General features: G+C 49.6%; 4 protein-coding genes, 1 long non-coding RNA gene and 1 pseudogene across 7 annotated transcripts in view; all 6 read left to right on the forward strand.

Moving 5' to 3' along the window:
- Positions 1 to 5,778, forward strand: part of LOC128836776 (pepsin B-like) — a 7,631-nt gene extending 1,853 nt beyond the window's left edge. Inside the window, exons 4-9 of the mRNA XM_054027359.1 lie at positions 164 to 282; positions 1,240 to 1,439; positions 1,636 to 1,758; positions 2,365 to 2,509; positions 4,988 to 5,086; positions 5,411 to 5,778. Coding sequence (XP_053883334.1) covers positions 164 to 282; positions 1,240 to 1,439; positions 1,636 to 1,758; positions 2,365 to 2,509; positions 4,988 to 5,086; positions 5,411 to 5,563 — 839 coding nt within the window. The 3' untranslated portion in view covers positions 5,564 to 5,778. The remainder of the gene's footprint in view (positions 1 to 163; positions 283 to 1,239; positions 1,440 to 1,635; positions 1,759 to 2,364; positions 2,510 to 4,987; positions 5,087 to 5,410) is intronic.
- Positions 5,779 to 13,470: 7,692 nt separating this feature from the next.
- LOC128836775 (pepsin B-like) lies at positions 13,471 to 19,771 on the forward strand. Its single transcript, XM_054027358.1, has 9 exons — positions 13,471 to 13,597; positions 13,897 to 14,050; positions 14,650 to 14,767; positions 15,799 to 15,917; positions 16,869 to 17,068; positions 17,607 to 17,729; positions 18,257 to 18,401; positions 19,007 to 19,105; positions 19,423 to 19,771. The coding sequence occupies exons 1-9, from the start codon at positions 13,542 to 13,544 to the stop codon at positions 19,573 to 19,575; spliced, it is 1,167 nt and encodes a 388-aa protein (XP_053883333.1). The 5' UTR covers positions 13,471 to 13,541; the 3' UTR covers positions 19,576 to 19,771.
- A 1,327-nt stretch (positions 19,772 to 21,098) lies between these two features.
- Positions 21,099 to 26,919, forward strand: LOC128835680 (pepsin B-like; annotated as a pseudogene).
- A 5,235-nt stretch (positions 26,920 to 32,154) lies between these two features.
- On the forward strand, positions 32,155 to 39,695 carry LOC128836774 (gastricsin-like). The gene is made up of 9 exons (XM_054027357.1): positions 32,155 to 32,275; positions 32,759 to 32,909; positions 33,346 to 33,463; positions 34,964 to 35,082; positions 35,742 to 35,941; positions 36,639 to 36,761; positions 37,190 to 37,337; positions 37,822 to 37,920; positions 39,355 to 39,695. Exons 1-9 carry the CDS (start codon positions 32,220 to 32,222, stop codon positions 39,505 to 39,507), a joined length of 1,167 nt encoding a protein of 388 aa, XP_053883332.1. The 5' UTR covers positions 32,155 to 32,219; the 3' UTR covers positions 39,508 to 39,695.
- Positions 39,696 to 44,390: 4,695 nt separating this feature from the next.
- On the forward strand, positions 44,391 to 99,866 carry TFEB (transcription factor EB). Of its 2 annotated transcripts, none has more exons than XM_054026188.1 (9): positions 44,391 to 44,614; positions 85,053 to 85,297; positions 85,412 to 85,666; positions 86,009 to 86,089; positions 88,050 to 88,179; positions 88,405 to 88,461; positions 89,612 to 89,687; positions 90,365 to 90,512; positions 92,394 to 99,866. In XM_054026188.1, exons 2-9 carry the CDS (start codon positions 85,103 to 85,105, stop codon positions 92,835 to 92,837), a joined length of 1,386 nt encoding a protein of 461 aa, XP_053882163.1. In that variant the 5' UTR covers positions 44,391 to 44,614; positions 85,053 to 85,102; the 3' UTR covers positions 92,838 to 99,866. The 2 variants fall into 2 exon arrangements, with proteins under 2 accessions (XP_053882163.1, XP_053882164.1); XM_054026189.1 differs by having other exon boundaries at positions 88,050 to 88,170.
- A 24,489-nt stretch (positions 99,867 to 124,355) lies between these two features.
- Positions 124,356 to 137,681, forward strand: LOC128835431 (uncharacterized). 2 transcript variants are annotated; one of them, XR_008444655.1, is made up of 4 exons: positions 124,356 to 124,431; positions 129,358 to 129,488; positions 130,075 to 130,135; positions 137,425 to 137,681. It is a non-coding gene; the product is annotated as an uncharacterized LOC128835431 (long non-coding RNA). The 2 variants fall into 2 exon arrangements; XR_008444654.1 differs by lacking the exon at positions 137,425 to 137,681 and having other exon boundaries at positions 130,075 to 130,421.
- Positions 137,682 to 141,204: the final 3,523 nt, after the last annotated feature.

Raw genomic sequence — 141,204 nt, forward strand, 5'->3', positions numbered from 1 at the left:
CTCCCGGACTGATTCTTGGTCCTGTTCTTTCACTCCATGTCAGCTGTTGGGGAAATGCTGCCTCGTCAGGGCACTCAGTCTGCAGTTGAATGGGACCGGCTCAAATCACATTGCAGCCACCAAAGAGAATGACCATGATGTTGCAATCTTGTTTTTAATCTAGCCAATCATGCAAGGTTCAACCCCAACCAGTCATCCACCTTTTCCGACATTGGAGAGACCTACACCCTGGACTATGGGTTTGGAGACGTGACTGTGGTTTTAGGTTACGACACGGTGACAGTAAGTGAAATTTGCGCTACCCCCATCACGCGTTGTCATTTGAGCTGTGTCTCTGGCACCGTCAGAGGGCATTGGGATTAAAAACATGTGGGGTTGTGGATAATAAAGTCTTGTTTTGAATGCAATTTACTGAAGCGTGTACCCCACATAGCAGCAGGAATATGTGATCCGTCTTTCTAGTTTAACTGCAGTGGGCTTGGAGACATTTATCTGAGGACACTTTATGAGCTAAATTCCACTGGCATCCGTGTTGTGACACCAGCAGTGAATTTGGTCCTGTACATATGATTTTTATATTGTTAATCAGACCCTGTTAATGCAGGACATAATAAGGGCTTGTGTACATGAGAAACTTGCACCAGTTTTAACTTAAGATGTGAGTTTAAACCGATTTAGTAAAATCGGTGCAAACCCCGGTGTGGATGCCCTTGTGTTGTTTTGAGTGGCTTATTTTGGTGTCATTGAAGTTGATCAGGAACATAAGAGTGGGTTAGCTTCTTTAAGCAAAGTGACATAAAGCCACTCTTAAATCGAGAGAAGAGCTTCTACAAAGGAGTTTGCACCAGTTTAGCTGAACTGGTTTAAAAAATGATTTAAGTTAAACTTATGCAACTTTCTCATGTAGACAAGCCTTGAGTTAACCAGTGCATAGGTCAGTTAGGAATAACACTAGCTATACTGACCATTATTAGGCTATGGGGTTTTTTATTTTGCTCCAATTTTGCTGTGCCTTGAATTTTCTTCTCTGATTGAGACACTGTCTCAACTGACTCCCACCCCATATGGAGTATATGTAGCTGCTTAGAGAAGCATTAGATCAGCATCTAACCCTAATGATGTGCTTTATCGGACTATCTTGAGTGTCAACCACGCTTGAGAATGAAATGGTTACTTGTTTTCGTTGTCAACATTTAGAATAAAATTCTATCTGAGAGCAATGGTTTTCTTCCCCGGTAGATCCAGAACATCGCCATTGAGAACCAGGAATTTGGTCTGAGTCAGGATGAGCCTAGCAGCCCCTTCTATTATACGTATTTTGATGGGATTTTGGGAATGGCTTATCCTCCCGTAGCCATACCGGGGTACAGGACACTTATGCAGGAGATACTGCAGCAGGGCCAGCTTACTGAACCCATCTTCAGTTTCTATTTCTCACGGTAAGATCTCTCTCTCTCACCCCTCCTATGTATTTTCGGTCTAAATTTCCATCTCTCTCTCTCACCATATATTTACCCCTTAGTCTTCTTACTGTCGATCCATCACCCAGACCCCCATGCACATGTATTTTACGCCCCATGCTCCACAGGGCAGAATCTGATCCCTGTCTGATATTTTAACTATTTGTGTTTCCAGGCAACCAACGTATGATTACGGAGGGGAAGTCATCTTGGGCGGCGTTGACATCGAACTGTTCTCTGGCCAGATTACCTGGGTACCTGTTACCCAAGAAGTTTACTGGAAGATTGGTATTGAAGAGTAAGTTTTGTTTGCAACCCCCGCTTTATTAACATGGGAGTGAGTCTTTCCTCCTTATTGTCCATGGGCAGATATTTCCAGCTGCAATTAGTGAAGTCAGCGGCCTTTGGTGAACTCAACTTTTCTGTGCTGGAGGCTGAACAAAGGAGGAATTTTGTCTCATTCTCTAGCTAGCCTAGAGAGATTATTACTTACACAAGGTCTGATCTTGGCCCAGGATAAAGGTTGGGTCTGGATTTCAGTCACTCTCAAAAGACTTTGAATCCAGGGTTTTGGTTCAAGTAATGCTAAAAGCGCCTATCGTAGGCCCCAATTCAGCAAAGCTCTTAAGCTTTATTTTTAAACACGTCTTAAGTCCTGAAGCAGCTACTTAGAGATAGGGGCATACTTAAGTGCTTTGCTGAAGAGAGAGGGAGATAAGCAAGCACTGAAAGTGAAGCATGTGCAGCCGTCCTTTGCTGAATCGGGGCCAGTGACAGTGCTTGGCTGTATAGAATACGGGTCACTGAACTGCACGTTACGGAGTATCTGAAGCCTTGTGCTCTTGGCTCAGCCTGCATCAGAGGCTGACGTGCACAGTGAAGTCTGTTGGGTTTCCCTCCTTAGGTTCGCTATCGGACAGCAGGCGACTGGCTGGTGCAGTCAAGGCTGTCAGGGCATTGTGGACACCGGGACGTTTCTGCTCACCATCCCAGAGCAGTACATGGGGGACTTCCTGCAGGCTGTGGGTGCTCAGGAATCCAGTGGAGAGGTAGGAGCAACAGGTGCCTTGTCGTGCTGCCGAGGACGTCTGTGAGGGATTTTGCAATGCCTGACACGAGGAATCCAAGACACAAGAAGATGAGACTGATGGGCTTTTGGGTGATCATACAAGGGTTCCTAGAGGAGCTCAGGGATTTAAACCAGAAGTTTAAAGCTGGTGACAGCATTAACTACATCTGGGGAACAGAAAGTCTCCCCTGAGTATGGGGAGAGAGCTTCTGATCTCCCTTTCCCCAGTGTAAATCAGAAGCAATTGGGCCAGATCATTAGTTGGTGTTAATGGGCATAGCTTTGGAGCGATGTTGACTTACACGCCCTGAAGAGCTGTCTCAGTGTAAAGTCAGCATGAGCTCTGAAGCAGGCCGAGTGGGCGTACCATTGCGGGTGGCCACACGTCAGGCAGAAGAGCATGTGTGAGGCTGGTGAATTGCTGTCCATGTAATGGCAGAGTGCTGCAGAGGGGTTTCTACTAGAGCTGTGTGAATAACTGGTTTTGCAGTTTCTCCAGACAACCAAAAATTTGGGGGAAATATTTGGTTCTGTTCCAAAAATGGTTGTCATTTTTCAGCAGATTGGTAAAGTTCATGTCAGGCCATCAAACCTGGTGTGAGCGTTTCCCTTCATAATCTGTAGCCCCATGGTTAAGGAATGGGAGAGCCCCAGGTCTGAATCGCTGCTCTGGAGCAGAGTCCTGAAATCAGACTTTCTTTTCTCCCAGGGAGTGCTCCAACCACCAGGGCCAGGCTATTCTGGGCTGTTACCTGCAAAAAACTAGGCCACTGCGCCCAGGGCCGGCTCCAGCTTTTTTGCTGCCCCAAGCGGGGAAGCGAAAAAATTAAAAAAAATAAAATAAAAAAAGATAAAGCCACGATCGGTGGCACTTCGGCGGCAGCTCTACTGCGCTGCTTCATTCTTCAGTGGCAATTCAGCGGCAGGTCCTTTGCTCCAAGAGGGACTGAGGGACCCGCCGCCGAATTGCCACCGAAGACCTGGACGTGCTGCCCCTCTCCATTGGCCGCCCCAAGCACCTGCTTCCTTCGCTGGTGCCTGGAGCCGGCCCTGACTACGCCTATATGCTTCCGAGGGCTCATGGCGTGACCCGGTTAATGTAGGTATCCCCACCTTTTCCCTACCAAGGGCTTAGGGTGTAAAGCACCTACCCTTACTCACGGGGCTCAAGGAAAACCTGGTCAATTGAAGTACCCGCCCTTACCCATGGTGTTCAGGGCCATACGGGTCTGTGGGAGCTTTTCCCAGTGAAGAGCCTTACACAGCTGTGCTCTGAACTTCTATTTATTAGTGACGTACAGAGAACACATATGCCAAGCCAATCTCTTATGCTCGCCACTCCCAATATACAGACAAACTTCACCCAGTCAGGATTCACTCGGGGGGTGCCGGTTGATGGCTCTGCACGTCACGGTCGTGCAGAGGGGTCAGAGTTCTAGCTCTGGTTCCCAAAGAGCATTGCTTTTTATTCGCATTACATAGGTAAAACTAGTGACCGCCTTTAACTTCACTAAACCTAGAACATTCGATCCCCCTAGGTAGCAAAATGTAACCTGTCATGCACTGGCACCTATGTTTCCTTCTCCCTGCTCAAATCTTTTTTGCGCTTTATCTTTCATGCCCAAATTGTCACTTATTTATGACCTTCTTTGTTTGTGCAGATGGTCAGCATAAATTCTCTGGTCAGAGCTTATCTGATCTATTTCACCATTTGTTGGGGTCTTTCTGTATCCTCCCTAAAACTTCCCAGCGCCTAGGTGTCTCTACTTTACAGCCCTTGGTGTTATAACTCTTGGTAGGGGCATTCCTGAGGTGGGGTGCCTTAAGCACTGGAGTAATTTTTTCTCAGTTTTAGTGGCTGATCAAGGCTCGTTTAGTATAGGGGTGAGTCAAGTCACAGGCTTACAGGGCTGGGTTGCTCCCGATCGCTTCTGTTGAAGCTTGTTCCCCTTTGTATAAAAGCTTAAATATTTATAGTGCCAAAGAGATTTAAATCGTTCTCTGCCTGATTCTCATGTTGAAATGGAACAGCTTCAACAAGAGAGACTGAGAGAAACACACCCTGCAATAGCCTAGTGGTTAGAGCACTCACTTGGCACAGGAGAGATCTGAGTTCAAGTCCATGCTACTGGGTGGGGATTTGAATGGAAATTTCCCACCATCCAGGAAAGGGCCTTCACCATGGGGCTAAAAGTTATAAAGAGGGAACACATGTCTGAGCATTGGCACGTGGTTTCCTGGCCCTGAAAAACTTTCCACAGCTGAAACTATCAGGTCAAGTTCACGAATAGTTTTGGTCCACCTGCATTTTTCAGCAAAACGCTTCTCCCAGCTCTAATTTCTACCCTCAGCTGGGTGGAACGGTAGATACCATATAGTGGCCATTCTCCTCTGTTGGGAGCAGCCTCTGCTCTAGGTTGTTACTGTCTTAACCCCCTCTTGTTCTTTTCTTTCACAGTACCTGGCTGACTGCAGCAATGTCCAGAACATGCCGACCATCACCTTCATCATCAACGGATCCCAGTTCCCGCTGCCCCCCTCCGTCTACATCCTCAACGTATGTATTACTTTAAAGGCAAACCCAACTTCTATCTTACAGTGACAATGAACCATGCATGGTTTCCCAATAGGGAGTCAGAGCTTCTGTGCAAAGGCAGAGACCTTTCCCCCTCCACCCCACCACACTGCAGCTCTGTTTGCCTGTCATTTCTAACAGCACTTAAAAAACGATGGGGTGTTTGTGTTCCAACAATGCGAGCTTATGGGGGCCTGCTCCTGCTCCCATCAAAACCATTGCGAAGCTCCTAAAAATTCCACTGGCACTTGAGAGTGCAGCCTACACAGCCCTAGAGACGTGTCTATCTCTTTTTCCCTCTTACAGAGTAATGGCTACTGCAGAGTTGCGGTTGAAACCACTTACGTATCTTCTCAGAATGAGCAACCAATCTGGATCCTGGGTAACATCTTCCTTAGGGAATATTATTCTGTCTTTGATATGGCTAACAACAGAGTAGGCTTTGCCCCATCAGCCTAGCCAAACCAGGCCTCACCAGAACCGGATGAAGACATTCCCTTTCCTGTCTAAATCTTCTCTCCTGGACACTGTTGGAATCAGGCTGAGTTCATATGGACAAATTGAATCATTCTTAATGTACCTCGCATATAGCCGTAGCTTGCTTTTGCCTTGTGGGTAACAATCAGTGCTCTCTAAATGTATTATTGCGAATAAACTGCAAAGAGTCAAATTCCTTTTTGTTGAGTGAAGATTGAGCCCAGCTGTTTGTTTGAGGTATCACAACCTTATCATCACACACCAATTGCTACTCGGGTATAAAGGAGGAAATTAACTTCTCAGTGATCCATTTCTGCCCCAATTTCAAAACAGCTAAGCACTTAGCAGCTCCCATTGAAAACAATGGATTAAATCCCCCCTTTTGTTCCTATTAGGAAATCTTCTGCAGCACAGAATGACCTTTCTTTGCACAGCTGTAATGGCGATGCCGATTCTTGACTAGCTGGCAAGGGGATGTGGGCAGCTTCATCCCCTGATGTTTGCAATAGGCTTTGAGATTCTCAGATGGGATGGGGATAGCAGGCCAAAATGTGGTTGCTGTGAAGGAGGTAAAGATCCTGTTTGCGCTCTGTATTTGCACGCTATTACCATCGCATAGATGTCCTGAGGCTCTGGCTCTGTTCCTATCCAAGACTACCCTAACCAGTGGAATAGTACGTGGTAGGGCTCTCAAGCGATTAAAAAAATTGATTGCGATTAGTCGCGCAATTAAAACAATTAATCGTGCTGTTAAACAATAACAGAATACCATATATGTAAATATTTTTGGATGTTTTCTACATTTTCAAATATACCTCTACCCCGATATAACGTGACCCGATATAACACGAATTTGGGTATAACCCGGTAAAGCAGAGGGGTGTTCCGGGCCCTTTAAAGCGCCGCCCGAGCCCCTCTGCTTTACCGCGTTATATCTGAATTCGTGTGGACCCCTGGGCCCTTTAAATCACCACCCGAACCCCACTGCCAGAGCTCCGGTGGTGATGTAAAGGGTCCCGGGCTCCCTGCAGCGGCTGGAGCACCGGGTCCTTTAAATCATCGCCGGGGAAGCCAGTCCAGTCCGGCACGGTGTACTGGCGCTTGCCGGTACGCCGTACCTGACCGTACTGGCTTACTTTAACCTCTGGATACAATGTGGTTTCACCTATAATGCGGTGAGATTCTTTGGCTTCAGAGGACCGTGTTATATCGGGGTAGAGGTGTATATTGATTTCAATTACAACACAGAATACAAAGTGTAGTGTTCACTTTATATTTATTTTTTATTACAAATACTTGCACTGTAAAAAACAAAAGAAATAGTATTTTTCAATTCACCTAATACAAGTACTGTGGTGCAAACTCTTTTTATCATGAAAATTGAACTTACAAATATAGAATTATGTACAAAAAAAAACCTGCATTCAAAAACAAAAGAATGTAAAACTTTAGAGCCTACAAGTCCACTAAGTCCTACTTCTCGTTCAGCCAATCGCTCAGAGAAACAAGTTTGTTTACATTTGCAGAAGATAATGCTGCCCGTTTCTTGTTTACAATATCACCTGAAAGTAAGAACAGGCATTCACATGGCACTGTTGTAGCCAGCGTCGCAAGACATTTACATGTCAGATGCGCTAAAGCAGGGGTGGCCAACCTATGGCTCCGGAGCCACATGCGCTCTTCAGAAGTTAACATGCGGCTCCTTGTATAGGCACCAACTCCGGGGCTGGAGCTACCGGCACCAACTTTCCAATGTGCCGGGGGGGTGCTCACTGCTCAGCCCCTGGCTCTGCCACAGGCCCTGCCCTCCATTCCACTCCTTTCCGCCCCCTCCCCTCAGCCTGCAGTGCCCTCGCTCCCCTCCAGAGCCTCCTGCATGCCACAAAACAGCTGATCAGGAGATGCAGAGAGGGAGCAGGAGGTGCTGATCGGCGGGGCTGCTGGTGGGCAGGAGGCACTGGGAGTGGGGTGGGGGAGCTGATGGGGGGGCTGCTGACGTATTACTGTGTCTCTTTGGCAATAACAATATAACAATAAAAACAATAATAACAATATAAAGTGAGCACTGTACACTTTGTATTCTGTGTTGTCATTGAAATCAATATCTTTGAAAATGTAGAAAAACATCCAAATTTTTTAAATCAAATTCAATTGGTATTCTGTTGTTTAACAATGCGATTAAAACTCTGATTCATCGTGATTAATTTTTTTGAGTTAATCATGTGAGTTAACTGCGATTAATCAACAGCCCTAGTACATGGAGTTCCTGATTTCCCATGACTGCGCTTAAGTAGCTGTAGTTTTGCGTAAGGCTGGTTACTGTTTCACATGTTGCCAGTGCAGAACCTAATACGGAAACACAAGCTCAGCCTTAAAGAGGTGACGGACTAGGAAAGAAAACAGACAGCAGCTGTGCAAACCCTGCTCCCACTGAAGTCTCTGGGAGTTCCGCCATTGACTTCAGGGGGATCAGGGGTTGGAGGTGCAGCACAGGCCGGCAGAAGAGCTGCCAGGATGACTGAGGACTCAGGGCGGATGGGGGTTCTCTCATGTGATGCAGCTGAGGCGTGTGGGGAGCTGTCCACTGAAACTCCTCCCTCGCTAATGCTGCGTTTGCAAATCGCCCTTGGGCTACCACTGGAGAAGGGGAATCTGGGCAGGAGAGCGTGAGAGAGATTAGATACTACAGTCCACAGCATAGTTCAGTTCGTGTCTAAAGCATGTTGTCGCGTTGTGTGCTACTGGAAGATGCTCTGATACTATGGTGATGAGCACGATATAAGAATCTATGTAGACTAGACTAGAATTTCCAGGAAGATGCAATGCAGCCCTTCCAGCATTGTGTGTGTGTGTACTACTATGTATGTGGGTCCATTGGATGAGACTTTATAATCCACAGTTATTGGATTCCAGAGCGCTTTTGTAAGGTTAAGGATTTACTCTGGAGAACTTGTTTATTATTATTTAATATTTATATTATGGTAGCAGCTAGAGACCTCAGTTGAAACTGAGGTCTTATTGTGCTAGGTGCTGTACGGACATATAAGAGACAGTCCCAAAGAGCTGACCAGCTAAATACACAAAGGGTGGGAGGGGAAACTGAGGCACGGTGATTTCTACAGCAGGTCAGCAGCGGAGCTGTGGCCATAATGCAGGTCTCCTGAGTCCCGGTGCACTAGCCACTGCCTCTTGGTCAAAATATACTCTCTCCTCATGATTGTGTATTGTGTTCTGTGCTCATTAGCTGCTGCCATCCATCCCAGAAGTAGCTGCATTCTAGTAGTGCTTTGGTAGTCTATCTATAAATGTTGATTTCCCAGCCCACTCTTCTTTGGCCCATTTTGTCTGAGGGAAAGGAAGCACACAGTCACCTCAAAGCCTGAGGGCTTGAATGCAAACGATCAGCATAAAGGACCCAAAGAGTCAAATCCTGCTTTCCTTTAAACTGGCATAAAACCAGCAAGATTCCACTGATGTTAGTGGGGTTCCTTTACTCACAATTTTCACAGATGCAAGAAAGCCCAATTTGGCCCCATCATTTTACCACTGAGAAATGTCCCTGGGCCTCTATATTTGGCACAAGGAAGGTCATGAAAAGCTTTTAGATGTTGTCATGTGCAAGGGCTGTGAGCTGGGGTACTTTGTTTTAGTTTCCAATGCCCCTCATTTCAGATCCAACTGTTTGCCACCAGGAAGCACCTTGGCCCATTGTGGTGGAATGCTGAGGAGCATGTGTTGCTATGGCAGAATCTATAGGGAGCAGCGAGTTGGAAACGTCCTTGTCTGAAGGCTAGGAAAGGAAAGTGCTTCATAAACTAGCCAGAGGGCATGAATGTGCCAAAGCAAAACTGAGAGAGAGTGCTAATGTTGCCCCAGATTTGTGGGGGAGCTGTGTACCCCAGATTTTGGTCACGCTAATTGCAACCATATTGTGTGCATTCAGCCAGCATGAATTAATAAAACAGAACACCACATAGTTAAGGGTAATTTGAAGAAGCAGAGCTCATGGAAGCAAGGTCAAAGTTACCTGTAGGTTTGCAGTTTCTGCTAATTAGAATGGGAGGCGAGGAGAAAAGAGTCAACATATTGAGATTGAAAGAAAATAAGTGGATGAAAACCTTGAATTTGGATGCTTTTGAGAGAGAAGCTTATTATGACTAAGATTGTTAGGAATGTTTGTTGATAAGTAGTTTACTGAAGTTAGGAGAGGTGATGATCCGGTAGAGCAGGGGTTCTCAAACTGGGGGGTCAGGACCCCTCAGGGGGTTGTGAGGTTATTACATGGGGGGTCGCGAGCTTCAGCCTCCACCCCAAGCCCCGCTTTGCCTCCAGCATTTATAATGGTGTTAAATATATTTTAAAGTGTTTTTAATGTATAAGGGGGATCGCACTCAGAGGTTTGCTTTGTGAAAGGGGTCATCAGTAAAAAAAGTTTGAGAGCCACTGCAGTAGAGGGTCACTGTGTGTTTTTGTAAAGTTATAAAAAGACTAGATAATAGAGCGTACTTTGGAGCAGTTCTCTGAAGCTATCCTATTAGACTCTTTCCTGACACCTTACTCCCCAGTGAGGAAGCGATCAGCCATCCTCATATTCCAAACCAGTCACATTGAAATAATGTGGCATTGGGCTGCTAGGAAGACGATCCTGTCCTGATAGTGCCCATCACCAGCAGATAAAGAAAGAGATCTTAAAATGGTTAAAGAAAACTTAGTTTGATAGCATCCTGTCAGGCAAGAAATCACTTATCAATGGTTGTGGTTGTGAAACCCTAATTTCTGTATTGTTTTGTCTTTGTGGCCCCCACTTTTCTGTTGTTAATCTGTCTGGTTCTCTAATTGTTTCTGTCTGCCGTATAATTAATTTTGCTGGGTATAAGTTAATTAGGATAGTGGGATATAATTGATTAAAGAATTATGTTACAATATCAACAATGAGTCCGGTGGCACCTTGAAGACTAACAGATTTATTTGGGCGTAAGCTTTCGTGGGTAAAAAACCTCACTTCTTCAGATGCATGGAATGAAAATTACAGATGCAGGCATTATATAATGACACATGAAGAGAAGGGAGTTACCTCACAAGTGGAGAACCAGTGTTGACAGGGCCAGTTCAATCAGGGTGGATGTAGTCCACTCCCAATAATAGATGAGGAGAGGCAATTCCAGGAGAGGCAAAACTGCTTTTGTAATGAGCCAGCCATTCCCAGTCCCTATTCAAGCCCAAATTATGTATTGTAACATATGTTACAATATATTAGGATTGGTTAGTTAAATTTCAGTAAAATGATTGATTAAGGTATAGCTGAGAATATTACTATATAAACTGGGGTCAAACAGGAAGTGGGGGAAAGGGAAATTGGAATCATGTTTGCCAAGGGGAGGGGAACGGGAATGGGGAACAGGGACACAGGCAAGGCTCTGTGGTGTCAGAGCTGGGAAGGGGGACACGGGGTAAACGCTCTGTGGTGTCAGAACTGGGAAGGGAACACTGGGGAACAGATACTTTCGGTGTATAGAGATAAGCTTGACTGGTGTGAAGGGCTTTGGAATATGCTTGCTTGGAAACTAACCTCAATAAACATCGCATTGTCTGCGCTTCGGACTTCTGGTCTTCTGCTTTCTGTCTATGTGACAAGAACCAGGGGAGAGGGTGAAGGGAAAGCCCTCTAACATACCATCTCAGATTCTAGGTAATTATATGGGATGTTCTAAGCCTATTGCTTATGTCTGTGTGTGCATAAATCTAATAAATTATAGTTTTAGATAAGAGCACACTGACTTGTATCAATTTTCATCAGCTGGAAGCGCTGTGTTCCCATTGATTTATTCCTGACACTGACTGGCGTGAAACTATTACGTTACCACTGCTTTGGGTTCTGAAAACCCTGGGTAATGCTATTCCCAATGCACTGCTGCCTGCGCCCCTGTTGCTGTCCGATGTCCCTGAGGCCTCCTTGTATTACATCTGTTCAAACAGAGGATCAGTAAAAAGCTGTTGTCAGGTCATGTGTGATCCAGCAGCCAAGTAGGGGTTAAAAAGGTCCACCTGTGTAGCTACAGGGATATCTTGGAGAGTTCCCGGGGGCCTCACCCTTCCTATTATTTCAAGTGGCAAGAAGAGAGAGGCTTACACTACACACAGTCAACCGGTGGAGCGCCTTGCCAGAGGATGTTGTAAAGGCCAAGACAATAACAGGGTTAAAAAAAGAACTAGATACGTTTATTGAGGATAGGTCCATCAATGGCTATTAGCCAGGATGGACAGGAATGGTGTCCCTAGCCTCTGTTTGCCAGAAGCTGGGAATGGGCGACAGGGGATGGATCACTTGATGATTCCCTGTTCTGTTCATTCCCTCTGGGGCACCTGGCATTGGCCACTGTCGGACGACAGGATACTGGGCTAGATGTACCTTTGGTCTGACCCAGTAGGGCCATTCTTATGTTCTCACAATGAGCTTTGTCCTGAGATCCTGTGCAGATCTAGGACTGTGGGACTTCTTGGCCCCTGAGTTCATGTTACAGAAGGTGAGTAGGTGTCAATGACACTTACCTGTGTTGAAGTAACTCCTGAGGAAGTTGGGGCCAGATTGTGATGTCAGACACAGTGCCCTCAGCTGCAATCAGTGGGAGTAGCTTATATCCTGTCCTTGGAAAACAGTTCCACAAAATTCTAATCCTGGGTTTTCCTGCTTCGGGTTTGCTGAGAGATGGTAAAATCCTAGAGATGACAAGGCAGTTAGGAGTTTTCATGTGTTGGAGCAGCTCAAGATTAAGACTGTGGTGGAGCCTACGGTTTACCTTTTCCTGGTCACGTGTTAAAATCACAACACCTTTTCTTTGCTAGATTTTACCTCATTTCAGGGCTTATCTACATGTTAAATTATTGCACTGCAAGTGAGGGCGTCGATCTACAGTGCATCTTTTTGCCACACAGTAATGGCCACTGCTACAGCGCACAGAAAGTCTCAGGGTACAGCTTGGTGCATTGTGCTTTCAAATAGTAGTATGCCAAGCCACGTTCTCGCACTTTCAGTGTGCCGGAGCAGCGTCTGCGTGGGATGTTACTGCATAGCAAGATGGGGCCTGTAGCGTCACACCCTGGCTGGCTGCACCATAATTTGCCATGTAGACAAGCCCTTAATACCATGTGTTAGCTTTTCTAAGGTAAGAACACACCTTTTTCCTAGTGGTGACAAGGCCTTCCAGCACTAAGTGACTTCAGATTAGAGCTGGTTGACAAGATTTTGTCGTAAGTTTTTTTTGTTTGTTTGTTTGTTTTAAACAAGCAAATGGCTTTTTAACGAAAATCGAAGCTTGCTCCAAATAAAATTCTGATTTAAAAAAAAATTTTTTTACAAAAGAAAAGAAATGCAAACACTTGACACTGTTTTTTGTTTAAGCTTTTGCTTTTTGATGGAAAGTCAAGAAATTTTGATGCAAATTAAAATTTTTCCCTTTCATTAACATTTTTTGTAGGAAAAAATAAATTTTATATACATTTATACACTTTATATAACTGCCCCTTCATTAGTATTATCAATTTCCATTCAGTCTAAAGAACATTTTCCTTTGTTTTTGAAAAAAATGAGACGGTGTTTGAAGCAAACAGATAATATTCCAGTGTGTTGATTTTTTGATAAGACATTCCTTTGTCAGAAGCAGAAGTTTCCTTCTTATTGGACCTCAATCATTTGATCTTGCTATTGAAGGCATTAATTGCTTTATAATCTCAGCACCCAAGAAAAGAAATGAATTTGTAAATACACAGAAGGTGTTGACATTAGATTAGTGTGGTGAGATAGGAAATTGGGTGTCAGCAATTAATGGAACAGGGGGCGGTATCCTGGGGACAATGCTCATGGTATAAAAATAGGGACTCCATATCACAGACTTCAGCCCACTTTTGCTGTGGTGGCTGACCCATTCTGTACACGAGCCGGCTGGTGGAGAAATCAAGCACCATGAAGTGGCTCATTCTGGCCTTGATTTGCCTCCATCTCTCAGAGGGGCTTGTGAGGTGAGTATCCCAGTGCCGGTATTGTAGTGATGAGGACATAGAAGTACCCAGATAGGTAACAGACTGACATCAGCATTTCTGTATTCAATTAAGCCATGCCCTTATCTTTCTTTAGACCTTCTACTATTTCTGTGACATGGGCAAATCTATTTATGCCTCTGCACGGCCTTCCTCACTTTGGGTGGTAAAACATTGACCACTAAGAGGTCTGCAAGATGAGGGAACAGCATCATGTCAGGTGACGGAAGGATGAACGCTTTCCTTGCTGATTTCTGAGTTCTCTTCTTCATTCTGTGCAGAGTCACGCTGAGGAAAGGCAAGTCTGCCCGAGAGGTGATGAAGGAGAAGGGAGTGCTAGAGGACTTCCTGAAGAACCACAAAGTTGATCCAGCCAGAAAGTACTACTTCAATAATTACAATGTTGCTGAGGAACCAATAGCCAACTACCTGGATGTGAGTATTAAGGCTCTTTCTCTCTTCCTTGGCTGTTGTTAGCTCTAACTAGCTATTCCTTCTTTATTACCTACCTATGCACATAATTACCTAATGCATTTATGTGCTTGTATGGTCCCATTAGAGTAGTACCTATTTCTTGTTCTTTATGGCGATAAGTCAATAGAAGGTTTTGATCCCGCTTCTCAGACCTTGGAAAACTGTAAGTATTTGTAGAAAAAGCGGCGCTTGGGTTCTGCTGTTTATTTTCTGCTCGGTTACTCTGCTGTATGTTCTCTGGGACATTTCCAGAGAAAGGCGTTAGGATTGTAGTATAGGACTGGGAGTCAGAAATCTGGGGTCTGTTCCTGGCTGTGCTACTGAATTCTGGGTGAGCTTGGGCAAGTCACTTCCCCTCTCCATGACTCCTTTGTCCAGTATGCATCAGGGGAATAATGGTAAACATCTTATCTCACCCCTTGTGAAGCTTAGCTCATTAATGGCACTAAAAACCTTTAGGATCCTCAGCTGGAAGTAGTTAGAGAAGGGCAAAATGTTATTTAAAAATGATGAATAGCGCAAAGGAATCCACCTGCCCACACGTCTTCTCTTTTTTGCAGTCCTTCTACTTTGGACAGATCAGCATTGGAACCCCGCCCCAGAACTTCTTGGTTCTCTTCGACACCGGCTCCTCCAATCTGTGGGTGCCCTCTACGTACTGCCAGAGCCAGGCCTGCAGTGAGTACTGCTCGGCTCCTTAGCGTTCGGTGGGGGCATGTCCTGGGTACATTGTTCCTGAGAAGCATAGTCAAATTCCAACCAGGCAAGAAGAACTGGTCCTCTCAGACAGGCTTTGGGAATGTCATACACCTGTATCTGCTACTCCCGTTCTGGGGCGCTTCACTAAGCTCTGGCGACAATATGGATCGCTCTTTCCTCATAAAAAGATACTATGGTATTCTAAAGTTGTTGTCGACAACGTCAGCAGTGATGCTGCAGTGTATTCTGAAGTTCAAGGAGTCACACTGGGAGACAACTACTGCTTTGAATGGCACAACTATTGGCCAGCCTTCAGCTGATGTAAATTGACATAGGTGCATTGATTTCAAAAGAGTGACACTGATTTACAACAGAGGATCTTGCCCAAATTTCTTAGCTACTCTGGTGATGGGGGCAATAGAGATAAGAAGATAGATAATATTGGTGACATAAGCGCTTATCCCAGTGGTTAGTGCAGGGGTCAGGCCTAAAGGTTAGAGGAGAGGGTGGTAGTCAGGAATTGAAGCTCAGGGTCTGAACTGGAGTCAGAGGCCCTGTGCCAGAACGAAGGGTCAGAGAGCCGAAAGTCAGGTTTCCTGGAGCGAGGCAAGGCAGGAGGCACAGGAGCTATCATAGCCGTAGGCAAATGCTTTGAGCAAATGTGCTGCTGCTGCCTTAGGCGCTAGTTTGCTGACTCTTCACAGCAACCAGGCAGCCTACCACAGGCCAGCTGTGCTCATTAGGTTGCCCAGAGACTGGCTCTGCAACAGCCCCTGATTCCTGACAGATAGGTACATACAGAAGACGGACTTTAAAAAAGGAGGTGATGCAGTTTGCATTAGTGCTCATCTCTGTTATGCAGAAACCGCTGGGCTAACTCTTGGATCTGTTCTTTCACTCCATGGGAAGTCAGCTGTTGGGAAGGGCTGCCCTGTCAGGCTACTCAGTCACCAGGTGGATGGGAGGCGGTCAAATCCAAGAGAGTCACCATGATCTTGTTTTGAATCCAGCCAATCATGCCAGGTTCAACCCCAACCAGTCATCCACCTTTTCCAACGATGGACAGACCTACACCCTGAGCTATGGGAGCGGCAGCCTGACTGTGCTTTTGGGTTACGACACGGTGACGGTAAGTGAAATACGCACCGCCCTATCCTGCATCGTCGTTCACACAGTCCAAGACCAGAAGGCACCATCGCGATCACGGAGTCTGACTTCCTGTATAACACAGCCCATCGCGCTTCCCCAAAATATTTCTTAGAGCAGATCTTTTAGAAAAACAGCCCATCTTGCTATCAAAATTGCCAGTAATGGAGAATCCACCACAATCCTTGGTAACTTGTTCCAATGGTTAATTACCCTCGTGGTTAAAAATGTATGCCTTATTTCCAGTCTGAATTTGTCTATCTTCAATTTCCAGTCATTTGACCTTCCTCTGTTAGCTTGAAGAGTCCATCATTAAACATTTGTTCCCGTGGAGATACTTTTAGGGTGTAATCAAGGCACCCCTTAACTTTCTCTTTAAGCTAAACAGATGGAGCTCTTTGAGTCTATCACTATAAGGCATGTTTTTTTAATCTATTTAAGCTGCATCTCTCAAATCATCAGACTGCATTAGTATGAAAAACAGCAGAGATCACTGATAAAACTTTTCTCTAAAATATGTGACACATTGCTCTAGTTTTACTGCATGGGACTTGGGGACATTTATCTAAGGACCCTTTATGAGCTAAATGAATCCATGATTGGATTCCATTGGTTTCAGTGTTATGACACCAGGGATGAATTTGTTCCTGTACATTTGATTTTTATGTTGTTGATTGGACCCTGTTAATACAGGACATAATAAGGGCTTGTGTACATGAGAAACTTGCACCAGTTTTAACTTAAGGTGTGAATTTAAACCGATTTAGTTAAATCCGTGCAAACCCCAGTGTCGACAGTCCTATGTCCGTTTAAGAGTGGCTTACTTGGGTATAGCTGAATTGATCAGAAAGATAAGAGGGCACAGTCATCTGATTTCGTTACCGTAATTTTGTGTAAAATTCCAGGTTAGAGCAATTGTTTTCTTCCCTGCTAGGTCCAGAACATTGCCATCACCAATCAGGAATTTGGTCTGAGTGAAGATGAACCTACCAGCCCCTTCTACTATGCTCATTTCGATGGGATTTTGGGAATGGCTTATCCTGCCATGGCAGTAGGGGGCTCCTATACACCTATGCAGGAGATGTTGAAGCAGGGCCTGCTTACTGAACCCATCTTCAGTTTCTATTTCTCCCGGTAAGATCTCTCTCAGTACCCCTCTCTCTGTCTCTATTACCACATATAACACTCTATTTTCCCATTTCTCTTTCACATTGTGTCTATCTGTCTATCTATCTATCTGTCTATCTATCTATATCATATAGCAACTCACCCACCCACTTTATCTGACTCTATTTATCTATACACCACCCACCCACCCACTGCTCTGTCTCTTCACCCAGTGGGTGACAGGGGATGGGTCACTTGATAATTACCTGTTTTGTTCATTCTCTCTGAAGCATCTGGCATTGGCCACTGTTGGAAGACAGGATACTGGGCTAGATGGACCTTTGATCTGACCCAGTATGGCCATTCTTATGTCCTGTCTGTCTGTCTACTACCATAAGTACCCCTCTGTTTATTTTCTCTCTGTCTAACCATTGACCCCCCCCCCACACACACACACACTACACATACCATCCCACCTCCCATCCACATATATGTTACAGCTCCTGCTCCATTGGAGGGTAGTTTGTGTAACTTATGTCTGACGTGTAACCATGTGTGTTTCCAGCCAACCAACATATAATTATGGAGGAGAAATCATCTTTGGAGGCATTGACACCCAGCTGTTCTCTGGCCAGATTACATGGGCACCCGTGACCCAAGAGGTTTACTGGCAGATTGGTATTCAGGAGTAAGTTCTGTTTGCAACCCCTCCCCCCCCCTTTATTAACATAGGCAGGAGCCTTTCTGGCTGTAATTAGTGGAGTCAGTTGCCCTGTGTCAACTCAAACTCTCCGTGGAGGAGGATGAATTCGGATCAGGTCTGGATTTCAGGCACCCTTAAAAGGAGTTTGGATCCAGATTTTTGGTTCTAGTAATAAAAGCTCCTAACCTAGGTTTCTATTCTGCAAACCAATTTGAACTTTAAACACGGGAGGAAATCCCATTCATGTTAATGGGACTTAAGCGTTTACTTAAAGTGAGGCGTATGCTTAAGTGCTTTGATGAACAGAGATGGGCTTAAGCTTGTACTAAGAGTTAAGCATGTGCTTCTGTGCTTTGCTGAATCGGGGCCAGGGACAATGCTTGGCTGTATAGAATAAGGGTCCTAGGGCTGCCGGTTATTGTGTATCCAAAACCGGGTCTCATCCTGCATCAGAGGCAGTTCCTTTTGCTGACAAGTTGCTATAATGAGGTTTCTTGTATTTCCCTCCTGAGGTTCGCTATCGGACAGCAGGCGACTGGCTGGTGCAGTCAAGGCTGCCAGGGCATTGTGGACACCGGGACGTTTCTGCTCACCGTCCCACAGCAGTACATGGGGGACTTCCTGCAGGCTGTGGGTGCTCAGGAATCCAATGGAGAGGTAGGAGCAACAGGTGCCTTGCCGTGCTGCCGACGACATCTGTGAGGGATTTTGCAATGCCTGACACGAGGAATTTGAGACACAAGAAGATGAGAATGATGGGCTTTTGGGTGATCATACAAGGGTTCCTAGAGGAGCTCAGAGTCTTAAAGCTGGTGATGGCACTAATTACATCTGGGGAACAGGAAGTCTCTCCTGAGGTTGGGGAGAGAGCTCCTGATCTCCCGTTCCCCAATGTAGATCAGAAGTAACTCTACCGACATCTGTGGGCCAGACCCGGTTGGTGTAAATCAGCACAGCTGAGTGATGCTGATTTACCCCAGTTGAGGAGCTGGCACAGTATAAAATCAGCAGGAGATCTGAAGCCAGCGTGGTGAACGTAACCTTGCTGCTGTTCGTTCCCATGCAAGGCAGGGGAGCGTGCGTGGGGCTGGGGAAGCTGCTGCCCATGGGAGGGCGGAGTGCAGCAGGGCGGTTTCTCCCCTCTATTGGATAGAAGGGTCAATACCTGGTAGTGCTACTCGCCTCTATTGGAGGCCCTGTAAGGGCAGCTTCTGCTCTCGATTGTCACAGTTGTAACCTTCATTTGTCTTTCATTTCCACAGTACGTGGTGAACTGCAACAATGTCCAGAACATGCCGACCATCACCTTCGTCATTAGCGGATCCCAGTTCCCACTGCCCCCCTCTGCCTATGTCTTCAACGTATGTATTATTTTAACAGCGTAAAACACTTTTATCTCACCGAGACAGTGACCCAGCAGGGAGTCAGAGTTTCTGTGCAAATCCAGAGACCTTTCTCCTGCACTGCAGCTCTGTTTGCCTGTCTTTCCTACCAGCACTCTAAATAACGGGGTGGTTGCATTCCAACACTGTGAGCTTGTAGGGCCTGCTGCCGCTCCCATCAGTCACTGCAAAGCTGCCACTAATTCTGCTGGGCCTTCCGTGGCTAGCCTACATAGCCCTCTTCCTAGTCAAACAACAGCCCTGATGCAACCTCTCTCTGTTTTTCCTCCTGATAGAATAATGGCTACTGCTCCGTTGGGGTTGAGCCCACATACCTGCCTTCCCAGAATGGGCAGCCCCTCTGGATCCTGGGAGACGTCTTCCTCAAGGAATATTATTCTGTCTATGACATGTCCAATAACAGAGTGGGCTTTGCCCCATCAGCCTAGACAAGCAGTTCATCAACCTGAACCGGACGAAGCCTTTCCCCTTCCTCTTTTCCGCTGGACACTGACGGAATCAGACTAAGTTCATATGGACAGATTGCATCCTTCTTAATATGTCTTCCGTAGCTTTTCTTTGGCTTGCATGCAGCAATCAGTGCTCTCCAAATGTATCGTTACAAATAAACTGCAGTGAATCCAATGGTCTTGTGTCGTCTTTGGAGTTTGTTGAGTGAAGGTTGAGCCCAGCTGTCTGTTTGTGGGTCCTGCAACCTTATGATGGTGCACACACTACTCACTGGGACACAAAGCAGCAAGTTAACCTCTTTGGGTCTGTCTACACTGCCGTAAAACCCCTGCAGTACCGAGTCTCCGAGCCCAGCTCCGCTGACGTGGGCTGGGGCTGCAGGGCTACAAATCACAGTGTAGAGGTTCTGGCTTGGGCTCTGAGACCCTCCCCACTCGTGGGGTCTCAGAGCCGGGGCTCCAGCCTGAGCCTGAACATCTACACTGCCATTTTTAGCCCCGCAAGCCCGAATCAGCTGAGCCAGGCCAGCTGTGGCCATGCCCTGGGTTTTTTTATTGCCGTGTAAACGTACCCTCTGTTATCCACTCTGGGCCAGACTTTTGAAAGAGCTGGGCACTTAGGGTATGTCTACACTTCAATGTAAGCCTGGGCTCAGACCCAGACTTGAGCCCAAACCCCTTTCTGTCTACACACAAATCCTATCATGAACTTTCCTATTATAAATCAACCTCTGTGGTCTATGAGGGCCTGCTTCCGGACAGTTATAGCAACCTGCTTCTGGACTGGCAAGGCTGCCCCCTTGCATGTATTGTTACACTGGAGGGTTAGGCCAAGCGGCTCACAAAGTTCCATATGCAAGTTCTGGACCCGCTGCTGGTCAGCATGACAATGTGATCCCACCAGTCTGTGCTTGTGGCCCTGCTCCAGAAGGGCCGGTCTGCATAGGGGGTGTCAGCGGCTATACCAGCTGTATTGAGCCTCATCAGCTGCTTCACATCTGCAATGTCTGTGTCCTCCTGATCCATCCATAAAGTCTGCCTTTGGTGGGTCAGGAAACGCCATCAAAATGTCCACCAGTAAGTCATGGAAGCTCTGCCCGTTTCCTGACACAGGAGTGAAAGCGCAAGCCACAGAAGCTCTTCAAAAGGCGCCGCCTCCATGTTGCTGGCACCGGTAGATGGGAGCACACAGACCAAAATGGTGGCTCTGCAGGCTGTCTTAGTGGACTGTTCAAACTTCCTGTAACATGCTGGGTATGTTACAGGCAAGATTTCCCACTCTACACCACGGTCAAAGGATTAGAGTAGCCACATTTCAGTAGGGTGCTGGGGAGTCCAGGGAATGGTTGATTTGATTCGCGTTTGCGTGCTGCAGTGTGGGCACCAGAGCCCCAGGTTTGCACCCAGATTAGAAAATTCTTAACATAGGGTTAACCATCAGTAGTTCCCAAACTGGGGTTCACGAAATATTACAGGGGGTTCTCGGGGGGGAAAAATCCCTAATGGCGGTCAGAGCTGTCCCTAAGCAGATCAAAGCAAGCATATCTATCACACCGAGGAGACTGAAACTTCAAGACTCCTTATAAGAAATGGAAAGGGAGGTGGATATTTTTTGCTGTTTTTAAAATGAAATAGGCAGCTAGTATTGTTTTTAAAATTATTATGAAGAACAAGTTTAAGCTTTGTTGTAACGTGCGTTGTTTGCCTGGACTGCTCAAGACCTGAATGCTTGTGTAGGAGGAACTCTGAGCAACTCTGAGTTGGCTTCTTAAATACCTTCATGGTCACAGGTTGTTAAAGTTTGGGAACCACTGGTGTAGATGCTCAAGGCTGGAGTTTTTAAGCCAAGGTGAGCTGACTTGAATCCCACTAACCTTGGGCTTACATTGCAGTGTAGACAGACCCATGAAAACAATGGAGAATTCCGCCTATATTCCTATTGGAAACCAAATTTCTGAATTCTCTTTCTTTGCACAGCTGTGATGGAGAGGCTGATAGTTACCTAGCTTACACAGGGGGCTGGGGAAGCTTCATTCACTGATATTTGTAATATACTTTGAGATTCTCAGATGGGAGAGGGCGTAACAAAATGTGGTTGTGGTGAAGGAGGGAAGGGCCCTCTGTGTTTCTTACCCATGTATAGTACTCACATGCTGTAACACTGCATGGACATCCTGAGGCTCTGGTTCTGTTCCTAGCCAAGACTATCCTAACCAGTGGAGTGGTACGTGGTGCCCCTGCCTTCTCATAGCCGCACCTCTGCAGATTTAGTTTTGCCTGAGACTCGTTACTGTTTCACACGTTGCCAGTGCAGAACCTAATACGGAAACACAAGCTCAGCCTTAAAGAAATGATGGACTAGAACAGGGGTGGCCAACCTATGGCTCCAGAGCCGCGTGGGGCTCTTCAGAGGTTAATATGCGGCTCCTTGCACAGGCGCTGACTCCGGGGCTGGAGCTACAGATGCCAACTTTCCAATGTGCCGGGGGGTGCTCACTGCTCAACCCCCTGCTTTGCCCCAGGCCCTTCCCCCACTCCACCCCTTTCTCCAAGGCCCCTGCCCCTTCCCCCAAGCCTGCCATGCCCTCACTCCTCCCCCTCCCCCACAGAGCCTCCTGCGTATGCGAAACAGCTGATTGCGGGAGGCGCTGACTGGCAGGGCTGCCGGTGGGTGGGAGACACTGGGAGCAGGGTGGGGGGGCTGCTGACGTATAACTGTGGCTCTTTGGCAATGTACATTGGTAAATTGTGGCTCCTTCTGAGGCTCAGGTTGGCCACCCCTGGACTAGAAGAAACCATGAGCAGCAGCTGTGCAAACCCTGCGTCCATTGAAGTCTGTGGGAGTGCCACCATTGACTTTAATGCGCTCAGGATTCGGAGGTGCAGTGCAGACAGACAAAAGCAGACAGCACTGATGAGCTGTTGGAGTGGCTGAGGATTCAGGACAGAGGAAGGTTCTGTTATGTGATGAAGCTGATGGTGGGGAGCTGGCTACTAAAACATCGTCATTTACCAGTGGATGGACGAGACAACTCCATCAGCCATGAATGCAGCATTAGCTAATTGGCCTTTGGGCACCAGTGAAAAGGGGCGTCTGGCCAGGAAAGCGAGAGAGACATTAGATACTACAGTATACAACATGGTTGAGTCTGTGTCCAAAGCATGTCATCACTTACTGCACTACTAGAAGGTGCTCAGACACTATAACGATGGGCATGGGATAAGAACTTCTATAGAAAAGAAATTTCTAGAAGGTGCAATGTGGCTTTTCTGCTATTCTGTTCCCTTCAATGTGTGTGGGGTCCATTGGATGCGACCTAAAAATCAGGATGGTTTAATTTCAGGGCACTTTCATAAGGTGAAGGATTTTCCCTAGAGACCTTGTTGTCATTATCATTACTTAATATTGATATTACAGTAGCATTTAGAGGGCTGAATTGAAACTGAGGCTTATTGTGCTAGATGCTGTACAGATATATAAGGTACGGGGCAGCAAATTAACCCCTCTGAAGCAAAGAGAGAACACATCCCTGGTCTGACATTTTGATAGGAGCTTTCTCTATGCTGAGCAGCAGTTTGGATCGCAATCATTTGACCTCACTATCTTAGAAACATAAGCCTGGCTTAATTTGCTTAAGCTACATTGAAATAAAGCTAACTGTATATCGAAACAAGAGCATTCACCGAGGGGTTTGCAGTGGTTTAATTAATTGGTTGTAAAAGCTTTTTAAGTTAAACTAGTGCAACTTTTTCATGGAGCCATGCTCTGACTTAATCAGAGCGTGGGTCAGTTAGGAATAATGTTAGCTACACTGACCATTACTAGGCATAAGTTCCACAGCTATACAGATGCCCCCCGACTTACGCAATCGTTCCGTTCTGGAAAGCCTTGCGTAACTTGAATTTTGTGCAAGTCGGAAACGTATACCCATATGTTACGCAAAAATTTCTGCAACTTGAAAATCCTTTTTCCATAAGTGCGAATTTGCGTAAGTCAGGTCTTGCATAACCTGGGGCGCGTCTGTATATATAAAAACAACAAGGAGTCTGGTGGCACCTTAAAGACTAACAGATTTAGTCCTTAAGCTGCCACCAGACTCCTTGTTGTTTTTGTAGATACAGACTAACACGGCTACCCCCTGATACTTGTATATATAAAGATATAGATATTCATTTGCTGTTTTTCGTCTATAGAGTGGCCTTGAATTTTCTTCTCTGAGGCAGTGTGGTCTCCACTAACTCCCGCCCCAGATTAAGAATATGCAGCTGTTAAGAAAAGCAGCAGATCAGCATCTAACCTTTGTGAGATGCTTCATCTCACTTTTTTGAGCATCACTTACCCTTAATAATGAGACAGTCATTTGATTAAGTTACCATCATTTTGTGTAAAATTCTAGTCGGGCGCAACTATTTTCTGCCCCTCTAGGTCCAGAACATTGTTCTCAAACACCAGGCATTTGGTCTGAATGAGGATGAGCCTCCCAACCCCTTCTGCTATTCTTATTTCAGTGGGATTTGGGGGATGGTTTATTCTGGCTTAGTGATAGCAGGACACAACACAGTTATGCAGGAGATGGTACAAAGCAGGGCCAGCTTACTGAACCCATCTACAATTTCCATTTCTCCCGGTAAGATCTCTGTCTCTCTTGCTATAATTCTCCATATCACCAAATGTTGCTTGTCTGTCTTTGTGTCTGTCCATCCCTCACACACATCCATCAACTAAACCTCCATCTCCATGTCTTTTATGTTCCCTGCCTCACAGAAGGGTAGCTGCTGTGCATCTGATCCTTGTCTGATATCTGTTACCATTCGTGTTTCCTGCCAGCCAATGTATAATTATGGAGGGGACATCATGGTTGGAGGCGTTGACCCTCAGCTGTTCCCTGGTCAGATTACATGGACATCTGTTACTGGCAGTTCAGTATTAAGGAGTAAGTCCTGTTGGGAAACCCCTGTTATCAATGTGGGCATAAACTTTTCCTTCTTATTGTCCGTGGGGAGCCTCTTCAGATGTCATCAGTGGAGTCAGCTGCCCTGTGTCAACTCATCCTCTCTGGGCAGGAGGCAGAACAAAGGAAGAAACATCTGTGCCGTCCTCAAGATAAAATGGAGGGATTACGGCTTAAAGAGAGGTCTGAACTTGGCCCAGGTGAGCTTGGCATCGGGATCTGGATTTCAGACACTCTCAAAAGGTGCTTGGAGCCAGTAATGATAAAAGCTTCTATCCTAGACCCCAGTTCAACAAAGTTCTTCAGCATGTCCTAGACGTTAAATACAAGAAAGCCCTTAAAGTTAGCTGCATGCTTTGATGAATAGAGAGGGAGATAAGCATGCACTGAAAGTTACGCGAGTGCTTCTGTCCTTGGCTGAATCAGGACCAGTGACAGTGCTTGGCTCTATAGAATACGGGTCTCTGAACTGCAGGTTATCGAGTATCAGAAGCCTTGTGCTCTTGGCTCAGCCTGTATCAGAGGCATTCTCGTGGCTGACAGACGTGTACAGTGAAATCTCTTGGGCTTCCCTCCTTAGGTTCACTATTGGACAGCAGGCGACTGGCTGGTGCAGTCAAGGCTGGCAGGTGGCTATTGTAGACACCAGGACGTTTCTGCTCACCGTCCCAGAGCAGTATATGGGGGACTTCCTGGAGGCTGTAGGTGCTCAGCAGAACAACCAGGATGTAGGTGCTATGAGTCCTTTGCACAGATGCTGAGGATGTCCTCTGAGGGTTTTTGCAATGCATGATACAAGGACTCCAAGACCATAAAGCTGGGCTGTGGTGTGTTCAGGCAAAGATTCCTAGAGGACAGGGCCAGCTCCAGGCACCAGCCGACCAAGCACGTGCTTGGAGCGGCACCTTGTAAGGGGAGGCCAATCTTGGGGTGGCGGGGGGCGCTCAGGGTTTTTGTTTGTTTATTTGTTCTGTTTCGGCGGGGCGGCGCTCGGGGGTATGTGTGTGTATGTGTGTATATATGTGTGTGTGTGTGTGTATATATAGGTTTGGTGGGGCAGCACTCGAGGTTTTTTTTGTTGTTTTTGTTTCGGCGGGGTAGGGCGGCGCTCGGGGGGGTTGTTTCAGCGGGGCGGCACGGCGCTCGAGGCAGTTGTTTCGGCGGGGTGGCGTGGCACTCGGGGGGGAGTTGTTTCGGCGGGGCGGTGCAGCGTGGTGCTCGGGGCAGTTGTTTCGGCGGCGCTCGGGGGGAGTTGTTTCAGCGGGGCGGCACGGCGCTCGGGGGAGAGTTATTATGGTGGAGCGGTGCTCTTTTTTTTTTTTTTTTGCTTGGGGTGGCAAAAAAGTTAGAGCCGGCCCTGCTAGAGGAGCCCAGAAGCTGGAGACTTAAAGCTGTTAACAGCATTAACTACATTTGCAAGTAAGTACAGCAAGTCCTTCCCTGAGTTTAAATTTGGAGAGAGAGTTCCTGACCTCCCTTATATCGCTGTAAATCAAAAATAAATCTACTGAAGCCCGGGGGGCCTGTCACTGAGTGGTGTACATCGATGTAGCTCTGCTGAAGCCAGAGGAGTTATGTTGACTAACCTCAGCTGGCCCAGTGTAAAATCAGCAGGAGATCTGAAGCAGGATTGGTGAACGTAACCTTGCTGCTGTTCCCGTGCTAGGTAGGGGACAAGGGAGCATGTGTGAGGCTGAAGAAGCTGCTGCCCGTGTGATGGCAGAGTGCAGCAGGGTGGTTTCTCCCCTTTGTTGGAAAGAAGCATCGATACCTGGAAGTGCCAATCTCCTCTGTTGGTAGGCACTGCAAGGGCATCCTCTGCTCTCGTTTGTTACAGACTTAAACCCTCTGTCTCTTTGCTTCCAGAGAACATGGTTGACTGCAGCAATGTCCAGAACGTGCTGGCCATCACCTTCCTCATTAATGGATCCCAGTTCCCTCTGCTCTCCTGAGTTTCGGTGCCGATTCAGAGACCTTTTCCCCCATGCTGCAGCTCTGTTAGACTGTCCTTTCTAACAGCACTCTAAATGATGGGGTTAGTCTTCTAGCAATGTGACTTTCTAGGAACCTGCTCCTATCAAAGCCACTTAAATCTCCCAGTGTGTGTGCCAGAGCTTCAGGGTTTAGGCTACGTAGTCAAACCACAGCACTGAAGCTGCCTCTGTCTGTTTTCTCTCTTACAGAAACCTGGCCGAGGTTGAGATCACTTACTTGCCTTCTCAGAACGGACGACCTCTTTGGATCCTGGGTGATGTCCTTCTCAAGGAATACTCTTCTGTCTATGACATGGCCATCAACAGAGTGGGCTTTGCCCCATCAGCCTAGACAAACCAGGAGTCAACTGGACAGGACCACGCCATTCCCTCTCCTGTCTAAATCTTCTCTCCTGGATGCTGATGGAATCATACTAAGTTTATATGGACAGAGTGTATCATTCTAAATGTATCACGGGTCCTGTGTGAACCTGCCTTCTGCTTTTGTATATTAATCAGTGCTTTCTAAATCTATGGTTGCAAGAAAATGGCAATGAGTCAAATTGTCTCTTGTCTTCTTTGGCGTTTTGTTGAGTAAAGATTTAGCACAGCTGTTTATTTGTGGGTCTCACAGCCTTCTTATTGCACACAAACTAGTCAGTGGGTATAAAGCAGCAAGTTAATCCCTCTGTCGTATGTTTCTGGTCAGACTTTCAAAATAGCGGAGACCTCCGTAGCTTCCGAGTGAGAACAGTGGAAAATCCCCACTATGTTCCTGTTGGGAATCATGGGTACTACTCTGTGCTGAGCACTTGTAAAACTCCTGCCATTTCATTTAGGTTCTTAAATGGGAACTGAGCTTTATGGAAAATATGGTCCTTCCTAGTCCACTTTTAATTTTAAGGGCCACACTTTCCAAAACAGCCTCTGAAATGGCGCTAGCAGATTTCCAGGTGTATGTTTTTACATGGACAAATATCAGGTTGGAGCCTTAGCTAGCGTAAATCAACCTAACTGCATTGACTTCAGTGGAGCTGTGGCACTTTGCACCAGCTGAGGATCTGGCCCTTGCATCTTTGCACACAAACTGGATTGGGGAAGGGGAAACCTTGTGGTTGAGGCACAAGACTGGGGCTCGGGACAATTGGGCTGTAGTTCCCTGATCTGCTGCAGACTCCCAGTGTGACCACTTGAGATCACATCTTCAACCTGCTGAATACCTTGAATTCACATCAAATTCAATGGGAGTTGCAGGTGCTCAGCACCTTTCAGGATTTGACCCATTACTTATCAGGGCTTCATTTTCCCTACTGTAAAACAGGGATAACACTGACTGACCTCATGGGGGATTGAGAGACCTAAATTAGTTAATGTTTGTAGAGTGCATTGAGATTATCAGCTGGAAGGCAGCTGAAAAAATGTCAACTGTTACGGTGTGACTGCTCCGATCAGGGCGCAACATACAGAACTGTTTGATTTTCATGTGTAAATGCCGTTTTGCACACACAAGTCCAGGTGTTTGCATGCGCACACACAAAAACTAGAGGTGAAAATGTACGGATACAATTTTAGGGGTTGTTTGAAGGTCTTTTGAAAAACTCCATCCTGAACAGTTGTTCTCAGTTCCAGATGAGCCTGAATTGGAGGAAGCGATGTGGAGTGGAAAGTTCTAACCCACCCAAACTTTGGGACAAGTTGGTTTTGGTTCTGAACTGCTAGCGTCACTCTATGACTCCTCTTCAGTCCTCATATTCTATCTCCTTATTACTAACATAGACTCACAGGGTCGGGCGAATGGCTTTACGATCCCTGTCCGACCTGGTGTATCAGCTGCAAGCAGCTTGCAGGCTAATTTGGTAGTTACTACAGCAGAGAGGAAACAGAGTGAGCCATCATATACACCATTTAGCATTATCATGGAAATCCTCAGCAACCCGTCCACATGGAAAGATGCCTAATTTAGGAGGTGTTGGGTGTGCAGACAGAGCAGTGACATGAACATCCCTTTATTGTCTTAAGACCTCAGTGCTTTTCAGGACATAAACATCAAGTCCTATGCATTCAGGGTGGGAGTTTCCAAGGAGTCTAAAGGGGCTAGATGTCCAAACCCCAGTGAAAGCCAGTAAGATCTGGGCTCCTAATTCCATTACACTCCTTTGAAAATTCCAGCCTCAGCAGCTGGCTATATTCACCTAACCTAGGCTAAAGATTTCTCAGGGTCCAGCAGGATAAGGAAAATGAGTTCTGTCTTCAAATACTAACTCTGAAAAGTTAACTCTAAAGACCCATGGGGGAGAGTGAAGGTTCTATTAATATTTTGCACAGACAGCGGCCTTTCATCTTTGGATCTCGATGGTGAGATAATTTCCCCTCTTCCCTGCAAGGAGGTAAATAGTTTACAGTGGGCAAAACTGTGGCACAGAACGTGGAATTGATTTGCCTGAGATTACACTGTGAATCAGTGACAAAATGGGGAACAGAACCCAGGTGTCCTCCTATCCCTTCTGCTACTTCAGTGTGTGACATGAGTGTAACTGAAGACTGGCTTTGTCTCACTGATCACATTCCTCTGAGAGATGTATCATGGGCTAAAGGCACCAGAAACAGCCTAACTGTTTATTATGCATAACTTGTGATTGTTACCACCATGTTCTGGAAGGTTTGATCTCGCACTACTATAGTGGGGTTTCCTATGTGATACAATTACAGACAGATTCAGTATTTCTCATTCCCCTGACCCCTTCCACATTCAGCCACTCACCAACTCTTTTTGGATGTGTTCCCAGAATCCTTTGCACTGATTCCCATGCCTAATCAACCGAGGTAGCTGGGGCATCAGGAGAAGATGGTTTAAGAGATGCTCTTGAGGTCTGAGCAGGACCCAGTTGCAGCTAATAGGGCAAACCTGTTTCAGGAATGGAGCTGGTTCATGAACTCCCCAGGTGAGCAAATATTGTACTACTTTCTCTTCTCTCACCTTCTCTTCTCTTGACCTTACTGAAGAAGTGTGTTAGGAGGTGAGCCCGAGGGCTGAATTCCCTTCAGCTGAGTTAATTTATCACTGGTCACCTACACTGAGCAGGGGAACCTGCAAGTCCTCAATCTGTCCCCGGAGCGCCTGCCTTGACAATTCTCATAGGCTCATGGAAATAACTTAAGCCATTTCTATTTTTCAATATTTGGAGAGTGCTCAGGTACTATAGTGATGGAGACCATCTTGGGGAAGAGATGCAAGCCAGCTCTTTAACATAAACCTATTGAAATTCAGTGGGTGGACTGGAGCTAGATGAATTTAGATTAGCAATAAGGTGCACATGTTTAAATGAGGATTAAATTAACCACGGGGACAATTTATTTAGGGCTGTGGTGGGCTCTCCATCACTTGAAGGTTTTAAATCAAGCCTGGATGTCTTTCTAAAAGATGCACTATAGCTCAAACAGAAGTCATGGGCTTGATGCAGGACTTATTGGGTGACAGTCTATGGCTTGGGTTATGGTGGAGGTCAAATTAGATGCTCATCATGATCCCTTCTAGCCTTAAAAATCTGACCATATAAGCACTAATGCAGGTAGACAGGCAGACTGAGCGGGCAAATGAAAGGGGACACGAAGAAAAAAGAGGGGAGGCTGAAATGAAAATAGTAAGTTACCACTTTTCTATGCCTCAGGACGCAGAGGTTTGTTGGACCCCCTAGACTCCATACCTGGTGTTTTCTGTTTCATGAGTGCCCAAAAAACCTTCTTGGATTTTTCTGAAGCAAAACATACCTGGTAAGTTGAGGTGAACCTTTGCCATTGTTTATTCAGTTTGTGACTGATAAGATTTGTCCACGTACTCACTCCAAGGAAAATTATCTGTCCGCTCCCGTTGAATAGCAGGGGACTGATAAGCACAATTTCCAAAACTGCCTTTAATAAATTAACGTGGATTAAAATGTGTTAGTGGAACGTCAACAAGTCCCAGTCATTGGCAGGCAGGATTGAACCTGGGGCCTCTAGAGCAGGGGTCGGCAACCTCTGGCACGTGGCTCGCCAGGGTAAGCCCTCTGGCAGGCCGGGCCAGTTTGTTTACCTGTCGTGTCGGCAGGTTTGGCTGATCGTGGCTCCCACTGGCCGTGGTTCGCTGCTCCAAGCCAATGGCGGGGCTGTGGGAAGCAGCGGGGGCGAGGGATGTGCAGGCCGCGGCTTCCCACCGGCCCCATTGGCCTGGAGCGGCGAACCGCGGCCAGTGGGAGCCGTGATCAGCTGAATCTGCCGACGCGGCAGGTAAACAAACTGGCCCGGCCCGCCAGGTGCTTACCCTGGTGAGCCGCGTGCCAGAGGTTTCCGACCCCTGCTCTAGAGCTTAGTGCATGAGCCTCTACCGCCTGAGCTAAAGGCTGTTAGCGCAGGCTGTAGAGTAGACTCATTTTACCTCTCTCTCTTGTGTGGTCTCAATGCCATATGATGGGACAGAACACCACACCCAGAAGGTGTGTTGGTTACATTTGGTTAACCCTTCTCCATGCTGAGACCATGCAAACTCAATTCCATCTGGACCGGTATAGTTAACAATGTGTGGACCCTGGTATATCTGGATACAGCAATGTACCTAAATACAATTGAATTGAATGTGTGTGCATTCAAATTACAAAACCATATATACATATAAAGCATTGGACATTCAAATTAATATGTCAGTCACCTTATTTGAATGTGAAATCAGATGACCGGTGTTGGGTTGACTTTCTAGTTTGGAAACGTGTGCTCTGTATGTTACTATGGGATTGCCCTTGAGGACTGATTAAGACAGTCCTATAAAGCCTCGTCCATGTTGTTTCTAACTCTATTTTAACCTTGTTCAGTCAAATCAAGATCAAGACCAGCAGAGGTCAAAGATGTTTCTTCAACAGTATTTAGAATCTGGAAACTTGAGCACCAAAGTACACACCCCTACCACTACTTCAGCTAAAGGAGTAACTTCATGAGCAAACGACAGAAGTAGGCTGTTATCCTATATGTAAACCAGCCACTAGAGGAGGACATGACACATACTTTACAAATATTTTACATTAACACTTTGAAAAACATATTATTTCAGTTACATGGTTTAAAAGCCGCAAGAGCTGAATGCTCTGATTGAGGTAAATCTGGCTGTAATGCCATTAACTTCAGTGCCGTTACTCCAGACTCATTTTGGTTTAAATGAGAACAGAATTCACCTCACAGCATGGACAAGGACTAAAATATTTAAACTCTGGCGAAGTGTCTCATAAATAAAATCTGTTTTGCTTAATTTTATAAACACATGCACCAACTAATGGATGTTTTATTTTCTGAAAGAAACTTTGGACTGAGGTGACTAAAATAACTGAGTCTTTTGACTTCTTGATCACCCCAATTTTTTCCCTAATTATCAGCAACTTTGTTCCCCCTTATCAGATCCTAATCACTTCATGCTACTGTAACTGGCAATACTTGTTTTTACTGAAAGGTCAGTGGAGCTGTAAGGACTTTCTTAGCATACTTAAGGCAAGAAAACACACAAAGTTTTGACCTTGGCTGAGTGCAGTGATATGGGAAACTGAAGTGTAAACAGATAGGGCACCATAAGGCAGTACCCCGGGTATAAAAGTAGGGATGCTAGACTTCAACTCACTTCTGCTGCAGTGCCCAACGTGTCCCGTATAGGAGCTGGCTGGTGGAGAAACCAGGCACTATGAAGTGGCTCATCCTGGCCCTGGTTTGCCTCCAGCTCTCAGAGGGACTGGTGAGGTGAGTATCTCAGCTCAGAGGCTACAGTGGTGATTGTGGTCAGAGTAACTCACTAGCCAGCCAGATAGCTGGAGCAGTGCACACGTATGCAGCAAGGCCGCACCTGGCTTTATCGCTAGCAGAGTAAGTCGTGTTAGAATTCACCCTTGAAGAGCCACAGTAACTAATGCTATGTTAAACTCTCAGTAAAGACAAGGACATTGCACCAGCTAGTCATGCTTAACCCAAGGGCAAACTCTACAATTAACCATCAGCTGCTGACATGATGCTGAACACAACAGTCCCTGTCTATAGTGAGTGGTAGTTCATGGCTAACCTTTAATTGCCACAACTTCTCAAGTCCTGTGAGTGGCAACATAATTAGCTGTGGGGGGACCCAAGTGTAGGGAACAGCATCATGGTAGGGTTCCTAGATGGACAAATGCTTGAAGGATGAGCAATTTCTCTGCTGAGTCCCTGGCCTCTTCTCTTCATTCTGTGCAGGATGACCCTCAAGAAAGGCAAGACCATCCGAGAGATAATGAAGGAGAAGGGAGTGCTGGTGGAATATCTGAAGCACCACAAAACTGATCCAGCCAACAAGTACCGTTTCAATGAGTACAATGTTGCTTTTGAACCAATGGAGTATATGGATGTGAGTAATGGTTTCTTTCTTTCTTTTCTTTCTACCAACACAAATCACTCTCTGTTCATCTCTCTTCCATGGGCCCTGTCACCACAGGATACATTATCTTTAAGGGACATGGCTTGTACCATGTGCCAGAGAAGATGCCCCCAACTTGCAAGATCTTTGACAGGCTTCTTGTCACATTTCATGTTCATTTGGCCAAGGGGCGCATCTGGAACTCAGATTTCCCGTTCCCTTTGTGAGCGCCCAGCCATCAGTGAAGAAACAGGAAATTGATCTGATTTGGGGATTACTGTCTGTTCTCCAGAGTGTACAAGGGACCAGAGTTATTTCTAGTGTAACTCTCTGGCTGCACAGGGAGTTACACCACAACTCAGTCCAGCTCACTGTCCTCTCTGGGAGAACCTCTGTTGAAATTCATATCGCAATATGCCCTCCCTAGGCATCCTACTATGGGGAGATCAGCATTGGAACCCCGCCCCAGAACTTCCTGGTTCTCTTCGACACCGGCTCCTCCAACCTGTGGGTGCCCTCTACGTACTGCCAGAGCCAGGCCTGCAGTGAGTAATCCATCCCAGCCGGCTGTTAAAGAATTTTGCTTCTAGGTGATTAGAGCCTTCAGTTAATGCACAGAGACATGTCCTCAGGACAGCTCGATTCCTGAGAAACCGAATTCATACTGAATTTTCATCAGTCAAGAAGCCACAGCCAACTGGATTCTGAAGGCCGATCTCTATATAATAGCCCCTATAATGAATCATGACTACCTGGCCCTTTCACCAGATGACTGCAACACACTTTCCAGGCATCAGTTAGGCTTCACAAACTCCATGGGAGTTCAGGAAGTGTTACTATCTCCAATATACAGATGGGTAACCGGAGGGATGGAGCCGGAAATAGAACCCAGGAGTCAGGGCTCCCAGCTCCCCCACTTCAACTAGGGTTGCCAGGTGTCCGGTTTTCGACCGGAACACCCCGTTGAAAAGGGACCCTGGTGGCTCCGCTCAGCACCGCCGACCAGGCCGTTAAAAGTCTGGTCGGCGGTGCTGCGGGTCTAAGGCAGGCTAGTCCCTACCTGTTCTGGCACCTGCTGTGCCCCACCCCGAGCACCAGCTCCACACTCCCATTGGCCAAGAACCGCGGCCAATGGGAGCTGGTGGGTGTGGGGGGGCAGTGCCTGTGAGCAAGAGATGGGCGTGGAGCCTCCTGGCCCCCCCTCCCCCCCCCCCGTCTAGGAGCCAGACCTGCTGGCCGCTTCCCGGGCACAGTGTGGAGCCAGGACAAGCAGGGATCCCGCCTTAGCCCCACTGTGCCATTGACCGGGAGCTGCCCGAGGTAAGCTCATGTCCCAACTCCGAGCCCTAACCCCCTGCCCCAGCCCTGAGCCCCCGAGGTAAGCTTGTGCCCCCAAACCCAGAGCCCCCTCCTGTACTCCAAGCCCCTCATCCCTGGCCCCAGCCCAGAGCCCTCCCCCCCCCACACCCCAACCCGCAGCCCCCTCCTGCATGCCAAATCCTCGGCCCCACCCCCCAGTCTGGAGCCCCCTCCTGCATCCCAAAACCCTCATTCCCAGCCCCATCCCAGAGCCTGCACCCCAGCCGGAGCCCTCACCCCCTCCTGCCCCCCAACTCCCTGCCCCAGCCTGGAGCCCCCTCCCGCATCCTGAACACCGCATTTCTGGCCCCACGCTGGAGCCTGCACCCCCAGTTAGAGTCCTCACCCCTTCCCACACACCAATCCCCTGCCCCAGCCCAGTGGAAGTGAGTGAGGGTGGGGGAGAGCGAGCCATCGAGGGAAGGGGAATGTAGTGAGTGGGAGCGGGGCCTCGGGGAAGGGGTGGGGAGGGGCCTCTGAGCAGTGGCGGGGCTAGCGTGTATGGTTTTGTGTGATTAGAAAGTTGGCAACCCTAACTTCAACCCTTCAGAGCTGGGAATCAAACCCAGGACTCTGGTCTCCCACGCCCATCCTCTAACTCTGAGACCACAGAATATATGAATACATATTTATATGGAAAGCAAGATGGGGGGACAACTAGCGGTAAAATTGCATTGTGTTTCTAGGCAACCATGCAAGATTCAACCCCAGCCAGTCCTCCACCTACTCATCCAATGGGCAGACCTTCTCCTTGCAGTATGGCAGTGGCAGTCTCACCGGGTTTTTCGGCTATGACACCATGACAGTAAGTGTTATTTCTGTGACACAACAATCCGTCGAGTGAGTCAGTCTAGTGATGACTAATAATCATTAGGATCTTTTTGGCCAAAACCTACCAACACAGAGCCCTGGGGCGGCACTCCGCCACGAATCCTAGGCCTTCCCTCCCCTCTCACAGTCGAGTTGTTCTGGTGTGAGTGAGAGGAGAACCAGGCCCCGGGGCATATTGTGGCTACGAATCCGAGGCCTTTCACAATCCCTTAGTACTGGTGTGAGTCACCGCTGAGGAAGCTTCCCCTCATCCTTAGGGCTGTGGTAGCCACTCTGCTCCCCATGCCCCCCCCCATCACTAGTGGAAAAGGTGACAAGGAGACCCTCGAATGGCATCAGTGAGGCCACTTGGCCATAGGACAGCCATGAGCATTCTACCTCTCAGGTTGTATCAGTGAGACAAGGTGGGTGAGGTGATATCTGGTATTAGATCAACTTCTGTGGGTGAGAGAGACAAGCTTTCAGCCTACCCAAAGCTCTTGTGTAGCTCGAAAGCGTGTCTCTCTCATCAACAGAAGTTGGTTCAGTAAAAGCTATTCCCTCTCCTACCTTGTCTCTCTCATATTCTGGGATTGACACGGCTACACCACCACTGCAAACAGGCTTAGTGACACTTTCCCGCCCTCTCTTTAGCTCCAGAACATCGCCGTCACCAACCAGGAGTTCGGTCTGAGTGAAAACGAGCCTGGCACCAACTTCATTTATGCTCAGTTTGACGGCATTCTGGGTATGGCTTACCCTAGCCTGGCGGCAGGAGGCGCTACCACTGCTTTGCAAGGGATGCTGCAGGAAAACCTGCTTTCTCAGCCAATCTTCAGTTTCTATCTGAGCAGGTAGGGGAGCAATCGAACCATCCATCTATCCTATTATTTATTTTAGTGCCAAGAAATAAAGGCAGTCCAGGCCCCAAAGTGCTCACACTGGCTCCATCTCTCCGTGTTTTCTCATGTCTCTCTCCCTGCTTTCTCTTTTCTTTGCTTTGCTTTTGTCTTTGCTTTTCTTTATCTTTCTTTTCCCCTCCATTTCTCTCTGCCTCAACTATCCACTCGCTCTCTGTGTCTCCTTTCTCTTCTCATTGGTAACATAGTCAGCTGTAGAAATGCTAACCGAGGACGTCATCACTTTTGATGTAACCACTGTTGGTTGTGATGGCCCATGTGGCGCTCCCTTCCTTGCACTCCACTGGCTTTGGCTGTATTGTGTTGTGAATGTAGGTAATGTCAAGAGCCAGAGGGACATGCTTCCTTTGTTTGTGTGTTTTCATTTAATTTACCTTGAATTGAAATCCCATCTCTGTGTTAACTGTCGATCTGTCTCAGACCCATGTGCTTTGCTGGGAAACCAAAGACAAACAAGAAGGGGCTTTTCTGAATGCTGACAAATCCCCATCACCAGGCAGGGAATGATGTTCTTGTCCTTTTAAGTCTGGAGAGCTACTGAAAGTCTCAAATCCCGCCGGATATACCGTGTCTTTGCTAGATTATTTAGAGATTACTGTGTGTAGCTGATCCTTTCCCTTTGTGCTCACAGCCAGCCAAGCTCTCAATACGGTGGGGAGGTCGTTTTTGGAGGAGTAGACAGCAGCCTTTATTCCGGGCAGATCTACTGGGCTCCCGTCACTCAAGAGCTGTACTGGCAGATCGGCATTGATGAGTGAGTTGAATTTCCGATCCCTGATTTCAAAATCATTCATTGTCTGTAGTGGGCTTCTGCAACTGAACATGTGGGGCCATATCGCTGGGTCTGACCCTTGCACGCCGCTCAGGAGGGGACTTTATCATCCTCAATATAAAATGCATTGATACCCCCATGAGCAAGGAAAACTCATGGCTCTAGGGGTTCAAAATAAGGAGCTGAATTCTGCCCTTGTTTTGACTCCTACTTCTCCCATTGAGCTCAGTGGGATTTCAGGGGTGCGACACAAGGCATAACTTGGCCCAAGAGCTAGCACTGGAGCCTGGCTTCCTAGCAGGTAGGCAATGCTGAGTAAGGATCCTTAAGTCATTAGTGTTCACGGGAAGCTTCTCACACTTGGCTCAACGTCTGCACCGTGAGCCCTGTTGCATTTATCTCCTCCTTAGGTTCGCTATCGGTGGACAGGCAACGGGCTGGTGCAGCCAGGGCTGCCAGGCCATCGTGGACACAGGAACCTCCCTCCTCACCGTCCCCCAGCAGCTCATGAACAGCTTCCTGCAGGATGTAGGTGCTCAGGCGAATGAGTACGGCGAGGTAGGTGGAGCAGCTGCACTACAGAGTCGCTGGTGGTATCCCTATGCCAGTGGTTCTCAACCCGTGGTCCAAGGGCTACTTGCGGCCCAATCAGCACATAGCTGCGGCCCATGTGACATCCTCAGAGTCACAGAGGGAGTATATATATTGTGTAGATGGGGCCCACATAACACACACAGAGCTGCATATGCGGCCCACAATGGTAAAGAGGTTGAGAACCACGGCTCTATGCTCATGGAATGCCAGGAATTGAGAAGCACGGCACATTGGGCCAGGGGAGGCTGAGTACGGCCCCCCAATGCTTATGAGAGCCTGGGTGGAGGAAGGAATGAGGCTGATAATCAGCTTTTCTATCTGCCGACAGTGCTCAGTGCACTGTGGCGGCCGGGGAACGTCCTCATGGTTAGTGCTACAGTGTCCCTCCCAGAGTCCCAGCTCTCTGCTGGTACAGGCTGTTCATGTGACCTTGCCTTTCTTTTCACAGTATGTGGTTGACTGCAGCAGTGTCCAGAGCTTGCCCACCATTTCCTTCACCATCAACGGAGTTTCATTTCCTCTGCCTCCCTCGGCCTACATCCTCAACGTACGTATTATGGGTTTGGAAGGGACAAGCTCCTCTGACATCTCTTTATAATCTGATCGACAAAGAGGAGAGCCAGGATTCTTAGTCAGTAGTGGGACTGTGTGGAAATATTTCTGGTGATATATCATCATACTGTGCAGTGCACTGCAGTGCCACATAGCAGAATGCAAAGCAATGCAACACAGTATCATGCAATACAGTACAATGCACTGCAATATAGACTAATGCAATGCAACAGAGTATATTACAGTGCCCTGCGAAGCAGTATGGTACAATGCAATGCACTACAGTACAATGCAGTGCAATAGAATAAAATTAAATGCATGTCAATATAACTTTGTTTAGCATAGCCTTCTTCACACAATAACTGCGTTCCAAATAACTTTACACAATTAAATAATCACTAGGAGAGGGAGAAAAAAATTAGCAGACACAGGCAAAATTGAAAAGGGATGTTTCCAGCTGAGACTGGGCATGAGATGGAGAATCAATGAAGAGCAGGCACAAGCAGTTAGTTCCAGACTACAGGACTCAGAGCTGCAAAGAATCATGACAGGTGGAACAGAAGAGTAAGAATAACAGATTTCTTTGCACCCGATCCTCAGCTGGTGTAAACTGGTGTAGCTGCATAGACAGCAATGGAGAATCTGACTCTTTGTTTATATAAAATAGATATTTGTGGGGAGTTCAGATAAAGCTATGGTGAGTGCGGTATAAATACCTAGATAGAGAGAAACTTCCAGGATTGCCAACCGCAAGCATATAAAAATCATGTGTGAGGCTGCAAATATCATGAAATTCACATACAAATCCTGAGATCTTTAAAACAATACATTTTGGGTGCCTTAGACTCTCGTGCTTTCTCCAGATTCCAGCAGCTGGGGCTTTAAAAAAACGCACCTATATTGAGGGAGTTAGTCAGCTACAGTGTTAGATTGATGGCAGGATGGATACGAGTGGCCAGGTTGTATGAATAGCCAGAGAGGAGGCTGATGCTACACAAACAGTGGGTGCAGAGAAGGCAGAAGTTTGAGAACATCTCTCCTTGTGTGTTTGGAGTATGTGTAGCTCCTTGTAGGCGCTGTGGCAATATAATAAATAAATCACATGTCAGGCTGGCAGCAACAAGCCTGTGGTGCATTTTACAGATGAGGCGGGCAGCTCTGAGCTGGCTCCTGTAGCCAAGAGGGTGTCAGCAGAGCTGAATGGGCCTGGTGATGCTGCAGTCACCTGTTTTTCTTCCCCTTACCCATTGTGTAATGGCCCAGCCTGCCACTTGCATTCTCACAATCCCCACAGAGGGCGCTGAAGTAGGGGAGTGTTTACACGGGTTGGATGTAATTTGTTCAGTTTTCCACCCAGGGCTACCTTGTGCTCATGATGTCCCAACCCTTCTGAGTCTCACTCATCATGTCCTACCTCCTTGGTTCACAGAACAATGGCTACTGCTCCGTTGGAGTTGAGCCCACGTACCTGCCCTCCCAGAACGGGCAGCCCCTCTGGATCCTGGGAGACGTCTTCCTCAGGCAGTACTACTCTGTCTACGACATGGGCAACAACAGGATCGGTTTTGCCGCTGTTGCCTAGACCTCCTGACCATCACTTGAGCTGGGCTGGGCAGCTTGTCTGTTTTTTCCCACACACTACTGTTCCTTTCAGTTCCTGTGGACGGATCCTTCTGAACTCACCTTCCTCTGGGCTCTCTTTTTCCTTCCTTCAATCAATAATAATAACCTTTGCTGCAATAAATCATTAAAAGCAATGCATGCCTCGAAGTCTGTCATGTATGCCTCAAAGTCTGTTCCTGCCCAGGGGGGTGCGAGAGCAACACGTATTGCTACAATGCTCAGGGTCTACCTGTAATGGTCCTGCAAGGTCAGATAACAGCATCCAAGCTGACACCCAGCACCTGCCACAAAGAGTTTGGGGGAGGTTATTGGGGTCTCTATAGCCTCAGTCTCTCCATGCTGCAAGTTCCCCTTCCTTTCCCTTTCATGCTCTGCCTCAACATACGTACTTTTCCCCGTGGATCTTTGCCACCCTGTTGTCTGGAAGAAGGAGACTCTGCTGCCAGCTTCTCATCAGGAGGCTAGGGAAGAGTACAGCAACCTTTGCTCTGCTATCACAGATAAATGATCACTTCACTGAGGCAGCAGTATGACCCACAGAATTGCTTTAAGGCCCCCCAAACAGCAAAGCATTTAAGCACATGCTAAAGTCCCATTGAGGTCCATGTTCAAGCATGTGCTTAAATCCATAGCAGAATCGGGACCTCAATGCAGAATTGCCCTGCAAACAGCTTGCACAGCATCCTCGAACCCCTGAGCAGTCGCTGATTGTTCACTAGCCTATGGGAGTGTCTGTGGCTTTTTCACAAATACACAGGAATGATCACATAAAATCATAGAATATCAGGGTTGGAAGGGACCTGAGGAGGTCATCTAGTCCAACCCCCTGCTCAAAGCTGTTCACAAACTGTTCCTGAACAATTCACTAAGTGTGCCCAAATATTTGCATGCGTGCATGAATTTTTCATGAATCATTCATGTGTATTTGCAAATAATTGGGGAGCAGAGCGGGCAGAGCTTCATGACTTGACTCTGGATTCAAACTGCCCCAAAGTTTGGAGGTATTGGAATCTATCCCAACATGCAACCCCACATCTAGATGTTGCAATGTCCAGATTTTTGTCCTATAAGACAAATAGAGAAGGCGGTAACTGTAGGCGATGCCTTATGTAAGGTGATATCAGTGCTGCTATATTGCCATCTAGCGGTCTAACTGATAATCTAGTGGAAAGGGTGACAAGGTGGGTGAGGTCATATATTTTATTAGACCAACTTCTATTGATGAGAGAGTAAAAAATACCCCCCCACACCCCGTCACTGTAATATCCTGGGCCCAACAGGGTTACAACAACACTGCATACAACCTAGTGGGTGATCAGAAATAACCCCTACAGCAAAGACTGCAATACCAACTTGGTGAAGCAGCAGGATAGCTGCAGACAGTTGCAGTGAGATCTGGCCCTATAGTCACAGCGATATTTAGGGGAAAGAGAAGACAAAAATGCCTTTAATTTCACCGGCATGCACTGGGGTATGACACAAACTGGATCAGGTGACCAGTTCATAAAACCCAGTCTCCCGCTTCCTGCTAAATCCAACACCTGATGCGTCACATGATGGGGAACTCTCCCACACTGCTCTTGGGCAGGGTTACACGTGGGAGGGGGAACTTCCTTCCAGCTCCCTGCAGTGATCAGTTTACATGGGATCTTATCTGCATAATGACAGACATTAATATTGGTCATAAAAGTATCCCATCCTTTACAAAAAATCTAACCACTGGTATTTGACTCTATTACCTCCTGTGGCATGGGGTTCCGCAGGCCAACCACACACTATAGACCAGCTTTTATAGTCAAAGAATCAAAAGGCTGGGAAGGAACTATCAGCTCATGTAGTCTGACCTCCTGTATAGCACAGGCCACCATAGGGTGACCAGATGCCCCGATATTAGGTATTTTGTCTTATATAGGACCATATTACTCCCCTCCCAATTTGTCACACTTGCTAGTTGGTGATCCTAGGCTAGCAGTGCTCAAATTTCATTGCATCGTGACCCCCCCACCCCCTTGTGACAACAAGATTATGACATGACCCCAGGAGCAGGGACCAAAGACCAAGTCCGCCTGAGCCCCACCATCCCAGGTATGGGGGGGGGGGGGGGGACAAAGCTGAAGCCCAAGGGCTTCTGCTCTGGGCAGGGGGCATGTAACCTTAGCCCTGGGCAGTGGAGCTTGGGCTCGTGACTTGCTGGGGCCCAGGGCCAACACCAGCCTTGGCGATCCCATAAAAATGGGGTCCCGACCCACAGTTTGAGAACCCCTGCCGTAGGCCACCAACACCACCCACCCACTAGGCCCACCCACTGAAATTAGACCACAGGAGACTAGACTATTATGTGTCGCAGGCAGGGAACAGGAGGGACTCAGGTGCACCAGTGCCCGAGGCTCTGCAGTGGCAGGGAAATGATTCAAAAGAGCCCAGCACTCATTTAGACACCTCATAAAAATACTCCAGCCAGGGCTACACTACAGACCGATATCGATATAACTATGTTGCCCGGGGTGTGAAAAATCCACACCCCGGAGTGACGTAGTTTAACTGACCTAACCCCTGGTGTAGCCAGGCCTATGCTGGCGGGAGAGCATCTCCCACTGACACAGCAACTGCCTCTCACGGAGGTGGATTAACTACGCCGACAGGAGTTTCTGGAGCAGCGTCACTTAAGCACTACAGCGGTGCACTGCATCGGTGCAGCTTTTTAAGTGTAGACCTGTCCTCAGACTTGCAAAAGGGCTCAGCAGCGGTCACTGAGAACAACAGAGACTCCTCCCACCCAAGGCTGCCCAGAGGATTCAGGGGGCCTGGGGCAAAGCAATTTTGGGGGCCCCGTCCATAAAAAAAGTTGCAATACTATAGAATACTATATTCTCGTGGGGGCCCCTGTGAGGCCTGGGGCAAATTGCCCCACATGCCCCCCCTCTGGGCGGCCCTGCTCCCACCCCGCGAGAACAATGGGAGCTAATGAGAGCATTTTTGAAGCTCTGACGACTTCTCGTGAGAGGCCTAAATGGGAGGTGAGCGCTTTTGGAAAGCTGGCTGTTTAGGTCTGATTTGCAGAGGTGCTGAGCATGTGCAGCCCCCATTGACTTGTGAGGTGTGCTTGACACGTTTAAAAACCGGGCCCAGGGCATGTCTAAACTTAAAATGCTGCTGTAACACTTTAATGAAGACTTTCCCATCAGTTTAGTTAATCCACCTTCCTGAGAGGCAGTAGCTATGTGACAGGCAGTGGTGGATTAACGCACGGGCCCCGGCCAATTTTGGAGCCCCCGCAGGAGTGCTGGAACCTGGGTAGAAGTGGGGGGACGCCGGTGCCGCAACTGTGGCCCCGCCCCCTGCTCCTCCTCTTCCACTGCGGCCCCGCTCCCTGCTCCTTCTTTTCCATTGAGGCCCCGCCCCTGCTCCTCCTCTTCCCCTCCTGGCTAGGCCAGAAGCCAGAGACGGGCAGTGGTAGGAGATGCCCAGGGAGCTTAGGCTGCTGTGGGGAGCTCTGGACCCTAAACCTGTCCTGGACCGGGGCTGGGGTGCCCAAAAGCAGCCGCCAGCCTGTGTCTCTGCCCCCCCAAGGCATGACGCTGCTGGTGGGACCCAAGGGCGGGGGCTCCTCTCTGGCCTCTTGACGTCTCCCCGGGGCCTGCAGACATGCTCTGCGGGGAGAGGAAGCCCTGCCCTGACTAGGAGGCAGTGGGGAGTCCTGGGAAGGTCACAGGCAGCAAGGAGCTGGGCAGGGAGGGCTTTTCCAGGACAGTTCCCGCTGCTACTGGCCTGGCCTTCGCAACCACCGCACTCTGCCCGGGCTCGCTCAGTGTCTGCATCCAGCTCCTGGCCTCCCGCTGTCAGGCTGCCCCGCACCAGGTCCCTCCTGCTCCCAGTGACAGGCTGCCCCCGCTGCTGCCTGGGCTTTGTGCCCGAGGCAGCAAGCATGTACGGCACCATTCCTCCTGTTGCCTCTGGCCTGAGGCTTGCAGCTTTGGGGGGCGATGCCTCTTTCCCCCGCAAACTACGCCCATGCTGCCGCTGCGCTGCACCTGCCTGAGGCTACTAGCCATGTTAGAAAGTGGACAGGCATGGCCCTCCTGCTTTTAAAAGTGTGGGGAGCCATAGCCCACTGGCCTCCCTGCCTCTGGCACCCCTGGGCCCCCAAGGTGTGAGGAGCCCAAATGTTCTTTGTGCCAAGGGCCCCAATAAATCTTAATCTGCCTCTGGCGACAGGAGAAGCTCTCCCGCTGACATAGCGCTTAGGTCGGTATAACTACATCGCTCAGAGGTGTGAATTTTTCACACCCCAAGCGATGTAGTTATAACAAAACAGGGCTGTAGTGGAGACCAGACCCCGGTGTGAAGAAATGTCCTGGATGTATTTCCCTGTTTGTCTCATCTCTATTTATTATGATTAATTATTAATTATTATTAATTATTATTATTTTATTTTGTATTGCAGTAGCACCTAGAAGCCCCTGTCTCAGATCTGGACCGCCACTGTGCTCGGCGCTGTACAAACCCTGAACAAAAAGAGGCCTAAATACCTCTTAAAACTTTCCCTGTGAAAATCAATCTGGGGGGAAAATAGAGTAAAAATGAAAAATTTAAAAGAAAAGTTATGTGTGTGTGTGTGTGGGGTGGGGGGGAATGAAATAAATAATTAACAACTTCTATGCTGGCAGGTGGGAGGAAAAAAAACCCCAGGGAACAAGGACAAAACTACAAGTCCCATCATGCAATGGGCACCGGGTGGCTCTGGAAGGGGCTCTCAGCGGCCCCGGGGAACTACAAGCCCCGGCATGCCCCGCGGCGGCGCGCGCCCGGGGAGTGCTGCCCTCTTTTGGGTGCCGCGAGGAAGCGGGCGAGAAGGTGCCTGACAGCGGGAGGGGGGAGCGCTGCCTGCCCGCCCGGGGTCCCAGGGGTGACGAGCCCGGCCGGAGGCGCAGCGCGGGTAGGGCGGGCGGCAGCGGCTGGAGCGGCCCCCCCGGGGAGCGGCCGGGTGTCCGGCCGGGCGCGTGGGGCCGCCGGGACTTGGAGCAAGTTGGGGAAAGTCCGCGGCGGGCGCTGACCTTCACGGGAGGGTAAGTGCGCGGGGCGGGGGCGGCTGCAGGAGCCGGCCCCTGCCTGCAAAGCAGCCCGGGGGGTGGGGGGCGAACGCAGCTGGGGCAAAGAGGGGGTTGGGGGGACGCTGGGGTCCCCCCCCGAGTGGGGCAGGGTGCGTGGCCGGAGAGCGGCCCTGGAGCTAGCGGCGGACCCAGAACCGGCTGGGGGCGAGCGGGCAGTGGGCTCCCTGCCCGGGGTGGTGGTGGCAGGGGTCTGTAGCCGCTCAGGGGGAGAGGGGGCAGGCTGGACTCCGGTACCAGCACCCGAGGGGCAGGCATGAGTGGGTAGATGGGACACCCTCGCGGGGGGATGGGGGCGGGAGCACGCACACTCTGGCCCCGGTGCCAGAACCGGGAGCTGAGCACAGCAAAGGGGGAGGGGGAGTTACCCCTTTTCCCAGCAGACCCCATGGCTGGGGGGGGGGGGAGGAAGGGGGGGTATGTGTGTATGGAGAGGGGGGTGTCTGCTTTCGCAGCCGCGCAGAAAGCAGATTAAAAGTGAGTCTCATGGATCTTATGTAACTTGTTACGGTGGGAAGCCAGCGCTTGTGCGAGCGTCAGGCAGGGCTGCGCTACTCGCAGTAACGCCAGGCAGCAGGGTTGTTTTGTACTTGTTCCTTTTGCCTTCTGGAAATAACTGCTCAGGGTTTTTCTTTAAAGATGAAATCAACTTTGGAAAGTCCTTCCCTGTGCTTGAAAACGGCACCAGAAGTCCAGCAGGAAGGAGCTTTCTGGTGTTATTGATACTGACAAGTGTTTGGAAAATATTGGGTGGCAAACTCTCTGGGTGGTTGGTGTGTGATTGCAGTGGGATGTTTAGACTGAATAATGAATAAATACTTAGTGCTCATCTGAGGGTCCGGCTCGCAATGGGCGCAGTGTGGATGCAACGGTGCTTTTTGCTTTTCAAGCACTCTACAAACATGGTCTGTGCTTTATTATTTACTATCTAAGGATTGAGTGTAGGCGTTTGGTGCTGCATGCTACAGCTAATGTTTAGAATCTGAGGCACTGATCCTGCAGTTGTATCTGGGAAGAGGTGAGTGGAGCCTGTGCAGATCCTGTTTCAAGATTAGAACCTTTAACACACAAAACAAATCAGACCCAAGGGGCTGTATTAGAGCTATTTTTTAAAAGCATTATTAATAATAACTTAGCACTGCGATTACAGTACTGTTATTATTTAGATTGTGGTAGCTGCAGGCACTTTCCGGACTCAAAGGAAGATACACTGTCAGCCTTAATCTGTGTGCAGTTTTAACATGTTTTCAAAACATGTTGCAAACCTTAGCTAGCTAGTACTCACCAACCCCTTCTGAAGTAGAAGGCCCCAGTCCTGCTTTGGGATCCATTAGTGTGAGCCCCTTTGCGTGTACTGATTCCCACTGACTTCAAGTGTTGTTAATCCCCATTTTATTGATGGGGAAACTGAGGCAGCAAATCCATATTTGCTGTTGCTCTGCACTTTGCCATTTACACCAGTGTAGAGTGGATGTAAAATGTTGCCCTTCTGATTTGGTGTGGTTTTCACATCCATGGTGCGTTGGCGTAAATGACTCCACAAAGTACAGGTCAACCGTGAGTTGGGCCCAGGGAAGCAGGTCACTCGATAAGCAATGCATTGTGTTAGTGTCAGGGATAAAACGCAGGGATGCCTGGCTTCCAGTCTTGCGCTGTTAGCAGTGAGAACACACTGTGCCAGATTCAGATTGGGTGCAACTACAGCCTCTGATTGATTAATTGTAAATCAGGAAGGATTGCAACAGCCCTCCAGCATGTTTCCTGATTCCACTGAACCTCAGCAAGTCAGATGATGGGGAAATTTCCCTTTAAAAAAATGTGGTTTTTTTATTATTGTTTCTTTTAAAATGCAACAGATTCTTCATGTGACCGGGGGGGCTTCTCCCTGAATTGTTTGCAGTGATTTTGGGTTGCTTCTTGTTTCTGTGAGGGCCTGGAGACTTTACTGAAGAGAGTTGAATAGATGGTTAGCTTTTTCTTTTTTTTGCCTTTTAATTCCCTCTGCCATGTTTATTTGACTTCATGCCACAGTGCTCCTATGCGTGGGGGCTTGGACTGGGGCTGTGTGGAAAGATCCCTGCTTAGTGCTTCTCCTTGTACGTCTGTTTATGAATGCTGGATCTATACCTAAACATCACTCTCTCTCTTTCTCTGTTAGGTGGGCGGATCTAGTAAATAGCAGTAGTGGCTTGCTTTATTTCCAGAGCATTTGTCTCCCAGATTCAAAGACAATTAGAACGGGACTACTAAGGCCCTGATCCTGCAATCAGATCCATGTGGGATGGACTTCCATGCTTAGGGTTCTGGCTGAGTGGATCCAACTGCAGGATCACTCAGGGATTTGTCAACTGATTATTTGTACATATGTAGAGTTCATGTCGGTGAAAGGGTCTGGATTGACATCCCTGCAGGCTAACCACAGAGCAGGCAGCAGGGAAAGTGGTGCCCTATACTTGTAGGGCTATGGAGTGGCCACTGTTGAAAGCGCTTTAGGTTTTGGGAATAATCCAATTGGACAGCAGAAGCCATGTGATTTAGGTGACCAATCGTGCAGCACCAAAAGCAAAGGATGAATCCCAAGTACTTGAAGCAGTAGTCAGGGAGCAATCCTTAGCAAGCTGCTCAGTAACATGTTTACTGGTGAATAATCTGCAAATGCAAAAAGGGACGGAGCTCTTGCAATGAATTGTTAAGAAGATAAGAATGATGAGACTGGGTCAGACCAATGGTCCATCTAGCCCATAGCCTGTCTTCTGACAGTGGCCAGTGCCAGATGCTTAGAGGGAATGAACAGAACAGGCCAATTTATCGAGTGATCCATCCTGTCATCCAGTTTCAGGCAGTCAGGTTTAAGGACAACCAGAGCATGGGGTTGCACCCCGACCATTGTGGCTAATAGCCATTGATAGACCTATCCTCCATGAACATATCTAATTATTTTTTGAACCCGGTTATACTTTTAGCTTTCACAACATCCCCTGGCAATGAGTTCCACAGGTCGTGTGCTGTGTGAATAACTATTTCCTTATGTTTGTTTTAAATCTGCTGCCTGTTAATTTCACTGGATGACCCCTAGTTCTTGTGTTCTGTGAAGGGGTAAATAACACTTTCTCCACGCCATTCATGATTCTGTAGATCTCTGTCCTATCCCCCTTTAGTCATCTCTTTTGTAAGATGGAGAGTCCCAGTCCTTTTTAATCTCTTGTCGTATGGAAGTTGTCCCATAGACCTAATCGCTTTTGTTGCCATTCTCCGTGCTTTTCCAATTCTAATATATCTGTTTTGAGATGGGGTGACCAGATCTGCATGCTGTATTCAAACTGTGGGCATACCATGGATTTATATAGAGGCATTGTGATATTTTCCGTCTTATTATCTATCCCTTTCCTAATGGTTTCCTTTCCCTTTCCTAATATTCTGTTAGCATTTTTGACCGCTGCTGCACATTGAGCAGATGTTTTCAGAGAACTATACACATTGACTCCAAAATCTTTCTTGAGTGATAATAGCTAATTTACACCCCATCATTTTGTATGGATAGTTGGGGTTGTATTTTCCAATGTGCATTACTTTGCATTTATCAACATTGAATTTTATCTGCCATTTTGTTGCCCAGTCCCCCTCTTTTGTGAGATCCCCTTGCTACTCTTCGCCGTCAGCTTTTTGAACTTACAAAATTACCCAAGATAGTTATCATCTGCACACTTTGTCATCTCACTGTTCACCACTTTTTCCGGATCATTTATGATTATGTTGAACAGCAGTGGTCCCAGTACAGATCCTTTGGGGACTCTGCTATTTACCTCGCTCTACTATGAAAACTGACCATTTATTTCTACTCTTTGTTTCCTGTCTGTAAGGACCTTCCCTCTTACCCCATGACTGCTCTTTTAGCTTAAGAGCCTTTGGTGAGGGACTTTGTCAGAGGCTTTCAGGAAGTCAAAGTACACTATATCCACTTCATCACCCTCCTCCACATGGTTGTTGACCCCCTCAAAGAATTCTGATAGATTGTAAAGGGAAATCATGCCGCACCAAAAGCCGTGTTGACTCTTCCCCCAACATATTGGGTTCATTCATGCGTCTGATTGTTCACTACAAATGGCTCGCCAATCTCTAGTGCGTGTACTCGAGGAACTTGTTGCATTTATACCTGCCTCTGTATTTGCACGCATAAATGTACATGCGGATCTATTCTAATCTATTATTATTTAATTGATTGTGGTACAGAAAAGACATTCTCTGCCCCAAAGAGGTCTGCCTCTCTGTTCATCCCATGATGATCGCTGTGGTGTCTGAACATTGTCACTGCTGCTTGAGCTCTTTCTGTAGAACAGAGGTGGGCAAACTACAGCCCGCGTGACCCTCCTGCCCAGCCCCTGAGCTCCTGCCCTGGGAACCTCGCTCCCAGCCCCTCCCCTGCTGTTCCCCCTGCCCCGCAGCCTCAGCTCACTGCGCCGCCGGTGCAATGCTGTGGACGGTGGGGCGGCGAGCTCTTGCCGGGCAGCGCAGCTGCAGAGCTGCGGCCTGACCCGGTGCTCTGTGCTGCGCGGTGGCGTGGCTGACTCCAACCGGGCGGCGCGACTGCCTGTCCTGGTGCTGTGGGTGGTGCGGCTGTAGTGCCGCCAGCTACCGATGCTCCTGGCAGCGCGGTAAGGGGGCAGGGAGCGGGGGGGTTGGATAGAGGGCAGAAGAGTTCGGGGGGGTGGTCAGGGGGCAGGGGTGTGGATAGGGTCAGGGTGGTCAGAGGGTGGGGAACAGGGAGGTTAAATGGGGGCGGGGTCCTGGGAGGGCAGTCAAGAAGTGGGGGGGTTGGATGGGGCAGCGGGGGGCAGTCAGGGGCAGGGGTTCCAGGGGTGGTCAGGGAGAAGGGGTGGTTGGATGGGGCAGGGGCCCTGGGGGGCAGTCAGTAATGAGAGGAGGGGTTGGATAGGGTGGTGGTGGGGCAGTCGGGTGGGGGGTCAGGGACGGGGGGGGGTGGATGGGGCAGAGGTCCTGGAGGGGGCTGTCAGGGGACAGGGAACAGGGGGGGTTGGATGGGGCAGGAGTCCTGGGGGGGCCATCAGGGGGTGAGAAGCGGGGTCGGATAGGGGGCAGGGGCCGGGCCATGCCTGGCTGTTTGGGGAGGCACAGTCTCCCTTAACCGGCTCTCCATACAATTTCGGAAACCCGATGTGGCCCTCAGGCCAAAAAGTTTGCTCGCCCTTGCTCTAGAGGCTCCTGCTGTATTAGTGATCAGTGTGTGTGCTGTGGGCCGGTCGCCTTGTGGGAGGGTGAGCAAAAGGGTAGCAGGTCAGCTTGTGTGTCTATAGACACATAACTGCAAAGTACACACTCTAACATCCGGGGTTTTTGCAGAGGCGGTCAGGGATGTTTTCAAAGGGACACTGGGCTCGCCTGATTCCAGGGTTTGCCCTTATCAGTAGGAAATTACACCAAGGTGTGGCTCGGTGGGACAGCATGAGTCCAGTTTCCGGGTGCTTTGTTTGAAGCCTCCGTTTTTCGATCCAGAGCAGCAGGTCCGCTGCACACATGTCCCAGCGATTGAAATCAGGCTCCGCCTCCCACCCTGCAATGAGGTTTGCAAAGCCGGCCTGGGGAGACAGCAAACTCTCTGCAACGCTGTCTGGAAAGGGAAGAGAGAGCCCTGCATTTCCTAGGAACTGAAGTGATTAGTCATTGTGTGTGTTTGGGGGTGCGGGGTCAGCCACAGTGCTAGGAGGATGTAATGGTAAAGCCTGACCTGCAGCAGTAGCAAAACCTATTGTATAATTTAACACAGAGAGGCTGTGGAGGCAATGCAAGGGACTTCCCCAGCGCCACACTGGGGAAAGGGGTTGAAGGGCCACTCCTGTAAATGCCCTTCTGTTTCCCCGGCAACCTTTCCCCACCTGCCAGGAACTACCAAACTGGGGCTTAGCCTGGGAAACCCGGCGCTCTCATGTCATGGAGGTGTGTTGGTTGGCCTCGTGTCTCGTGGCATGACTCTGTGTGGTGTGCTGGGAAGCTCTGTGCAGTGTTGTGCCTTGGCCGGGCTCGTTGAGTCATATAGTGTGATGCCAGCCCTGGGCTGTGAGTGGTGCCGGGGCTGCTCTTGCAGTTAAGATGCGGATCTCTGGAGCGCTGGCTCAGCCTGGCTTTCCCCGGGGTTTGGTTATTGCTTTAATGACATGATTAGCTGAGGTTTATAGAGTCTCTCAGCACCTGTAGCCGACAGGGAGGCAGGTTCTGGAGAGGAACCTAGGTGGTGAACTGCAGACTGTGATGTGATCTCTTATTCCTTGTAATCTAATTTAGTCCTAGTGAAAGTTGCTAGAATGACTGCCCTGGAGAATAACCGCTTCTAGTTCAGAGTACGGCCCGAGCCGTGGCAGGGCAAGCTTCTCCATCATGATGCATCAACTGGCTTTTAAGGGGGCCCCTAGCAAGTAGTTCTCCATGGCCTGTTTGGTTGTTTTCCCTGCTGACGAGGCCAGGTACAGGGGTGGAACGAACTCCCACAGGAACAAAGAATGGTCACAGACCTCACTATCTTTCCCTCCCTCTGCAAGGTGTGTTTCTTCAACCTGCCTTCTCTGGCATAAACACAAAGCAGTGCGGACGTTTAAAAAAGCCAGCCCCCCAAAAACAAAACTCTCCATTCCAGGCACAGTTCTCCCCCTTGGATAAGGATGAGAGAGCGAATGAACCACACCTGTTAGTCATGTCATTTAATGCACTGCTGGAAGGCGTTCACGCACTGCCGTGAGGAGGGCAATAAAGGAACCTATTTGGAATAGAATTGGGATGGGGCCCGGAAGGCACTGGACTGACACCCACCAAACTGATTCCATCTCAGGGCGATCCAGCTCCCCCTTTCCATCAGTGTCTGTGTTGCTAGCTCTTGGTCACTTTCTTCCTGTTTCTGTCCATAGATACAGCATATTTGTAAATCTCCCACTGAGATTAGCTGAAGGCCAAAGGCCTCCATTAAACACAGAAAACTAGGGTGAGTCTGACTTCCTTCTCCATATAGATTTCCTTCAGCAACACTGACAATCCAGATTTTGATCTGTCTAGTTGCTTATATGGCCAACATTTGGATAGAATTTGAGCGCTCTCCAAGTGTGTTTAGAAATAGCACTGAAATCTTCCTTCTTCCCTCCTGGCCTGTAGGAGAAATGATTAATTGTGTGTCTGCAAGTGGGTGTGTTGCGTGTTCATGTGGTTGGGTTGCGTTGCGTGTCTGTCTTTGTGTGTGTGTGTGTGTGTGTGTGTGCATGAGATTATTGAGAGGAAACTGAGTCTTAAGCTTTGCATTTAGTTCTGAGCACGGTGAGGCCTGTGTCTAATCTCATTGTTGTTCTTTATTATCTATGTACTGTGGTAGTACCTAGGAGCTGGAGTCCTTGCTCAGGACCCAGTTATACTAGGCGCTGTACAGATGCAACAAGAAGATGGTCCCTGCCTCAAAGAGCTTACAATCAAAGTGTAAGGCAAGAGACGACAGGTGGGTACAGACAGACAGATAGGGGAGCGCAAGGAATGAGACAGTCTCTTGAGGCAGTGAGTTCCACAGTCTAGGTCAATCTCTTGTGAAAGTTCCATCTCCTGCATTCATGAGCCTTTGCCTGTTGGTCAATCGTTTCATTGTTCTGATGGGGGTGTAGCCATTCTGGGCAGTGGGGGTTCCAGAGAGAGACGACCTCTCAGGTAGTCAGGACCAATCCAACTGGAGCTCTTGTGTGCTGCACCAGTAATTTTTTTGGCCTCTTAGACTTGACTTAGCTCTCAGGCTTTTGATACCCTGCAACATGCTGCTGATAATTCATCAAAAGGTTTCCACAGAAATTCCCCCTCGAGAACCTATGGCTGGCTGCTCCTACAGAAATCAATAGCAAAACTCCCATTGATTTTAAAGGGCCAAGTCCTTAGTCTTTAACAACCCCCCTGTCCTGGGTAAGTGTGTTTCCCAGACAGGAGGCGTCAGGGACTGGCACATCCATCCCTTTGATTTCTCACTTAACCAATAATGCTTTCTCATACTCAAGAAAGGAGGCAGCACCAGCTGGCAGAAAGAAGTCTGTGGAGGGCACTTGCTGGAATTGATCCTGAGGAGGATCTGAATTATACTGGTAGGAGAGAATGTGGGCAATTGTAAGTCATGGCAGTGGGAGTGAAGACTCTGGGGTATCCTGGCCTATGCTTAATGCAGATGCTTCCTTGCCATGGGTATGTGAGCCCCAAGGATAAATTCTCTCTGGGCGGGCTGATCTAGCCGTAACCAGGGGGCAGAGATCTATTGTAATGTTTGTTATTGTTACACATATTTATTGTGGCAGCACCTAGAGGGAAAAGGGTGGGAGAGGAAACAGAGGGGAAGTGACCTGCCGGAGATCAGACAGCAGGTTAGTGGCAGAGTTGGGAGTAGAACCTAGCTCTCCTGAGTTCCAGTTCGGTGCCCTAGCCACTAGCCTATGCTGCCTGTCAATGATACTGGTTACTCCATTATTCCAAGTCTGGCAAGGTGTCAGGAACTGTGATTTTCCAGGGCAGGATGCCTCTCTTTGTAGCACTCCCCAGTGCAAAAAGACAAGGCCGGCTGGAGAAAGCATGGGATTGTGTTTTCCTGGGTCTGATTCATGCTGGCTCACGGTCACCGTTTCCTGTCCTACGGCACCATGGCAGCCCCTTTGCTTTCGGAAATTTACAAGGAACTTTATAAGCTGCAGAAGCTGATCTACTCAGCATTTTACAGTATTGTACAAGAGTGCATGGGTTGAGGCTCGGCGCACATCTAACGTAGCACTGCATCGCTGCTGGGCTATGCAACAGGCAAGCAGACGTGCCAGGGTACCAGCTCTTGAAGCTGTGGATGGTGTAATCAGACAACGCAATTGTCCCTGTACTCATGGTTGATATTGGTAAAGCACGGTATGCGGTGGGAGGGGGGGAGGAGAGAATTTAGGATTGCATGAGCAACTGGATTCCTCTTGCACCAGGTATGGACAATCCACTCAGGTCATAGCTTAAGCCTGGTGTCATGTTGGGGGAAACAACATGGTTTCAGTGGAAGCCCAAGACTGGATGAATATGGAGACTGCATTTCCCCATGGTGACAACAAAAGATGGCTCTTTTACAGTTGAGGCCTCTCTGAATGGCGCACCAGCCTCTGGAAGGCAACTGATGCCTGCAGGAGTCTATGCCAGCATGGGAAACCATGGTACCCCAACCATACTAGCACCTTCTAGGTTAGGATTGTGTTACATGGAGAAGCTTGTTAGCATGTCTTCCCACTTTTGGAAATCACCAGAAGGCAATTCTCACTGCCTCGTCCCGCTTCCCAGTTGGCTGATGGCTGTTTCCCAGGAAAGGTTTCTGGTGAGTCATGTAGTGACTGAGAGGAAGATGAAAGCTGGAGGGGGCCATGTTAGAGAGTCCAAATTTACTGTTCTTACTTTAATAGCAGGAAATGCTTTCTGAAGTGCAGAAAGAGAAGTTTGGGCTTTAACATGCTGGAAGACAAAGGGATTTTTTCCCCTGATGTATCACAGTGACAAGAAGTATGAGTTAACTTTTTTTTCTCCACGTATCTTCCTCAGCAAGATCCCCGGAAGATCCCCTGTGATTTATAATAATGTCATGCCTCTGCCTTCTGACAGATTTTGAGGCTTTGCAGGTTTCCTATTGGAGGAGAAATCAGTGAGACTGAGACAGGGCGTTTTCATAGTGTGACTTGTTTATTTACACAGAGACACACTAGTCTGGGAACCCAGGTGGTCACAAATGGCATACAGGCAATCCCTTCTTTTAGAAATCTCAGATCAAACACCTGTGTCCTGTTCTCCAGAAGCAACCCTGCACTGAGATTTAACTCTAGAAAGAGAGAGATCAAGGCAGAGACCAGTCCTTCTTGCTGTTTGCCACAGCTCCCTCCAGGTAACCTGACTCAAAAAGCTAGTACAAATATAGCATATCTTCAAAGGCACTACTCCCACACTAAGAACCCCGCCCCCTTGTTACACAGTTTTACATTGCCATCTGCTGACTGCCCCATAGCAATGATATCTCATGTTTATATAGTGCCCATCACCCTGAAAAATGCCAAAGTTCTTTACAAACTTCTTTGAAATTTTTGCTTTGAAATTTCAACATTGCTTTTGCTGATGTAAACAAGTAATGTACCTATAGATAGTACATTATAAAGAAAGAAAAATGCCACACAATTTCCCTGTGAATAGAGGAAGAGAGAGAGAGAAAGAACCACATGTGACAGATGTTAGTCATATTGCTCAGTGCATGTCTGGGAAGCGCTCGTATTATGGTGATGAGGACAGTACAAGAACTTCAATAGAATGTAACTTCAGAAAAGTTTAAGTGAATTTAGCACTGGCCACAGGTGCTGAATTGACTCCTAGATTCTTTTCCGGATTCTGTCATTAACTTGCTCTAACTACTAGACCATTAGAAATAAGGCATGCATTTTTAACGGTGGTGGTGATTCTCCATTCTTGGTGTCTTCAGATCCAGACTGGATGCTTTCCTGGAAGATAAGATTTAGTCAGACACAAGTTCTTGAAGTCAGCCAGAGATTATGGGTCTACTTCAGGAGCAAGTGGGTGAGGTTCTGTGGCCTGTGATGTGCAGGAGTTCAGAGTAGATGATCATGATGGTCCCTTCTGATCTTAAAGTCTATGAGTCTGTGATACAGAAGTGTAATTCTGTGGCCTGTGTTATACCGGAGGTCAGATTAGATGATCACAAATGCCTTCTGATTTTAAAAATATGTGAATCTAGACCATAGTCCACCCTTGAAATATATTTTGGGGAGGCCTTCATTGGCTGGGTAGGTTAACTGCAGGGGCTGCTCCTTCTCTGTTCTGTCTGTGCCTCCGTTTTTCCTAAGTGGGATACTAATACCACCTAAATAAGGATGATCATATTTAACTGCATCCCAGGGAACATGTGAGATTTCATTACTACTTTTACAGTGACTTGAGGCTCTTGGCTAAGCGTTACTCTCGAGGTATTATTATTATTGTTGATTAGGTATTATCAGCTTTCATCATATATTATTAACAAGGGCAAAATCCAGCAGGTTTTTGGGGGTTATTGGATATGCTTAGGCTCTCACTTAGGTTATGTAGTATAAAGCCTTGCTTTTATGGACTTAAATGGTGTGGCAAACTTGGCACGAGGCTTCGGAGTGATTTTATTTTTATTTTGCTTTAATTTTAGAAGCAAAACACTTGGGGTAATAATTCAGTCATTTGTGGTGGTTTTGCCTTTTTTTTAAAGCTTTTATTTAAAATATATACCATATATACTTGTTCATAAGCCGCATTTTTTTTTTTTTTTTTTTTTTAAGTAAAAAAGGGAAACATCAGAGTAGGGGTCGACTTATGAACGGGTATAGAGGGGGGAGAGGTGGGACACAGCCCCCTCCCCCAACAGAGGGGGCAAGGAGAGGCAGAAGAGCCAGAAGGGAAGAGGCGGGGCCAGAGTCTCTCCTCTTCTGGCCATGCTGCTCTCCCCCCAGCCTCCGAAGCAGCTGCAGCTTCGGGGCTGGCAGGCTGCGGCCGCGCCGCTTGGCCCCGCTTGCCGGAGCACGTTGCAGCCAAGCCAGAGACATCCTCCTCTGGCCCACCCCAGCTAAGGTGGGAAGGGATGGGATGGGGAGAGTGTGGAAGTCCCGGGCTAGGGGTGGGACAGGGAGGGGCTACATGGGGAGGGGTCATGTGGGGAGGTTCCAGGTTAGGGGTGGGGTCATGTTGGGGTTGGTCACAGAGGTTACTCCCCTGACCCCCAGCTTCTTCCCTCCCCAAATATTTCCCCACCAGTTGCTGTCCTGGCCCGTCAGGGTAAGCCGCTGGCAGGCCAGGACACTTTGTTTACTTAGGTTTACCTCCGTGCCTGCAGACGCTCGAGGTAAACAAACCTTCTCGGCCCGCTAGCGGCTTATCCTGATGGCCTGGGAACCAACGTTTACCGACCCCTGAATTTTAGGGTCGGCTTATGAATGGGTCATAAAAATTTGCCATTTTTACTTAGCCATCTTGGGGTTGGGGGGCGGGCTTATAAACGAACCGGCTTATGATACGGTACTTAAGAAATCCGAACAACTTAGAGCCAAATGCAGTGCTAGTGCAGTTCCTACGGACATTGCTGTGGTCCCACGGTTGTAATGGAGAACAGAATGTGGACGCCCAGGATTTAAAGAGACTTTGCCTGGGTAGTGTGTCCAATAGAAGAAAAAAGGTGGGCTCAAACCTAATGGAAATGCTCATGAAATGGATTTCATTGCATTTCTTTGCATCTCTCTATCCATGCCTTTCAAATGTTCCTTGTCTTGGGTCTTGTCTACATGGGAACATTGCACTGGTTTAACTTAAATCGTTTTTTAAACTAATATAATTAAACTGGTGTGAATGCCATTGTTGATGGTCTTGTTTTGGTTTAAGAGTGGCTTAGCCTGTTCCCAGTCGATGTAAGCAAAACTGAAAAATGCCACTTTTTTATTGGAATAAGAATATTCACACGGGTGTGACCAATTGAACTGAATTATTATTTTGTATATTGTGGGAGCAGCTGGGAACCTGAGTCTGGGATCCAGCCCCCACTGTTCTAGGTCCTGCACAGACACGGAACAAAAGCCCCGGCCCCAAAGAGTTTACAGTCTAATCTGTTTAAGTTCATACAACTTTCTTGTATAGATAAATCCCAAGACCCAGGGTCACTAATGTTTCATGCAGATTAAGTGTCTCCCCATTTTTATTGTTGAAAATTTACTTCAGAAATAAAGAATCCTGAAACTGAAGTTATAGGTAGTCATGTATGTTAAAGGGAGAAATCCCAGCATATTTCAGGATACCTACACGAAGATTTTATTGTACTGCATGCATCTAATCTAATCTATCGTCCTCCTCCATCACTGTGATATGTGGGTAGCTCTGTTTTGGATTTAAATAGCCCTCGAGAGGGTTGAAAGCTAAGCACAACTGTGCAGTTGTTGCATGAGAACCAGGAAGGGAAACTTAGCAGAAACAGAAAGTGAAACTGACCAGGCTGGCTTCACATTGTATGTGGGGCTAGTTCCATAGATAGTACTTCCAGCACTTGTGCCATCCGTGGTGGAAAAATAAGCCAATCAAGTGTTTAATGTGGGTGAGTTTTCGCTTGAGGAGGGAATTGCTGATTCATCCTTTGTATTTCTGAGAGCAGGGTGCCTCGTTGGTGCTGGCTGGAATCAGAGCAGCCAGTCACCTGACTGATTTGTCAGATTCCCTAGCAGCCTGGTGGGAGCTCTCAGAAAGGCCTCAAAGCTGCAGCAAGACTGAGGTAAACAGTGTGTTGTAATATTAGCAGATGATAATGCAAAACCACAGGCAAGCCAGAGGGTGGGGTGGGGAGGAGGAGGGAGGCAAAAGGAACAGATATGCTCCCCTCCCCTGACTGGAAAGACATGTTTACAGCCAGAGAACAGAGAGGGGACTTTTTGGAAAGGTGGGAGGGAATGGGAAGAGATTCCTCTAGCTTCCTGAATTGCTGAGAACAGCACTAGCTTTAGAGCATTTCCTCCTAGCATGAAGGCTACTTTCCGCGGTCCTTTGAGGGAAGATGATGGGTGAGGTTTGGTTTCAGCATGGAGTGACTGGGGGGGCCGGTGAGAGGAGACCCACACCCTATCCATGGGGTGAAGCTCCCAGAAGATGCCCAATGAATTGGGACCGCAGAGTTGTGTAACCTAGTGCGGAGGGAGCTGTTCCATGCTATTGTCCTGCAGAGCTCTAGCTCAGGCCAGAGGGACGTGGGGAGAATGATGTGAGCCACCCTGGGTCAGTCGAATTGCCAGATATTTCTCCAAGCCACTAAATCTATTTAATAGCCACTAATGTGGGAAATAGAGCCCTGTCACCTCACCTCTTTCCGTGTCTGAAACAGGTTCAGGACACAGCGGCCTGATCCATCTCCTCCGTGCAAAGGCCCTTCTCCTTTGTCTTTCAGGACTCCAAGCTGTGCCCTTCTGCTCCTCTGGATTGTCCCTTTCGTAGGATCCGTCCCTTCACGCCCCAAGCCTTTTCTCCCCATACACTCCTCAAGGAAGCTAAGCGACAGTGCTGATAATCAGACACAGCTGCTTGGGCCAGAATCTCTTGGCTTGCTAGTGATTGAGTTGGCACCTGATAGTCGGAGCCTTGTGGCAGCTCTCAACCCCACCGTTGAGTATCCAGGCCTAGGGGGTGCCCCGTTAGGGCTGGATCCTGATCTTGGTTGTGCCAGCATCACTCCATAGTTTTCAGTGGGATTACTCTGAGGTCAGACTCAAATGTAACCTTCAATAAACTCTAAAATGCGGGGCTTGCACCGAGTGGGAGGGGGAAGGGGAAGGAGCAAAGCTGGTGTTGCTGATTTCTCCATTGTCAGTTACATTTTTACAGCTCGGAACTCTGCCCTCCGTTAATTAACATGCCTGAGAAGTGGGCTCGGGGCTGGGACAAAGGTAAATTCGGGTGTGAAAGCAGGGACAGTTGTGAGGGCTATTTGGGAAGTCAAGTCACACTCTGTCCTTTTGACTTGTTTATTATTGGGTATGAGCAACAGCTGCAGCTCCTGTGTTCAGAGAGGCCGAGAACTCATGGGGCGACGCAGGCACGGTACAATTACATGCAATCCACCTTGTGTTAACCCTCCCGGGTCGCCCAGGGGGGGCTGGCTGATGCACATTTATAAATACTACCTGCTTCCCAGCACTGTGGTGCATCTTCCAAAACAGCCAAGGTGAGGGGAGATGAGGGGGATGGTTGGAGGTTTCATGTAGGTCCACCTCCCTTAGGAAGGGGTACAGGGTTCCTTCAACGATTGGATGCTTTATCCCTTTAGTTTGAGATTGCCAGGAGCTTACAAGTATATCTATGCTTCAAGCTGGAGCTGTAATTCCCAGCTCAAGGAGTGCTAATGCGAGCTAAGAGCTAATGTACTGGTCTGATTCTGACCCCCATTGCCCCTAGTTTATATTGCTGTATCTCCTTTAACCTGTTTGAGTCAGAGCAGAATCAGATTTTGCTTGCGTACCGGTCTTCTGTGCCAACTGCTGGACCATGATCCTTCTTTTTTTTTATAGGTTCCCCCCTTCTCCCCCTCCGTTCTCATGAGCCATGTGGAGATCGTTCCTCCAGGGATAGCCATTAGATGAAGTGGGCTGTAGCCCACAAAAGCTTATGCTCAAATAAATTTGTTAGTCTCTAAGGTGCCACAAGTACTCCTGTTCTTTTTGCGGATACAGACTAACACGGCTGCTACTCTGAAACCTGTCATTAGAAAGTGCGGCCTTTGCTGAAATTAATCTGAAGAGTTGCCGTTTCCCCTGTGTATGGGGGGAGAGCCTTTCACAAGGTTTGGCCAAAGTCATTCTGATTTTCCCCTTGCCCTTTTGCTCAAGGGTAAAAAGGATGGGGGTGGGTGGTGTTTTACACACTCAGTCCCTGGGTGTTGCTGGGTTCCCTTTGCCTCGTTTCCTGGGTCACTGAGCTCGAGTTGATATACCTTAAATGGAGGATTGATCTCCTGCCGTGTCTTTAGGGTGTGTGGTCTTGTGACTCGGTTAGGACAGAGTTTTAGTGAGCTTTGTCCCACCTCCCCCCGCTGCCTGGCTTGTGATGTTTAATTCTGGCGGGGGATTGCCACCCCTCGTGAGTGCACCGCTGGCTAGGTGCACTACGGAGTAGTTCTCCCTTTTCTCTGAAGCATCGTCTGTTGGTGGCCGGATCCCCAGGCAGAGCGGAACACTGGGTTGATCAGCTACAGTGATCCCCGTCTGTGTTTTCTATACCGCCTTCCCGCTTCCAGCAACTTGCGTCTGGTTTGCGTGCGTACCCAGAATCCTTTGCAACAGTTACATGGTTCCTAAGTCAAGGGGCGAGGGGAATGAGTGCAAGGCACCCAGTGTTCGAGGAGGACCAGATGTCAGGGACGGGCATGGGGCCTAGCCGATCCTCCTCCTTCCACATTCGGGCACTTTGGAGGCCATGACCTCCAACTGGGCTGGGGGCCATGCTTTGAAGTGTGATTGATCATTGATCTCTCTGCCCCGGGTTTGCTTTCCCTCACCTAGGATGAGGGCACTGGCAGGTTTAGAGAGCTGGTTTTATTAACTCTCTCACTGCTGCCACAGAGGCAGCCAGGGGCATGGCAGTTTGTCCAAGGGGATGAATGTACCTGACACGTTGGGTCAGAACCGGATCCTGTTGTGTGCCTGGGGCAGCACCTGTCCAGTTCAGGTGGCTGCGGATGCTCCGGTAACCCTGACACAAGTGGAAGTGCCCCAAGATAAATGGGGCTTGCGTGTCCCCCTCAGCCCGGGTCCTGCTGTTGCACGCCCGCCTGGAGGGGTAATGTTTTCACTGTGCTAAATGTCTGGGCTGCTTCTGACTGTGGTATTTAAAGTAAGGGAAGGGAAAACATTTGGCCTCTGACCCAAGTGCCTGTTAACAACACAGCGGTCCACGTTGCTGAGATGCCGGAGCTAAAAACAGGCCCTGTGACTCAGTCACTCGTTGGCCTCCTGCCCTTATTTGCTAAGGTCTCCCCTCCTGGTGGGCTCCGGGGGGCCTGCCATGCCTATTAAAGGGCCGCTTCTCCCTTTCAAGGCTGCGTGTCCCCAGTGACATGAAGGGGGCCCAGCCCAGGATGCCATCCATGCGGCTGTGGGTGGTTGTCTTCCGTCCATCTGCCTAATCGATCTCTCTGCCCCTGCCTGCTTCAGCTGTGAGGTATCAAGGGCAGAATTTCACAGTTTGCCACTGGGCTTATGCAGCCGGATGCCAAGGATGTTTGGAAACAGCGATGTCAATTAGCTCTCCCCTTTGGTCTCCGTCCCCTTGCGTCTCAGCCCCTTCACAAAGCCAAGTGAATGGTTGGCAGGTTTCATTCCTGTTCCATCTACTGGTGAGCAGCAGGGCCTTGTTTCCACATAGGTGTGTCGCCCGTGCTGTGCCCACATCGCTTAGTCTAGGGGCCTGCACTAGATGGGATTGGATCGGAGAGTGAGTTGGTTGAACTGTCCGGTAGTGCCCACCACGAAACGTCACTAGTGTGACAAATAATAATAATAATAGTATATTGGTGGTGAACCATGAATGCACAGCGAGCGTGCAAGTGGTGCAGAGCTCGGACACCAGTGATATACTACCAGTGCACAACTGATATGCCACTGCACAGCTAGTATGCCAGTGGTGCACGAATAGCACACCAGTGGTGCATGACTAGTATGCCAGTAGTGAACTGGTGGTACATAAATAGCATACTAAGGCTACCCTGCCAATTCACAACCAGTTCTCCAGAAATATGCCACTGCTGCTCCTCCAGTGCACTAGCAGTCGGCTCTTTCACTATTAGTACGCCCAAAGTACACTGCTGGCACCCCAGCACACCATCAGCTTGTGAGAGGGACCCCGGCGATGTGCGCATGCAAACCCCTATTGGCATTGGCCTTTCTGGGGTCGCGGAGGGCTTTCTCGTGACTGAGAAGTACCACAAAGATGGCAGGCACTATGAAGAAGGTACTAAGGATCAGTCCTAGAGTTTAAGGCCAGAAGGGAGTGTTAGATCATCTAATCTCACCTCCTGTGTCTCACAGGCCAGCCCTCCCTTCAGTGTTCAGCGTGCGAAGAGACATAGCCTCGCGGGAAGCTGCCTGAGCCACAGAGATGGCTTTCCAATGATACAGCCTCCCAGGGCCTGCCAAGGGCTGTAAATAACCCGAGCGTCAGCAGCCAGCCATCATCTCAGAGTGGGCTCATGGCATACGTCTCCTCAGGTTTGCCCTGTGCTCCGCCACATAAAACAAGACTTGCAGTCCTTTGGGGACACTAGCCTCTTGTTCATAGTGCCCCTCTCATGCCTGCCTGGGGTGGGACGTGCCTCTGGTGCTATCTGCTTTGACCCTTCTGTTTCGGAGGGCTTGGGTGAGGAAGCTTTCGGCAGCTTGTGGTCTCTTCTCTCTGCTTGTTTTGGGCCTGATCCTGGGAATTGCAGGGCATGGCAGTTTGGAATCCATCAGGATCAGGCCTTTGGAGAGGTGGCAGGATTAGCTGGACCGGCCCCTTTGTTGCCGTGGCGCACTGAGAGATGCATGTTGCGGCAAAATGTTTGGCTTGGGGATGGGCTATGGAGCCTGGCACTGGTTCTGATCCCACCCGGGTCAGTAGGTACCAGAGTTGTTCCCGTCTGGCTATTCGACATGATCAAGGTGGGAGTTGATCTGTTGGGTAGCAGACAGGTGCCCAGGTCGCATAGGTTGCCATCATGTGGCTGAGGGATGGGAAGTGCTGCCCCTTGTGTCAGTCTAACAGGAGGGGCAAGGACTGGACACTGAACTCCCCACTCACGCCCCACAGGGTCCCACCAGGGGAAGGCTGGGGCCAGTGGGGGAAGCTTGCCTTGCGGTTGCCCTGCTCTGTGCTCGTAGCGGGGGACTCCATTCTCCAGAGTCAATCCAGTGCTTTTCACCAGCACGAAACCAACTTCGAATCAATAAGGTGTGTCTGATTTCCCTGACCCTGCGGGCGACTTTGGGGCTGCTGCCATCAGCCAGCTAAACCCTAGGAGGCCCCCCAGCCGAGGGGGACAGAGGATGCCCAGGAGATCTGTGCCCCATCCCCGTACACATGGGGAGAGAACTAGCCCCTGGCTTGCTGTTGTATGTGCCCAGTTCTGATCTGTGTGAACGGGACCTAGAAGGATTCTGCTGATGAGAAGGGCGCTCAGCCCCGCACCCTCCTCCAGCAGTGTGTGGACGAGGTTTGTATGCACTAACTGGTAAATAAACAGAGGCCTTCCATGTCCCTCCTAGCTATTTAAATCCACGGACAAGTGAAAAGATAAAGATAGGCCCTTCAGTTTAGCTGGCCTGGGAATACTGGCAGTGGGAGCCCTGCTGTAGGGGCCTCTCTGACCCCAAACACAAAGGGGGGAGGTGGTAAATAGACTCTCCACAAGGGAGGGTGTGTACTAGAGTCCCTGGGCAGCAGAGCCAGCTGTGTGAGCCTTCACACAGAGTCCTTGTCGCTGTCCCCCTCTGAATCGGACTCTCACCCCGGGGGTTCCCGCTGGTGCCAGCTCGGAGTGAGAGGCTCCTGGCTTCAATGCCGCATCTGTCTGAGCTACCGTTGTGTCTCTGGAGTGTTCCGATGGCCATGGAGCGCAGGGCTCCTGCTATTGAAGCCTGGGTGGGGGCAGATATTAGTGAGAGTGTAGTGGGGGGTTGGGGAAGGAACAGCTGGCTGTGTGCGTGCAAGAGCCATCATCCTTCCCCCGGAGTATGGGAGCTAGCTGTGAATGTCCTGCACCATTACCTGATCACTGTCAGCTGTGGGTGTGCCCAGGGGTAGGGGAAATGCTGCAATGGGGTTTTGGTTTGTAGCCGCAGCTGCTCCCCATCTGCTTACCCCTGCTTTTCTGCATGCACCGTCTTTCTGAGCGCAGCACCTTTGCCTGCTCGTTTGCCCCTGATAGGCCAGTGCCGTTTCACGTGGGATGGGGGCAAAAGCTGTGGCGGTTGTGCTTTCCCCCCCAGCTTGTGCAAACCACAAATGATGGGTGTGTGGGAGACCAAAGAATGAGACAACCTACAGGTTTGTGTGTTCAGAATGGACAGGGGTGTGGGTTGTTAGGAGCAGAGATGAGGCCAAGCCAACACCCCCCCCCCCCACATCAAGGCACCCTGAATTTGGGGGCCAGTTTGGACCCGAATCTGGACTTTGTACCTGTCAGGTTGGGAGCTGACGGCCATGCCCTGTGCCACTGGAAATTCTAAGGTCTGATTCTCCGTGATTCCAGCACCTTGTGCAATCAGTTACTCCAGTGCAAAGGGAGTGTAAAACACTACTGAGTGGGAGTGGCAACGATTTACACCTGCTCTGTCCTGGTGGAAATGACTCCCCAAGGTGTAGGGAGAATCAGGCCCCTGGTGTGGTCACTGACAACACCTGTGCAAGGTGGGTGTAAAACTCGAGCACATCGGGCTTCTTCCCTCATTCACACTCAGGGCAACAGTCAATGTCCTCTTTGCCTAGGTGGCATTGAGTCTGCAAGCTGCAAATCAGGGCTTGGCTCGGGGTGTTAGCTTAGCTCTATGATAGCTCCTAACAGCCTGGCCAGGGACCCAGCTCATGTCCTGATCCTCAGCCGGTATAAATCAGCACAGCTCCCTTGAACGTAGTGAAACTACGCTCCCTTACACTCGCTCAGGATCTGACCAAATATGCCCAGCCACTGGACTAGAATGTGATTCATTTGCAAGGGCAAACGCAAATAGCAGAGCTCACTCATCTCTGAAATGCACCTTGTTTCCCTTTGACTTCCCCAGCATGTGCGCCGGGAGCTTTGCTACGACGGGGTACATATTAGCTGTCTTTCCCCACTGCTTCCCCATCTTTGTGCCCACTGGTGGTAGGACAACAAGGGTAGACAGGACTCTGGTTGGCAGCTCAGGGTCTGGCCATCGGGATGTCTAGCCCTGCTCAGAGCAGGTCTAAGTGACCCAAGGGTTAAAATGTTGTCGCCATGCCTACTATAGGGCTCTGTTGATAGAGCCCCGCAGGTGATAGCAAGGGGGGAGTTCTAGGGGGAAATCAGGGGAGTTTTACTGGAGAAGATAGCGTAGGCAAGGTCTGCGTGAGAGAGGCGTTTGGTCCCATGGCTTTTCACCAATTGTGGCCATGTGAGCTGAAACCAGCAGCCTCTGTTTCATTAACCCTGTCACTAACCTACTCTACCCAGAGTAACAACACTTGATTGCATCATAAAAGGGGCTTCTCTGCTGCCAGAAGTGCCATCTTTGGGGTGAGCTGTGAAATCAAGGCCCTGACCCTCGTGGTCAATAAGGATCACATGGCATTTTTCGCAAGAATAAGGGTGTTAGTCTCAGGGTTCTGGGCAAATTCCAACTTGGGTGGCTGGATCCTTCCTATTAAAATTCCACCCCTCTCCCCTGCTGTTTCAGTTAGATCCACGATTCTTCCTGCTGCTGCTCGGAATTGCTATGCAAGCTGTTAAACAAGTCTCCTTCCCCAGAGGCAGCTGCATTTCAGCTGTGGGAACTCGGAGTCCTCCACATTCGTAAAGCGCTTTGAGTGCCATTTGGACAAAGGGCAAGTCTAGTGCTGAAAGCACAGGTGTGGGGGCTGGTATCCCACAGACTCCCCCTGGCCTTGGGTAAGTCACATCACTTGTCTTTGCCTTAGTTTCCTTGTCAGGAAAATGTAGCTGATAATTCCTGCCACACATGGGTATTGCATGGCATGGTTAATAAATGTCTGTGTAGCGCTTTGATATCAGTGGTCAGAAGTTGCAAAGGAAGGGCGGAGTATTATTCACTGGAGGCTCATTAGCCTCTAGGAGAGGTTTGTGGGCCTAGTGGTTAGAGCAGAGGACTGGGAATCAGGCCTCCTTGGTTCTAGTCTTGGCTCTGCCACTGACTTCTTGTGTGGCCTTGGGCAATTTCTGTAGCTTTGCTTCGTGTCTTGGTTTGCATATCTGTAAAGGGAGGATAATGACCTATCTTGTGGGGTGGGTTGTGAAGCTTGCTTAATTGATTTATGACTGCAAATCACTGAGAGATCCTTGGATAATACCATGTAATAATAGTTCCTGGCTGTTATGAGTGCCATGATAAGACTATGCCCGGGTTGAACAGAGCCGCCGAAGGCTTATGTGCTGGCAGAGAGGAACTATAGACATGCGCCCTCGACCTCCTGTCCCCATGCAAGGGGCATCTGAGTGTGACTGCAGAAGCTCTGCCCCCTTCCTACACATCACAGGTGGCTGCTCACATCCCCTCCAGCTAGTGGGCAGAAGTTGGGAGGTGCGGGAAATGTGCGTGTCGTCTTGGAGAGGTCACAGTTCGTGCGGTAGGAGGGCAGGAGATGTGGTGATGCCTCGTGGCTGTTGGGTCTATTTTTTTATTTATTTTAGCCTGGCTTAGTAATTTCTTTGTCTCGTTAAGAGAATGAGACAAGCAGTCCCGGGGGCCTTTTGCAACTTCCTCTCCCCTGCCGCTACATTAAAAGCAGGGCCCTGAGGAAATGAGGAAATGCAGGAGTCAGACAGATTTACCCGGGCAGTGACGGGGGGATGCTGCTGGGTGTCCCCGTCCTAGTGAGGATCTGATCTCATCTCTCTACTATTCCTGGCTGCGGGGAGCCACGCTCGGCATTCAGGTAATGAGAATCGTGAGCAGCGGGCGTGTTGCACGTTCTTCCGTCCCCACTCCCAGTGAGTGCCAGATAGAGCAGAGCAAGTGGCTGCCCTTGCAGGACAGGAGAGGGGGGCACAGGTGAAGAGGGCATCTGTGGGACTATGTGATGACAGAGCTTGTTGGTTTCTCCCATGCTGGAAGCAGAGCTGAAAGAGGGTGTGGTTTAAAGTGCCAGGGGGCTCTGTTCCTGGGACGCCTTGTAGGAGAGTAGCCAGCTCTGGGTGGGGAGGAAAAAAGCTCTGCAACTTCGTGGTGCCCCCAGAGAGCACTGTGACTGTGGGACTGGGGTTCCGAGGGCAGGGGGAGCTGTCCGGAGGAAGCTGGATGTCCGAGCTTTCGGCTGGCTGTTGTCATTACAGTTTCATAGTGGGAAAACAAGAACAAACCAAAGCCACTGGTCACGATGGTGTGAGGACAGGAAAGGCCTGGCACCTGTCGGAGCAAATCTCAATGCAGAGTAAGCGTCTCTGCTCTGTGCCCTGTCTCGGTTGCCGGTTCTTACCGGCTCTGCGTTCTGAACCAGACAAGCAGGCATTCGGTTTAGAAGGGAATAGGGGCAATTTCGTCACCCCCACGTCTGCGTGCCTCCCTCGTTGTTGCTCCCTGTTCATCCCCGTGGTGCATACCAGCACCACTGCAGTGCCCTCTGGGTGCAGCTGGGAACTCTGTCTACACCCGCTGTGCAGTGCAGCCCTTCGCAGTGTGATGTGCACAGCGTGAGCACCTCCATGGGATAGAACACTCCATGCCATCTGCGGTGCAGGGCCTGTTTGTTACAGCTGTGCAGGGTTGCAGTGAGCTCCGTGTGGAATAACCAGCTGAGAGATGCAACCGTGCATTGGCTTCTGTGCCAGCTGTGAGTTGAGCCTCCTTAACTCCTCCTGGCTCTGGTATCCCGTGAACTCCTCGCTGGTGGCACAAATCTAGAGCAGGGACGCTCGGATTGTCATCTCCCCACCCCGTCAGTCTGTGACGTGACCCCCAACTTTTAAACCACGAGCTGGGGCCTGCGTCACTGGGCCCCAGAGTCTCCGTGGGCTGTCCCTAAGTTTTAAACTTGAGGATGGTGGTGATTGCCTGTGTGTGGGTTTTTTTTTTTTTTTTTTTTTTTTTTTTTTAGGGCCCTGCAAACTGGGTGTGGCTCTGTGCCAGTAGCAGCTGCTTGGTTGGGCTGAGTTTGGGTGCCCCTGTTTTTTAGGTGTGTCTGTATATCTCTTGGATCTGCTGGGCCTCTGCCAAAACTGTGCGAGGCTTTTGGTGCTGAGCTGGGTCAACCCTTGGTGGGCACTGCCATTTCCTTCCCTTAGTGGCATTCAGAAAAGAGAAACAAGGAAGGAAGATTGCTCTTGTGTGTGTGTGTAAAGAAACAGAGTTATTTTCATTTCTTTCTTTTCTGTTTCCTTTCCTAAACACTTCTGTTTATCAGTGAAGCAGCACAAACTGAGTGTCAAAAGTCAGATCTTCCCACTCCCACCGGGCCTTCCCCACTCCCCATTGGCTCCCTGTAGCAACCTTTCCACTGCTTGGGAGTCAATATTCTAATTGATCTTTCCATTCATAAAAGGCCATGATCAGCCATGGCTGGGTGGCTCAGGGGATTAGCAATGGGCCATCGAGCCTCCCCCTTCTCGGCCTCCAGTTCATATCTGTTCAGCAGGCCTGTGTGGAATGAGTTTGGTGGCTCGTAGTTCAGTCTCCAGCTGAAAGGTGTCGAAGGCACCGCAGTTAGTCCCCTGGGTTGGGCTTCTGAGCAGAGAGGCTTCCCCCTGCTCCCCAGAGATTTTTGAGAGCAGGGTTGTGGGGCAGTATGTAGGAAGCTTTCCCTGCTGTTCGTGACGCTGTGGATCAGTCTCTGGGGCGGGCACTCTGGCTCCCTGTGCTCAGTGGTGCTGAAACAGTTTTGTATAGTGTGTGGGTGGGTGTGTGTGGGGGGGAGGCTGAGAGCCATTGAACCAAACTGCATATAATGGAAACCGCTTCAAGCCAGGGGGTGCGGTAGCACCCCTAGTACCAGCACCCGTGCCTGTGCTCTAGGACTGTGGGACACTCCAGGCAAATCTGTTACTCCATAGGGGATCCTGTCCACTTGTGCCTAGCATCCGGTGCCCAGGGATGTAAGTCAGAGTGACTTCTTATAAAGCTGATGTATCAGTGACGCCAGATCACACCACCTCACCTCCCTATAACAGTGCAGCTGCTCTGCCCTGGGCACTCAGACTGTGCCCTGAAAGAATGGTGCTGTGCATGTGTCTTGGCAGCTGGATGCAGGGACAGGCAACCGTGCCCAGGATATTGCATCCAGGGGCCCTGTCACCAAGAGACTGCTTTGCCCCTCTGCCTTACAGCTTTTATCTGTGGTCCTTCTATGGATATATTATTTACAGTGCATTAAATATGTCTTCTATGGTGAGGCCCAGCTTCTCCTCTGCTATGCAGGACAGTGTTCCTGCTGGTGTGAATCTCTGTCAGCCACTCACCAGAAGCATAGATAGTGCTTGGAGAGGCAGCATCCCCTCCTTCTGTCCCATCTGTCTGGAACACGCCGTGTGCACAGAGTGAAATTGAGAGCGGAGGGGCCAGCACGAAGCGCTGCTGAAGTCTCATATAAACCTTGATATTTACCCCCGTGCAGGGGAACCCTGCATGAGGCCTACAGGGGTGCCTGTCATACCTCCTTTTCAGCCTCCCAGTGAGTACCACGATAAGGCTGGCAGTTGGTTCCCCTTGGCTACGGTGGGGGCCTGTAACCTGAGCCATCCTGTGTGCTTTGCATGTGCTATATCTGGAAACTGGCTCGTTACGAGCTTTATTTTTAGTTCTGATTTTTATTTTGTTCGCTTCCACTGACTACGTGGCTCAGACTTTCCCCAGAGTCATTCGGTGGCAAGGAGGGTCCCATTGCTTGGGAGATCTGGACGGTAGGAGGAGATTGGGGGCGTGGGTAGTTCAAAATGGCAGCACCTTGCTATGTGAAGGAGAAGCGGAGCCGTAAGCAGCGCTGGGTGTTACGCTGCAATTCCTTCTAGATAAATAACTGCGAGGCATATTTTAAAATGTCACGGGGCGTACTGAGCCAACTGAGTGATAATTAGCTTCTGGGCAAGCACAGCGGTGCCTGGTAACGGGCAGCTCCACAAACCTGGTCAGTCGCTGAGCTATGGGTGTATACAACTTTGGAAAATACACCCTGTTGCCAAGCAACTGTCCCGATGCACCAGGAGTTGCTGTCTGTTGGTTGATGCATGAGTGGTCAGTAAAAATGACTCCAGGGGTCTGATTCTCTGGTGCTTCACAAGTGTTATTTGCACCTGTGCATAAGGAATGCAAAGTCCTCCCACAGCACAGCCTTCCCCTCCCACCACTGGTAACGTTTTTGTACCTGCTTGTACTCACTTTGCACAGGTGCAAGTGACAACTCAGATAGGGAATCAGACCCTGTGGGCTTTCGTCCCGTGGTGACGTGTGCTGTATAAAACCGATCATAGACAGACGGGGTCCAGTTCTGTCCTTGGTTACACCAGTTCTGTTCTTGGTGGAATTACTCCAGATGAACATTGGTGCAAATGAGAGAACAATAAGATTCTGACCCCAGTGAAAATGAAAAAGATCCATCAACAAAATGTGCGTTAGTAAATAACAGTGAGATACTTTTAAGGAAGATTAATTCTTTATTCTGGCATCATCCGTTGTATTTCAGTCCTTTAATTTAATTTACTGTGGATATCAGAAATAAGCGGTTAGCGCCCATGCTACAGACTTTCTCTCTGCAAAATCACTGTGGGCGTGATTGTCTCACTTACTCTGGTGTAAAATGGATGAGATTGGGATTAAGCCTAGTATTTTATGTTTACACAGCAACTTTTCCCCAAAGGATCCCAAAGCCCTTCACAAACTTAGGGCATGGTCCTTCAAACCTGTATGACTAGGGGCTGGTCTACACTACAAAGTGAGGTTGGATTAGCTACGTTGCTCAGGGCTGTGAAAAATTTCACGCCCTGTGCAATATAATTAAGCCGCCGTATAACCCAGTGTGGCCGTTGCTAGGAGAGGTGGATTTACCACATCGATGGATGAACCCCTTCCATTACTGTAGTAAGTATCTATGCTGCAGCTGTGTTGCTGGAGCGTTTCTAGTGTAGATATATCCTAGATTTTCCAAAGATCTGAAGGCCAGAGTGCTCAGCACCCAGGATTGGGGCCAGGCTTTCCAAACGGCTCAGCACCTAAATGTGCTGTGTCTTTTGGAAAAATTGGCCATTTATTATGCTACCTAAATGGGAACACAGATCTTTAGAAAAACGGATTCTTAGTGTAGCGGATCTCCAACTGTGATCCATGCTATATAAATCCAAGCTGTTGGTTTCCGTGTGTGTTCTTTTCTCTTTACTCTGGAAATAGGTCCTAAAGTGCTACATTTGGATCTGAATCCAAATTCAGAACCATACAGATATTATCTAAACCTACCCTTGTGTGCGCTGTTAAAGATTTGCCGCATTGCCAGAGACCGCTCCATTTGAGTGGTAAGTGAGGTGATCCCCATGTAGAATTTGAAGATCAACTTCTAAAGCTCATTGGGATCCTTTGGGCTTAATGGATTTTAAATGCGATGGGCCTGAGTCTGATTGTCCTTTAAATTATCCCTGTGTAAATCTGGAGTAACCACATTAGTATCAGGGGTAAGTGAGGAGAATCCGAGAAACAGGTCAGTTCTCTCCTGCCATAACTCTGGCCCACCATGTTGTTCCTAGAGTCCCACCTGCCAGAGGGCAAATGCCATCATGGTATCAACGTGGAAATTCCTCAACAGGTGATAGCAGCAACCTCCCTGCATCTTGGCTCAGGCAAGGAATATACCCCAGATTCTGCAGGGAATGAATCTTCCTCTCTTGGTCCCTGTCTGGCACCCAGTGGGTGATCAGCATTGCGTTAGTGTGAGGTATGAATCAGCCAGTCCCCACCCCGATGTGGCTGATACAGGCCCTGCAAGCCAGGGAGGAGCAGCTCTCTGCACTGTCGAATTGTTGGCCTGCGGCTCTGCGAGGCTCCCATTTGTAGCTCAAGGCTGCACACACAGTGCCTTTGTTAGCCTGAGCTCCAGCCAGTGGGGTTGGGACGGAGAGCACGTCAACTGCAGAGCATCGCTTCTTCTGAGTGGGCCACTCCATCCCCCAGGCAGGGAGCAAATTCATGGATGCCATTGGAGGCTGCGTAGGGGTGTGAGCAGCCCTTTAGCTCAGGGACATCTAGCACCCTGATGCCAGGGGCCAAGACACCAGCCCTCAGCAGCGTAGTTGGGGACCAGGCCCTGGGTATCGAGTTCCTAGTGCACATTGGGCCCACTCCTGCTGGTCAGGCCTCTTTTCTTCCTCCATTTCCCTTACTGCTCTGCGCCTGCTTCCCATCCTCCTTCACTGCCCATGCTGCTCTGGACCCTCCGCCTCCCTGCTGTTCCCTAAACCATCTGAGTTTAGGATCCACCTTTTGCTCACCATTCACGGGCTGGACAGTGTTCGTAGTGGGGTGTGAACAAGACTCCAGCTTTCGAGATCCCAACAGGACTCTTGTGCAATTATTCTAGCCCCACAGCTGACCAGACCTGTCCATCTCCCCATCCCTACCGCTTGCCCGCTAGGCTTCCCTGAAGCATAGGCTACCGGACACCTGTATTTTCCGAGGCTCGGGACTTTGTCCGAACCGTGTGAGACTGAGCCCTGTGAAACCGCTCGAATGCGGTCTGGCTGGGATGGCTGTGAGGTGATCTTCAGAATCTGATGTAAAGCCCCCACCCCTATTGAAAGCGGCTTGTGTTGTCTCATCACCTGGTGTAAATTAGCTTTGCTCTATTGACGTGAATCTACATCTGTTGAGGATCTGATCTTCTGAGAAACTCAGAATGTGTCCCTGCGTGATGGGGTCCTGGCTGGTGACTGAGGCTCCTAGGTGCTGTAGTAATACACACAATAAACAATAATTCATCATGGTGCCAGAGATGCAGTGAAGCTAGGGGAAAGGGGAAGTTATCCTACATCTGGCGTGGGGTCAAACCAGACGTAGCAACGCATGCTATCTAGAAAAGTTCACAGACCGCATGGATGTGGGTGTATGTCCAGTAATAGACTTGCCCTGCCAGCATGGGACAGATCAGTGACCGTAAGGACCAGCCCACAGGTAGTGACCCTAACAGGACAGGAACAGGGTGTTAACCCCCTAGTGCATGCTGTGTAACCAAGAATGTGGTTGGTGGTGAGTGAAAGGCACCAGGAAGAATGTTTCCCTGTAAGCAGCATGGTTGGCCTCTGAAGTGACCCTTCCCCTCCCTGTAAAGTGGTCTCCTCTCTGGGGCCGGAGGTACCTGATAATGAGGAGGGGAGTGGTACTGGTCGATCTGGCCCCAGGCATCTCTACCCCTGTGCGAGTGAGTGTTCTTGGGGCCCTCCTATGACCTCATAGAATCATAGAATCATAGAATATCAGAGTTGGAAGGGACCTCAAGAGGTCATCTAGTCCAACCCCCTGCTCAAAGCAGGACCAATTCCCAGCTAAATCATCCCAGCCAGGGCTTTGTCAAGCCGGGCCTTAAAAACCTCCAAGGAAGGAGACTCCACCACCTCCCTAGGTAACGCATTCCAGTGTTTCACCACCCTCCTAGTGAAATAGTTTTTCCTGATATCCAACCTGGACCTCCCCCACTGCAACTTGAGACCATTGCTCCTTGTTCTGTCATCTGCCACCACTGAGAACAGCCGAGCTCCATCCTCTTTGGAACCCCCCTTCAGGTAGTTGAAGGCTGCTATCAAATCCCCCCTCATTCTTCTCTTCTGGAGACTAAACAATCCCAGTTCTCTCAGCCTCTCCTCATAAGTCATGTGCTCCAGACCCCTAATCATTTTTGTTGCCCTCCGCTGGACTCTTTCCAATTTTTCCACATCCTTCTTGTAGTGTGGGGACCAAAACTGGACACAGTATTCCAGATGAGGCCTCACCAATGTCGAATAAAGGGGAACGATCACGTTCCTCGATCTGCTGGCAATGCCCCTACTTATACAGCCCAAAATGCCGTTAGCCTTCTTGGCAACAAGAGCACACTGTTGACTCATATCCAGCTTCTCGTCCACTGTGACCCCTAGGTCCTTTTCAGCAGAACTGCTACCTAGCCATTCGGTCCCTAGTCTGTAGCAGTGCATGGGATTCTTCCGTCCTAAGTGCAGGACTCTGCACTTGTCCTTGTTGAACCTCCTTCCAACCCTGGCTGCCTCTCCCTTGCCCCACTGTTGACATGAAATCCAATGTCTTCCTACATATATAGAAGCCTGGAATCCAGAGAAGGGTCAGCCAGGGACACAGCATGAGCTGAGTGATTTATAGAAGGCACCTGGGCTGTTTGGTTGGTTGCAGCTCCCCATTTGTGCCATTCAGGCTCCTGCAGTGCAACAGCGGATGCTGCTGCAGGGAGAAAGCATCACTCCCAGAAGCATGGTGGGTCCCTGCCCCTCCTGCTCCACTGGAGCCAGCGGCCTTTAGAGCTTCCCCAGCTCTCCCACCCTGGGGCAGCCACACAGCTCCTGGAGGCTCATCCCTCTGAGTTCCTTCCTCTCCATTTCTCAGCCCCAGGTCAGCAGCACCAGCCCAGGGGTCATTGAGACCCAGTGTAACCTGAGAACATGATCCTTGCCAGGGTGGTGGAGTAACTGCCCTGCTTGCTGGAGCCCCCTGCCCTGAGCTTTCAGCAGGGAGGGTGGCTTCTGGGGTGGGTGTCTAGAGCTCTGTTTCAGATGATCCCGTCCCAGATTCTGGGGCAGAAGGCAAAGAAATTCTATTCTCTTCCTCTTTTTTCTCTTCCTTTCTTTCCTTCTCCACTCCCCATTTGTTCTCTTTTGTCCCCTCTCTTCTCTCTATTTTCTTCTTCCATTCCTTTCTCTCCTCCCCTCCTCCATTGCCTATACACTCTCTCTCTCCTTCCTGTCTGCCGTTCCCACTCCCCCCCTTCCCCTCCTTTGTTTTGGGAGTCTTCTGGCCTTACCGCCCAGTGACTGACAGGAGGCACTGCTCCGAGTGGGGCCAGTGGGAACAGGTGCTTGGGTCGCAGGGCTGGAAGGAAACCCAATCCCATCGTCAGGGCTGCCTTGCTAGCTGACTGCTGATGCACCCTACAAGCCCCGAGGTCGGGCCTGGGGGCTGCTGCCCGAGACACAGCAGCCAGGTGGTGCCTTTCGGTTGGGGTCTTGGCTTGGTTGGGAGGAGCAATTGCTTAGATTCGTGTCAGGCCCTGCCTAACTGGGATGGGCCCTCTCCCTGGCCTTGTCCAGGTTTAATCTGGGTTTAGACTCCGATGCGATTGCACTAGTGCAGGTAAGACCTTGCACGAGGAAGGGCCCTTTTTCTCTTCCCCTTGCCAGAGGCCTGCCCCTCTGCGAGTCACTTGTTTCCTTCTCCGGGGTAGGAGCCAGTCAATGGGATATCACATTCTAGCTGCAGGGAGGGATGGAGCTAATAAAGGTAGAGAAGGGGTTACAGAAGTGGGAAACGTGGCTGGAGTGGTGGAGCGAAGGGGGCAAGGTGGCTGGGTGAGAGCTGGAACCTGAGAATGATCTGAGCTGTAATCTATCTCGTCTATGTCTGTCTATACTTAGATCTAGTCTGTCCATGGCTATTTGTCTCTAGATCAGGGGTCGGCAACCTTTCAGAAGTGGTGTGCCGAGTCTTCATTTATTCACTCTAATTTAAGGTTTCGCGTGCCAGTAATACATTTTAACGTTTTTAGAAGGTCTCTTTCTATAAGTCTATAAAATATAACTAAACTATTGTTGTATGTAAAGTAAATAAGGTTTTTAAAATATTTAAGAAGCTTCATTTAAAATTAAATTAAAATGCCGAGCCCCCCAGACCGGTGGCCAGGACCCGGGCAGCGTGAGTGCCACTGAAAACCAGCTCGCGTGCCGCCTTCAGCACCCTTGCCATAGGTTGCTTACCCCTGCTCTAGATCTAGATGTTACTGGATGACACTGAGGCTAATGCCTCTCGGAGGGAAGAGCGACCCCCTTTAGTGAATCACCAGCACCACATCCTGCAGCACCCTGGGCTTTCCTAGGGTGGGTCTCTCCTCCAAGTGCTGACCGGCTCCCCTCCCGCAGCTTAGTTCAGGGAGGGTTCATGAGACCCCAGTCTGTGGTGACCGTTCTCCAGGCTGAGCTTGCTGCCTTCGGTTTTCACGGCCCTTGTGACTCCAGTGGTTTTCATTCTCCTTCTGTCAGACCTGTTAGCCTCCCCCCACGCTGCGGGTGAGTCAGAGCGAAAGCAGAAGCTGCTGAGCGTTACTGAGGGTGAAGCCAAGCAGAACCGGCCGGGCTATTTTAAAACCGGCCTGATTTCCCCCTCCCCATTTCACATCAGGGGCCTGCCCTCACTTCGGCTTCCCTTTTCCCCTCACCCTCACCTCTCCCTCTCCTCAGGTGATTGGCTGAGGAATTTCCTAAGGGGAAATAGCAGAATTCTCCGCTCACCGCCACCCCCTGTTTCTTGTAAAGCAAGTTCACAGTTAGGGGAAGGAGGGAGGCACTGAAAGGCGCAGATTTCTTGGTTGTCCTAGGCCGTGTCTGTGCTCACAGACAGCCCCACTGAGAGACCAGTGGCCAGCAATCACAGTCGTTTGTCTCTTGCTTGTTGTCTCTTATTTTGTGTATGTAGAGTGCAAGCTCTTTGGGGCAGGGGCTGCCTTTTTGCTCTGCGCATGTACAGCGCCCAGCACAGTGTGGCTCTGACCTAAGTATAGGGCCTCTATGTGCTACTGTCATAGAAATAATGAACAATGATGGTGACCTCTTAAGCCTCAAGACGGATATGCAGGAGTTTGCACCCCCTGAGTTAATCAAGATCAATACCTGGTTACCTGCACGTGGTGGTGGTGGTGGCGGCGTGTGCTATGCAGGAGGTCAGACTGGTGGATCTGGTGGTCTCTTCTGGGCTTAAACTGTATTTATTTATTTGGCATATGCAATCCGGTCATGCCAAGCCACAGCATTCTTCTCAACAATGTTCAAGGCACGACCTGCCTAAGCATAGGGGTCAGCCCTGGCCCAGCTACACCGATGGCTAGGCATTGATGGCTGACTCAGGGCATGTATATAAGTTCCTCAGTCAAGATACGCCCTGGATGGTTTTCCTGTCCCCTAGCATGTTTTACAGCGGTGTGAGGGAACCTCCTTGCTACTTGCCAATCTGTGCATTGATTCTCTGGGCCGGTGCATGTTTTTGTCTAGACTTCCCAGTGCTTCCAGTTGTCTTTGATCTGCCGATATTTCAGATGCTTTCATGGCAATCCCGAGCTGGATCCTGAAGGGCACAGAGTACCCTCAGGTCCCCCCCCCCCCGCTCAAGGGATGTGAAGGCACTCGGCACCTGACAGAGTTCACCCCCCCATGTCCTCTCTCTCTTTCATCTCTTGGTTGTGTCAGCAAGGAGGGAGAAATGCAAACCCGACCAGAAACCTGGAGTCAGGAGGAGCAGGGTCGCTTGGGCATCACGTGGCAGAGTGAGGAGGCAAAGGTTGCTGGGGGCTCTGGTACTATGGCGATGAAGGGGCCATGTGAGACCCTGGATGGAGAGGGGCCACATTGTGCTCTGTTGCGATGCCGTGAATCTGGAGTAACTCCACTGAAGTCAGCGCAGCTGTTCCACATTTATGTCAGGGTCGCTGAAAGCAGGGTCTGGACTGGATGGATGGCCACGTTGCTGGGCATGGGGGATGGATGCCATCGTTCTGTCTGCACTGCCTGGGTCCGCTCCTGCGGGAGTGTGGACTTTCGGCAGCAGCAACAGGGCAGGAAGGGAAGCAGGTTCTGGTTTACGGTGACTGTCAGGGACAAGCCTGCGTTGTAATCTGAAGTGGGTGGTCATGGCTCAGTGCACGTCACATGACCCCCTCCTCCCCAGTCGATAGCCTGTTCTGACTGTGAAGGGCCCAGAGTGGGCTACTGGCATCCTGTAGGACCCGGCCTCTGTTTTGGCAGAGAGAGGCAGACTCATCCTGGAGCGGAAGCAGAGCTTACTCAATGCCCTAGGCTGAGAGCCGTTCTGTGCTTTCATTTCCTACTCCTCCCTCTCCCATCCTGCTCATCTCTAGGTTTGTGCCTACAGCTTCCTCCTCTTTGGGTGCTTCCAGCCCCTGCTGGCCTTGGACATGAGCTGGGGATGCAAATTCAGAGCCTCCAATGGCAGCACTAACTCCTCCAGTTCCCTGACCCAAGGGGACCAGCTGTGCATGTGAGAAGGGAGTTGGGCCTCTCTGGCCAGGCAGTCCTTGGCCTGGTTGCTGCTAGCAAGTGCTGGTGGGTTCTGTGCTGTGGATACCGGTCTGCAAGGAAATGGACTGAGGCCCACTCTCATCACAAAGGTGACCAAGCAATTTCACAAGGGCTGGGTTTGAAATCCCTCACCTGCACAGCTGTTCTCCGATCAGTCTCCCCAAGCCACCCTGTCCTCAGTGGTAGGGATTATTAACTGCTTCATTGCCAAAGCGTGCCCCAGGTATAATATTCATGAAACGTGCTCCTCCAGTTCAGGGTTTCATTTTCATTTGCTCTCCTGACTGTGTAGAGTTGCGGTGCAGCTTTTAAACAGCTGCTGTTTAATAGGGAAGCAATTTCAAGACCGTTTACAAAGTGCTTTTGGGTGCCTCCAAGATGGGCTCATATGATTTGTTGTCATTGCTGCTTTAAGGCTTTTCCTTGCATGGGACACTTGATGTTTGATTATTACTCCTCACTGGCATTAGCTGAGACTTGTCCACAGTCAGCCTTATTTTATTAGTTCCAGGCCAGTCTGTCATCTCTCCATCCCTGTGGCGTTTATTTCTGCACTTCCCTTGACTCTGCTGCCCCTCAAGGCTTAGCATTATCTTACAAATTTCGCCCTGTCCTCTGCTGTCTTCTAGCTAGTTTGCAAAAGTCATCTAACTGAAATGACACTTAATACCCCTCCCAGTGGGACCCTATGGGCACCTCTCACCACTCCCCCTCCTCCCCCCCCAGCAAGATGAACCACCACATATAATTAATTACCTTCCTCTTGCCGTTCAATAGCCAGCTTTTGATCCATGTAATCGTATTTCTGTCCAAGCCGGCTTGATTTAATTTCCCCCTTAGGATATCGCGTGGCACTGTGTATCAGATGCCTCATTGAAATCCAGATATATTGTATCCACCACGTCTCCTCTGTCTAACATTATGTATTCTGTTTAAATAGAAAAACCCTTCAGATTTGTCTGGCTATATTTATTCCTAAGTAAACCCGGGTTGTTTGGCTTCTGTGTTTCCCCTTTAAATATTTCCTCATTCCTTTTGGTAGAGGATGCGAGTTAACGCACAAAGAGGGTCTTTACTCTGATTGTTCTTTGTTCCCTCTTTAAAAATTGGTATCAGGCTGGCACAGGTTGAGCCTTGGAATGAATGGAAAAAACCAAATAAGCACCAGCTAGGAGCGGTTTTATTTTCCCCCATGGACCCTGGCCTCGATTTTTCAAAAGTGACTAGTGCTTTTGGATGCCTAGTTAGAGACCCCGTAAAGGGGCAGAGGGGCTCCGTGCTGTCTGATAATCAGGCCCCTTTAAGAGGTCTCATGTTAGGCCCCCAAACCTCTAGTGCAATGGTTCTCAACCAGGGGTAGGCAGAGGTCTTCCAGGGGGTACACCAACTCATCTAGATATTTGCTTAGTTTTACAACAGGTTACATAAAAAGCACTTGCAAAGACCGTACAAGCTAAAATGTCATACAGACAATGATTTGTTTATACTGCTCTGTGTACTATACACTGAATTGAAAGTACAATATTTATATTCCAGTGGATTAGTTTTATAAATATATGGTAAAAATGAGAAAGTAAGTAATTTTTCAGTACCATCATGCTGCGACACTTTTGTATTTTTATGTCTGATTTTGTAAGCAAGTCATTTTTAAGTAGGATGACATTTGGGGGCAGGCAAGACAAATCAAACTTCTGAAATGGGTACAGTCGTCTGGAAAGGTTGAGCGCCATTGCACTTCTGAAACTCTTGGCCTGTGTCTTTTTCCTGAGATGTAAAACTCCGGCCTTGCCCACCTGTAGGTCATGAGAGAGGGAGGATGGCCTAGTGGTTAGGGTGCTAAGCTGGGACTTGGGAGACCTGGATTCCATTTCCTACTCTGCCACAGACTTCCTGTGAGAGCTTGGCCAAGTTACCTAGTGTCTCTGTGCGTCAGTTTCCCCGTCAGCCCTGCCCTGCCTCACAGAGGGTTGTGAGGAGAAATGCTTTAGAAAAGACTGTGAGGTGCTCAGATGGGCCATATAAGTGCCAAGGATAGATGATGATGATGATGATGATGCATCTCTCTTCCCCCCCCCTCCTCCCCCTCCCGCCATGGATCTCAGGTTTCTTATAACAGTGGGTCAGTATCATTGTTCCTGTTTTACCAATGGGGGAAACTGAGGCACGCAATGGGGATGTGACTTGCCTGGCTGAGGTCACACCATAAGTCAGTGGCTGTGCCAGGACCAGACCCTAGAGCTTGATTCTCAGTTACTCCGTTTCCATGCTGGAGGGAAGGGGGCTGCCCAGTCCCCTACAGACCTCGGGAAGCAAAGAATAACTACAGCACAGTACACTCTGCCTATGCCTCTGACCGCCCCCCCCCATGCCAGAGGCTGGGAGCAGGGGCCATATGGAGCCTTTTCACTAGCTCCCACTTGGGCGTGCAGGGTCTTTTCTCAGGGGTCCGTTCCATGCCCTTTAAGACCCTTTTATGCTGCCAGAGTAGCACAGAAGGGCCATGACATCGCTGAGAATCAGTCCTCCTGTCTCTTGATTTGTACTCCAGTGCCCTAGCCCCCCTGGGTCATGTATAGCTCTTTTAGAAAGCGTTGTGATGTTAGCTCAGGTGTCCTGGACAAATTCCCTTGGAGCTAATTGCATCCTGCCTCCACGAATACCCTTTGCTGTTTCCACTGAACTTATTTTCTCCAAAATGCAGTGCATCCTTAAACAGCACCCTGTATTTTGCCTCAGAGGTGACTGTATTTTAGTGGTGCGAGAATTGATTGCTAATACAGCAGCAACTCTGTAGTGAAGGGGATGAGACAGTTTCCATTCTGAGCCCAGTTTTGACGTGTTCCCACCCCCTAGAATATTAAAATGCTTTGAGGCCTTTCTGAATGAAAAACACTCAGTAAATGTAAGTCATTGTCTGGGCGTCTGGACTGGGTTATTATCCAGAGCTGGTGATTGATGTGTGTGTGTGTGTGTGTGTGTGTGTGTGTTGGGGAGCAAAGATATGGTATTTAAAAACAATACACCTGATCAGACAGTGTCTCCATGTACCCTACACCTTCCACATCAGATAGGTAGCATTAGCCTCGCTTTGCAAACAGAGAGAATAAGGCGCGGAAAATTTAGGGGACTTGCTTGTGGTCCGAAAGCCACAGATGGAGCTCAGGGGTCCTGGCTTGTGCCTTAAATGCAAGATCATCCTTCCTCCCTCTTCCTTGGTTATCAGCATCATGGGTTCCCAGGTGTTCGAGTGTGCAAACCTTGGAGAAGAGGCAAGGGTCAGAAGTGAAGCGCTGACAGGACTGTGTGGGATGGGAGTTAGACAAGACCTCTCCCCTTGCTGCATTTTTCTGCTCTGGATTGGCCTCTGTAGGACACTTCGTAGTGTCACAGTTCATGGGAGTGGCATGTCTTGGCTGAGTGGGAAAGGTACCCCATTTCCCCCTGACCACGCTCAGTTCCTTAAGTCCATTCAGAATATACAAGGAAGCGTCCCTTCCCTGCATTGACAGATTCACTGCTCCTGCTGCTGAATTGTGCACCTCCTGCCATCTTCATCTCTACTAATATCTCTCCTCTCCCCTCCTCCCCCCACCACATGTCTTCAGCCACTGCAGTCTGGAGGGAAAATTCTGCTTTGAACCACTCACCATCTTCCCCAGGTTATGGATGATGGGCTATCCCAGTGTGAGCTAGCAATTAGAGTAGTGGACTGGGAGTCAAGACTCCTGAGTTCTGTTGCACAGCCTGCATCGGCAGGTGGTTTAGTGGATTTGTTCCCAAACTTTTCCTAAGGTGACTCACCAACTGCATTTTGTCTTATTTTTATTTTGTTTTTGCGACCCATCATTACGTATAAACACACTGCCCCGGCACCGCAACCCTAACCCCAGTGAGCCGTGCCTGCGCTGACCCAGCAGCTCCTGTCCCGCAGGGCCAGGCCAAGCTCTGGGCTCATGGTGGGCTCACCCCCACCCCTGCAGGAACTCCCCCTGGCCCGAGACAGAAGGAAGGGTATGTTTGCTTAGGCAAGGGCCCCGGGATGGGTTAATCCGGCCCTGGATGTGGTGACCCACTTAGAAACTTCCCGCGACCCACCATTTGGGCGACTCTTGTCTAGTGGGTAGAGCAGACGGTCCCAAGTCAGGACTCCTGGGTTCTGTTCCCACTGACTCCCTGTCCCCATCTGGAAAATGGGGGTAATGACACTGAGCTGTACCTACCTCGCAGGATGGATGAGTCAGTAATGCTCAGGTAGGGCGGCTCCCTCTGGAGCCCTCTCGTCTCTGCAGGCTTCTTTAGCACTGCTTCACTGCACCTGAATGGGCTCCCATCCCCTTTGTATGGACAAACAAGAGCCCTGTCTGTGTCTGGCTGCGTCGCTCTCCGTCGCCTCGTGCTGCCTCTCTCGCCTCCAGACTCTTGCGTGCAGGCTCGTGGGACAGAAGGGGCATTGTTTGCATTGTTCGAGGGTTAAGGTTTCACTCTGGCTTTGAGTTTAATTACTCCTGACAGTCTCCCCACCACCATGCTATGGGGAGCACCTCTAGGTTTAGGGGACAAGGGAGACTGGGTGTGGGTCATGCAAGGTCAGCTAAGAGACAGTTAAACCGTGTCATTCCACTTCCCGTGGAAGGCTCTTTTCTTTCTTCCTCTTTCTCTCTCTGGCTGTCTTTCTCTTTTTCATGTTCTCTTTCTCTTCACATATCTTTCTTTTGAGTCCCGCCAACAGCACATCAATGGGATTTCCCTTGAAATCCAGGAATAACTAACTAGCTGTTACCCTCTTTCTTCTCTCTCTGGCCTATTCTCTTGTCTTTCCCTTTGTGCTCCCACCCCCACCCCCACCCACAGCTGGGTTCCTGGCCCTTGGGTTTCTCTTGTAGCAGTAGACACATCACCTGGAAGCTCTCCATGGAAATAAGAGGCAGTCTTGGGTCTGGGTGGGTGGCAGAATATCTGGAACCCTGACTGGTCCCTTGTCTCAGAACTGGGAAGTGCCTCAATCCAGGGCATCGATTTCCAGCTTCCAGGAGAAACCAGCACAAAAAGATCAGGGAGTGAGCGCTGGGGTCTGGATTCGCCTCACTGCAAGGATTCCACGCATTGCTGGTTTTCTTCACCCACCCACTTTCTCTCCCTCCTATTGGGCAATGGCTCTGATTATGAGCTCTCTCCCCTTCTTCTGCCAACTGGCCCGTGTTTGACAGCAAGGCAAAGTGACTTTGTCATGAAAGAGCCTGGCATCCGAGTACACGCAGGGTCCAGGCCTGAATCATTTCCTCTCCCAGAGCAGGGACAGCAGTGAGTCCAGGCACAATGGGACTAGAGGGACGAAGGCCAAGATTGAAAAGAAATGGAGGGGCCTGAACTGAGGCTCCTTGGCGCCTACTTAGATACGTGGCTGTGTTCAGCTGCTATGCCCACAGGACCTTCTGGTGCCTGGCATTTCTGAAAATCAGGCCTTGCTTATCTAGGTGCCGAAATATCGACCAGGGCACCGCATTTTAGACCCCTATTTTTGAAAATCTTGGCTGAATTTCCAATCCCTCAGCAGAAGATGGCCTACTGAGGTCTGTGGGGTGGAGAACATCAGGCCTGAATCACTGGAAACTCGTCTTCCCCCCTTCCCTAGCAGAGGGTTGTGCCTTTGGTCCCTTGACATGGCAGCATCCCTTGGGAAAGGGGTTTGGGTCAATGAATGGGGAGCGTGCACCATGGCCTAGTGGATAGAGCACTGGACTAGGACTCAGGAGACTTGGTTCTATTTCCAACTCTACCGCTGGTGTTGGGTGAGTTTGGGCAAAGTCTCGTCCTTGCCCCGTGCCTCAGTTTCCCCATCTGTCCAGTGACCTCCTTTATAAAGTGCTTTGAGCTCTCCTGATGAAAAGTGCCAGATAAGAGCTAGGGATTATTATTTATTCCGAGCGCCTTCAGTGGGTCATTCCAGATCAGTGGTCGAAGGTGGAAAGATGTTGATTTTGGCCCCAAGTTTAGTGTTGGTTTTTTTTGTTTGTTTGTTTGTTTTTTAAACCCCAGGATTTTAAAAACTGAAGGACAATTTTTGAAGCTGTCACGGGAAAGAGTGGATGGCTTTTTTGTGTATCCCTCTTTTGGGGGTTGGTTTATTGCCGTGGCTGTTTATTTGTGCTGGGGCCCAAAGATCGAAGCTCTGTTCTGCTCGGTGTTGATTGGGAGTCAGAGGCTCTTTTCCTGAGTCTGGGAGGCAGTTTGACGCACTGGTTAGAGAACTGACTTCCCGCGGTTCAGTTCTCTGCACCACCACAGGTCAGAGGTCATTGCCTGCAGGTCATTCAGCCTCTCTCTGCTGCAGTTCTCCAGATATAAAGCAGGGATAATAATCCTTCCTTCCTTTGCCTTGTGTATTTCGATTGTAAGCTCTTCCGGGCAGGGGCTTTATTACGTGTACGTACAGCACCTAACGTCCTCATAGTTAACCCTTATATCGCGCTTTTTAGAACGATCCCCCAGAGAATAGTCACAGGCTGACACTGCCTTAGTAGGACTAGTCTTGCAGTCCTTATGGGACACTGGGGCCCTGATCTTGGCTGGGATGCCACTGGTGGTAGAGGTCACTTGGCTGTGGATGCAGCTGTCATACAGAGAAATATTCTGGGTGGCCATGGGCAAGCTCCTTTGCTGCCCCGTGCCTCAGTTTCCCCATCTGTAAAACGGGGATAACATTACTGACCCTCCCTACATGAAGCACTTTGAGATATCTAGATGACAGGCACAACCCAAGAGCACTGCCATTAGAGCCGGATCCCTTGGGCTTGATTTAATCCTATCGCAGCCTTTGCTATGGTCCAACACATCCCGTTTCTCTCTCTCTCTCTCTCTCAGCAATTCCTTTGTGCCTCGGGAAGAGCTGTGACCTGCCCCACACGTGCACCATGGCGTCGCGTATCGGCCTGCGGATGCAGCTTATGCGGGAGCAAGCGCAGCAGGAGGAGCAGAGGGAGCGGATGCAGCAGCAGGCGGTGATGCATTATATGCAGCAGCAGCAGATGCCGCTGGCCCCCACGCCTGCCATCAACACTCCAGTCCAATTCCAATCCCCACCATCCGTGCCGGGAGAGGTCTTAAAGGTACAGTGCAGATTAGTTTGTTTCCTTCTCTCCGGGGGGGGCGGGGGGGAGAGTCTTGGCCTTGTTGAGAGCTCTAATTGTTTTCCCCTGCCTGGGGTGTGTGTGGATTTTTAGGTTCAGTCGTACCTGGAGAACCCCACCACGTATCATCTGCAGAAGTCACGGGACAAGAAGGTCCAGGAGTATATCTCTGAAACCTACGGGAACAAGTTTGCTACTCACATCAGTCCTATCCGGCACTCTCCAAAGCCTCCCCCTGCCGCCTCGCCGGGCGTCAGGCCCGGCCATGTCATGTCCTCTTCAGCTGGCAACAGCGCCCCCAACAGCCCCATGGCCATGCTCAACATCAGCTCCAACCCGGAGAGGGAGGTAAGGAAATGGCTTGGGTTTATAGAGCACCAAGATGACTAGGGGAGAGGAAGGGAAGGATTTAAAAGTGGCATGTGACCAGTGTCTCTCCAGTCCTGGCTTCTCTCAGCGGAGGCGCTATAAGGAGCAGAGCGGAGAGCTGGGATTTCCCAGCAGGAGGTATGGTGGGACATAAGATATAAATACCTAGCTAGCATGTAGCGCATTTCATGGACCAGGTAGCACATAGCATCAAAAATGAAACCACTGAACTGAGGAAACCCTCAGCTGTTTCTTCGTTTTCGCCCGGTGACCCCGCACCTCCAGCCGTGTGCTCTATCAGAATGCAACTTTCTCTTCCAGATAGACGAGGTCATTGATGACATCATGCGTCTGGATGACGTTTTGGGCTATATTAACCCGGAAATGCACATGCCCAACACCGTGAGTGTCTCTGATTGACTTCCGGACGGTTATCCTGACTCTGGAGGGAGGGGAGGAACCTGCATTTGACATGTGCGGGCTAGGGAACAATTAGAGTATATGTGCTCTAGGTTAGGGGAGACTGAGCTCTTCCAGCTAAAGGGACCCTCCAGGGAGAGTGGTGACCCTGCTACCCGTACCCTCTGGGACGGATTGTCTGTGGCTCTCTGCCCCTTCTCTTGGTGGCCGAGAGCCAGGGTAACCGCTGTACACTAGTGCAGTCTAGCAGACCTGGCACGGGGGGTGTGGACAGAGCACTGCTGTGCTCTTGCTATTCTCAGCTGCCAGGCCAACCCCTCGGGGCTGTGGGGAGCAGAGAGTAAGCTAGAGCGGCCTCAGTGGCTGCTCTAACACACTGGGGGCCAGACAGGCTTTCGGCCGGGTTCAAAATATAGGGAGGCTCACCGGAAGCACGAAGCCGCCTTTACCACCCCGCCCCCTCAATTCCTGCCCTGAGCGGAGCTCGGCTGGAACTGAGAATCTGGCAACTGGGGTGTCCCTGCATCGATTGCTGCTACTAACTGTCAAGGCTGCAGCCCGGGATTTTGCTGCACGCTCTCCGTATGTCAGTGATGGCTTTTGCCTGGCCCAGCGCCCGGCAGGCAGTGGGAAATCATGCGTTGTGGTGTGTACAAACTGACTGAGCCGCTCTCCCCCTGCCCAGCCCCTGGAGTTGTAGTGATTATTATTGCCGAGTAAGTCAGCAACAAGTGCTAGTCTGAGCTGGCTGCAGCCTGACCTAGAGACAGTAAACATCAGGTTGACATTGCTGTGTGTGGGCTGGGGGAGGGGAAAGCTGTGCAGTAGCATGACTGACTGCTATGAGACTCCATGAGCCCTTTGGTTAGGCTCCTGCTTTTAAATGAGCCCCAAAGGGCTGGGAGGGCTTAACAGATTCTAAGCCCAGAAGGGACCATTGTAATCATCTAGTCTGATGTCTTCTACGAGAGCTCTAGAACCTCTCCCAGCTGTTCCTTTTATCTCAACCGTTTCTTGTGCGGGAGCTGACGCCTGATTTTTTTTTTTTTTTTTTTTTTTTTTTTTTTAAGACTTCTGGTCTTGATTTAAAAAACCCCAGATTCTGTTTTGTGCAACCGTAACTGTCCCCCATCATGCAAACTCAGCAGGGTTTGAGGCCTACATTCCCTGCACTGGCTGCTACCACTTGAACTTCCGGCCTGACTGTGAGGATCACAGTCTGGTGGTTAGAGCAGGGGAATCGGGAGTCTTGGTTTCAGTTCTTGATTCAGCCACTGCGTGTCCATGGGCGAGTCCATTTACCTCTCAGTGTTGCCATCTGTAAAATAGGGCTAAGGATACCTAACTCCCAGGGTGCCTGGTGAGGCTTTCTTGATTGATGCTTTGAGATCCTGTCCTTGGATGGAAGGCACCATAGAAGGTGAAGATTGATTGATTGATTTTTAACATCCCTTTCCGTCACCTAGCGTCCCACAGTGAGAACGTATCATGCAGCAGTGAGGCAACTTAAGGCTTTGTAAATGTTTCTAGCTGGGGTTTTTGGTGGGGCTTAAGGGAGTTAGTGCCTAGCGCCCAGTGAAAGTCAATACCTCCCTTAGAAAATCTCAGCCTGATGGATTCCACGTCTGAGTCATCACCACCCTGCCCCTCGTGAATTAGGTCAGTAGCCTTGGTCTCATTTTGCACATAGGGAAACCGAGGCACGGAGTGGTGAGGTGACTCCCCTAAGGTCCCGCAGAGCAGGGAGTAGAAATCAGAAGTTTCCAGCTCCCAGTTGCATGCAGCCCCTAGATTGTGGTGCTTTCACGCTAGGCCTTATGATTTTTTGGAATCTTCCCCGAGGGCCAGCCCTGAGCCAGCTTTCTAGCTCCCTGATCCCATCTCCCGCTCGTCCAGGAGGAGGACGAGAACCATACTAGTCACGTGCTCCCTTGTTTTTCAGCTTCCAATGTCCAGCAGTCACATGAATGTATATAGTGGTGACCCCCAGCTGACGGCCTCCCTGGTGGCTGTCACCAGCAGTTCCTGCCCCGCTGACCTCACTCAGAAGAGAGACCTGACAGGTAACGCATGTGAGTTTTGACTGCAGCCTATGTGTGCGTCCGTGTCTGTCAGGTTGGGCCAAATCCTGCGTCAATGCTCGTGCCACTGATGGTGGCGAGGGTTACATGGGGTGAGGGTCAAACAGAATCCTGCCCACCCTGTTTGACGTTAGGTACTGAGTGATGCTGGGAGAGGTGGTGAGAAAACACAGCTTTGTAACAAGTGTGGTGTGACCTCTTGGGTCTGTCTTGTAGATGCCGAGAACCGTGCCTTGGCTAAAGAGCGTCAGAAGAAGGACAATCACAACCTGAGTGAGTGGATGGTTCATTCTATCTGCAAGGCTGGGTCTCCTGCCCTAGTTTCCTTCAGCCCAACCCCCGTTCTTTTCCTGGAGGCCCCTCTGTCTGTATCACTGGTTTCCCTTTCACTCTACCTTCATCCTACACATCTGTCTGAACAGCCCATTCCACCTAGCACCTCTCATGCTTGGCGTATAGGGATCCCCCGAGCAGGGCTCCATCTAACCCAGTACCCCGGCTGACAATGGCCAGCCCCAGATGTTTCAGAGGAAAGTATAAGAAACCCCATTATTGTGGTTATTTTATTTTTATTGCTGTAGTGCCTCAGGTCCCCAGTCATGGACCAAGCCCCCATTACACTAGGGGCTGTACATACAGAACAAAGAGACAGTTCTTGCCACAAAGGTCTTACAATCGAAGTAAGATGAGACCGTCTCTTCTGGACAGTTATGGGATAACCTGTTTTGGGGGAAGTTTCTTCATGAGCACTGTCAGGCCCTCATTACTGGCTTGTGCCCTGAAATATGAGGGTTTGTATCCCATAGATATTGGTACCATGTCTAATGTAACTCTGATATTCTCTTTCTCCATAGAAATGTCTCTTCCTTTGTTTGAATAGTGCTAAGCTCTTGGTCTCAATGGTTTCCTATGCTAAATAGCGCCCTAAATCTCTCCCACCCCACCTCCGAGCCCCCTTGTCATACCCAGTACCTCCTATGACACCACATGCTACCCTCAACCACTTCTCTCCCATCCAATGTGGCTCTACACGGCCCCACTTTTCCCAACGTCTCTTGCAACCCACCCTCCTCTCTATACCATCCCTCACCCGCTGAATGTTTCCCCATCTAGATCTTTGCCACCCCACCTCTGACTGCCCTGTGCCCATGGAATCGATCACATGTAAACTGCAGTCCTCCAGAATTGAAGGATGCATGTTTGGGTGACCGGGACAGCTTCTGAATAGCTCTCCTAGTCCCTTCGCCCAAAGCTGGGTGAGGAGAACAAGGGATGAGAATCTCTCTGGGGAACTTGGTGATTCCCATAATCCAGGCTGGGGACAGTGGGGGGCTGAGTGTGGTACAAACAGCAGAGCGTTGAAGCTGGTCCCAAATTCCTAAACCTGGGTCAGTTTCCATCTCTTTCTCTTCCCTCTCTTTAGTTGAAAGAAGACGAAGGTTTAACATCAATGATCGCATCAAAGAACTCGGAATGCTGATCCCAAAAGCCAATGACCTGTAAGTATCACTGCAAGCAGTACAAGTCACCTTGTCTTAGATATCCCATGTGGATTTGGTGGTGCGTGGCAGAGGAATTGTTAAGGATGGTCCAAATGGTGTGGCCCTGGGGGATGAAACTTATTCTGTAGATCAGGAGAAAACTTCCTAATGGCAACTGTTGAATGTTCGTCCCAGAGAAACAGTGGGGGTCCCCTTGTTTGACATGTAAAACTTAACTGGACAAGGCACCTGAGGATTTACTGTGGAGATCAAGCTTGCCCTGGTCAGGGGATGGACTAGATGTAGATGATTGTCTGCTGTTTCCTAGTAACAGCTTGTTCCAGTGCCGAGTCAGATTCTGTTTCACACACAGAATTTTCATTCCTTCATCTGATCTTCCAACTGGGCAAGTGCTTTGATACTGGCCGGTCAGGTGTCAGTGTCTGGTCCCACATCGAATTCCCTAGGAGTCTGGTGCTTGGTGTTTTCAGAGACTGGGATAATGGCATGTGTATATTAACCCAAGTCAGTGCCATTCCCTACATCAGTGTGTCCAGGATGGTAATTCAGGGCATTACATTTGCAGAGGCGCATTTCAGTACAGCAGTGCTCTGCAGAACTTGTCCAGGCCTTGGAGCTGGTTAGAAGGAGCTGACAGCACAGACCGTAATGACTTCTCCCATGTTGTACCCCAGGGATGTTCGCTGGAACAAAGGGACGATCCTGAAGGCCTCGGTTGATTACATCAGGAGGATGCAGAAGGACCTGCAGAGGTCGCGGGATCTGGAGAATCACTCTCGGCGTCTGGAAATCACGAATAAGCAGTTACTGATCCGTATCCAGGTGGGTTCCTATCTTCCCCCCGTCCCTCCCTGTTCTAACCCAGCCTGAGGGTACGTCCTCACTGTAATAAGAGACCCACGGCACGGCCATGGGTCACCTAGGTCAGTTGACTTGGGCTCACGTGGCTAGAGCTGCATGCTAAAAATTGTAGTGTAGCCATGCAGTCTTGGGCTGGAGCCCGGGCTCTGAAGCCCTGTGCAGGAAAGGGCGTTGGAGGGCAGGATCCGGCCTGGCCTATGCTGCTGTCTTTAGCTCCACGAGCCTGACTCAGTTGACCCAGACTTGGAGACTAGGTGCCACAGTTTTTGTTTTTTTCTTCTCTTGGTGTAGACGTACCCTAAAACACCTTTAGGCGCTCCAATCTTGTTCTTGCCCCTTCACAGTGGGTCTGGGCCAGATTCTGTTCTCCCTTAAGGCCCTGCAATTGGAGCATCTTCATTGACCTAAATGGAGTCTGTCCAGACTCACGCTGGCATCACCTGAGATTCATTTCTGTCCCTTTGAGATGCTCCATGCACACGCTGAGCCAAAGCTAGTGAAGTCACTGGCTAGGTTCCCACTGCCTTTGGTGGGCTTTGCATCAGGCCCCTAGCAATGCTGTTTGCACAGCTCACTTACTGCAGACATTCAGGTGTGGTAGGGGGCTGCTCCTGTCTTGTGACTGACTCGTGAGTGCTGCTTTGCAGGCCAGGCCCTTGGCTTGCAGCCCACCAGTGACAGGAACGAGCTAGTTTGGGAGAGGTTCCATTCAGCACAAGGAACGCTCGTGGCATTCGCGTGGGAGCCAGGCTTGCCGTGTTTGTAGCTGTTCCTGCCATGGGGTGGCCTGTGCTTACCGGGCTGTGGCACTTGAGCTAACCCTTTCAAACCTGTTTGCTAATGGCAGGCTCCAAATCCATCTCTGGGCACCTAAAGAGAGGTTTTTAAGGAGCCTCGGTATGGATTTAGGAGGCTCACTAGGCCGCCAGGTTGACCTAGGGTTTATGGTACCTGGTGGGGATGCTGGCGCCAGCTTTACCCGGAGATTTCATGTAGAGTAGCGAACAGCCTGCTTGCACTAAAGCACTGAGCCCACAATGTCTGCCTCACCTTATCCTTGGGTCGCTGAACATTGGAATTCAGCCTATGAAATAGCAAATCTGGCAGGGACTGGGGATTTTATGGGTTAAAGTTTGAAGTGCTGTTTTCTTCTTTGCCTCTTCCTCCTTCTCTCTTTCCCCGGGCATCCCCTCCCACTCCTCCTCTCTTTGTGTAGTGCCATCTTTCCCTTCTGCTGTGTCTCTTGGAATCCCTTCACCCCTCTCCAAGGTCTCTGGCTGTCTGCCTTTTCTATCTGGCCTTGTCACCGGTTCAGTCCCCTGAGAGGGATATTTGAAAGGGGTGGTGCAGCTCGAGGATTTGAAGTGAGCCACGCTTAGTGGCAATGGGAAGAGGTGGGAGTAACCACAAAAATGTTGTTAGTGGTTCTGGGAGCCATGGGTCTTATTTGCCGTACTTGGAGTGGGTGGTGGCCAGGGCGAAGGTGGTCAAAAGTGCCTGACTTAAGACATCTGAAACGGTCCTGATTTTCAGAGGGGCAGGTCCTCAGCCCTGTCTGAAAATCAGGCCCCTTGAAGGGGTCTCAAGTTGGGGGCCCAAAATCATTAGTCGCTTCGGACAGTCTTGGCCTGTAGCATCCGCACTGGCAGCTTTGTAAACCCTGCGGTCCTTAATGTGACAATGGTGCCTTTCACTCATTATGCCTGGCTGCCGGATTGTGTCCGTTCAGCTCTCAGGCTGGGGGAGGGTTCCCCACAGAGCAGTTAGTGGCTCCCTCCCGCTCCCTGTTGTGTCGTTGGTGCCCCTAGTAAGGACTCCTGGCTTGTGTGCTTTGTCCTACAGGAGTTGGAGATGCAGGCACGCCTCCATGGGCTGCCCGCCTCCTCACCCTCCGGCGTGAACGTGGCAGAACTAGTTCAGCAGGTCGTGAAGCAAGAAGTGACCGGAGAGGACGGGTCGATGGAGCCTCAGCAGCCCCAGCTACCTCCAGACCATGAGACGCAGCAACAGCCACCCCTGCCGCTGCTGCCTCCGTCTCCCTACCAGCTGGACTTTACCCATGGCCTGAGCTTTGATGATGGCTCCAGAGGGTTCCGCGACCAGCTGGACCCCAGCCACCATGTCTCTTTCCCCTCTTTATCCAAGAAGGAGCTGGACTTGATGCTGATGGAGGACACCATGTTACCTCTGGCTTCTGACCCCTTGTTCTCCGCCATGTCCCCCGAGGCCTCCAAGGCCAGCAGTCGCAGGAGCAGCTTCAGCATGGAGGATGCTGACATGCTGTGACAAGGAGCCGCTCGGAGCTTGGGGAAAAGGACGAGGAGTGAGGCTTGTCGGTGAAGACACGCCCCCACCCAAGAGGACCCCAGCCCACACTTGAGCCTACATAGAAATACATTTCTCTATGCAAGCGTTGTCACAGTCACTGGGAAAGTCAGACCCTTGTTGCTACAACTTGATCTGCAAACTTTCTTGCTTTGCCATTAACTAAGCGGAGCTCCCTGGCTTCGAATGACCCTAGATTTACAGCCCAGCTGCCTTGCCTTTCAGCTAAACTTCCCACAAGCCACATGCAGTGCAGGAGTGGAGGCTGGAGGCCGAGCTGTCAGGTATGAGAAGGAGCCTTCAAGTCCTGGTGGAGGCTAACAGGGGGCTTGTCGCTCAGAGCGCCTTGCTGCAAATGTGCATCCAGCCAAGCTTTACCACGTGAACCCGTGTTCCCTCAGTCTTCCCAAGCCCTGGCGCTATCGCCCTGAAGACATCGGCAGAGGCTGCCTTGTACCGTGTTCCCGCATTGGGCTTCCCCTTCTCTTTTCGGGCAGGGATGTGCAGCTTTCCTGAGGGAGGGTGTGGTGTCCCTGGTCGTCACGGCATAGGGGAGGTGTGTTTCTCAAGGCTCATTGGGTAAGAAGGCTGCAGGGGAGAGGAGGAGGAGGGTAATCTGAACAAATTATTTAGTGATACCAGAGGGACACTTTCAAAGCCGGGAGCAGGAGTTGGATGCAACAGTCTTTTATTTGTCACCTGGGTTTGTAAAGGCACCGGCTTTGAGAGTGGACCTATTGAGACCCGCTCAACTTCCACCCTATTAGAGATGGGACCCAGCCTCCAACTTCGGAAGTGGGTTCCTAACCCTCGAAAGCGTGTAGGGGGTTGGGATGCCAGTTTGGGCCCATCTCTGCTTCCTCTCAGTCTGTTCAGATGAATCCTGAAACTTCCAAGTGATATTTGGTCAAAACCATCAGTGTGCGCCTGGTATGGAACTAAACCCTTATTGATGTTTCCAGACACCAGCTCTGGCTTTGCACCCGCACTTATTGGTGCCAGCCATTTTGCACTATAAAGCACTTGGGCAGCTTTTTCAAATGCACGTAAGGGTGTGTTCACACTGCAGCTGGGATAGGGTGACCAGAGAACAAGTGTGAAAAATCAGGGTGGGGCGTAATAGGCGCCTATCTAAGACAAAGCCCTGAATATCGGGAGTGTCTCTATAAAATCAAGACATCTGGTCATCCTAGCTGGAGCGAGCCTCCCAGCCCAGGCAGATACGTGGTAGCCGGGCTCACACTAATAGGCTAAGAACGGGAATGTGTTGGTTGCATCGCGACCCGGGGTTGAGACAGGCTTGTACTCAGGCTGGCCTGCATTGCTGCCTGTGCCGTGCCATTTATATTGTGGTTTTTAGTGGGCTAGCTGGAGCAGAGCGATCATGTGTTCGCCTGCCTGAGCTGGGAGGCGCACTCCCATCTGCACCCGTAGACGTGCCCTGAGTGACTTGCGACTACCGAGTATGTCTTTGGGCTGCATCTGAACCTGAGACCTGGGGGCATATGTGTGTGGGAACCTCCCCTATGAACCACACCTGGAAAAGAGGTTTGCATGTGCCCCTGTAAACTGAAACCTCCAAGTTGAGACCCTCATACCCACATCCCCAGTGCCTGAACCTAGCAAATCAAGCTCATGGAAGGCACCCTAAATGACTGGTTCAGTTATCATCAGGGTGAGCTTAGATCCCTTCTTCCGTTAAAACACTCAGAGGGCCAAATCCTGGCAGGCTTTGAGTGCCCTCTGCTCCCAGTGAAATAAGTGAGACCTGACTGAGTTTTCTTTCTCAGTCTTTACTCAGGCAAGCCACCCATTGGGGCCAGTGGGAGGTTTTGCCTGAGTTAAGGAGCCTCTGGGTTTGGCTCAGTGTGTTCAGTGTCATCACGAATACGTGGAAGATGGCCACATGAGGTCAAGGGACCTGGATCCAAATGCTTTCTGCTGAAATGTCCGTGGGAGGGAATTTTTCTGCCCTTAAAGAGCACAAACCCAGCCAGCAGGGCCGGCTCCAGCTTTTTTGCCGTCCGAAGCGATGAAGCGGAATAAATAAATAAATAAATACAGCCGTAATTGGTGGCACTTCGGCGGCAGCTCTACCGTGCCGCTTCATTCTTCGGCGGCAATTTGGCGGCGGGTTCTTCGCTCCAAGAGGGACTAAGGGACCCGCTGCCGAATTGCCGCCGAAGACCTGGACGTGCCGCCGCTTTCCATTGGCCACCCCAAGCACCTGCTTTCTTCGCTGGTGCCTGGAGCTGGCCCTGCCAGCCAGGGGTAGAAGCTGGGGGAAGTTACATGGGGTGGAGGGGAATCTGAGTTCATTGCTCAATGAGCTTGGCTCTGAAGAGGAGGAGAACAAGGTCTCTGTTCTACAGGGTTCTCGGGCAGCACTGAGGAGCTCAGTGATACGGGGAAACTGGAGTTCTAAATCTCTCAGGTGGGTGCTCCTCCAACCCATGCCGCCCCTTCTTGAGGTTGATCCCAGAACCAATATCCCTTTGACGAGGAATTGCCAGGGAACGTTAAAAACAACCTCTTCCCTCCAACAAGTCCCTCTTCGACTTCCTATGTCTTCATGTTCAGGTTGGGCTCTCTCTCACTGGGCGTGGCATCCTAGAAACCATGGAAATTAGCCCTGCTGAGCTCAAAAGCAAACATCAAGGAGTTATCCTACTCTGGGAAAGGCCTCTTCTGTGTCCTCATTGGCTCTCTGTCTTCCCCCTCGCCCCCAGTTGCTTCCATGTCCGCTTCCGTGTTTCTGGCAACACAAGCCATGTTTTCGCTGATTGGAAGAGGATATTTCTATCCCTGACCAAAACAAAGTTTGGTTCATTAAGAGAATGGAATCGAGGACTCCTTCAACATGACCAGCGCTGTCTCCTGACCTCATTTACGTCATCCTAATTCTGAGCTGGGGTTCTTCAGACAGAAGGCAAATCAGTCTTTATACTGTGTCTTTTGGATCCTTAATGTAAACCTGTAACTGGGCCCCCACATAGAGACTGGGTAACAGGGCAGCCACTCTGGTGTGAAGCAGCAGGAGGAGGATTGTACGTTAGTAACGATTGCCAAAATCTTAACCAGGGCTCTTTGGCTTCTAAGAGTCAATCGCCCCCCCACCCCACCCCCGTTATCCTCAGATAGTTTTTGGCCTAAAGAGCCAAACCACTGAAGAATTTCTTTGCACAGCTTTGTAGCTCAATTGTTTTCTGCTTTCTCAGTGCTGTTGATGTCGGCACAGCCACAAGGGGAATTGGGATGGGGAAGAGGGGTGCGGGGATCACTTTTATTTAAAAGAAAAGATGACAGTATTCTACAGTAAGAGTTTAAGGGGCATATGGGGAAGATGGGGAAATCTTTAGTAATGATTAGGGTTGTCAAGTGATTAAAAAAATTAATCGCAATTAATCATGCAATTAATCGCACTGTGAAAAATAGAATACCGTTTCTTTAAATATTTGTGGATGTTTTCCACATTTTCAAATATATTGATTTCAGTTACAGAATACAAAGTGTACACTGCTCACTTGATATTTATTTTTTATTCCAAATATTTGCATTGTAAAAAAACAAATAGTATTTTTCAATTCACCAAATACAAGTACTGTGGTGCAATCTCTTTATTATGAAAGTTGAACGTACAAATATATAATTATATGTATATTTGTACAAAAAATACCCTGCATTCAAAAATAAAACAATGTAAAACTTTAGTTTAGAGCCTACGAGTCTAATCAGTCCTACTTCTCGTTCAGCCAATCACTCAGACAAACAAGTTTGTCTACATTTGCAGAAGATAATGCCGTCTGCTTCTTGTTTACAATGCCACCTGAAAGTGAGAACATGCATTTGCATGGTGCTGTTGTAGCCAGCGTCACAAAATATTTACATGTCAGATGCGCTAAAGATTCATATGTTCCTTGATGCTTCAAACATCATTCTACAGGACATGCGTCCATGCTGATGACGATTTCTGCTTGATAACGATCCAAAGCAGTGCGGACTGACACATATTCATTTTCATCATCTGAGTCAAATGCTACTAGCAGAAGGTTGATTTTTTTTTTTTTTTTGGTGTTTTGGGATCTGTAGTTTCCACATCAGAGTGTTGCTCTTTTATGACTTCTGAAAACATGTTCCATACCTCATCCCTCTCAGATTTTGGAAGGCACTTCAGATTCTTAAATCTTGGGTTGAGTGCTGTAGCTATCTTTAGAAATTTCACTTTTGTATCTTCTTTGCATTTTGTCAAATTTGCAGGGAAAGTGTTGTGGGCAGCATTATCTTCTGTAAATGTTAACAAACTTGTTTGTCTTAGCGATTGGCTTAACTGGAAGTAGGACTGAGTGGACTTGTAGGCGCTAAAGTTTTACACTGTTTTGTTTTTGAGTGCAGTTATGTAACCAAAAAACCCTACATTTGAAAGTTGCACTTTCATGATAGAGATTGCACTACAGTACTTGTATGAGATGAATTGAAAAATGCTATTTCTTTTATCATTTTTATAGTGCAAATATTTGTAATAAAATTTCAATTAGTATTCTATTGTTTAACAGTGCGATTAATTTTTTTGAGTTAATTGCGTGAGTTAATTGACAGCCTTAGTAATGATACTACATTATACCCCAGTAACTGCCTTAAGTATTGCAGGAAGGCTACAGCATATTGTAGTGTTTGGGGCCATTACTGGAGAATGATGTAATATCTTTTTTATTAGTAATGTCTGGATCCCAATCCTCAAAGTTCAGGAGCGCTCGGATCCAGGCTTTATAGATCAGGCCCCATCTCCAGCCTTGATTCTGCACTGAGAGCTGCGCGGGTGGGACCCCTGCACACACACACAGCTCCCTTGACTTCAAACCCTGGTGACTCGTGCTGAGCCAGGACCTAAAATCATAAGGGAAAACTCAACCTGCCAACTCCCTGAGAAGGAAAGAGCTCAGGAATTGGATCGTAGGGTGCTGAGTGTGAACGTGACCATAGGGTACAGCCCTGGGGCAAGCGCCGGTCTGTGATGGGAGTGAGATGACCTCCAGGGTGCAGGCATCTCCCGAGCTGACAGCGAGAAGTGCCTGTAGGAAGTGACGTTTGCATGTGATGGCAAAGAAAGCGAGTGAGAGAAAGCGGGGGAGAGGGCGGCACCCCTTCACCTCTTGAGATGGGCAATCCCCAGCCCCTGGCAGGAGAGTCAGCGTAGAGCAGGGGAAAAGGACGTCCCTAGCCTACGTTCCCTTGCCCGTATATTTGGTAACAGGAGAGGGAACGACTAGTCAGTGCCCCGAGATAGGAGTCCCGCAAGGGGAGCTCTTACAAATGTCAGTAATATAAATGCAGGGTTTCTGGGGGAGGTGAGCAGACAGGATTCTCTGTGGCTCTTTCAGTGAGTGGGGCCTGCAGGATGGGAGTGTCTGTTGTGCCAGGTTAAACCAAGGCATGTGCTCCCTCCAAGAGAGCCATTACATGCCTATGAACAGGAGTAGTCCTTCAGAGCAGGCCCCTAGAGCCCTGTAGACTTGTGTTAAGTGCCTATGGATGTGCAGTGTTCATCCTCCAATACAGCCATTAAACTCCTTTACGCAGCGCAAGCGTCTGTGTGGATGCACGGTGTTCCTGTACACCTTTGAAGTGTCACCCAGAGAGTCTTGTGGACTTCTGCTAAGTGCCTGCGGGTAGGCAGCATGCATCCTCTGCAGCAGAACCTATAGATCCACGTTAAGTGCCTATGGATGCACTGCCTGTCTGCAGAGCCTCGCACATGTAGACCTGCGGATGTAGGCTAAAAATCCAGCAGATACTGGAAGTGGTGCACGGTCAGAGCCAGTTTAGGAAGAGTTGGTGAAGTTATAGCTAGGGTAAGGTTCCAGGAAAGATGGGTGGCGAGCCGTGCCCAATGGGATGAGAGTCAATTTCTTGGAAGTTCTGGTGGAGCCATAGCCAGTGGGCTGAGAGGAACATACCTAGACAGGCCTAGTTTGCTTTGTTGCTCAGATGCTCTCATGAGGAGAGTCCCTTAGAGGAAAATAAAACTGCCTGGTTTGAATCCAAAGCTCTTTCTGAACCCACAGCAGGTTGATTCTGTGTTATAACTGTGCACTATTCACGACATGCTTCAACAAACACGGGACGCGGTATATCGTGTGTATTATGCCGTGTGCTTGAGTGGCTTCAGGACATGGTATGTACTAGGGATGGGCACATATGTAATCTTCACTTAAGATGTCAGCTTGAATCACTTGACTTTTTTGTTCTTGAGGTCTGAAACCGTGGCATGCCTTTACGCTTCCTTTCTGTTGGTGGGTGGGACAGGAAGTGATGTCATCTAGTGGAAAGATTTTTTTCCCCGTCTGTTGCAGCGTCTGCAATCTGACCGAAGCCAAGATTTGTGTGGGACGATCTGACCTCATAAGATTTCAGATATGATGCAGACCCAACCGTCTCAGAAAATCATGTGAATTTGGGAGGGCAAAGCTTGGAAGCCAAGGTTTGCAAAAGCTACTAGTGACTTTAGGTGCTGTATTTTCAGACAGTGCTGAGCACCCCACCCTCTGAAAATCAGGCCCCTTTAAGGTGACTTGAGGTGGGTACCCAGAATCACTCGTCACTTTAGAACAACTTAGCCAGACACTTCGTGAAGTGCTCCTCCTCAGTAGTATATACGGTAGTGCGGCATGCTTCATGGACTGTGAGTAGCGGTGTGTGCTGTATGCAGAATGGGGTTAATGTCTGTCAGATACAGTATATACTGCACTCAGCTCATGGCTATGGGATGCAGAACATGCCACACCATTATCCCCTGCTCCAGCCTGCGTGAGAAGTGGGGTGCTCCCCATGCCATGAGAGAACAGTCGTGGATTTTTTATCTCTTTTTTGTGTTTTGTTTCTTAATGCACTGTGCTCTGATTTAAAAATTTTACTACTGTTTTATAAATAAATGTACAAAAGAATGAACTGGAATGGGAAAAAAATCATTAAAATATATTTATTTACAGCCTATCCGTGTGTAGGGGTTTATTTGTGTGGGGCGAAGGGCAGCAGCCACGGCTGTCATCCCAGAGATCTCAAAGTGGTTTACGAAAGCAAATCAGTATCACTTATGCCCATTTTACAGAGGGGAAAACTGAGGCACAGAGTAGGGAAGTGACATGTCCAAGGTCACATGGGCCAGAATTTTCAAAAGGTCTCATCTCCCATAATCAGAGACAGATTTTCCAGAGAGTTCTGGTCACCAGATTTGGGGTCAGGAAGGAATTTCCCCCCATCCCAAATCAGATTAGCAGGAATCAGATTTTTTTCACCTTTCCCTATGGCACGGGGTGTGACTTGACTGCTGGGATCACCTGGGCATTTTTCACCTAGTCAGTTCCCTGACATTGCAGGGGTCTTGGGCATTGGTGGCACCTTGGTCTCTCATCTCTGCCTGTGGCACCCAACAGTTCAGTGTCCTGAGGACTAAAATGCTTTAGTTTTACTGACGTCATAGGGGTATTAAGGGGAAACTGAATGGTCTGGGATATGTAGGATGGTCAGACTAAATGATCTGGCCTTAAACTCTATAGTATTCAATGAAACTATTTAGGTGCCTAGATATGTAGCCAGGTTTTTGGAAGAGCCCTGCACGTGCTGAGTTATTGAAAATCTGGCCGTGAGTGTCACAAGGGGGAGTTACTGGGGGCTAAAAATCAGGTTTTTTTTAATTGGGTGCCTGAATGAGAGCTGAGCTTTGCTGAATGCTGGTCCCACAACAAGTCAGTAGTTCTGGGACACTTTATATGACCGGTGGACTTAGTGTTTGAATCCTGACTGCCATCAGCCACAGGTACTTTTGAGTTCAGTGGGATCAGAATCATCCCCTTCCATTTGTCAAACGTTTTTTTTTTTTTTTTTTTTTTTTTTACACCCATCTCCTCCCATGCCTGTTTTCTCTAATGATGCTACAGTTCTTATGCACGAATATAACCCTGACATCCAAATATGCCTGGTGGTAGAGAAATCTGTGTCCGTATCCATCATTCAGGATCTTTTCCAGGATGTAATTTTAGCCTTGTGATGCTTGTCACTGAGAAAAACCAGATCCTTATTTATACAGGTGCACTATTATTGCATTTGAAACCTACTGCACTTGTGACTTGGGAGCACAAGATGGTGCTGTTGGCATAGCTGTTCCAGAGCTTTATATCCCTCTGCAGGTTTTGATTTTGACGCTGGCGCTCACTCGCCTTCTGCAAAGAAATCAATGAGAGGAACTGGTCTATAATGATTTTCCTTTGTCGTGGGTGCTGAATAGTGACCGTCAGAAGCCCTTTAAAGACTCAACAAAACTCCCAACTTTTGGGGGGAATTCAGACTATTTTGATTTATTTTTAAACGCTGTAGAATTTTGTTTGCAGTGTTGTTGTAGCCGGGTTGGTCCCAGGATAGTAGAAAGAGAAGGTGGGTGAGGTAATATCTTTTTATTGGGCCAACTTTGCTGGTGAAAGAGACAAGCTTTTGAGCCACGCAGACCAAACCCTCACAATCCCCCTGGGAAGCAGGGCAGGGATATTCTATCCAGTGTGCAGATGGGGAAACCGAGGCAGGCTCTGACTTGCCTCAGCTCAGGGAGTCTGCAGCAGAGACCCAGGTCTCGTGTCTGAGGCCAGTGCCCCAACTCCCTCTAGTTGTTTTTGTCACACTCTCTAAAGCACACCAGCTCTGTGGTGTTATCAGCTGCCACCCATCCTCAGTGGGTCAGTTTGGGACAATCTCTGATATGTACATGCAGTGAAGGGGGGTGCTAATGGAGAAAGGAACCCTGAATCCACGGTGTGTCCAGACTCGGGCACAATGAACGTGACAAGTCTGGCCTGGCTCGGTTCCGTGCCATGCTGACAATGTACCCCTCTGGGTGATGGACGCACGCTATCTTCTGCCCCTGCTCTGGTGTCAGTGGCATACTGCCAGCCTGCCAGAGATGAAGGTAATCATCTCTCTCTACCTAAAGCACTTCAAGTAGCTGTTTAGCAAAGCACCCAGAACTTCTGGGCTGCACTCTGAGCTCTGGGGAGGGACTAGAGCTTGAAACAGAGTTTTTATGCCTGCCTGTGGCAGGGAATGTGGTTTAGTGGATAGCCCACTAGCCTTGGCTTCGGCCTCAGGAGCTCTGGGTTCTAGTCCTGGCTCTGCTGTGTGCCTCAGTTTCCCCTAGCTGTAAAACAGGGATGCTGCTGCTGACCTCTTTTGTCAACGGCTTTGAGATCTACTGAAGGAACGTGTTTGGGTGGAGCTTTTAGTGGTTACAGCAGAGGGGTTGGGAGTCAGGACTCCTGGGGGCTGCAGACAGCTCCTGGCTGGAGCCTGGTTTAGCCTTTACAGTGAGGAGCTAGCAGTCAGGATGCATGGGTTCTCTGTCCAGCTATGCCACTGTGTGATCTTGGACCTGTCAATCAGACCAACAGTTTTCATATTGGGTAGCGAAGGCTCGGCCCCTAAGCAAATGGCCTGGTTTTCAGAGGTACTGAGCACTAATGGCTCATCAGCTTGACACTGGTTGAAGATCAGAATTTGGCCAATTTAGTGTTAAGTGCAAATGAAGCTCCCCCATCGCTGTGTGAAATCCAGCTTGGCCCTCAGGGCTGCGGTGGGTAGAAAAGCAGAGTTTCCCCATCCCCTCAAACTCCCCCTCCCACCAACCAGCCATTTACATTGGGCCCATTCTGACATCCTGCCTGGGCCTGGTAACCATGGTGACACCTTGCAGCTGCAGGCCTCTGATTAGCAGTCCAGCTGGCTAATTAAACCCTCTGGGAAGGTGGGTGCATGTCTCTCAAACAAGCCAGATCCTACCTGAGGAGTGGTGCATGCGTCTGTTAGCGCCTGCAGAGAGGGCTGCGTTCGACTTCCATGGAGGAGCAGGTATTTTTTTTTTTTTTTTTATTCCTATGTTATCATGCAGGGGCACAGAGTTCGAGTTTGCCTCTCCCCATCCAGCCATCTCCCCTCAAAACTCCTCAAATTCATGCATGTCCTGGAGATAAATTTAAGGGCCTCCCCTGAGTTGACCCAGCAGCAACCATAATGGGGTTCTTGCTAACAGTGGCTTGTTCCCTGCCATGGAAGCAAAGGGACTGGGTCTACAGCTGGGGAACATGCTAGCCCTTCCAACCAGGCTGCAAAGTTTAGGAGCAGAGAGGAGAGATGAAGCTGCCTTGTTCTGATCAGGTGATCTGAACCGCCTGAAGTTCACAGGAGTGGTTCTCACCCCATTCCAACGAGAGGGGCCGTTTGACAAAATTTTCATCTGGATCTGGGTGCAGATGTCACGTGCTCTAAAGTTCAGGAGAGTTGGATCTGAGCCCATCTATAGGCAGAGGGAAGTGGGGAAACTAGCTTATTGGATCTTTTTCTCCAGGCCTTTTGGTTAAAACCGAGGGCCTGATCCAATACCCATTGCAATCAATGGGCCATATTGCACAAGTACAATATTGTTTTAATTTCTCATTTGCCCTCTGTTAGGTGACTAGCTGCCAGAGCAGGGAGACAAGCTTGCTGATGTAATCTGCCTTTTCCATATTCCTGCAGGTTGACATTTTCAAGAGCGCCTAAGTGATTTAGGGGCCAAAGGGCTTGTCTGTGCGGTGCCGCAGTGCAGACTCCAGGGATGTCACCTTGTAGACCTTGCTGGTGTGAGCTAAAAGGCGTTGATGTGGTCCCATTTCAAACAGGACTATGGTAATGTGCAGGAGGTACCTCGTCGTTTGCACCAGCAGGGTCTAAGCTGGGTAGTTAGCGTGTCTATAACTCGCACCCCCATAGTCTGGACTGTGGTCTCGTGTAGACAAGCCCTAAGTCTCACTGGGGATTTGAGTTCCTCAATTGCTTTTGAAACTGGAATTAGGCTCCTAAGTCACTTTGCTTTTGAAAATGTTATCCCCTGGTTTTTGAGGCCGGAGATTGAGGATGGCCCAGGGATTAGGGTGCTGGTCAGGAACTCAAAAAACCTAGGTACAATTCCTTGCTCTGCTATAGGCTTTCTGTGTGACTTGGGCAACTTATGCTCTGTTCACCATCTATAAAACGGAGATAACCGCTTTTCCCAGGTGCATTGTGAGGCTAAAGCCACTCAAGGACCGTGAGGCACTCAGATACTACAGTAAAGGTGGCCGCTAAGAACCTGAGGGAGGTAGGTTCCATTTTATCATGAACCACCCCACAAATCAAACCAGAATCAAATCCCTCAATAACAACCTGCCGCACCATACAGTCAAGGGGTTGAGCATATGCTCACCAAAACTCCTCACATGTCTAAAGCTTCAAGTGACCGAGCTCTTTGCCAGTGAGGTGTATTAGGAAAAAGCTGCTCGCGCAGGCGGAGCGACAGCATTTTTGTCTGTCACTCGTGAAAAGTTCTGGCTGTGGGTCAGCTCCCCACAGACAATAGAATTAAAAAAAAATAAAATAAAAAAGAATACCTTAAAATAGACTTCTGGGATGGAAAAATCACACAGGCTAATCTTGGAAACTTTGTTAAAGGGGGGGGGGGGGGGTGGAGAGGAGAGAGAGAAAGTAGTTTCAGACACTTACAAAAAAAAACCTGATTTGATTTATCTGGGGAGTGTGAACACTAAATAGAGAACAGCGCCTGAAGTGTGAATTATTTCCTATATTAACACAGAGAAAAACTGATAGCCTTTTCATGTCAAGAGAATAGCGAGGAGGGGAGGAGGGGGGGGGGTGAATGACATTGTTCAATCTCTGGGTTTGCTCACTCTTTATCAGACTGAGATCAAAATTTATTCCCAGGATGAGGCCTGCGGCCCGGCTGAGGCCCTAGAGATTTTTAAGGGCCTAATTAAGAAAACAGGATGAAAATGGCGAAATAAGAGGGCAATTTACTTCTTGCAGAATAGGGAGATCAAATCAACTTATGAGCAATTAATGTGCACAAGGAGAGAATAAAGGGATGCCGGGATATGGTAGAGGGCCTCATTTTAATGACATGCTCTGGTGTTGGCATAGAGGATTACTCTGAAGGTCAGATGTAGATTGAAACGACCTTGCAGATTCTTAACCCTCCTTCCAATTAATAGAACCAACTCAGAAATGCAAAAGACCCTGGCTTGGAGCGCTGTCATCCCTTTACGTTCAGAAAGGGGGGGGAGAGAGAGGACGAAAGGGGGTTTCCTTCAGTTAAACAACAGCTGCCAAAGATGGGTGACTTGGGCAGGCGGGAGAGAAGGGCTCTTAATTACTACATATGAGCCATCCAAAGGAGAAAAAAAAAAAATCAGTGTCAAGGCTCCAGCTAGGATATAAAAAGGCAGGAGTGTGCGAGTTGGGGTTGCAATTCTTATTAACTCCCCTGCAAGGAGAGCAGCACATGGGTGGCGTGCTGGGTAGGAGTTGTGTTGCTGTTCTCTTCCTTGGGGGGCACTCTGGGACCAGGAAGCAATGCTGACACGGTGAGAGTGGTGGTGGGGCTTTAAGCCAGATTCACAGTCGCTCTTGTAGCTTGTGTAAGCTCTTTGCACCCGTGCAAAGTGTGTGTGAATCACAATGGTCTCCTTTTGCACAGGTATAAATGACTACATGGGGCAATGGAGACCAGAGCTCCCTGATCCGGCCTGATGGTGCTTTTTCAGCAGTCTTTTGCACCAGTGCAAAGTGGGTGTGCCTGTGGGTGCTATGAGTTGGGGGTGTTTTACCCCTACTGGGTACAGGGGTAAATGCCCATGCAAGGCGTCAGCCAGGGAGAATCAACCCAATATGTTGTTTGAATGATGTCAGCCCCATTTCCCTTGTTTTATTTGTTGATGGAGCCTAGTGCATTGAAGATCTTTGATGGTCGTGGTGGGGGCCTCAAGGAGTGACTGCAATCCAGTAATCGATAGAAAGAGAGGGGGGACCCAAACTCTGGATCCAAACCCTGGGAAAGCTGACGTTTGGCTCTGACTCTGGTGTTGGGGACCCCTGGCCATCTCTACTAGCTGGATGCATGTCACCTGGCTAGAAACTCCCCTTAGTCACTCAGCTCCATTGGACAACTAGGGACAGAGTCTCAAAAGAACCCAAAAGAAAACACCATGTGAATAAATAGGTCAGTTTCCAAAGGGCTATGCAGCATCCTGAAGTTCCCACTGAGAACAATAGGGAACCCCTCCCCCCCCCCCCCACTGAGAACCATGGGGAATCCCCTCCCTCCCATCCCCATTGAGGGCAATGGAAGCTGTTGGGTACCGAACAAGTAGTGACTGCAAGGCCACACCTGGTAACGCTTTCTTGGCCCCTTGTTATTGTGCTGGGCAGTGTCACATGGCGACAGCTCCATGCTGTGGACAGACGTGATGAGCTGAACTGGAGGTGGTCTGGGCTGTGTGAAATCGCACCCTGATCTGTGGATATATCTACCTGGCAATGTAAGCCCCAGGGTTAATGGGACTTGAGTCTATGGACCCTGGGTTTCCAAGCCCAGAGCTTGAGCATCCACACGGCATATTGACCTTACGTTAAGAAATTTGGAGCCCAGGCCCCACCAGCGTCCGCCCTGTGGTTTGGAGAACTGAGTTCAATCAACCATATCCCAGATTTCCTAGCACCCTTCCAAAACATGGCTGCTCTAGCCCTTTGTTCATGGTGCAGTGTGGGAAAACTGGGCTGTCCGCCCCCGCATGACACATCCCAGCTGAGATTAGGGCCCCACTGTGCTATGCACTGGACACGGACAGAGTAATACAGTCCCTGCCCCCAAAGAGCTTACAGTCTACATAGATAAACTGTACGTTATTTTTATTATTAAGTCTGCAAAAGAATCCTACATAAATAAATTACAACGATCTGGACGTGTATCTGTGGATATTGATTTGTTTTTCCTAAAGTTAATTAAGTATTTTAGAAAAAATTCTCTGAGCGGTCACCAGCAAGAGGTGGTGGCTGTACTCTGAGGCCACCAAAAAATATGCTGTGAGAACCGCTGTCCTAGAAGCTGTTTCTCCAGATCACAGTAAGACCATGCAATTACTGCAGAGAGGGGCTGCAGGTAAGGGTGATGGGGCAGCATCAAAACTTGATGGGGTCCCCGAGCTGGAATGATAGGCTCAGCTGAAAGATACTGCTGTCGTGCCCAGACAGAGCTGGGTAGGGGAGTTCCGGAATCACAGCTGGTTCATGCAGGGCAGAATTGAAGTGGATTGGCAGTGCTGAGGAGTGGCACAGGACTTGCACAGCTGGGGTGTTAGGTTTGGATTTATGTGCAGTGATTGATATACGTGAGGGGAAACTGATACAGCACTTACCTGTGGTGGGGGAGCATAGGCTAGTAGTTGGAGAATAGGTCTAGGAGTCAAGATTTCTGGTTTCTATTCCCAGCTCTGCTACTGGCTTGCTGTGAGACCTGGGGCAAGTTATTTAATGGTTCCGTGCCTAAGTTTCCCTGTCTATAAAATGAGACTAATAGTACTTGTCTTGCAAGGATAGTTGAGACTTTTTTTATTAATGACATCCTCGGCCGATCTCTTTCAGGTTGGGATCATGCGTTCTGTGACGTTGCACCCACCCCAAATGGAAGGGTCAAAATGACGGGTGAGCACTGACCTGTTGATATCTAGGACTAGCTCTGCACTGGGGGTTCAGACCTCTTGATGGATGAATGATATGTTACAAAATCAAGCTTTGTCATAACTCTCCTAGTGTATTATTGGCAATAGTAAGGTAGCACCTGGAGGCCCCAACGAAGGTCAGGGCCCCACTGTGCAAGGTGCTGTGTTTACACTTAGTAAGAATCATAGAATATCAGGGTTGGAAGGGACCTCAGGAGGTCATCTAGTCCAACCCCCTGCTCAAAGCAGGACCAATCCCCAACTAAATCAAGAGATTGTCCCTGCCCCAAAGAACTTTCAGTCTAATTAGAGAAGAGAGACAAAGGCTGGAGAGGAAGGAGGCACCGAGAGGGGAAGTGACTTGCCCGCTGTCACAGGGCAGAGCTGGTTTGCACCCCTTCTTGGAGAGAGCTTCGGCAAAACAATGGTAATGGTTAGGTGGGAAACAGGATAGACCCTAGTACTTTGCAGGACAGTAGTGTATTGGCTTTGCCAAGGGAAATGCACACTGGCCCAGCATCAGATCCCCCCCATGCAGTTCTTAATCTGCCCTTACTTAGGCAAGAGTCCTTAGACCTGGTCTACACCAGGTCAGCTTAGCTATCTCACTCCTCGGGGAGGGGGTGAAAAATCCACAAATTCCCACTGGAAGCCAATGGGGCAAGGAGGGGGCATAACTGTCCCCAAATAAGTGCTGAAAAGACGTGGAGGAAAACCAGAGAAGAGCAGCTAGGATTTGGCCCATTATCCTGGCTGGATCTCTAAGGTCAGTCACCTCTGTTAGTGACCAGCCTAGCCCTGGTTGATCAAGGGCACATTTTCTCTTGAATCTAGTCTTCCTCTGTTCTCTTTAGGCCTAGCCCTCCTCTCACAGTGCTGTACCTCTCTAGTGCAGGTGGGAATGTTACCCTGGTAGGAGATGAATCAGGCCCACTGAATTCTGAGCTAGCCCTCTCAGTACTGGGACAAGTACCACGGGGGGCATCTCTCTAGGCCCTGCCACCACACCTGCTCGGTGTCAAAGGACTTTCCTGCACTTGGATTCTCTTTAACTGAAATCGCTGCACTGTTGCAAACCCCTGGTCTAGAAAGTGACTTGTACTGGTGCAACACGTCCGTGGTAAGTGTTTGCACTGAATGGTTCAGCTAGCAGTGTATCTACCTCTTGCCAATCCATCTCCTTAGTGTAGACAAATTCTTTGTTCCTTGGTGCAAGGCAGATGGCTGCCACTCTTGCTCCAATCCCTCTCCTATGGCTTGCCACCATCTTTCCCTGCTTCTGTGATAGTGGGTTTGGTGATGACATGGATGCTATGCCCACCGGGTACACGAGGGGGCAGCATGTCAAAGGAACAGCCCTGCAAGCACTTCAAACCATGCTGTACTGAGATGCTTTAAGTTCTCTTCAGTCACATACATTCCATGCACCACTGCCCCCCTCCCCCCGCAAAAGCCCGTCTCCTTGGCCACTGACCCAAATTCAGTATCAGCCTGTTGTCATCGAGATGGGTATGAGGTCACAACAGGTAGTCAGGGGGAGGATGATGATGTCACAATGTGTTTTCATGGAGAAAGCTATGAGGTCACAGTCTTTCAAGAAGGATGTCTCAACTCTGGGCTGGTAGACGGGGAGAGTGGGTGTGATTGGCTCCCAAGTTTAGCTCTGATTCATGGGCAGCCAGCTCAACCTTGAATGGACACGGGATTGCTCAGGGTTTGAGACAAAGGGCTCAACCATAACTACCCAGGCAGGAGCCGTGGAGGGGAGAAGGAACAGCAGTGGTGGGGGGCAGGCAGCGAGAAGAGAGATTGAGGTCCTTACTGGTGGAGATTTGGAAAGCCAGGTCTCTGTGCCAGGCCAGGTCCTTTCCCAGAGAGCTATGGGGAGCACAGGGAGGCATTGTATTAGAGACAGGGGGACACAGTTCAGGAAAGAGAGCCCCCCACCCACAAGGCAGAGAGGTTTCTGTTGAGTGGTATCAGACTATCCCAAACACCCCTATTCTGCAGCTGTTTCCTATGTGCTCCCCCTTTCCCTCCCAAGGCCAGATGAGGTGTCAGGATGGGAGCCATCTATTGCAAAGATGGGAGGGTTAAAAATAAACCTGACTGGAGACAACAGAAGACGAAGAGTCTGAATTTTTCCCCCAGAGGCGCTGAGCAGCTGCAGCTCCCTTTGGAGTGTGGGTACTTGGCACCTCTGAAAAATCAGGCTCTGAGAGTTTAAAAATCAACTTGTGTAAACTGCTAGCACATCTAGGGAGGAACGCATTGCTCCTGAAAGATGCCTGGTTTTGAAATAGGCTAGCGGGGAGCAGAGGGGCTGCTGGACTGGAGCCCTGGAAGCTGGGAGTACGAGCAAAGCCGACGCTTCCTTGCAACAAGGGGTGGAAGTGAAATGCTTCATGTACTACTATATTGTTGGATCACAATGTCACTCCTCCAGGCCTGGGATTCTACCCAAATGGGGCCCAGGAAGGAAACCCAAGGAGATGGCACTGCTTGGATAGGCATACCTGTACTAAAAATAGCAGTGAAGGTCCAGCAGCATGGGTTTTAGTGAGGATTGTACAAAGCCATCCCTGGATATATCCTTGGGTTGCTAGCCTGCCCTGGGATCGATGGCAAAAGCACTCCCCTCTCCTTGAGTTCTCGTGGCTGAATCCCTACCCTATCCCACCCCCACCTCTTAAAGGCACAAGTGTATAAATCACATGGGACACCAGCCCCTTAACTCCCTGGCAGAGTAAAGAGTTTATGCTGTTTGCCCTTGGGCATGTTTAGCCTCCGGGGAGCCTCCTCTTCCTCCTGGCACTCAAGGGGTTATGATCTGCTTTTAGGAACATAAGGACGAACAGACTGGGCCAGACCAATGGTCCATCTAGCCCAGTATCCTGTTTTCTGACAGTGGCCAGTGCCAGGTGCTTCAGAGGGAATGAACAGAACAGGGCATCATCAAGGGATCCATCCCCTGTCGTCCACTCCCACCTTCTAGCAAACCAAGGCTAGGGACACCCAGAGCATGGAGTTGCATCCCAGACTATCTTGGCTAATAGCTTGGGGAAGACAGAGTCCAAAGCATGCAGATATTTGTACACTCTAGGATCTCTCCCTAGCTTTGATGGGACCGCTTCTGTAAACCGGAAACAGGTGCTAGACTAGAAAGTTTTCCTTCATTTTTGTTTCTGAGATCCCAAGACCTGCTGGTGCCTCACACTACGCAGGACGGTGTAGTACAAGGGGCCTGATTCTGATGTCAGCTCTGCATCAGTGCAACTCCATCCGTTTCAGTGAAGTTACTCTTGATTTATGCCAGAGTAGGAGAAGAATCGTGCCCAGTAGGGTGACCAGAGGTGCTGATTTTATAGGGACTGTCCCGATATTTAGGGCTTTTTCTTATATAGGTTCCTGCTACTCCCCACCCCGTCCCAATTTTTCCACACACTCTGGTCACTCTAGGGGCTTTACCTCTAGAATCAGCCCCCTTGAAGACTAATAAAGTCACACTCAGGAAACTGGAGTGGACAAAGCAAAGGACAGTATCCTGGTGGCAGCAATCCCACAGCCAGGGGACACGGAGATGATTTAAGAGGCACTTCAAAGCTCTGATTCTGTGAGCCAAACACTCAGGTCTTTGAAGACAACGGACGTCATGCCTGAGTAAGGACTGAGAGATGGGACCTCAGGCCTGGGCTGCGTGGCTCTGCAATGATCTCCTATTTGGGGAAGACCAATGTTATCCTGAGGAAGCGTCACTGCGGAATTGACCAATTCACGTGTGACAGGGTTGGGGGCTGGTTTTCGCTATCTCATTGAGAGTTGATGGATCTTAGAACCTGGGTTTGAAGGGCTAGAGATGCCTTCAGGAAGCCATTCTGCTTCTAGGTCTTGTGGCAATTTCTGTATTTTCCTCACCTTCACCCACCCTCACCCGCCTTTCTTTCTGGCTAAAGATGAGCCCCTTTAGCTGCCGAGTAAATCCGCTCCGGCTGCTCCTTCCTTGCCTGAAGTCATAATCCTCTGTTGGTGACATCACCGGGGGTTGTTGTGGAAACGGTTGCAATGAGGTCACAAACAGGGGATTACATTTTCAGGTGGGGAATAGGCAGCAAAGCCGGACGGGCTTTGAAGAAACAAGAGTAGCTCTTTGCCTGTAAATCTCCGTGGGTAATAAAGAGAGAGCGAGAGATGAGAAAATATCTGATCTCAGTCCAGAATTGCTTCCAAAGAGAAGGAGTCAGGTTGATTCTCCGGGTGAGTCCATGGCTCCAATGGAGTTACGCTGCAGAGGCATTTGGCCCAGTGTTTTACCATATGTGGCTTTTTAAGGCATTAGGATTCTGCTCGCGAACATGGAGCTTGTAGACAGCTTAATTACAGCCAGGCTTATTGAAGAGATAGGAATAACAAGCAGAGTCCCAGTAGCAACTTGCCACCAGCCAGTGACACCAGCAGATCCGGAGACGAAAGGATTATGACTCGTCAGGCAAAGGGTTGGGAAGGAGCGCATGCTGTAGTAGAATTGGCACTGACAGAAAATGAGGCCGAGGTACGGAGGCCAGGAAAGGCAGCTGGAACAGGAGCTCACATGAACCTCTCTGGAGCAGAAACGGATGACGTAAGAGATGGACGAGGCAAGCTCAGCATCCCTCTGAGACTGCTTCCAGCGCTACGTCTGGTGGGGACTTGGAGAGCAGGGAACGTAGTACCGGGGGAAGTGCCAGCTTGACACCCCTGGAGAGTATAGGCGTCTGTCCGTCCCATGCACTGCTACAGGCTGGGGACCGACTGGCTAAGCAGCAGTTCTGCAGAAAAGGACCTGGGGATTACAGTGGGTGAGAAGCTGGATATGAGTCAGCAGTGTGCCCTTGTTGCCAAGAAGGCCAATGGCATATTGGGCTGTATTAGTAGGACCATTGCTAGCAGATAGGGGGAAGTGATTATTCCCCTCTATTTGGTACTGGTGAGGCCACACCTGGAGTACTGTGTCCAGTTTTGGTCCCCCCATTACAGAAGGGATGTGGACAAATTGGAGAGAATCCAGTGGAGGGCAACGAAAATGATTAGGGGGCTGGAGCACGTGATTTATGAGGAGAGGCTGAGGGAACTGAGATTGTTTAGTCTGCAGAAGAGAAGAGTGAGGGGGGATTTGATAGCAGCCTTCAACTAGCTGAAGGGGGGTTCCAAAGAGGATGGAGCTCGGCTGTTCTCAGTGGTGGCAGATGACAGAACAAGGAGCGATGGTCTCAAGTTGCAGTGGGGAAGGTCTAGGTTGGATATTAGGAAACACTATTTCACTAGGAGGGTGGTGAAGCACTGGAATGGGTTACCTAGGGAGGTGGTAGAATCTCCATCCTTACAGGATTTTAAGGCTTGACAAAGCCCTGGCTAGGATGATTTAGTTGGTGTTGGTCCTGCTTTGAGCAGGGGGTTGGACTAGGTGACCTCCTGAGGTCTCTTCGAACCCTGATTCTATGAGAGCCATACAACATGGCTGGTGGCAGGGCAAGCTCCCCTCCCTCCCCCCCGATGGCCCTGCCAGTGCACCTCAACCTTAACCTGGAGACATCTCCTCTGGGTAGGTGGGATATTGTGTATATAGCACATTCAGTCTTTGGCCCCTTTGCTGAGGCTGCCATCACAGAAGCCAGCTGTTGTTTGGTAGGAATTGTTTAGACCTAGATCATAGCTCTCTGGCTTGGGTCTGTTTCTTACTGCAGCGCAAGCAGGCCTAGGGATGCCACCTCTGTGGTACAAAAAAACAGGATACTCGGGATGATCCCAAGCCCCTAAAACTGGATGGCTGGCAATGTGTCCTGAGCACCCTGAGGGTTTCCCAGGATAGCTACCTCCAAAAAGGGATGGTCCTGGGGAAACCTGGATGGCTAGCAACCCTCTGCACGCCACAAGGAAAAACCATGTGGCAGAGTCCCCTTCTCAGGCCGACAAGCTCATCAGTTCTGAGGTGCTGGATGATACAGTTCCCTCGGAGCCTGGAATTACATCAGCGGAGATGTGAAGAGAATTGCCTCCTGGTGCACGCTCTGGATTCCCTCCCGCAGCAGCAGGGTGACTTTGAATGGGCTCATCCACCCCCCATGACGTCAAACCAGACCCTGATTTAATTTTCAGTGCTGAAGAAAGCAGCAGATACAAAAACAGCCAAGGCTGCACGGGGGCTCAGTGACAGTTCTGGGCCGATTCTGGCACCCACAGTCAGGTTCAGCAGTCCAAAGGAGCCCCAACTGCTGCCCTGAGACCAGGGCCGGCTCCAGGCACCAGCCCACCAAGCTTGTGCTTGGGGCGGCACCTGGAGGGGGGCGGCGTGGTGCTCCGGCTCCGGCCGCCGGGGAGAGCGGGGCCACGGCCGGGGCTCGCCGCCCTCCCGCCGGCGCTCTGGCCGCCGGGGAGAGCGGGGCCACGGCCGGGGCTCGCCGCCCTCCCGCCGGCGCTCTGGCCGCCGGGGAGAGCGGGGCCACGGCCGGGGCTCGCCGCCCTCCCGCCGGCGCTCTGGCCGCCGGGGAGAGCGGGGCCACGGCCGGGGCTCGCCGCCCTCCCGCCGGCGCTCTGGCCGCCGGGGAGAGCGGGGCCACGGCCGGGGCTCGCCGTCCTCCCGCCGGCGCTCTGGCCGCCGGGGAGAGCGGAGCCGCGGCGGGCTCGCCGCCTTCCCCTGGCGCTCTGGCCGCCGGGGACAGCGGAGCCCCAACCGTGACTCGCCGCCCTCCCCTGCCGCGTTGGAGGCCCTGCCTGAGACTAGTTAACCATTGCTCTGCTCGCTGTCCTCCAATCACTGTCGTACCTTCCATTGCAACCCTTGCCACATGCCTAATGCCTTCTGAAACAGAGCAGCTGCCTTCAAGCAATGTCTCTGGAAAGTTTGCCAGCACCTAAGTGCTGCTCTCTTACTGAGATGCCTATGTATATTTCAGAGGGCACTAAGGCTCAGGCTTAACAGTGCCGTTCAGAAGACATCGAGACAGAGAGTAAGGATGACCTGGTGGAAAAGGCACTGGCCTGGGAATCAAGACCCCTCCCTTCCCCAGCCCCTCAGCTCTGCCACTGACTCACTGTGCGATTTTTGGGCAAGTCCCTTAATCAATCCATGCCTCGGTTTTTCCCTCCACCAAATGAGGATGACGATAATCCTACTGACAGGGAGGGTAAATTAATTGCTATTTGACTGATTAGCACCTGGAGCTCCTCAGGTGGAAGAGGCTGTATAATTGCAGAGTGTTAACATTAAAAATGTCCTGATCCCGCTTAATCTACCGGCGCCTCTGTGTGACTTTTGGGGCCGAGTCTAGTGACAATTAGAAAAGGGCCCTGCAGTGCCAAAACCAGCAGACCTCAGCCAACCTTGCTCTGCCTTGCCTCATGCATGATGAGCAGAGCTGAGCGCTAAACACAGCCTGGAGAATCCTTAGAGCTGGTGATGCTGGGCTCAGGTACTACAGGGATGGGTGCAGTAAAAGAGACACACACAGCCAGATTGGATTCAGTGGAGCTATGCTGATGAACGCCAGCTGAGGATCTGGCCCAGGGATTATATTTGATGATAGTCAGAAAGAACCCAGCTGGATTTTCGGATCCTGGGCTGAGGCTTACCGCACTGGCCTCTGGAGGAATCACTTGTTGGCTTGTCAGTTGAGCAAAACGGCTCTGGAATTATTGAGAGAGAATGAACAGAGGACCCCTTGATGCCATCTTTACCATCATTTTTCTGACTGCAGAAGCACACACCAAAAAATCCAGACACTGGACTTTGGCTTGGAGTCTTGGAAAATGGGAACTTGGTGTCCTCTGCTCACGGGCAAGCGGAGATCCCTAGATCCAGGATCCTCGACTCCTGGGGAAACAAGGTCTCAAAATTAGTTGTATATCGATTACGGTAGCACCTAGAGGCTCCTACTGAGATTGGGGCCCCATTGTGCTGGGTGCTGTACAACTGTAGCAGAGACAACCATTGAGATCCCAGTACATTTGTCCCTCTAGCAAGCTGGGTCACTGGCCCCAGTATCCTTGGCCCTTAGGAAAGCTGGAATTCCAGGAACCTTGGACTCAAATTTGCACTGGGAAGATGGGTCTTGGGGTCCTAGGATCTCGGACCCACCAACTCTTGGGAAATTGGGGGTTTGGGACATAGCATCCAGTGGATTCCTTGGCCTAAGCTCAGTGGGGGAGGGTGTCTGTCTATCCCACAGTCCGAACTGGAATTCTTTCCTTCTTTTCCCCCACATTCCAGAGCCAGTTTAATCAGCCTGTAGTTTTCATTTCATGCCTTTCTCCTTTTTGAGGGGGCAGTGAAATTTATACAATATTTAAGCAGCATAGCGGAGTCCTGGAAGATATTATTAATGTAAAAGGGACAGGCTGGAAATGCACTTGAACCTGGTTACAATTAGAGGGTGATTTTTCTAAAGGTCAATGAATTCAGATAATATCCACAGGGGGGAAAAGAAATTTAATACCTTTTTAGTGAATTAATTAATTATAATATTATATCGGCTTGGGGTTCTTTTCCAGAGTGATTAAGGGAACGATCTGTCTTCCGAGAGGCTGGGGGAAAGGCAGCGAGCGAACGGAAGACTGACAGAGGGAGCGAGCGAGAGCAAGAGGGAGAGAGAGTTTAATGCAAGAATAATGGAGCCTTTTCTTTCCTTTCAAAACTTACTGTATTTCAAGGCCACACATTCTGGCCTTGCTGGGCTCAGACCCTTTCATTATGGTCTCACCCAAGCCATAGATGGCAGAGGCCGTCTTTATTTTTATCTTTTAGGAAGTGACTTTGGAGGGTTTTTTTATTTATATATATATATATAAATAAAAATATGGGTATGTATCTGGAAGTGGTAGAGAAAGCAGTGGTGAGGGAAAGGCATGCTGGAAGCAAGGGGCATGCATGTGTCCCGTCCCACCCCACTCAGCTCCGTCCTGCCCTTGCAAGATCCCATCACTGACGTCCTGTCCCCCGCACCTCAATCCTAACCTGCCGCACCCCCCATCTATTCTGTTCCTGCCCCCCTGCCCCAGCTCTATCCATGCTCCTCAATCCTGACCCTCCCAGGGCTGTCCCATTTCTGGCTCCCTACCAGCTCCAGCTCTACCAATGCACCTGTAATCTTGACCCACCTCCTGGCAGCTCTGTCCTGACCTCCAAAAGACCTGTTATTCCAGCACCACTCCCCTCGGCCCCACCTCCAGTTCTGCCACAGCATCTCCATTGTGATCAGCAACACGTGTAGTCCAGCTCTCTCTCTCACTCACACACACACACACACACACACACACACACACACCCCGGTTACAGCGCAGGGATCTGTACTGCGATCTCCCGACACTGCCCTTGCCAGTGACCTAGAGGTACACCATAGACTGCTGCAAGCTCTGAGCGCTGCCCTGTGGTAGGCTTGAGCAGTGGTACAGCTAGAAGTGGAAATTTGGTGGACTCCCAATTTGTGGTGCACGGGCGATGAACTGTCCCCGGGGCACGTCCAGGGGGTGAGTGACTGAACTCCCCTATTCCTGCATAGGGGAAGGAGGGACTTCATGTTTGTCCCAGGGGCAGAGGCATGGGTGAGCTTGGGGAAGCAGTGGCTGGTGGAGGAAGAGGGTATTGGGAGCAGAGAGGCAGTAGGGAAGGGACACGCTGCTGTGTCCGCAGGTGACTGCTCACCTGTCCAGATCCCTGGAGTCGGACAGGCTCTCTTCCTGCCCTTGCCTCACATCTTCCCCACCAGCCCCACTCCAGAGCTGCCCCATGCCTGGCCAGGTGTGTCTGCCAAGGGGAGGGTGCTGGGATGGGACAGGAGCCCCGATGACCCGGCTTTGGCTGCAGAAGGGAGCGGGCCAGGTGGACATGTTGAGCTGGGTAGCAGGCAGGGGACACGAGGCCGGAGCGGGTGAACTTTACACGGGCTTGGGTAGGCTGTGGCCCACTTTCAGTGATGCCCCTGCTTGAGGCTGCAGGGTAGGCATCTGCCCTGGATGTCCTCCTGGCTGCCCTGCCCCTGACTTGCAGGTACAGCAGGGTGATCTGAGCAGCTAGCTCCTCCTCACGTAGTTCTCTGACCCCTGCCCGTGCATCTCTGCCGGGACATCCTACTCTCCGGGGAGCAGGTCTCCTCGCTGCGGGTGACTGTGCAGGCAGCTGTGATATCGGAGGCCCCTGTTTCCCAAGTGCCCCTCAAGTGGGAGCGGTGCTCAGGACAGTGCAAAGGGTGTGAGGCTCCCTGTTAGGATGGTCTCTGGGGGCCTCCAGATAAACTCTCCTCAGCCTTGGGTGCATCTTCAAGCAGCCCCGCTCCCCAACAGGTAACATGGCTCACTGGACATAGACCTAGGAACTGGGACTCTGGGATTCTTGGCACTGCCACTGGCAGGTTGTGCGACCTTGGGGGAGTTTCTTCCCTTCTCTGTGCCTCAGTTTCCCCCATCTGTAAATCAGAGTTAATGAAACTTACCCTTTTAAAGTACTTTAAGACTTGTCTAAACCCCTTTTCTAATGTCATCCCTCCTTCCGCCCAGCACGTTTTGTGAGGGGGCAGCATGGTCCACAGAACACAGGACTCCTGGGTTCTGTCCTGCACTATGTGACCTTGGGCAAGGCGTTGCCCCTTTGTGCCTCAGTTTCCTCTTCTGTCAAGCAGGGACAATGGTACTTGCAGCAGAGAAGCATTTTGAATCCACACTCACACGCCCGAAAGATTTTTATTCTTTTTAGCCGGCTCTAACTCCAATTGGTCCCTGGGAACCCAGCAATAGCTTCAGACCCGAGTCCCTTGCTCCATAGCCTTCCCTGGTGTTAGTTTATCTGCAGTCCAAGCCGAGGCTGAAATTTACACTCTCCGCTAATCCACCCAGCCACTGAAATTAATTAGAGCCTTGTACATTAGAAATTAACATAACCTTTCTGGATATATGTTCTTATAGTGCAGGAGGGGGGCAAATTCCCTCAGCTGCCTGTAATTGGAGTTGCTTTTTTCTAAACCTTTCCCCCTTGTTTTTTAAAGATGTGGACATTTCAACTCATTAATCACGGATCCTGGTAGCTGGTAAAGTTTAAGAGGCCCGTAATTGCGTTCTGTCCTGGCAGTGTGTCTCTGTGGGGCGGGGGGGGGGGGTGGGGAGAAGAGGGTAGGTGTGTCTTATATGTCATGAATATTCAAGTTGGCAGGTGTAGGCGGGAGAGAGTGAGGAGGACTGGGGGTGTGGCGGGGGGAGAAGCCGGGAATTAAACTACCTTCTCTCTGGGAAACTGCAGTTCCTCTTGGCATGGGTGACGTGCAGAATGTCGTGTGTGCCAGTGTGTGTCTGGGTGGGTGTGACCTCGAAGTCTAGGCTGGGAGAATGCTTAGAGGTTCTTTTGGTTTTTGGAACCTGTTATTAAGAGCTTGTCTACAGGAGAAATGGACTGGAATAGCCCTTGCGGCCGAAGCTGTTCGGCAAGAGCTACTCCAAAATAGCTCCCCATATGGATACTCGTCTGGAAAAATGAGTGCACTTGCAAAGCGATGTAATTATTCTGGAATAAAATCACCTTTATTCCGGAACATTGTATCCCCACAGGGAACTAATCTGGAATAGCCACTGCAGTCCATTTCCTTCTGGAGACAAGCCCCCAATCCCATCAGGGCCGGGAAGGAGCATTTTGTTCTGCAGTCTTAGATATTGATGGTCGCATAGTTATACATAGATTAAACACCCCCACCTCCTGCTATCCCTCCTTATACCCTCTCCTCTCATTTCTCCTCCTTTCTGTCTCCCTGTGTCCATCCCTGCCCCCAGGCCTCTCTCTTTTCACACATCCCCTTCCATTTCTCTCTGCTCCTTCCCCAGCCCCCTGCCTCTCCACTCCCATCCTTGCCTTATCTGGTTCTTTGCATGTATCCATTTCTCTCTTCCATTCCTGCACTAGTTTTAACCAACAGTGAAGAGGCTATTTTAGTAGCCCACTTGGCCTTCTCAAAGCTATTTGTGGGTCTGTAATACCTTCCAGGACCTTCCCCCCAGTATTTCATGGTGTTGGTTGGGACGGGGAACTTCATAACTACCTTGTAGATGTTCCATTGGGTTGAAAGGTGGCAGATGAAGGCCTCAGAATCGAAGGCTTAATTATCTTTAGATACATCTGCTCCTGCATCTGACCGGGGGTAACTCTACTGCAGTTGAAGAAATGGTCCCTATTTCTACGCCCACCTGGCCTGATGGGCGTAGAAACCAAGACAGTTGATGCCACGCTGGGGCTGTTGCAGTGTTGTGGGAGTAGAACAGGCTGCCGGGCTCAGCAGTGGCTTTGATCAGCATGCCGGGTGCTGAACCCTTGGAAAAAAACAGGCCCCTGATCTGAGGGCCGAGCACTTGAAAACCAGACCCTGGGCTCTTGAGAAAATCTGGACCCACTGGCACCTTAATGGTGTCTGAGAGATTAGCCACCCGAGAGGGAGTCATGGGGGAAAAGGACGTTAAAAAAGGCCAAGCTATTAAAGAGTAAGAAGGGGGCTCCTCGACTATCCTGATGAGCAGTGCCCCATGGAAGGCCTAGGTTTGATTTTCCCAGTCCAGCCCCTGGCTGGCAGGAATTTGGAGAGCTATGGAGACCGCCTGTTCAGCCTCGGGCCAGGAGGAACTCTAGTGACCCCTCAGGTTGATTACCCACGTCAGTGCTCCCCGAGGTACTGTAGCTGCCATCTGGCCCACCTTGGCACTTATCCAGCTTGGCCATACCTACACTACAGACCTTCAAGGTTAGGGGCCAGATCCTGGAGTCACTCCACGGAAATAGATGGAGCTACATACCAGACGAGCATCTAACTCAGCATTTTCACTGGTGGCTACTAATTTGTATTTATTGCTTCTGTTTTTGGCCATGTGGCTGCATGTAATTAACCCTCACAGATTCCTGTATGTCTGGGTGTAGCAGTGTGGACTCACCAGCATGGCGTCTCCTGCTGGTTGCCTCGGGAATTAGCTCCTCAGCCTCAGAGCGCCCCCTGCTGGCCGGTGTCTCACCTGCCACAGGCCCAGTGTCCCTCCTGGACCCCAGTGCCCCTTACCTTAGAGTGCTGCCCCACAGCAGTGCCTCCACACTCTGGGTCTCCCTTCCCAGGGGAACCCCCTCCCCCTATGCCCACCTTGCCTCAGTGGCTACTGCCAGTCGTCATCTAGCCCCCCTTTCTCTGGAGCAAACTGCAGTCTGTAATGGCCACTCATCATTGGCAAGGGGGTTAGACCTGCTGCCTTTGCCTATCCCGGGGCTGCACCCCCAGTACCTGCTTAGGCCTTAAGGCCTCAGCCTGGGGAGTTGCCAGGCTGGAGCTCCCCAGCTCCTCTTGCCCTTCTCCAGCACTGCTCAACCCCAGGTACCCTATGCTCCCAGGCAGCTAGGTCCTTCCCACTCCTAAGCTGGAATGAGAGTGACCTAGTGCCTCCCTTAGCCCTTATGTCAGGACCAGGTGTGGCCTGATTGGGGGTGGCCACAGCTGTGGCTGCTTCCCCAATCAGCCTACCCCTTCCCCCAGGAGCGGGGTAACTGCCCCGCTACAGTGGGGGTCATTATTATTATCCCCATTTTAGAGATAGGGAAACTGAGGCACCAAGTAAGAAGAAGTGATATGCCTAGGGTAACACAGCAAGTTGGGGGCAGAGCTGGGATGAGGACTCAGAACCTCCTATCTCCCAGCCCTTAGCTCACTCCCCCGCACCTTGCTTTCTGATTGTGAAGCGCTTTGAGAGCCCCCAGGATGGAAGGACCTGACAGACCGCACCCCGGCATTCGTATCGCTGAAAGGTAGGCTGTACACTGACTGGGTATGTAAAGCAGAACACAAGGAAAGCCAACACAGGACCCTGCCGAATCCCCATTGGTCCAAAGACATGTCCCTGTGCTGCGTCCTTAACTCATTCCCTTGCCCTTCTCCTCTGAATGGCAGCTGCGTGAGGAGTGGCTGGTTTGACTGCCCAGACTCAGGGTTTCCTGCCTTTGGCTGAGGCCCTGTGGTCCTACCAGTGAAATGTTGGAGAGGGAACTTGTCCTTTATTTACCACCCTTCCATCTCCCCTGCTACTAATGTCCCTGCACCCCAGCAACATGTTTGGGGGTGCAGAGCTTGGTACGGTCCCTGGCAAGCTCTGAGGGGAGAGAGAGGCACCCTGCCCAGGCTGACACAAAACCTCTCCAAAGGGGGTCCAGCGTTGGCCTGTTGATATTCAAGGGGGAATCTGTACCACTGAGGCCTGGAGAGAACAGCCTGTGGGGAACCTGAGAGCAGCACCGATGCCTTCAGCAGCTTCTCCTTCCCACTGGGCTTGGATACGACTGAGAGAAATTCCTTGCCAGACCCGTGGGCATCTCTCTCTCTCCCTCCTTCCCCATCTCTGCCCCTTAGAAACCCACCATCTTTTATCAAACCAGCCCTTTCATGTCCCCTCCACCTCCCTCAGCCAGCGCGGCTCTGCCGGAGAGAGCCAGCTCGCTCCCATTGTGCTATCTTTGGGTCCTAAATTAAAATTTATGACATCTTGAAATGAGCAGTGAGGGTAATTTTGCTTCTTAGCGAAGATGCTAATGAGTCCCCTTAATGGCGTGAATAAGGAGTTGACGGGTCATGTGTCACTTTGCGCAGCCCGCGCCGGTGGTGTAATGGCCGCAGTAAGTGTCTGTAATTATACCCTGTCTCGCTGTATTTTGGCAGCCGTGGTGGGAGAACAGGCGGCTCACTCACATACAAGGGAGGAGGGGGAAGGGGAGAGAAGGAGAAATCCCAGAGACCCCTGCGCTTCTCCCTGGTCTCTGGGTCCATCCCTCGGTCCTTGCGTCTCTTTGATGCAGCAGGCTTTCTGGGCTTGGCTGGCAGCGTGGAAATGTTCCCTCGTTTCTGTCCTAAAGCGCAAGCTGGCTGAAGATTGGTTTGTTTGTTTTTTCACAAAGTCCCTCCACCCCCTGCTTCATCATAGCTGAGGCTGGCACTGTTTGCCACAGGAGATGGCAAAGACCTGTTAGATCAGTGAATGCCGAGCAGGAAACAGTCTCCAGGGGTGGGGGCCAGGGATGAAGTAATGGAGAGCCCAGAATGAGCACAGCTTCCCCATCGCTGCTCAAAACAGAGGGGAGATGTCCATCCCCACTTGGCTTGGGTAAGCAGCACGTGCCCCCTTCTCTCCCTGGCCTGGGTGTTGCCCCCACAGTTTCCCCACCTCTATTACTGATGCAGCAACTGCTTCCCTGCTGTTCAGTCTATTTTAACCCACGGGACAGGAGGTATCAGCCATGTGAACAGATGCTGCCCGAGCGGTTGAGTTCATTCCTGGATTGATTCCGATGACCAACGGGGTTTCACTGGTGAAACGTCTGACCCTTGATCTCAGCCGGAAAAGCCCCGAATTTACCCCTGAGATTCTTGAATGATTTGTTGTGCTATGGAAACATTTCACAGGGAGGCAACTGTGGTAGGGGGAGAAATCTGCCCTGTTTACTCCCCAACATACAGAACAGGTGATTGTTACCTGGGCAGGAGGTGGACTCTGCCAATGCATTTCATCCCAACTCTCACTGATTCCCTCCACCCAGCTCCTTGGCCCTTGTTCCCATTCACGAAGCCCAGCACGAGTACTAAGGGCACATGCACACTCGGCAGTACCATCACTACTCCCACCGTGTCAGGCTTGATTTTCAACAGACTTCAATCCCTATGTGCCGAGCTCGGTAGAAAATCTGTCGCTAAGGGTTTGTCTACGCACGGAGTTCATCAGGAATAATCTGCTTCAAATTCACACCCTAATTTATTCCAGAATAGTTTCATGTGTAGACAAGCCATTAGTTTTGGGGGGGTCCAGCTTTGCCAGGGGTGGCAATTCAGAGCAGGGTTAGATGACATGATTAAAATGCCAGACATGGTTGCGTCTACTGTCGCTAGCAACTCTGCTAGACCCACGCTGGGGAAGCGCTAGCGCAGACTACAAACTCTTTTGGGGCAGGGGCTGTCTCTTTGTTCCCTGTTTGTACAGCACCTAGTGCGATAGATCCATGGCTGTGGCTCCGAAGCACTACCGCAATACACGTAATTAATTAACAGGTAAGGCCCAAGTAGCTAGAATACACAGCAATTGACAGTTGTAGTTGGCTCTCCAGGCAGTCAGGAGTTTGGCACAGAAGGGCGTCCAGCATGGGAGGGATTTGCAATCCCTTTGCTGGGTGGAGTATATTTACACAGAATTGTATTTACACAAAGTCAAGTGACATATAGTGAGACTCATAGGCTTTAAGGTCAGAAGGGACCATTGTGATCATCTAGTCTGACCTCCTGCACACTGCAGGCCACAGAACCTCACCCACCCCACCTGTAATAGACCCCTAACCTCTGGCTGAGTTACTGAAGTCCTCAAATCATGATTTAAAGACTTCAAGTTACAGAGAATCCGCCATTTACACTAGTATTTGACCAGCCTGGCTGGGTTGGTTTTTTTATGGATTTGCCAGTTGCCAGAAAAAGAATTTAATCTACTGGTTTTTGTTTTACGTGGGTCTAAAGATTTGCATTATTAGCACAATGCACTGGGATATCTAATGTTAAAAGTTTCCGTGTCCAAGATAAAGATACTGCAGTGTTCCCAGTTCTGCAGTTTTAAGCGATAACAGATCAAAACTGTTGAAAACACAGCAGCTGTCTGCCCACCACCAAATCTTTAGACTGACTAGAGGAATCGCCTCAGTATTGAAGTGGTCAAATGTGAGCTTTGCATTAGATGCAACCTCAGCTATTCCTGTCTGGAATTCTATGACATCGCCGTTCAAAATAAGAAATCGCTAGAAATGGCAAAATCGAACGGCAAATATAAATTCAAGAATAGACTCAATGGATTCTTTTTATGTATAAAGTTCCAAAACGCTCACATTCATGTATATAGTTAAAATACAGATTCGATGCAGTTTGGGAAAAAATCATCTCAGTGAAGACGGACACAAACAAAGCAGCTTGGAGAACACGCCCAAGGTAAGAAAATGAATCGTCAAATTAAAAAAAAAAAAAGAATATTGGGTTCTTTTTCCTTTCCTTCTGTTTTCTGAGCCTTTTGAGCTGCACTCGGGTACTGTTTTCAAGCTCTTCTCTACTGTGGTGAGGGCTAGAAACTTACCTTTTCCCCTTTTAACAAAAGCTGAGATTCTCACCTGACTCCAGGAGCTGGGACTTTAACCAAACCACCAAATATTCTGAGACTTGCTATAAAAGCATGAGAGTTGGCAGCACTGTATTGGGGTCTAGCCCTGTCCAGAGCAGGTCCAGAATGAAGGCATCTTGTACCTCCTGTATTCAGGAGCCAGGTTAGGGAAGCCCCAGCTGATGGTAACAACTATAGACCATTCCCACTGGGCTCAGAGGTCCCTGTGTTTTCCCCTGGAGTGCCTCTTGTGAGAGGAATGTAAAAAGTCCACAGTCTGTGGGAATCCACCTCGCATGGTGGGCTGAGCTGTGGCATTGTGACTTGGGGCTGCAGGGCAATGCTGAGTCATGGCCATGTAGGCTGCTCTTTAGGAACCTAAATACCTTTGAGAAAGACCAATTTAGGGGTAGGCCACCCAGGTGACCGCCTGGGGTGTCAGGCTTGGGGGACGCTGGGCTCAGGGGGGGCTGGGTTTTTTTTGTTAGTGACAAAAGGGAAAATAGAATGTTTGAAGTGACATGTTTCAGGTATTCTGTATGTGGAGTCATTTTTCATGAACCTCCTAGAATGTTCTGGACCTTTCTGGAATCTTGTGGAACCTTTCAGACTTCCTGAGAACTACATTTTCCTCAAACTTCCCAGAATGTTGTCTGCCAGGCCCTCGTGGGTAGATAAGGGGCGGGGCATCACTAGTCCATCAGTGAGATAAAAATACAGATTTACAGATCCTAGTGTGCAAATTTACCATCTTATATAACATGGATAAATCATGCATGGAAATTGTGCATCAAAGTTGAGAAATGGGCTACAAATGCAATAAAAAATAAGGTATTCAAAAGGGTGCAGGAACAATTTTTATAGTGTGTGTGGGGGTGGGGGGTGTGCTGAGAACCATTCAAACAAACTGTAAACCCTGCATATGATGGAAACCACTTCAGGCCAGGGGGTGCAGCAGCACCCCTAGTTCCAGCACCTATGTAAAAGTTTAACAAATGGAGCGAGGGCTAGCCTTTGCTCTAGCCTTTGAGGATTTGGTCTGTCGTGTTTTACACCCATTTGCACTTGACTCTACAGGTTGCAAAACAGAGCAGAATTGGGTCCATTCATTTCCTCCTTCTCATTAAAGAATGGACCTTCGGAATCCGCTCCAGTGTGGACCCACCCCACCCCGGATAAGTTCGTAAGAGGACTTGTTATTCCTCTTTACCCCTCGAGTTAACATTAGCTCATCCTGCCATGTTTGGGTGCCCTTATCTCTCTCCCAGCATCTCTTAGTGGATTTTGTGGTTGCTTCCAACTTTCTTATTATTTAGATGCTGCAAGTAAGAGCTTGAGGGCCCCATTGTGGTGGGCCTGGCACAAACACAGAGTGAGAGACAGCCCCTGCCCTGAAGAGCTTACAAACCAAACAGGCCCATAAAGGGGAAGAGATGGGAAGTACTATTATCCCTGTTTTACAAATGGGAAACTGAGTCACAGAGCGATTGCATGTCTGTGTGTGACAGCTGCCATCTTGGCCAACATGCCAGAGATTACCAGCGCTGCAAGTGTAAGTCTTTCCAGTCTCTGCTGCCGAGCCAGGCCCTGGAGCTGGGAGCTGTAACCGGCTCACTTCCTTGGTGGATCAGGCACAGAGTGGGACAGATGACCCACAGTAACCCAAGGGTTACACTAGGAAACTGTGACAGAGCCAGGATTCAGATCTCCTGAGTCCCAGTCTAGAGCCTTAACTGCGAGACCATCCTTCCATCTTTAACCTCAGAGCTCAAAGCCAGTCCTGGGGAAGTCCTATTCACTGACTCTTGCACCTTCTTTGGGTGCACTCCTTGATGATCATAGCATAGACCAGACCAGGCCAAATGCAGTGCCTTCTGCAAAGGCACAGCTCAGAGCGGCCTGGGGCAGTTTTCCTTGGCTCTGTGTCATATGCTATTGTACCATGAATTTTGTGCATATGAGGGCAAGGGGATCCTGTGACACTGAAATTTTGCTCAGACCTTCACCTCTTTTTCCCAAGAATATGTCTCTGTGTTGCAGTGTTCCCTTTATGCATCCGTTACGCTCTCTTCTCTGTACCTCCTTGCGCTTTGGAGACGGAAGCCAGGGTTCCCTGTCTCATGAGTGAGTATGGTGATTTTATGCCCCACCCAAACAGCCGCTGCAGAAACACCGAGCTCTTCGTTGCTATGCGAAAGCACCGGTTCAGTGCTCAAATGTGCGGTCCAGTGTGCAGTAGCCCAGAAAATCATTCAAGAGTGCCTGTAGGGAAAACCATTAACACACCCCACAGCAGACTGAGTGGTCCAGTGGCTTGGGCACTAGGTTAAGATTGAAGAGGCCTGCGTTTAATTCCCAGCTACACCACAGACTGTCTGCATGACCTCGGGCAACTCACTTAGGCCCAGATCCTCAAAGGTTTTTAGGTGCCTCGCTCCCATTGATTTCACGTCTCTTTGCCTCAGTTTCCCATCTGTACAATGGGCATAATAGCACTGCCCTACCACACAGGGGTTGTGAGGCTAAATACAATGAAAAGAGTGAGATGCTCAGATAAGTACCTGAGATTGACTGATAGCCTACGAGAGCTAATGCAGGGGAACTGCCTGACCATGGCTCACAGATCTCTCCCATTCGATTATGCAAAGGTGTGCAGAGTTTGTAGCTTGCAGTGCTCCAGGGCTGAGCAATTAGACCAAGACAGAACAGTTCACGATAGACCCTGGGTACTGCTCAGATCAAGTTGGACCATCACCTGGGACTTATAGGCTCCAGTAGCTTTACCTCCTTATCAAAGACCAAGGAAGCTCCATCGATGCATGGAAATCCTCTCTTGCACATACTGGACCTGTGCCTTTCTTCTCTTGGATGCTAACATCTCTAGGCAGCTATGATCTATTTTATGCTGATTTATGTGGAACCCACTTGTTCTCCTGGCAAGTTGCCAACATGGCCCTTTTCTGGGTAAAGTTTGGACAACCCTCTTTTCCTTGTTTCTAAATTGCCCATGACATCCTTTGGCTTTATGCTTGGATCCCTGGGCAGCTGTGCTCTGTGTTATGCCAATTAAGTACTGCCCTTGGTGAGTAGCCAATGTGTCGTCTTGGCCAGGCAGCGTCTGGTCACCCTCGCCTCCCCTGGATCTAAATTCAACAAGCCGAGATCTTACTAGGCCAATGTCGAGTGTTGAAATCAGTCTGCTAATTCCACCTGCCGTGGGGAAAAACCGCTGATATCAAGGGAAGCCCCCGGAGATCGGCCATCTCCAAAAGATCTTCCCGTGGAATCAATGAAAGTGTCTATTACAGAGACACAAGTGGCAGCGTTTTAAAGGACAATATCAATAATCTGCAAAGAGCTGTTCGCATGCTCAGACTGGGGCTGGCAAGCAGATTGCCGGAGAGATCACAACCACTGAAATATTGAAGTACTTGCATATAAACTGCTCTTTCAAGTATTTTTGACAAGGGTACTAATTAAATCTTAATTGACACTGCACTAATTAGCTTCTTAATTACATGGAACCACATAATTAGCAGCACACTCTGCGCTAATTGTTAATTAGGAAAACCAGCCCCCTGTCCCCCCGCCTCCCCTTGTCTCTTTTAACTAAAGAGCCTCTTGTATAGAGAGGAGATGGGAACAATAGAGCTGGTAAATCCCCCTTCAGAAGGGCCGGCTGCCCCAGGAGAGAGCGGCTGCTGATTCTGCACACAAGGGCTGTGGGTGTGTGGGCTCCAGGTGTGGAGGCTTTTGGGAGGGGGTCGCAAAGGGTAACCCCCCCCCCCCAAAAGATAGGCAGGGGCAGGAATGGGTGATGTTTAATGAGGCCCTAGGGTGAGAGGTGTTCTAGATCTAAGCGCAAAGTGTTCATTCATGATTATTAATTATTAGTATTGTGCAAAGGAATCCCCGGTCTGGAAAGCTTACGAATGAACCAGTGGGCACCAGATCATTTAACCCTTCTCGTGCCCAGCAGCTCAACCCCTCTGTGCCAGTCTCTGCTCTCTAGCTCTTCCAGGACATGGCTGATTAACCCCATGCATACCAGGGGACTGTTCTTGCCCATCTAGTGCTGGGCAGTTTTCACTCCCCACACACTGCACCTTTTAACCCCTCTCTTGCCCAGCCCCTATCTGGTACCCAGCTTAACCCTTTTAATCCGTGCCCACACTGAGCTGGTTAAAGCCTCCTGGGCAGAATCAGGTAACCACTTGTGTGCTGGCCTACCTACCTGCCTTCCACAACGAGCTGTTAAATGGCACTGTGCCATAGCATATAGACCTTCCCCGAGTGGGCCGTTAACCCTTTCTGTGCTGAGGTGCATAGCTGGGCCCCTTGGTCCTTAACCCCCTCAGTGCTGGGCTGGAATGTTCAGCTCTTCCCGCCCACCCCAGGAAATGTTTACCTGGTTCGATGGTAACTCCCTTTAAATTGCCAGGCCAGGTCCATAGCTGGGGCAGTGGTTTGTAGTGTAATCTGTTGTAGCTCCACCAGCTGGGGAATTGGGCTCATGCTCGCCTGGAGTAAAAGCAGCGCCTTTTGTGCAGCTCACTGTGTACCAAGCCCTGCTATTGATTCTGCATCTGACCTTCCCCTCGAAAAATATCCTTTTGCTTCAAACTGTCTAGTGCTTAGTCACAGAAGGGGAGTTTTTCTAAAAACGTTAGATGCAAATCAGCCAAGTCATTTTCGAGTGACACAGCTGCATCACCCCACCTCGTTTTTCTGGTTCATTTTTTCTTCTCTTTCCATTGCAGCCTCCCAGCTGGCTCATGCTGCACATCTGCATTCAGTCTCCTTTGGAGGCGTTAGCCCAGAGCTGGGCATCCTGCCGAGTTTCCAGGTGTGAAAAAAACACAGGAACTGCAATTTTTCAGTGGTGATTCAGGTTGGTTTAACCCTTTTAGCTGGTGCGCATTGTGTTCTGGGGCTTGTCCAGAGAAGGGGAACTTGCACTGATGTCGCTACAGTAATGCAAACCCCTAATGTAGACACACTGTAGCCGTGGCAAATGAGGCTTGGACCAGCATGGAAAGTCCTGTCATGCACCGGCATTGTCAGAGAGTCCTAGAAATGTAGGGCTGGAAGGGAACTCAAGGCATCATCTAGTCCAGCCTCCCATGCCAAGGCAGGATTAAGTAAACCTAGGCCATCCCTGACAGATGTTTATCCAACGTGTTCTTAAAATCCTCCAGTGATGGGGATTCCAGCAACGCTGGTGGGTTTGCACTGGTTATATTTCACCAGTGCAACCCCACCCCCACTATAGTCAGGGCATAATTTTCTCCCCCTCTTTTTTCTCCTTCTATTTCTGACTTGTCCATTCCTTCCTATCTTTTTCCTTCTTCTGTCTTAAATCCGCCTTTCTCTTCCTTCCAGCCTCTCTTTTCATTCTGCTTCTTCCCTTTATTTCAGTGTCCATTTCCTTTCTTCCTTGCTCCCTCTCACCCTGCTGCTCTTTCTCTCACTTTCAGCCAAACTGTTGACCCCAAATCCTCTTTCTGCTGCAGATGCATTAATGCGTTTTCTTAAATGGTAAGTCCTAAGGTCTAAGCAGCACGGGGCACTGTAGCTTGCGTTTGCTTCTCAGCATTGCAAGGGCAGGAGCAGCGTGTTTACAGCCAGATGAACGTGCTAGGGTGTGTGTTTGCATGGGGGTGTGCTCACATCAAGATATGCGTGTGCTAGCTGCACTCTTTCGCACAGTGTGTGTAATTGCATGTGGCATTCATGTGGGTGTGCCTGTTAATCACCCTGTATACACTGGCCTGTATGGTGTTAGAGTTAATGCATGGTAAGAGAGCGCAGTGTAAGTACACGGACAGTATTACGTGATCCTCTGAGTTTGTTGCTGCATAGGCCTGTTACACCTGAAGCATGCTGCTTGTGTACATTTATACCAGCATATGCTGCGCTGCTGGTGCCAGATTCTCAGCTGGTGTAAATCAGTGGAGTTCCATCGACGTCCACCCCATGCCAATTTCCCCCAGCTGGGGATCTGGCTCTTAATATTTTCATCAGTACGCATGACACCAGAAGTTGATCTGTACATATCTGCATGTGCTGTTTGATAGAGCAATGGTTTTCAACCTGGGGTCCGTAGATTCCAGGGGGGTCTGCACCTCCATTCGAAATTGTTTAGGGTCTGCAAATGAAAAAAGGTTGAAAACCACTGGGGTAGAGCATTGTGTGCCACTGTGCACATAGGTCTGTGCATTGTGGTTTTTTTTTTGTCCTTTTGTTGTTTTTGCACATATGTTTCTCAGTGGTGTTTTGCTCATGTGTTGGTGTGTACATATATAGGGTGGATTTTGTGTGTGTTGGCGTGATATGCACACGTATTGGCTTTTTGTGTGTGTGTATGCCTATATGTTGAGGTTTGCACCTGTGTGGAGGTGTGTGTCTATGCTAAACAGCTGTTACCTTGTTTTGGTGTGTCCCTATGCCTGTGTATTTGTGTACTGATGTGTGCCTAAGTGTTTATGTTGAATTGTGCCCATATGCTGGTAGGTTAGCTTGTGGCCATGTGCTGGTGTGTTACATGTGCACATGTATTGACACGTGCCTATGCTGAATTGTACTGGTATCTTAGGGCTTGTACACACTAGCGCTTACTCTGGTGGAAAAGCCACCCCTCTGAACGACGTAAGCTACCCTGGCGGGAGAAGCTCTCTGGTGTGTGGCATGACATGGCCATCAAGCAATCTCTCAGCAAGGACTGTGGGAAGCATCAGCATCTTTGCACAAAGGATAAGGCTCTGACCCAGTATTGCCTGACTGCACATTTTAAGGCAGCGGTAGCAGCTATGACAAACAAATGTGTGGAATGCAGCCTTCAGCTCCACCAAGAAGCTACCACAAATTGCATGGCTGCAGCTGAAACTGCTGTCCAAGATATTATAAAAGTCACGACTGTAAGAATGACAAATCCTTTGAGCACTGACCCTGGAACAAACCCAGACAACCGACAGCAACGTCTACTATGCCCCCACCTGAAACTGCAGAAAGTTTGTGCATGATCGGAGAGAATGGCACACAAGAAATGAAGCCGTTTGTAACCAGTAGGTTACAAAGGGGGGAGCTAGACCTCTCTGACCCCATAAAAAGGCATAATCTGAAATCGTTTGGTAATCTCAACAAACTAGTCGAACAAAAGAAGACACATGGCATGGAGCACAAGCAATAACTACTGTCCGCCATATATCCAACAAGCTGACAGTTATTGCCCAGACCAGACTTGTTGATATCCAGGGTCTGATGAAGTATGAGCTGGCACCTGTCCCATTTTCCCTCTTCAACTTGGATGGATCTCTAAGAAAGACCCAAAAGAGCAACACACTGTCTTGGCTGCAGAAAAAACTGTCAGTTGTTGAGCTACAAGCATCCCAGGAGCCAAAAGAGACAGTCAGAGACAAAAAGACACCTTGTAAAAATTGGAAGTCAAATCCTACTGAGGAAAATAGAAAGGAACACAAACTCTGGCAAGTCAAGTGTAAAGTAGAATTAGGCAGGCTGAAAAAGAATTTGAAGAGCAACTAGCAAAAGACACAAACAAATGGCAAAGTTTTTTTAAGTGCATCAGAAGCAACCATCAGTGGGGTTGGTGGACAATCAAGGTGCTAAAGGAGCACTCGAGGAAGAAAAAACAGTTGCGGAGAAACTAAATGAATTCTTTGCATAGGTTTTCACTGCCGAGGTGTGAGGGAGACTCCCACGCCTGAGCCATTCTTTTTAGATCAAATCAGAGGAACTGTCCCAGATTGAAGAGTCAGTAGAAGAGGTTTTGGAACAAAATGATAAATTAAAGCATAAGATGTCACCAGGATCAGATGGTATTCACCCAAGAGTTCTGAAGGAATTCAAATATGAAATTGCAAAACTACTAACTGTAGTATGTAACCTACTGCTTAAATCAGCCTCTGTACCAGATGACTGGCAGATAGCTAATGTAATGCTGATTTTGAAAAAAAGGCTACAGCGTTGATCCTGGCAATGAAGGCCCGTAAGCCTAACGTTAGTACCAAGCAAACTGGTTGAAACTATAGTAAAGAACAGAATTATCAAACACATAGATGAATGGGCAATAAAATGGCAGATGAAATTCAATGTTGATAAATGCAAAGTAATGCACATGAGAAAACATAATCTCAACTATCCATACAAAATGATGGGGTGTAAATTACCTGTTGCCACGCAAGAACGAGATCTTGAAGTCATTGTGGATAGTTTTCCTGGAAACATCTGCTCCATGTGCAGCAGCACTCAAAAAAGCGAAATAAGGAAGTATTATTTACCCCTTCACATTACACAAGAACCAGGGGTCAACCAATGAAATTAACAGACAGCAAGTTTAAAACAAACAAAAGGAAGTATTTCTTCACTCAATAAACAATCAACCTGTGGAATTCCTTGCCAGGGGAAGTTGTGATGGCCAAAAGTTATCGGCGATAGGTCGAGGATGATCTCTTTCACAGGTTTTATTTTTCATGGGTCCTTTGGTGACTGAGGAGTCCGATCCTTGAGACACAGGCTCATTGGCAGACGTTTCAGGTGGTGTTGGGAGTCAGGGTTGGACCATGATTTCTGTGTGACAGTTGTCCGTCCTTTCTTTTCTGGTGTTTTTCTGTGACCAGGGCAAGGTGATTTTCCTCAAAGGTGGATGTTCCCTCTCTGACAAGTCTTCGCCAGTTATCCCTGTCCTGGGCTGCTGTCTCCCAGTGTGCGGTGTCGATGCCACATCTCTTGATGTTTATCTTGAGGGTGTCTTTAAAGCATTTCTTTGGCCTCCCCGTTTCCTTTCTCCTTTGGTGAGATGGGCGTACAGCGGTTGTTTTGATAGGTGTGCATCAGGCATGTGCACACAGTGCCTGCTCCAGCTCAGCTGGTGCTGGATAATCAGGCCCTCAACACTGAAGATATTGGCCTCCTTGAGGACACTGACATTAGTGTGACGATCCTCCCACTTTATGTTGAGGATCTTCCAAAGAAAGTGCTAGTGCTGGCATTCTGGTTTTATAGGTCACCCAGATCTCACGTCCATAGAGAAGAGTTGGGGTTACCACCGCCTGATAAACTAAACTAAAAGTCTAGCATGTGTTCTGATGTTATGATCGTTGAACGCCCGGCAAGACAGGCTGCCAAAGGCAAGGCTGGCACAGCAGATTCTGTGCTGAATCTTGATGTCTATGTCTGCCCTCTGTGAGAGACGACTGCCAAGATAGGCAAAGTATTCTACATTTTCCAGTTCTTCTTGGTCAATGTAGATCTTCCTTGCTGGGTCTGATGATTGACCAGGAGCTGGCTAGTGGAGATCTTTAGTTTTGCCGATGTTCAGAGTTAGCCCTAGGCTTTGGTAAGCTTCAGAGAAGCAGCTAATGGCTGTTTGTAGAGCCATCTTTGAGTGTGCAACTACTGCACTAACATCTGCATTTGGAGTTTGGTTGCCGATATTACTTTAGTTCCGGCATGGAGATGAGAAAGGTTGAAGAGGTTGCTGTCAGTCTGAAATTGGATGCCAATGCCCTATGGTAGACACTCTTGGGTTAGCGTTTTCATAGCTGCTAAGAAAATGGAGAAAAGGGTGAGTGGCAGTACACATCCTTGTTTTATGTCCGTTCGGATGACAAAGGGCTCAGAGTTAGAGCCACTGCACAGGATGGAAGCAGTCATCTGGAGGAGTCTTACAATGGTGGTAAATTTGCTTGGGCAGCCAAACTTTGACATGATTTTCCACAGAGCCTCATGGTTGACAGAGCTGAAGGCTCTGGACAGATCGATAAAGGCCATATTCAGCTCCTGGTGTTGTTCTTGACATTTTCCCTAGATCTGCCTGGCTGCAAAAATCATGTCGGTGGTGCCTCGTGATGGTCTGAAGCCACACTGGGACTCTGGAAGTGCTTCTGCTGCAAGAGGGAGCAAGCAATTCAATAAGATTCTAGCAAGAATCTCCCCAGCGATGGAGAGGAGGGCAATGCCTCGATAGTTGCCACAGTCAGCCCTATCTCCCTTTTTGAAAATGGGGACGATGTTAGCATTACGTAAGTCAGCAGGGATTTCTTCGGTGCACCAGATTTTTAGGAGCAGCAAATGAAGCTTGTTAGTCAGTGCTTCTCTCCCCACTTTGAGTACTTCAGTTGGTGGGCCATCAGGACCTGAAGCTTTATTGTTCTTCATATTTAATTGCTTTGCGGATCTCCTCAGGTGTTGGTGGGTTGGCAAGAGTTTCGCAGATTGGGTGCTGAGGGATGGAGTTGATGATGTCGTCAGTCACAGATGAGTCTCGATTTAGAAGCTTTTGGTAGTGTTCCTTCCAGGGCTTTTTGATGGATTCGTTATCTTTAAGAAGGGCACTACCATCTTTGGATCTCAGCAGTGTGAGGCCACATGACCTTGCTCTGTACAGGGTCTTTTTCTCCTCACAAAAAAAGCTCCGCATATCATGTCTGTCAGCGAACGTTTGGATTTGTTTTGCTTTGTCCTCCCACCATTTGTTTTTGATTTCTCGTATCCTCCTTTGAACCTCAGCTTTGAGCTGATGGGAAGAGCTCTGCTTCTGACAGGATGATGGATGGTTTTGCCAGTCGCAGAAAGCTTTTCTCCTCTGGTCCAAAAGGGCTGTGATCTCAATGTTGTTGTTGTTAAACCAGTCCTGATGGCAGCGAGTAGCAAGGCAAACAGCGAGTAGCAAATGCCCTGCTCAGTCGGGACCGCTGCTGCTGAAAATGCCCCCCTATCCCAGTCCAGGGGCAAATGATGACCCTCTTGTGGTCACCGCCTGTGTGTGGGTCTGTGACTAGGGACTCCTTGTGATCACTTCACCTGTCCCCATCACCACTTGCCCATCGCCGCAGGACTTTTGTGGGTGGAATTGGGGAGAACGTTCTTCTTGGGAAAGAAGCCTGTGCATGAGTAGTTTAATGTGGCTGTGCACCAGCAGCCACACAAATCTTGGTGGAAGAGGCAGCTGTAGTCTGGTGGGAAGAAGTTCCGAGACAACCAGGGGTTTCTCCTCCATTTCAGCTTTCACCTGTCTTCACAGCCATGGAGAGGTGATCCTGCTTCATCCGCCTGCTCAGCTGTTGAGGTCTTATACATAACCCAGTAGAAGGCGAGAAGTATAACTGGGTTCAAAAAAGAATTAGATAAGTTCATGGAGGATAGGTCCAACAATGGCTATTAGCCAGGATGGTCAAGGACACAGCCTCATGACTGCCAGAAGTTGGAACTGGACAACAGCGGATGGATCGATCATTTGATAATTCCCTTGTTCTGTTCATTCTCTCTGAAACATCTGGATTGGCCACTGTCAGAAGACCAGACGCTGTGCTAGATGGATCCTAGGTCTTACCCAGTATGGCCGTTCTTATGTTCAACATTAGCTATTATTGACCTCATGATGCTTCTGAAGGTGGTCCCCACTGGTACTGCCAAGTGAAAAACGTTTGGGGAACTGTCCGGTCAGCTGCTGAACATTGTTGTTAGACTAAAACGTGAACACAAGGCGGCTCTTGGTGACAATTATGCAAATGAAGAATCATTCAAATCTGGTGAGAGAGCCCATAGGCTAGGGTTACCATATTTCAACAATCGAAAAAGAGGACGGGAGGAGCCCCGCCCTAGCCCCGCCCCTGCCCCTTCCACTCCCTCCCACTTCCTGCCCCCTCAGAACCACCAACCCTCCCCCCCACGCCTTGTCCCCTGACTGCCCCCTCCTGGGACCCCTGCCCCTAACTGCCTCCCAGGACTCCACCCCCTACCTAAGCCTCCCTGCTCCTTGTCCCCTGACTGCCCCCTCCTGAGACCTTCCCCACATCCTAACTGGCCCCCTAGGACTCTACCCCCTTCCTGTCCCCTGACTGCCCCAACCCTTATCCACACCCCCACCCCCAGACAGACCCCTGGGACTCCCACGCCCCATCCAACCACTCCCCACCCCCTGACAGCCCCCCCCAAAACTCCCGACCCATCTAAACCCCTCTGCTCCCTGTCCCCTGACTGCTCCGATCCCTCTCCCCACTCCTGCCCCCTGACAGCCCCCCCCCAGAACTCCCAAACACCCCCTCGCTCCTTGTCCCGACTGCCCCCCTCCTGGGACCCCTGCTCCTAACTGCCCTCTAGAACCCCACCCCCTACCTAAGCCTCCCTGTGCCTTGTCCCCTAACTGCCCCCTCCTGAGACCCCCCCACCTGTACTCTGCCCAAAACCTTACACCCCCAACCCCCAGACAGCCCCCCCGAACTCCTGACCCATTCAACCCTCCCCCTGCTCCCTGTCTCTTGACTACCCCCCCCCCCCAGAACCTCCCTGCCGCTTCTCTGACCCCCGGCCCCCTTACTGTGCTGCAGAGCAGCGCGCTCGGCAGCGGGGGAGGCGAGCAGGGTCGGAGCTCCAGACGGCCTGAGGCCGAGGCGACGGCCGGAGATCTGTGAATGCAGGGTGGGGGGAGGGAGGGAGAGGAGGGGAGTGGTGTCAAGTTGCAGGAGAGAGGAGGGGGGAAGTGGAGGAAGGGCTTTGGCTGCCGGAGCCCCGTGCGAGTGGCACCATCCGGCCGGCTGCCCTGTAAGCCCCGCACGCTCTGCGTGTGTGTGTGGGGGGGGGGGGGGGAAGTCCGGACATTGACAAATTCCCCCCGGATGCTATTTTTAACTGAAAAAAGCCGGACATGTCCGGGGGAATCCGGACGAATGGTAACCCTACCATAGGCACAATGTTCAAATGCAAGAAGTTTGGAACCCCACTGTGTTAACACCGTTTTACCAAAGCAACACGTGAAGATTATATCAATTTCAAAGGCTAATTTTAACATTGCAAACTTTCTCTTCGAGGTCTGGATCGTGAAGTGTGAGCAGACAGGGTCACCGGGGTGTGAAGTGCACCTTGCTGGTGAGTTTCACCCCAGCGAATGAGCAGTGCGAGTAGTGCCTGGCCACCATTCTGCAATACCGGAACTCGAGGCAGTCCATGAGGAAGCAGATTCACCCATGATCTTGCAAGTTGATCTTGTACAGTGCTTTGAGATCTGAAAATGAAAGATGCTATTTACAAATAATTCACAGTCATCCTTAATTCTCCCCCAGGGGAGACTTAGCCTGGGGATTCACCCCAGAGCAAATACCCAGAGTAAACAGGGTGCTTGGACTCAGATATGGCATCTGTGTGGCTAAGATATTGCTCTATTCGTGGGGTACATGAATTCCATTTCAAAACTGGTGTTGGCCCAAAGAAGAGATTCGTGCCCATGCGCAGAGTGGCTATGGAGCTGGGAATGGACGTGTGTCTTAGGCTGCCAAACAGTCACGCTCTCAGTGTGTGCGACTCTACTTCAGCTTTCAGTGACATTGGAAAAAAGAGATGGCTGAAGATAGCAGCTGAGCACCCAGAGACATGGGTGGAGAAGGAATTGAGAGCTCTTCTTCCCATGTCTGCCCACCCCTAGCAGCGGGAGTGTGGGGGAAGGGGTGTGCCAGAATGCCTCTCACATATTCATTGGGGCACCCCAACTCACAGTCTCAGGGGCTATGGCATGCACTGAGTCTGTCTGTTCTCAATTCCCCACTCTGGTTTTGGGTGTGAGGCAGGGGTCTGCATGGAGGGTGTCTATTCTGCACTCCCTGCCCTGATCTGAGTGCTTCTGTCATTCACAAAGTATGTCCCTTCTCAGCTGTCTGGGTCTCAGGGAGGTGGCTGTGATATGAACTGAACATACCCACTTCGAGAAATCTGAGTTCCTATGTCCATGGTGGGCCCATTCTCAGCACCCTTACAGTCACAGTGCTGTTTGCCTGTAATATGGGCCAAGTCTACCTGGTCTCAGCTCCCCTCTGTCTCCGCCTTGTGGCCCAGACCCACAAAGGGAATTGCGGGTTGCAATACACAGCATTGCCACCCCTAACTTTTAGAGGTCTAGAAAATCATTGGAACAGTGAGCCCCCTCAAAGCCTGCATGAGGTGGTTAGTGTCCCTCTAGAATTAATGGGATGGATTTGAATAGGGATCTGTTATCTCCCAAGTGAGCACCCTAATCTCTGAGGTAAGGGGTATTCTGATGTGGGCTGCTCTTCATTTCTTGTTGAAATTGGGCCAAAGCAAGGTATGCCTCTGAGAAGCCCTCTAGCACAAGGGATGGGGGGGTTTTCCCTGGGATGTTGATGACCCCGGTTCAAGTCTTCCCTCTGCCTAGGGTGGGATAGGCCTTTGAAGTGGGAGTGCCCACAGCCTTTCCTGTTGCAGCTGCTTCCACTTTAATTAACTATGAATTAGGTGCTGCTCAAACCCCTTCCCAATCCCAGGGGGGCTGAGCCAGCACCCACAGCACATACCCTAACCACCAGGCTCCACCAGGGCTGCTGCACTTGAGCCTTGCTTTGGCCCAAGTAGTAGTTAATTCAAGTGGCACAGCGGCAAGATAAAGAGTTTCAAACAGTGGGGTCTGAGGCCTAGAACCAGCCTCTCTCGGACCATAGGCAAGGGCCTTGGCCACCAGGCTATACAGAGCTGCTTGCAGCTTGCATTTGCTTTGGACCATTTCATAGTTAATTAAAATGGAACTGCGCCAACAGGGAAGGAACTTGCAGCTCCTATCACAGCTCAAGGGGAGACAGGGGAGTCAAACCAGCATCAGCAGGCCCCCACAGGAGGTTTGTAACCACCAGCCTACAAAGCACTTCTTCTGCATGGCTCTTCTTTTGGCCCAATTAAGAGTTGATTAAAGTGGAACAGCATCTTTCAACAGGCAGAGAGAAAAAGCACAAACCCCCTCTTTGTCACAAGCAGAGCCACGGGCAAACCAGCCCCCTGGCGAGCAGCCTAACCACCAGGCTAGGGCAGGGCTTCACCCAGAGCCACTCTGCTTTGGTCCCATTAATAGCTGATTAAAGTGGAACAGCTTCAAGAGTAAAGAGTGAGGGAAGCTCCCTCTTCAAACTCCTGCTCCTCTACAGCCAGGCAGAGAAAGGAATCGAATGAGGTTCTTCACTATCCCAGAATGAACCCTATGTTTTGAGCTACACAGGGCTTCCCACTTTCACTTGTTGCTTTGCCCCAATAAATAGTTAATTAAAGTGAAGAACAGGAGTACTTGTGGCACCTTAGAGACTAACAAATTTATTAGAGCATAAGCTTTCGTGGACTACAGCCCACTTCTTCGGATGCATACAGACTAACACGTCTGCTACTCTGAAACCTTAATTAAAGTGGAACAGCTTAACGAGAAAAGCCTAGTGGCGCCCCACAGCGGAATAACTTATACACCAGCAGTCAGGACCCTCACTTTGGAGATAGGCGCTCACTGCTCAACCCCCTTTTCATTAGCAGCAGGGGACGTGAGCCAGGCTCCCCAGCAGCCTGGGGGAGTCCTCAGAACAATGGGCTATAGTGTGTGACCCTAACTCAGACATAGGGGTGCTGCTGTTGACCCAATGATATAGAAACATTGATCTCACCGCCCCTAAGGCCTTTTGTCAATATAGGCACAGGGGAGCTGAAACTGGGACTACTTGGTCCATATTACAGCAAACAGCACCGTGACTGTAAGGAACCCGAGAATAGACATGACCCAGGCATATAGCCCTGAGACCAAAGCAGAGGAGTTGCTCAAGTCACACCACAGACACAGTGCTAAAATGTGGAGAGCAGGCATGCTTTGTGACTGCCACAAGCATTTAGCTCAGGGTGGGCAACGCAGCACAGACACCATCAGGGCAGGTCCCTCATCTCACACCCAAGACTAGGCTGGGGAGTTGAGAACAAGCAGGCTCAATGCATGCTGTGACGTTGTGCAGTCTATATGGTTTTATAAAAACTTGATAATAAGTCAATATAATGTAACTGAGCTGGTTTTAGAGAAAATACGGTAATAAGTGAATGTAACGTAACTGGGATATGCTTCATGCAAAAGGTCTCTTGTAAGGTATCATTACAAAGCTTATAATCTACTGAGTATGATCATCTGATTTGTATAAATGTACCACTCTTGTATCTAAAACTAGAAATATAAAATGTAACTCTGAGGGCCTATTGTAATTGTGTAAAGTGTGGACCATTAATGATGGTTTGGACTCTTAATGACTCCCATTGTCTGCAGATGGCTGTATTTACCTGTGAGTCTTCCTGTATATGTGTGTGCTGGCAAGTGAGTAATGAAGTCTTGCAGTGACATGTGATCATGTCACCTGAACTGGAATCCATCTTTAACCTAGTGCTTTTCCAGTGAGGGGGGGGGGGGTGGAAACCCAGAGAGACAAAGAGTTCCCGCCTTATGCAAAAGATATATAAAGGGGGGGAAGAGAACAGAGGGAGAGAGAAGCCATCATGAAGAATCCCCTAGCTACCACCTGAGCTGCAACAAGAGCTGTACCAGGGGAAAGGATTGTGCCCAGGCCTGGAAGATGTCCAGTCTGAGAAAAACTTACTGAAGCCTCTCTGAGGGTGAGATTATCTGCATTTAGTTTGATTAGGCATAGATTTGCGCATTTTATTTTATTTTGCTTGGTGACTTACTTTGTTCTGTCTGTTACTACTTTGAACCACTTAAATCCTACTGTCTGTATTTAATAAAATCACTTTTTATTTAGTAATTTACTCAGAGTATGTATTAATACCTGGGG

This window comes from Malaclemys terrapin, chromosome 4 (genome assembly GCF_027887155.1).
Source record: "Malaclemys terrapin pileata isolate rMalTer1 chromosome 4, rMalTer1.hap1, whole genome shotgun sequence".
NCBI lineage: Eukaryota > Metazoa > Chordata > Testudines > Emydidae > Malaclemys > Malaclemys terrapin.

Coding starts and splice junctions, on each gene's coding strand:
- LOC128836775 (XM_054027358.1), top strand. CDS start 13,542: ATGAAGTGGCTCATTCTGGCCTTGATTTGCCTCCATCTCTCAGAGGGG. Junction 13,598..13,896: donor CTCTCAGAGGGGCTTGTGAG/GTGAGTATCCCA, acceptor CATTCTGTGCAG/AGTCACGCTGAGGAAAGGCA. Junction 15,918..16,868: donor TGGGTTACGACACGGTGACG/GTAAGTGAAATA, acceptor CTTCCCTGCTAG/GTCCAGAACATTGCCATCAC.
- LOC128836774 (XM_054027357.1), top strand. CDS start 32,220: ATGAAGTGGCTCATCCTGGCCCTGGTTTGCCTCCAGCTCTCAGAGGGA. Junction 35,083..35,741: donor TCGGCTATGACACCATGACA/GTAAGTGTTATT, acceptor CCCTCTCTTTAG/CTCCAGAACATCGCCGTCAC. Junction 35,942..36,638: donor TTCAGTTTCTATCTGAGCAG/GTAGGGGAGCAA, acceptor TTGTGCTCACAG/CCAGCCAAGCTCTCAATACG.
- TFEB (XM_054026188.1), top strand. CDS start 85,103: ATGGCGTCGCGTATCGGCCTGCGGATGCAGCTTATGCGGGAGCAAGCG. Junction 88,462..89,611: donor GAAGGACAATCACAACCTGA/GTGAGTGGATGG, acceptor CCCTCTCTTTAG/TTGAAAGAAGACGAAGGTTT. Junction 90,513..92,393: donor AGTTACTGATCCGTATCCAG/GTGGGTTCCTAT, acceptor TTTGTCCTACAG/GAGTTGGAGATGCAGGCACG.